Raw genomic sequence first — 127,554 nt, forward strand, 5'->3', positions numbered from 1 at the left:
GGAAAGTTACATTAAGAAGTTATCACTTATCTTGCAGGGGAACAGATTAAGAGTGAAGGACCATTCCCTGGTTTGCATAGAGCTGCACTTCCCAGGTTACTAAAAAGACAATTGATGTAGCAGTTCAGGAAAAAATATGATTTTGATTATGATACACAGGCATCAGGGATTGTATTCTAATGGTCCCCTGTCACCAGTGAAGAGCAAAATGGCCTGTGACCACTGTAATGGGAAAAAGCTTCCTGCGGTATTGTGCATAGAATGGAGGGAACTTTGTGTTTGGGGTTGGGGGTTTTTTTTGGCTTGTAACCTCCTGGTGGCAGCATTAAAGGGAACAGCACCTGCTTTTTCTGAATAAAGAATTCAGGGCCCCATTGTGAGGAAGTTTCTCCCCACTCATGGCAGAATATTTATATTTGAAGTGAACTTTCACCCATGAGGTAAAACAGCAGAATGCATTTTCAGCAGGGGTGTTCTCCTAGACTCTCCTCACACCTCTTTGGGCAGCTGAAATATGAAGATTGTATGGAGCTCCCTCATGGTACAACTCATTTTTGGGGTCCATTCAGGCTTTTTTTGAGCCAATGTGCTTCAGGCTGTAGGAAAGCACCCAAGGGCAAAAAAAAGCTGTTTGGATTTAACCTGCAGAACCTGAGTCACAGGGATTGCATCCAAGCTGTGTGGGCACCATGCCCAGCCCCAAACCTTCCTCTGCCCCTCTTCTTCTCCCACCATGGTCAGTTTAATGGAGGGGGAAAGTGTGAGTGGACACTTCACCAAAAGCAGAGCTGTGTTTCATCACAGGGTGGGATCTTCCACCCCAATATTCCTGCCTCATTGGCTGGGAGGCAGAACCAGCCAGGAAAGAGGCAAGAGCACACAGATGGCTCACTCCACCCATGTGAACCAAGAGCAAGAGAGAAACATCAGTTATTTCACACAAATTATTCAGGGGTAATTCCCAAAGGGAGAAAAGAAAATCCAAACCAAATTTGTGAATTATAGAAATCCTTAATTATTGACAAATTAAAGGAGTTCACTCTGAGTTTCAGCGCAACAAGGAAGATGGGGAGGATGTAGCAGTAAGTGATGTGATTTTCTCTCCTGTTTAATTACTTGACTGCTGTAAAAAACTAAACCAGGTTTCAAAGGTAAATCAAATTCCCCATCACTAAACAGCACAGAGCCCCTCCCACCCTGTGAACTAGCAGACAGCTGGGCTGAGCAGCTTTCCTTTAAACCCACCTAAGTTAAAGACAAACAATTTAGGTCCATTGATCTGGAGTTGTGCAGCCTCCTGTTCAAACTCAGGGAGATGGAGGGAGCATAAAGTGAGTGCATAGGATTTCCTTTGCATTGCTTAGATTAAAGGACATCAGGATGAGTGCTCTGTGTGATGATCAAAAGATTCAACACACTCTGCACCTGTCACAGGTACGAGCTCAATTCCTCATGGATAAAAACAGAGAGGAGCTGGCAGAGCATGAGAGGCTCACAGGCAGGGATGCACAGGGAGTATATTTAAAGCAGGCTGCAGGAATATAGGATTAATGTTAGTATTGCAGGATAAAATTTAAATTTTTCTTAATTAGGCTGTTTCTAGCATAGAGTTCCTGTTGATCAGAGCACCAGATACAGAGGGTGGTAGGGAATTGTCTTCATAGAAATACGAGAAAGTTTCTGAATAGGGATTTGGGAAAAAATAAAACCAGTAAATGGCTGAATTGTTTGCAGTCAGGCCCCATTGCCAGGCTGGTATGGAGAAAATGAGAAACTCATCTAAATTTGCTGTGTTACTCTTCCTCCAGAGGGTCTGACTTGCCCATGGGAATGTGGAGTGTCTCTACTTTCACCACTCCTAAAATTGGCCTGGAGATCTGGAGACTGCTGGGACCCAAAGAGGGCTGACCTGCCCTCCCCAGGGCATTTCCATGGTCAGAGACTCTTATTCCATGACAGCTGAACTCAGCTGGAGAGACTGCATGTTCCTTTAGACCCTTTTTTACAATTTTTACCAATTCCACCAGTTCCCAGCCCAGCACCCACCTGCAGAGCCCAAGCAGCTCTTTGATGCTAAGGATTCCTCACTGTTGTATCTCCAAGAATCCTCCAGCCAAGGAATGATCTATGCAGGGAAGAGGATCCTGAGCAAAGGATGCTGCTGCTGGGAGGGAAAACCCAGCTGGGTGATGCACACTGGATCCACCAGTCTTGCCACAGGGTTTTAGCTGCCCTCTGCCAGGATTTGGCACAGCTGGAGCCTGAAATCTTCATGGATTCCTTTTTCATGGGAAAAAAAACTGTGAGGAGTCAACCTTTCTGGAAAGAACTGCTTTGTTTGGTGATCTCCTAGTGCTGAATTTCCATTTCTCCATGCTTACAGCAAGTTAAAAATAAATAAATACAGTAAAACCATCAGACAATTAAACAATGCCTGGATCAAGATGGAAACCAGCAGGATGCCCAGGAACAGGCAGTGGGTGATGCTGATTTGGTGACACATTGCATTTTACACCAATTCCTTCTCATTATGTGTCACATCAGTGTCACTGGGCTGCCATATCCCTGCTCCCCATGTGCATCAAAAGGCACAGGCAGTGAGGAGGAAAAAAAGCTGGCAAGGTGCAGGAGCAGTGCTTTGCTCTTTCCTTCTCTACCCAAGGACACAAAAATCAGCTCCAAAGATTTTTATTTCTCTAGGAATTTACTCCTTACATTTCAAATCCTTTATTGGACTAAAATCCCATCTTAGGAGCAGGGAGATTCAAGGAGGAAGGGGCAGAAAGGGGCTCCTTGTGCTTTCATCTTCACAGGCCATTCCATGTCATTGCCACACTGTGCTGTGTGAGCCAGGGGAGCCTGCAGGCACTGCCACACTTGGATTTTCACATTATCCAATCTGTCCAGAAGAGACAATGGCTCAGTGACAGCTTTTGGGAAACCCAGCACCAACATTGGAGGAGGTTGTGGATGTTAAGAACTCCAACTCTTTGACCAGGCATCTGAAGTGCCCCAAGAAACCAAAGAGCTTGCCCTGGATGTCACTTGTCCCTCCAAGTATCTGCAAAGATGGGTCTAAATTCCCTCTGGCAGCCAGTCAGCTTTTGTACCCCTGCTTTGATCACTGCTGCTTTCACTAAGCCAGCCCAGTCCAGCCTGGCCTTGGACACTACCAGGGATCCAGGGGCAGCCACAGCTGCTCTGGCACCCTGTGCCAGGGGCTCCCATCCTCACAGGGAAGAATTCCTTCTGCCAATCCAATTAAATTTCCCATCCTTTAGATGGAATTGCTCTGATTTCAGCAAGTGCTTCTCTGAAGGAACAAATTCCAAGCAGGGATTCTCCCTCTGACTGGTCACTGATGCACAGCTCCAGCCTGGACCATCTGACCAAGTGTCCCTCCTTCCCAACATTCCATGTCCAAGGCCAGGTGGGACACTGGGACTTGGAGCAGCCTGGGACAGTGGAAGGTGTCCCTGCCCATGGCAGGGGATGGGATTTAAGGTCTTTTCTCCCCCAAGCCACTCTGTGATCCTGAGACACAGAAACAGCCACCAGGAGTGGCACTGAGCTGGCAGGTACCACAGGTACCCCACACTCATCCCTGGGAAACAAAACCATCCCAGTGCTGAGCTTGAAAGGGTTATTCTTCATCGAGAAAAAAGAATACTTAAGACTACAAAACTTCTTTTGACAGGGTTGTCTTTTAATTACCCTGTGGAATGATAAAATCCCAGCACTGAAAATGTGTCTTTACAAATCTCTAGCTGGAGTAATTAGTCCCGTGCCTGGCTCTCCTGAGAGATTATTCTGACTTCTTTTCAGATTACTTACCCAAATAGAAGTGGAATCATTGCTATGTTTGACAGTGAGATATAAAATATCAGATAAAGCTGTTAAAATACTGTTTCACACGCTGTGTTTCTGCAGAGTAAGGAAGCATCTGCTCTCTCAGTATCAGCAGCAGAGCTGAGCAGAAAATTCACAGCTGAGGGCTGAGAAGATGAATCTCACTTCTCTTTTTTTTTTCTTTCCTTTTTTTGTTTTTTTTTTTTTTTTGTTCCTGGTCATTCCTAGAAAGATCCAAGTAATCAAGAATTGAGTTGTTATTCCAATACTGAAAAATGTTTGTGTGCATTTTAAGGCTTGAATGTGCTGGTGGGGTTTTGAGTGAGCCCCTCTTCTGGTGTGAGGAGCTCAGAATATTTGTGTGATAAAGGCAAAGGGAAGCACTGAATCCTGAAAAATCCAAGTCTTGTGACACCAGGCAGAGATTTCAGGTGAAAAGTCTCAATGCAGAGGCACTTGCAGGGGATGCAAACACAGGTTCCATTTCTCCTGTTACACCCTTAATGGATACACTCAGAAGGAAGTTTCTCACTAGATATGGCACAGATCTGCAGTGAAATTTGCCTCAAAGAAGTTCCAGTTGCTATTTATTACTTTCCAGGGAAAGAAAAAAAAATTCTGTGGGAATTAAAGTGCTTCCTACATTATGTCAGGCTGCTGAGCACACAGTGCTCAAAAATGCATTAGTGACAATCCTCATGAGTGGCTGAGCTGTTGTGCAGATCCCACCCTGGTTATTCTCTTCTCTCCTCACCCACAGGGCAGATTTGTGCCCATGGAAGGGTGTTCCCAGGCTGGGGTAGGTGAGGCTCTGGCTGCAGGGTGTGCACTGTCCAGGCAGCAGCTCCCTCAGGGAAGGAGCATCCCAGCCTGATTCATCTCAAATGTTTTTGTGCAATTCTCACTCCTCCCAAAGAAGATTTGTGTCTCATTGGCTTCTGATGTAACTCAGCATCACGATGGTGACATTCCCTGGGTCACCAGAGAGACAAGGAGAGCTCAGGCAGCTCAGTAAGATGAGGAACCACCCACTATCCTGTGTCCAGGGAAATTAAAACCATCCTAATTCCTTCCAGGAAAAAACTTTATGGGCCAAAAGTGTGCTCTGAAAGTCTCTAGTCCAGCCCATTCACTCGAGTAGATCCAGCTGCAGCAAGTTCTTCAGGACCTTTCTCACCAGAGTCCCAAATATCTCTGGAAACAGAGACTCCACCAGTTTCTCTGAGCCTCAGCTTCAACATTTCACCACCATGGGGTGACATCATTACTTTAATAACTGAGCAGAACTTCCCTGGTGCCTCTCACTGTCCCCCCATGTGCCTTTGGGAAGAGCCTGACCCATCTTGTTTATTAAATCTTACCTAAAGTACAGAGAGTTCTGCAACACTTCTAGATAAAATCCAGCAAAATGGAGGTGAACCTAGCTAGCTACAAGGTCTTTTAAAGCTAAACAGTCCAGTAAAGAGCTAACACCTATATAATTTATCCTTTTGACCCAATAATCAAACCCCCGTGACCTGCAGTGCAGCACTAACTGTGCAACCAGAAACTACTGCCTGAAAGCATGAAGAAGGAAGAAGACAGAGAGACAACACTCAAAATCCTCCACCTTGTCCCATACTCTTTACTAGATTCTAAAATCCCCAAATTCCAGCTGCTACAAGGTCTCTTAAAGCTAAACTTTCCAATAGAGAATTAACACCTCTATTATTTATGCTTTTAACCCAATAACCAAATTCCCATGACCCTCAGTGCAGCACTAATTGTCCAACCAGAAGTTACTGCCTAAAACCATGAAGAAGCTGCTTCCCCTCATTGCATTTGATCACAATTTTTTGTTTTTGCATGATTCCCTGCAGCAAGTAGCTCATAATTAAAAGTGGATGAATAACATTTCTGCCACTGTGTGTGTTAAGTTTTCTCACAACAAATGAAAACATAATTGATGTTGTACTGCCCTTATTAGAGTGAACATGCCACTGTTGGGATGAGGGAGATTTTCTGATAGGAACAACTTCCACAACTGCTTAGAGATGAGAATAAAACTGGTGCTGAGGGGCTGGAGCTGCTGGGCGTGCTGGTCTGGCTTCCTGCAGCATCTCCTGACAGTCCATGGGCTCACTGCCAGCAACAGCCCATGGGCTCTGCAGCTGAGGAACCTGAGAATCACTGAGTGGTTTGGGTTGGAGGGACCTTAAAGCCCATCCCATCCCCTCCTCTGCCATGGGCAGAGACACCTTCCCCTATCCCAGATTGCTCCCAGCCCCAATTCCAACCTGACCTTGGACACATCCAGGGATCCAGGGGCAGACACAGCTGCTCTGAGCACCCTGTGCCTCCCCACCCACACAGGGAAGGATTCCTTCCATATATCTGACCTAAATCTATCCTCCCTCACGTTAAAGACATTTTCTTCACCACCACTCCTTGTCCCCAGTCCCTTTCCAGCTCTGGGAGGCTGATCTGGTATTTCTCCTTTCTTTTTTTTTTTTTTTTTTTTTTCCTTTTCAGTTTTTTATCCTCCTTCAGTAAATTCAGTTAAAATAGAGACTCTTCAACCATATCAGCACTGCTCTGCCTGAATCTTGAGTCTTTCCATTTGTACAGTGATAGTTTGCCCCCAGAGGGAACTGCCTGGAGGATCTCTTCATGCTTTGCTGGTTTGCTCCTGTAAAAGTCCCAGCTTCACAGTCGCTGTCATGATGCTGGTGTAATATCACAGACAAAATGTTTAGGGAGGATGTAATTGCCAGTTGCTTCATGAGCTGCCTCCCAACATCTTACCTGGACTCTTTGAATGTGAATTCTGTTCACAGGACAGGAGAAATAATGACTTTATGAGGACAGGCTGTAATTCCAAAGCAAATGGGGCACAGAGCACAGGCAAGGCAGAAAATTATGAACTCCATTGATGGGTTTCAGGAAAGAGCCTCCTCACCCATGTGCTGGGTGTAATTAGCACTCATTAGAGCTACTTATTATACAGACACTCCCAGAGGCCCTGCCAGGATTTCTGCTGGCACTGAGCAAATCCATGGGCAGAAAGTCTTTGCTCCCAAGCCTCAATATCTGAGAAGAAAATCTCTCAAGGGCAAGGAATTCAGTCAGTTCTGAGGTGCAGATTGATCTCCTCACCCAAGTGATGCACAGTGGAATTCTCTGCATATGCAGAGAGCAGGACTTGGTACCACAGGGGCTCCTGCTCCAGCTCTCCTCCATAAAGAATCATGGAATCATTCAGGTTGGAAAATGCCTCCAAGCTCATCGAGTCCAAGCTGTGACTGATCCCCACCTTGTCACCCAGGCCAAAGCACTGAGGGTTTCTTAAATACCCAAGAGATTGATCACTTGGTCAGGTATTTTCTGACACCCAGGCTAAAAATTCTCCTTTTCCCAAGGAGTAGACATCCAACACATACCCAAAACTGAGCTCTGGTATCCCCCCTTGGAGCAGTGATGCTGGAGGCCCCACACTAACAGGGCACCATGTCCCACCAGCCTCCAGGTGAGCCCCCATCACCACACTCTGCATCTGACCCTGGGCACCTGGACATCCAGAAATATATTTATTTTTCCTTTTGGAGGTTTTGTTGGAATCCCATTGCCATGTCCCAAACAACCCCAGGTGCAGGCTTATGTACTCACAGGCTTTAGAAAAGCTGGATTAGAAACAAACAGAAAGTTGCAGAAATGAACCAGTTTCTCATCATGTTACTCCAGGGTGGCTCTGCCTACTCAGGGATGTCCTGTGTAACTACACCATCCCTGGAGTTACAACCACTCTGTCTTTGGACAGCTGCTCCCAGATCCCATTCCATTTTTATTTGTCAACCACAAGTGATGAGATGGAATCCAAATACTACACGAGTGAAAACCACTCCTCCCAAAGGGATTTACAGCCTTTAAAAGATTTAAAGCAGGCCTTGCAAAATATTCCCGGGGCTTGGAGCTGCACTGTTTGCTCCTCAAACAAATTTGGGGATGAACACAGTGTTTTCAGAGTGGCCACAGGCCATGGAGCAGTGAAGGGAGAGGCAGATGTTTGGTGACAGTCTGTCAAATGATGAAGGGGCACACCCTGTCCCTGCATTTGCATGTGGATGTCATCAAAAGGCTGTCACCACACAGCAGTGATGTTACACTCTCAGGATATGTCACCATAAAGTATTTCCTAATTCAAAAATAGCCCTCTGTGTTTTTTGAATACTACAAGAGTACCTAAAAAGCTAGAAGTGAACAAGAAGACATCCAAGATCTCTTGAAAATGAAGAATTCTCTTGATAAATGCATCTCTTAATGAAATACAAGCAATTAAACTAAAAGCCCTATTGAATACTGCTTGTCACTCCACACATCGACATTTAATTGAATTTTTTTCCATCCCCTGGTCCTTTTTCCCTGATAAACAAATTCATTCACAATGGATCAGGTTTCACTAACCCAGAAACCAGATGATAGTCAATCAACTAATTGACACAACAAAGACTTTTATATTAAAAAAAAATTGTCTAATTAAAGCCGAAATGAAATTTAACGATACACAGACGTCTTATAGTAATGAAAAGTCTTCTTGTATTAATTACTTGGAGTTTAACCCTTTCCCTTCTGGTCACTAAAATCATGAGAAGGATGATGGAGGCAGAGGCAGTGCTGAAGCTGCTGTGTTCACCCAAGAGTTTGCAGAGTTGATGATAGATGGATGATGGATGATGGATGGATGGATGGATGGATGGATGGATGGATGGATGGATGGATGGATGGATGGATGGATGGATGGATGGATGGGATGGATGGATGATGGATGGATGGATGGATGGATGATGGTGATGGATGATGGATGAGTGGATGGATGATGATGGATGGATGGATGGATGGATGGATGGATGGATGGATGGATGGATGGAGGATGATGGATGGATGGATGGATGGATGGATGGATGGATGATGGATAGATGGATGGGATTGGAGGATGATGGATGGATGGATGATGGATGGATGGATGGATGATGATGGATGGGATGATGGATGGATGGATGGATGGATGGGATGATGATGGATGATGGATGGATGATGATGGATGGATGGGATGGATGGATGGATGGATGGATGGATGGATGGATGGATGATGGATGGATGGATGATGGATGGATGGATGGATGGATGGGTGGATGGATGGATGGATGGATGGATGGATGGATGGATGGATGAATGATGGATGGATGATGGATGGATGGATGGATGGATGGATGGATGGATGGATGGATAATGGATGATGGATGGATGGATGGATGGATGGATGGATGGATGGATGGATGGATAGTGGATGATGGATGGATGGATGATGGAGGGATGGATGGATGGATGGATGGATGGATGGATGGATGGATGGATGATAGTGGATGATGGATGGATGGATGGATGGATGGATGGATGGGTGATGGATGGATGGATGGATGGATGGATGGACGGATGGATGGGTGATGGATGGATGGTTGGATGGGCAAACTCTTTCTTCTCTCACTGGAAGGCATCAGAAGCACTTTGGAACTTCATTCTGACCCAGCATCACAAAAAATACTGTCACAGAAAGACCCCAATCCCAGCCCATCGTTCAGTGAGAGCTCTACTGAGCATTTTTGCAGGAGAACAGAGCCCAACCCCTCACTCAAAATTCACCAAATCATTGAAAGCACTTGGGATTTTATCTCATGCTTAAGAGCTTTTCTGAAAAAAATTTAAGCTTGAGTAGTGAATAAAGTTTTGTGAGTTACTGAATGTTTTATTGAATAGGGCTTTGGTCCGCCACAGACCTCAGCCAGCTTGGGAGAGAAACTGAAAATCTCTGTGTCTAAAGTGAAAAATTCAGAAGCTGAACATGTAAAGGGAAGCACAACAGATACTTCATCCCTAAAGTACCTCAAATATTAAATATCTTTGTAAAAACATTGAATCATATTTTGTCCTGAGCTGGAACGGATCATTGAGCCCAGCTCCTGTCCCTGCACAGACACCCCATAACCCCACTCTGAGCATCCCTGGCAGCCTCGGGGCCGTGCCCGTTCCCTGGGCAGCCTGGGCACTGCCAGCACCTCTGGGGAGAACCTTTCCTGATCTCCAGCCTGACACAGCTCCAGCCATGCCCTGGCTCTGTCACTGTCACAGAAATCAGAGCTGCCCTGGGTTGGAGCTGCAGCCTCTCTTCTCAGGCTCCTCTTCTCCAGCTGAACAAAACAAGTGGAGTGGTCAGGGAGGGACCCTTGGAGCTGCTGCAGTGACTGAGTTGGGGCACTGGCCCATGTCCCTCAGAAAGAGGAGGGTTTCACCTACACATCCTCAGTGGCTGGATCCTGGGGGCTCCCACAATATGTGGAACCAGTCTTGATCAAAGCAGGGTACAAAAACATCCCAAAAATAATGAGCAGCCATTTGTGCAAAAGCCAAATAGAAGGAAGAGAGAACAGCTCAGCAGAGGAATAAGTTTTTAAACTGTCTAATTGTTCATGCAAGCTGAACCCATGAAGGTGTCAAGTGCCTTTTCCCTTCCAGCTCCTCCTTGCTGCTGCTCTTGGCTCTCTCATCAAGAAGTAGCTATTATTTTCACAATCATTTTCTAGTGCACTTTACACCACTAACAGAGCATGCTGTTTTGAATGGTCATTTTGCTTCCAGGCAAGTTTGGACACAAACAGCACCAAGCTCTTTCACCAGCTGAAAACACCCTGGGCTCCTCTCCCTGCCCGAGGATTTGGAGCCTCCAAGTGCTGGGGCAATCCTGAGAGCACAGGGAACTGATTTATGCTAAACAAACGTTAATGGGGCACAGAGCAAAGAGGAAAGGGGAATTAGCAGCTCTGACAGACTCCTTCAGGTGATTTTGCTTTTTCCATCCAAAAATTACAGCTGCTCTGGAAATGCCACTTTATTCTGCTGGTGTCTTTGGGGTAAGTGTGAATGGAGATCAGGTGGTTCTGCAGGGGAAAGCTTTGACTTGCAACAGGTTTGTCAGAGGTGAAATTGCTGCAGAATTGCTTGTGACCAGGAAGAAATCAGCTTCTGGTCATTGCTGAACCCAAGGGATTTAAAGATACAAGAGCACACAGCTGGAACAGCTGGATGAAATCCTTCCTATCATCCCAAAGCAAAGGTTCCCCATCTCCACCCACCAAGCAGCTCAAAGCCAGGCAGCCTGGATAGGAGGTAACTCAGAAAAGCCTGAGGCTTCTGGAGAGGCCAAAGAGACAATGCAGGAGAATCTCCCCAGAGTCTTTTTTCACAGAGCCTTCAGTGATGGAACCAGCTTGTCCTGATCCCTGAGTGCTCCCAGCCCTCCCCACACCTCAGCCCACCAAAATCCCTCCCCAGCAGAGGTTCCTGAGCCCCAAAGGCAGAGGCTGTGGTGGCACTGGGACATCAGCAGAGGGCTGTGGCAGGGCCCCATGGCACCCAGCAGGCAGGTATGACAACTGTGAGCCCTCCAAAAATGTGACAGGAGTGTCTGCAGCACCTGCAGAAAGCCCTTCCCAGACCCTCAGGAGTCACTCCTGGCTCCTGTGGAAGAAGGAACACTGGTGAGAGAGGCTGCAGGGCTTGTCTGCAGTGCAGCTGAATTTTCCCTGATATATTTAGACATATTTCTTGACATTCCCAGAGATGGCAGCCTGACGAATGCAAGTACTCCAAGGGTTAAGCGCTTTTAAATGTCTTGGGAGTTATTTGTAAAGCTATTACTTCTGAGTCTGTTAATAAATCAGGATTTAATACACCTGAGTTACATTATCTCCCTGTTCTAATGTATAAATCCTGTCACTAAACCTTCAGGCCCAAGTGCTGTGTGCTTTTAGTCTTAGCTTTAGCTACCTGGTTTCTAAAACGTTGGATTGTTTCACAAGTCAAGAGATGGATTTTTAAATCCTTCACATCTCCCAGCAAGTGTACAAATCTGTGTCTGGAGCTGCAAATCCGATCAGAAGGTTTGTAAATCCTAAAAAAGATTTATTTGAAAAAGTTTTCATTTACAAATTCTTGCTTTGCCTCTGGGACGTGTAAGTGACTTATTTGCCAAGGAGGATTCTGCAGCCCTGGGTTAGATTGAGAAATCCTTCCCTGCACTCATCACACACAATAAATCCTCATCCAGCCAGACTGTAGCTGTCTCCCAAATGAAGTTTGGGGTTTGCAGGGAGCTCCAGAAAAGTCACTGGAGGGGGATGGATGCTCAGGCTCCTGGGTCAGGCACAGTCCTGATTCCTGGGCTCTGGAAATGCCTCCTCTCCCCACTGCTCCCAGAGGGAACCACAGCTCACAGGAAAGGATCCACAGTGACAGAGCTTGGGGTGGTGCACCTGCCCCAGAGTGAACATGAGCATCACCAGAACCCCAGCAGTTTGGCTGGAGCGGGTCAGAGAGGGGTAGGAGCGCTGGACCAGGTGCCATCCCCACCTTGGAGTGGGGTGTGAGCAGCCACAGGAACACCTGGCACTGCTGAACAGGGGGTGACAGCCACCAGTGACAGCTCTGAGTGCCTCAGTGTGGGCACAGGACCCGGGCACAGCCACCCCTGCCTGAGCAGGATCCCACCCCAGAGCCTGAGCTGGGCCCAGCAAAGCCAGAGCAAGGCTGGGCTGAGCCACCCCAGCACACCCAGGGGTCCCCCCAGGAATTCAGGGCTGCCAGAAAAAGCCATCATGCTGGAAAAATAAGGCTGGATGTGGATGTGGAGGGAAGGCAGCTGAGCTGCAGCACCCACCTGGTGATGCCCTGTGCCCACCCTGACTGCAGATGAGACCTCCAGCACCTCTCACTCTGCCCCTGAGCCAGTTCCCATGGCTCTGTCCCCTCTGCAAGCACTCCTTTAACCAGTATGGAATAGAGTGGTTAAAGAAATTGGGAAGATCAGTTGGGTTACATCAAATATTTGACCTTTTAAAATAATTTAATTTTTACTTTGCTGCTTCTCTTTCTGGTTTCAGGCCCTTCCATTCACCTGAGAAAATTTTACTGAGACATGGACCTCTGGGGATATGGAGGCAAATACAAAATGAGATGAAAAAAAATCAGGGAGGTTTTATCAAAAGTAGAGCACATAAAACTAATTTAATATCATTTTAATAGGAAAAGAGAGAGGAGCAGAGGAGCTAATCTGTCTAGGTTTAAACAAAATATTGCATAGAGAGCCTGATGGAAAATCAGTCTGACAACAGAGATTTTTCCCAGAATCTCCATGGAAAGAGTTACAGGAGTTCCAAAGGGGATGTGGGTCCAGCTGAAGGGAAACGCAGAATGAAATCACCAGAGCCAAAGGAGCTGCTCAAGGACCTGCCTGGGGTCTTCATGCAAAAATCAGAGCTGTGCTTATGAAATGGGAGAGGTTATGGTGTTAGAAGTTATTGCCAGGGCTGAAGGAGTCTGGAGTGCCAGACTAGAGATGTGGAAATGGATCCCAAAACAAAACATGGTGTGGCCACAACAGCTCCTGCCTTGCTTGTCCTGGGCTAACCTGGGTTAACCTGGGTTAACCCTGCTCAGGAATGCCATTGATAGATTGAGGTTCAGAAATGCCATTTTCCCAGGAGGAGAAGGACCAGAGGGGATTTCTCTGTAGGATGGGAAGAGTCTGGTGTGCAGATGGTGTGGCTGTGGTGGGAGAAGACACCAGCAGTGCCAAGGGCAGCCAGTGCTGCTCTGTCCCTCTGTCCCTGGGGCTTTGGGCTGATCTGGGAGGTGCCTGGGGCTGCACAGACCAGGCTGGAGCTCAGCCTGGCTGGAGCTCAGAGAATCTGAGAATCATGGAATGGGTTGGGTTGGATAGACCTTAAAGCACATCCATTCCACCCCTGCCATGGCAGGGACACCTTCCCCTGTCCCAGGTGCTCCAGCCCCATCCAGCCTGGCTTGGGCACTGCCAGGGATCCAGGGACAGCCACAGCTGCTCTGGGCACCTGTGCCAGGGCCTGCCCATCCTCACAGGGAGCAATTTCTTCCTCATCTCTAACCTAAATGCTCCCCCAGTCTCTGTCCCTGCCAGTTTGAAGCCATCCCTCCTCATCCTGGCACTCCTGTGAATATTCTCCCCATCTTTCTTGTAGGCTCCTTCAGGTACCAGAGGTGGTTGAGAGAAGATGGTCAGGTCCTCCCTCTGAGCTCCAGGTGCCAAAAACGTAGCTCTGAGGCACAGGAGACTGCATCCTGCCGTCCCAGGGATCCTGGAGCTGCAATTCCCCTGAGAGCTGGCTCCCTGTGCACAGGGCTGGGGGTGTGTTTGAGCACAGCAGCAAATAAACACCATCCCTCCTTTGGTCCACTGCAATAAGGGTGGGCTAATATGATATGGCACTTTTGAATTATTAAATCACCAACATCAAATAAAAGACATATTAAACCTTCCAGGAATGGATGCAGCTTTAAACTTTGGCTTTAAATTAAAATAAAAAATCCCCAAAGCTGGTTTAGTGCTGCTTCTCTGAGTGTCTGAAAATCAGAAATGGCTTTGCCATCTCATACTGCTTCTGTTTGTCCATTCTTCCTGTCTCTGTTTTCATGTTTTCATTTTTCTATGGCTGTGTGGAACACATTTCTCAGTTAAGTACTTGCTTTTGAGAGTTGTTGCCATAACAACCGTTTCATTCCACGATATGCACACTATCTCTGAAATACAGAATTTCTCCTTAAAGGAGCATGTGCCACACACATCAAAGAGGAATATGGACTCATTATTTTTACATTATTTTGTGGGCAAATAGATGTTTTCCAATGCAGTTTTTTTTTTCTTTTCTAACTGGATTTTCTTGTTCAGTGAAACTATAGGTTTTTTAAGCATTCCTATCTCATAGTATAATTTTTTGCCTGAAACCCAGAATATTAGAAGACAAGAATCTTTATTGTAGTTTCTTTTCTCCAAAGGTCTGAGAGAACCATGCTGCAGATAATGCATTTAAAACCCATTTTATTAGACAGAAAAATTATGTAAATAAAATCCATTAAAAATGTATAGTTCTTGAAGCAAAACCTCAATTTTCCTGCATGAATTGCTGGTGGAAGGAGGGAAAGGACCAAGAATAGGTTGCCTCATTTTTTAGTATCCTGCTTTTGGTGGTCTCTGCAAGAAGCATTATATGTGCAACTGAAGAGCAAATTTTTTTACAAAAAATGCCCCACAAGACTATTCTGTTTCTGAAATGTCAGAAAATCAGAGTTTGAAATGAGATGATCTTTAAGGTCCCTTCCAACCCAGGCCATTCTGTGCTTCCATGTGCTGCTCAAACAGGAGTCCTGAGGTTTGCTCACCACAGAGCAGAGGTGTGAAACCATGAGCACCAGAGTGAGTTTGGATTCATACATTGATTTTTAGGATCCTCAGGAAAGTCAAGCTTTGCATTGCAAACCCAGGGAGAGCACAGCCACAAGAGCTCGGGGCAGGGGGATGGAGCTCTGAGCACCCTGCTCTGCTGGGAGGTGTCCCTGCCCATGGCAGGGAGTGAGATGGGCTTCAAGGTCCCTTCCAAACCGTTTTGGGATTCTGGGATGGAGGAGGCTGCTCCTTCCAGCCCCAAACCCCATTACCTGCATTGCTTCCCCCACCACAGGGGACAGATGCTTCAGTGCCACCACACTCCTGTCCCTGCATCAGTGTCAGAGCTGTCCCATCCTCCTGTCCCTGCCCAGGAGCCATCAGAGCCATCCTGTCCCTACACAGGAGCCACCAGAGCCATCCTGTCCCTACACAGGAGCTGTCACAGCTCTCCTGTCCCTGCCCAGGAGCCACCAGAGCCATCCTGTCCCTGCCCAGGGGCTGTCCCACCCCTCCTGTCCCTGCACAGAACCTGTCCCATCCTCCTGTCCCTGCACAGGAGCCATCAGAGCCATCCTGTCCCTGCACAGGAGCCATCAGAGCCATCCTGTCCCTGCCCAGGGGCTGTCCCACCCCTCCTGTCCCTGCACAGAACCTGTCCTACCCCTCCTGTCCCTGCACAGGAGCTGTCCCATCCCTCCTGTCCCTGCACAGGACCCATCAGAGCCTATGGCCATCTCTCCCTGGTGTCCCCATGTCCCACAGCATCACTGTCATGGGCAGCAGTGCCACCCCTGCCCCAGTGACACCCCAGGGCCAGTCAGACTCAGCTGCTGTCACAGCCCCTTGCTGTGACAGGGCCATCAGCCCTCATTACCATCAGCAGGGGGAAGATTGAGCACCCCCAGCATGGAGCCAGCAATATTGCCAAGATCCCAAAGCCATTTTGCTCACTCTTGCACCAAAATCTGTTGAGCCACGAGCAGAGCCTGCTCCCAGCCTTGGAGCAGCCAGGAGATGCAGGCTGGGAGCAGGAATCTCACACCAGTGCATTTACAGGCTGAGAACCCCAGCAGTGGGAGGATGTGGGGTCTAAAAACGCTGCCAGGACAGGAGCTCCTCGTCAGCTTGGAAAAGTGCCTTGCTCTGTAAGTGGTGGGTGCTGGAGAGGGGAGAGCAGCCAGAAAACTCCTTTATTTCTGACATTATGTGCTCCTGCTTCCAGCTCTGAGAGAAGAAGGTCCATGAATTGGTGCCCCATGCCCTGGGGAAGAAGCTGAACTCACTCCTGGCCTCTCCTTCCAAAATCAGCTGTGGATAGCTATGCTGGATTTTACACAAATCATGTAGAGAAAGAGACTGGGGGGGGAAGTCAGAACTCCAGATCAGTTCTGAAGGTTGGGGGAGAGCAAAATTTAAGCTCCAGAACCACAAAAATGCAGAGTAGCTGCAGCAGGAGTGCTCCCTATGCAAAATATTTCACATGGGGTGTGTGTGGGGTTCTGAGCTCCACACATGACAGATCCACCTTGTCAGTTCTGTTGTGAAGCATCCCAGGGTGTTTGTGTGGTCCCAGAATGAGAGAGGAAGAGGACCTGTCCTTCAGGAGTCAGGGACTTGGTCCCCAGGATGTGCAGAAGGTCCCACAGACAGCAGTGTCTGAGTCCAGCAGGTAACCAGCAGCAGAAGTGTTGAGGGAGAGAGGATGGAGGCAGAGAAAATCCAGTCATTTATCAGAAAACACGGCTTTCTAAGGGGCATACCACAGCTGATCTGACCTGCAACTGCTGCCAGAATCTGCTGCATTTATGGCTCACCTCACCCACAGCATCTCTCTGATTATCTGTGGGCTGGAGCCTCTGCAGGAGCCATGTGAGATTTCCTCTGCAATGGAAATAGGAAAAGAGTGAGGGATGTGCTCTGTGAAATGACACTTCCTTTGCACTGCTGGGGTGAAGGGCTGCTCCTGAGACAGCCCAGTGCTGGCAGACCCCTGCCTGGGGCACCTTGCCCACCACCCTCCTCCCTGGGCAGGGGTCACTGTCCCTTGGTGTCCTTGAGCACCCTGGCACTCACCAGTCCTCTGGGGCACAGCACCTCCTCCAGCAGCCTGGGACAGCTCCCCAGCTCTGTTTGAACCCTCTGCCAGCAGGAATATTCCATTGATTTATGAATGAAGGGTGCTCACAAACACATGCTGGTGAGCTCCATGAAATAGCCTTTAGCCTGTGCTGATTACTCATGTTTTACATCAGCCTGATGTTTGCTAGATGCATTTCAATCAATACAATGGCCTTTTTAGCACACATTACCACTTGCCTTTGGCTAACCAACCATCACATTTCTTCTCAAGTGCCCATTTGCATCAAACTAACCCCAAAGATGCATCAGCTCTCCTTTGTCTGCCACCTGAGCTGATGCAAACATTCTCATTTAGGTTTCAAAATGCCTTGCACGCTCAAGATTCCTTGCTGAGTGCTTCAGACAAGATGTTGGATGTGTTGTGTCATTCATGTCAGAGTTATTCTCCACACAACTTTCCTTGCAACTGCAGCATGAATATTCAACTCACTCTTTTTATCCCCAGATTCAACTTTTTTTCCTAAGCTAGGCTTTGGGGTCAAGGCAGCTCAAAGAAGTAAATGCCAGCAGTCAGCTGAGAACAGGGGACATGTTTTGGCTGAGCACATGTGGAGTTGTGCACTGATGTGGTTCCATCCCTTCTGGTACCCGTGGTGGCCCTCTCCAGGTCAGCTCAAATTTGGCCCCCAGAGCTGCTCTCATCTGCTTTGCTCAGCACCAGACAACCTCTGCTCCAGGATGCCATCCAAGATTTTCATCCAAGGTTTTCTCAGTGGTTATGGTGTCTGAGTGACCTTTAGAAAAATAGTAGCAGTAGAAACATTTTAAAATTTTTTAAATGTTTGATCCCATCTTTGAATACCCAGAAATCCTTAAGGTTTGCCATTTTAGTAATATGTGGCAAATGGCTCTGCTCCTAAAGCAGCAAAATTGTCCTTTTGATCACCATTCCAGTTAGTCCAGCCAATCCCAACCATCCTTGCCACCAACTCTGCTTTTAAGGCTCCAGCTGCACTTTTATTGTTTGGGGCATCCTGGCCAAACCTGCATTTCCACATTTCCCTGGAAGGGCACAGAGCATTTTGCCTGTTTTAAAAGCCCATTCTTCACTGATAGTAAAACCCAGACTGTTAAACAACACAGCTGCTGTCTTCATTTGCTCAGTAGTGAAGGGAAAGCAATCAGGGAAGGGAGGGGGAAGGGACCTTCTTGTGCTGACATTTCTTCCACACACACACTATGGACAAATTTCCCAAGCCCACTCTTCCCTTATTTAGATGCTGACTTTGGTGAACTTTTCTGGGCACACCCCAATCACCACTTGGAGCTTGTTGGCATTTATTTAGACACTGAGCATGACATAGTGATGACAGGCCAAGGACAGTGCCATTGCCTTGCCCGCCCAGTCACACAGACCATCCAAGCCAAGGGGGTTTTGTCACTGGAGACTCCACATCCAGGTGCCTTTGAGCCTTTCTGAGCAGAATGATGTCTGTCTGGGGTTGCAATACAGGATGTGGCCAAAAATGTGAATTCTGTCCCCATCTGCTGCAGCCAGGTGGGGCAGTGCCCCTGATCTCCTGGCACATATTATCTGCTAATGGGCCATCTTTAAACCAGCTGCAGCAATCATCTTTATCTTTCCACAGCCCATCCTCCCTCCAGGAGATATCATCTGCTGCTGCCCCATTGAGTCCCAGTGCATGACTGATAAAATTCCATCATCCCACTGGGAGATGCTCCAGCCAGGGCAGGAGCCAAGCCTTTCCTACCCAGAGAAAAACTGAGATTTTGGACACCAAGACAACCTTCTTTCCACTGGATTCCAGAGGAAAGCCAGACCTTTCCACATCATCCCTGGACCTTCTGAGGAAACTGCACCTTGTCCAGGAGCACTGCTCCAGCTGAACCACATCTGCCACTGCAGGAGGATGCAGCCACCATTGAATGGGACTGCTGCCACCACCCTGACTGACTGACGGGTGTCAGCTTGGATTCTGACTCTGGCAGTGTTTTGGGATTGTTCTTTGTAATACTGCATTTCTATTTTAATTTTCCTAGTAAAGAACTGTTATTCCTAATTCCCATATATTTGCCTGATAGCCCCTTAATTTTAAAATTATAATAATTTGGAGGGGGTTTACATTCTCCATTTCAAAGGGAATCTTCTGCCTTTATTGGCAGACACCTGCCCTCCACTTCAGGACAGTGTCAAACACAGGGAGTGAGATGGAAGGGTGTTTGGGCAGAAATCTCTGGCAGCCCAGGAGGATGTGCTGCTGTCAGGCAGTGGGTTTGCCACCAGACCTTCAGCAGAGGAGCAGCTGCAGCCTTAGGAAGCAGTCAGATATGAGCAGGTACCAGGGCACCACGGGCAGTGAGTGTTTTCATGCCTGAATTGTGGGCAGTGATCACTGCAGCTGTCCCCCCTGCCCAGGGCTCTCTGGAGCAGCAGGGCTTGTGTGACCCACACCCAGCCATGCTCCAGAGCTGCCCTGCCCAGGAGCTGTTTGCCTCTTTTCCTGGAGTGCTTTGTTCTTCCTCATGTTCAACATTTGCCCTGGATTGAAATCATGTTTCACACCAAACAGCCCAGAGAACTCCTGCTGCCAGACATCAGCTTTTCCAGGTATCAGAATTCCCATCAGTTAAATTCCCTGTACAAGCCCAGAGCTGCTCTAGCTTTGAGGTCTATACAAGCACATACCACTGCAGCTCAGGAGCAGCCCTGGAGCTCCAGAAACCCAGGGACACACTGGATATCTAAACACAGATGGGTTTTACCACAGAAATGGGATAGCTGAGAATTCCTGATGGATGCAATGGGACCTATGGGAGACCCACTCCCTCCTGACACTCTGAGGCACCTTAGATTTCTGTCTTAAGGTGCTTTATTCACAAGGCCCTGCTTTCTTTTTGGCTTCCAGTGAGAATGTTTGAATGGGTGGTCCAGGATCTGCAGAACACCTGTGCCCCACATGTGGTGGGTGCTGTGCATGAGGACCATGGGGCAGGAGTGTGGTCAAAAAACCAACCCAAGCTGGGAGAAAAATACAGAAAATTTTGGCAAGGAAATATTCCTGCAAGTGAGCTGGATTGACAGGATGAGGGGTATAAGGGGACTTTTGATGGCCTATGAAGGACTCTGCTCCTTGCCATGAGCCTCCTTTCTGGCATGGCTGTTTCCAAGCTCCAGTATAACAGTGGATGATGAGAAACTGATGAGAAACTTTGTGGCCCCCTGGGCTGTAAAAGCTGAGAATTGCAATGAGAAAAGGAGAGGGGAAAGTGGGGCAAGAAGGCAGCTGTGGGTATCAGTGTGTATGACTGGGCTGGGAACTTGGCTGCTGCTTTTACCAGGAGTTATCAGCTCATCTGACATTTCTGAAAAACACCTTTCTGAAGGCAGCAAAAGTGGATCTAGTTCATCATCTTGTCCCCAGTCTGTTGCTCCTCCCTCAGAAGAAGGAGGAGACCCTCACCTTTGCATGGACAACAGAGAGGATGTGTCAATTTTCCCTTTATTCCATGAAGGCAGTGAAAAGCAAATCCAAGTCCAAATCCTGGGTGGGCTCTCATCTTGGGGAAAACTCCCTCACCCTGCTGCTCCAGACTGGAGCTCTCACTGTGTTCTGGTGAGCTGCTTCCCCTGGGTCCTGCACTGGGGTGGCTGCTCCCAACTGGCTCTTGCTGCTGGGTTTGCTCTGGTTTAATGTCCCTGGCCAGTGCTGGACAATGTGACAGAAATAGCTGTTCATGCACCATTGGCTCCTCCCTGCTGGCCTCAGCTCTGTCCCTGGCCAGGCAGCCCAGGACAGGGGCTGGGGGGCTCCAGGAGACCAGAGAGGGTCAGAGACACTGCCTGCACTGCAGAGCTCAGAACACAACACAGCTCTTCTCTCTAGAGGCAACATGTCAAGCTAAATTGAAGATACTAAGTGTAATTGCAGTTTGCTTTAGCAAAATACACTCTCAGCGTTCTACAAGAGACATTTAAGCACTGAGTGCTCCTGATCCAAATATTAGCACATTTGTGGGGATACAGCTCCAGCCCACCCTGGTGGGAGCTCTGCACTGGCTCCAGTGGGCACTGCAGGGCTGGGAGCTGGAGCAGGAGCTGGGGCTCCCAGGGTGGGTTAACGCCTTCAACCAGGGGAGCAGGATGGCAGCACTGTCCCCCCAGGTGGGACAGGATGGCCAGGAAGGTCACTCCAAGCCAGGGGCACTTGCCATCAGCCTGTGTACCATGGAAACCATTGGCTTTAGCAGGAAGGACCTGGCCAGCAAACCAGGAGCTCCTACAAAACCAACCAGAGGCTTTGTCATAATGGGATGAAATGGGAATATAAGGTGGGCAGCAGGAAGCTTGAGCAGCTGCCCAGAGTGAGATCTATCAGGTTCTGGAATAATCTCTCCAGGGAGATGGTGGCAGGTCCACACCTTTGGAAATGCAAATTAAATTAAACACAAGACAATGGAATGTATTTGCAGTGCCTTTTTCAGTGTGATGGAGAAAGGGAATCTGCAGGAGGATAGTGAGGGAAAACTGTGGTCCAGATTTACATCAGGCTGCCAGAAATCCAGAGGGAAGAGGTAGCTGATGGATGGCAGTGCTGGGACACAGCCCTGCCTCCTGAGGGACACAGCAGCTGTGGGCAGGGACAGTGACAATGACACTGACCTGGAGGATATGGACCCACCAGAGAGGACAAGCTGTGGGCACTGGAAAATTAAAAAACACAGGAGAGATCCACACCTGCATGCTGGTCTGAAGTGGGATGGGGAGAGAGAAAGAGATGAGACTCAGACACAAGTGAGAGAAGTGCTGAGGGAAAGGGGAGATGGTGGTGGGGACAGGAGGAGGGCCCTGAGCATGACCAGCCATGGTGATCTCCAGACAGGCAGTGCAGGCACCAGCAGTGGCCCCAAAGCAGCTGGAAACTCCCTGGATCCTGCCCAGGCCTGACATCCTGGGAAAAGCAGGTTCCAGCATGAGGTCCTTCTGCCATCCATAAAACCCTCTCCTCACTCTGTGCCCCCAAGGCACCAGCCATGGTCAATGCTGCTTCTTCATATTTCCCCCTTCTCTTCCCATTTTTCTTGGAGAGGGAGAGTGAAAAGCCATCAAGACGAGAATTGCTGAACTTTTAAACTTTCAGGGGGCTTAATGCAAGCTGTTTCACCTGCTGAACATGTAGCCTGAATCTATGTTTCCAACCATAGTGAAGAATTTACTTTGGCATTGGTTTTTTGTTGAAAATAAAACTGAACTGAGGGCAGGATGTTGTCCTTAACTAGTTTGAGATGACTAATTATTAAACTCATTTTCTAAAGGTTACCATATACAGAAAAGCAATTATACAGAGATTAAAACAAGTTCAGAAACCTGATTCATTCTGAAACTATGGTAAACCCAAATCTTGTACTATTTCTGATTTTTAATGACCTCAGGAACATTTTATTTAACTTAGATGTCAAATGCAATTCTGAAATGAGAGATTCAATATATTTTGTGCTTTTCTTTCCCTTTTTTTTTTTTTCCTTCCCCCTACATTGCACAGTGCACAAATTTCCAGTGCTAATTCTTTTAGTGGATTTCAGCAGGCTGGCAGGAAAGCTGTGCTTGGAGAGAGGATCCTGGTTAACCCCTGGGTGGCTGCACTCCTTTGAGACACTCCTGGCTGGGGAATGGGTGCCTTGGGATGCAGAATCCCCACCCTCCATCAGACCCCTCTAAACCCCAGACTGTGATTTGGGGTCTGGGGGTGAGAGAAAAGGTTTAATAATGTTGTTTCTCCTCAGGGCTGCTCCCCACTTTTTCTGGTCTTGACACAGTGACCCCAAATCCTCCCCTGGAGGCTTTTGATCATGTGGGTTATCTGTAAAAAGCAAAAACAAAACATTTATTTTTTTCTGTGGTTTGGCAGTTCCTGTGAACCCAGTCCCTCAGGAGCATCCTGCCTCAGGGTGCTGGCACTGAGCAGTATTAGATCTTTGGTCTTCTCTGCCAGTAGCTGCTCTGGGGCATGGGGCAAGGGGAAAATGCCCATTTTTAAGCAAGCAGAACTCCCCTGAGCTGAGGACAGAAGGAAGGTCCACATGAGACATGATGTACACATTTACCATTCTTGCTTTTCTGGGGTCTGCCTCTGACCACTGAATGGACCCTCCATCCAATCCTTGGGGTCATTCCTGGGACTTTAACATCAGTCAGGGCACGTTGAAGTAAATCTCAGACCATCCAAGCAGAAAGAATACATTTTGGAAACATTCTGGAAAAAAATGTCACCTTTCTGTTGTTTCTTGATTTTATTCGTGCTCCATAGGAGATAAAAACAAGTAAAAGGGATTTAGGACTGAGCATTTGGGTTTGGGCTTCTAACAGCACATGCAGCTGTACTCATGGGCATCCCTGTTTCCCCCAGGCTGGCCAAAACCAGAAGTTGTTACCCACAGGAACAACACTGGTCTCATTTTCTGTCTCCTAAAGACAAAGGCAGCCAAGCAATAAACAAGGTTTAAAAAAACATCAAGTGGAGGTGAAGAGTTCCCAAAATACAGCTGTGCTATCAAGGAGCTCACACAGCAGAACACTCACACCAGTGCCACCTCCCTGGCTCATCCCCATTGTTAAAGAGGCACCCCAACTGCTGGGGCTAAATTTGGGCTAAACACACTGATTTGGGGCCAGTTAAAAGCTGCATGTTTCATTTGGCCATGCACTAGCCAGAGCCTCTGCTGTTATTGAAATTATCTCAATGGAGAAAGGCATCTCTATTTGCTGCTGCTGCCCACGTGGAGGGGAAAACTTGTGTTAAACAATATGAAACACCCCAGCTTCACTTCAGCCAAGCATTGCAATGGGCTTCCCTTTTTTCCTCAGGAAATGATTTCTCTTTTCAGGGCCATGCAGAGGGTTTATTTGCCCGGCTCCAGCCCCAGCTCTGGGCTGCACCAGCCTGGTGTTCAGATGGCAGTGGAACCTGCTCTGCCACCACAGTGTCCCAGCTGTCCCCAAGGACATCCCAAGTGTGTATATATATATATATATATATATATATATATATATATATATATATATATACCCTCCTGTGCAGCAGGGCTTCATCCACAGTAAACACAGTCCTCCTGATGGCTGGGGGTTAATTAGTGCTCTGGCATCTTAATTCCAGGTGCACACTGGCCTCTAGTGGGCACAGGCAAATCCTGTGTGATGGCAACTCTGGAGCTGCCACAGCACTAGGGGACTGCACAAATTATATCAGTGATGTAAAAAAAAAAAAAAATTAAAAATATATATATATATATACACACTCTCATATATGTCTCTTCATGCTTTATATATGTACACATGTATTTCTGTTTATTCTATTCACATAAATAAATATCTATTTGCCCATGTATTTATATGTACAAACATACACCTGACCTGTTTTATATGGATATGCTGCCTTGCACTCGATTTCTCTCACATCTCAAACTCCATGAGCTCCTGTGTTGTCCCTTTCTGGCAGAAAAGGGACCTGTGAAACAAAGCTGAGCCATGGAATTCAAACCCAGCAGAACTCTGAGGTTGGTAGATCTTTGGGGAATCTACAGACACTACACATTGACTGATGGCTTCTACTGGGTTTAGTGGGCTGGAATCCAGAGAGAATAGTGACAAAACTGGGGGAGAGAATCATCTTGAGACTTTGAGATGAAAAGATCTCTTCTATGAAAATTCAGGAGGGAGAGAAGTTGGTTTGGGCACACACAGGTCCATCAGAGGTGTCTGACCAAGCAGATCCCAAAAGTGGGAGCTCTGCTGAGCCTGAGGAGCAAGGACTTCCTGGACTGGGCTCCAAGGGAAAATCAAAGGCCTGGACTTGTTTCTCCTGAAATAAGCAGTACATGAGTGGATTTCCTTGGTTCCCTGGCAGAACTGAAGGGGAGCAGGTCCCACCCTACTTGTGGAACCCCCTGCTGCACTCAGGCTGGGGGGAGCAGGAGAAGCTGCCTGTGAGGCTCACTGGGAAGGAAAAAGCTCCTGAGATCCAGTCTTGGGGGACCTGATTGCCCAGAGCTCCATCTCAGGGCTGGAAGGGTAATTTAGTTTAAAAGGGACTGCCAAAGGTCTTCTAGTGCAACCTCTGGAGACCTTTCTCTGCAGATGGATCCAGCACTGATGATGGTTGTATTTGTTAATGGAGATGATTCTTTAAGGTATTTAATCCCTGGACCAGGACAAGGGCAAGGGCCCCCCAGCACTGCTCTCTGCTCTGCTGAGCTCCTTCATCAGCTCCTTCCCTCCTCCTGTTCAACCTCCAGAGGATTGCCTCCCACCCAAGGGGATCTGATCCTTCATTCCTCTTCCTTTCCAGATCCTGGCAGAGCCCACCTGGAGCTGCTGGGGCAGATCATCAGGGCAAAAACATCAGATCCATCCCCCTTGAGTAAGTGAGGAAATGGCCAAAGACACCCCCAAAACCCTTACATCTCCAGGCTGCTCTGGTCACAAACGTATTCATATCATGTTATCCATAGGCAGCTTAACAAGGAGCAGCTCCCACAGGGAGGAAATGAGCCACCCATGAACTAAAGAATCACAGCCGCTCTAGCAGCTATCAAACAGCCACCTTACCTGCCAGAGAGTGGGAAAAGGGACATTTACTGACTGGAGAGGAGAGGAGAGGAGAGAAGAGAAGAGAAGAGAAGAGAAGAGAAGAGAAGAGAAGAGAAGAGAAGAGAAGAGAAGAGAAGAGAAGAGAAGAGAAGAGAAGAGAAGAGAAGAGAAGAGAAGAGAAGAGAAGAGAAGAGAAGAGAAGAGAAGAGAAGAGAAGAGAAGAGAAGAGAAGAGAAGAGAAGAGAAGAGAGAATTCTGAATGCTGCTTAGGGGTATATATACATTAACATTTCTCACACTTATGGATCCTTTGGGTGTCCTCTGGTTATCTTCCTTTAAACTATATCCACATCACTTTGTGCTTTTCCCTGCAAACACCAGGACACAAAGGTGATGCAGAATAAAACTTAATCTTTGTGGTGCATGTCAACTCTAAGACTTTATCTGGTTCAGAAACCAGCTGCATTTCAGATGAACTGAAAATTTCCCCACCTGAGAGTTTTGTACAAAAACATCCACCAAACTCCACTGGAAGAACTTTTTCTAACTGTATACATGAATTTTTGGCACAAGTAGAGCTTCAGCTATAAGAAAAATACTGGTCCCAGGTGATACATCAGACAGTGATCTGCATAACTGCTGCAAACCTCCTAAAAGCCCACAAGAGACAGCAGATAAAAATCTGTGGGTGTCTATTATCTGATGACTAATAAATGTTGATCAAAATGTTTGCAATTCTTGCAGTGAAAATCTGTGCTGGCAAAATCAGGCATTGCTCAGCTCAACACAAAGGTCTCCTTCCAACCACCCCACTGGTGTGCCAAGCTAGGATTTACTGGATTTACTGGAAGGGTTAGGTTGTCAGAGAATCATGGAATCATTTAGGTTGGAAAGGCCTCTAAGATCATCCACTCCAACCATTCCCCCAGCACTGCCAAGGCTGTCACCAGCCCATGTCCCCAAGGGCCACATCCACAGGGCTTTAAATCCCTGCAGGAATAGGGATTCCACCACTGCCCAGAGCAGCCTGTCCAGTGCTTGATCATTCTTTCTGTGCAGAAATTTGTCCTAATCTCCAATACAAACCTCTCCTAGTTTAAGGGTGGTTCCTCTCACCATCTCTTGTTCCCTGAGTTACCCAGCTGTCCCCTCTTGTCAGGGAGTTGTGAAGAGCCACAGGGTCTCCCTGAGCCTCCTTTTCTCCCTTTCCCAGCTCCATCAGCCACTCCTCCTATATTTGTTTAACCAAAAATAGTTGTCTTTCAGTAGTTTTGTTTCAATGGTGCATTTCATATTGCAGCTCATGTTGAGAAGCACCAGAAGAGTCACCCAAGCCTTGGAGGTGCCACCAGAAGGTAAAACACCACGAGATCACACATTCCCACTTGGTCCATCCCAATCCCAGCTGTGAGTGTCCTGGTAGGAACTTCCCACCTTCAAGTGTTTGGGCAAGTGTACCTGAAATTAATCATCAGCTGTGAAAGCTGTGGGGGACTCACAGGCAGATGGCAAAAAGATAAAAAGGCAGCTGTCCTGGCTGGAGCACATGGAAAAGCAGGCAGAGAATGGGATGTGTGCTGTTTCCAGCAGTGCTCCACTGCTGGGGAGGGGGAGATGGATCATGGGGAGGAGAGGACAGGAGGACAAGGACAGACAGATCCATCAGGAAATGTACCTGGCTGCTCAGAGCTGTGCATGACCCAGCCCTGGGAAGATTCAAGGTCAGGTTGGATGTGGCTCTGAGCAACCTGGTCCAGTTAAAAATGTTCCTGCCCACTGCAGGATGAGTTTTTATGTCCCTTCCAACCCAGACCAGTCTCCCTTCAGAAACAATTCCAGGGTCTCCAGGGCAGGGTAGGGACTAGAGCAAACTTAGACAAACATAGATAAAAAAGATTTTCTCTGGACCCTTCATGCTACAGGATGAGAAGTCAAAGTAGAGGGTCAGAGAGAACTGATCACCATGGACAACCTGCTCCCAGCATTAATTCCCTCTCTAAGAAGCAGACCTGAGCTGCCTGTGGTTAGAGAGGGATAAACTGATCAGAAGTTCTCGCGATGTATGGGAAGGCAGGGCCCCTTCCTCTCCAATTAACCAACAGCAATGCAGAAGTGACGCAAGCACGCCGTGGTTATATAAAGTTGTACAGACAGGCAATAAACGCTTTTCAGCATCCACCTCATTGGGGTGTGTGTGTGACTAGCTCGACAGGCCTGTACATTTGCCATCGTGTCTGTTCCCAACCGGGTCGCCCTGCCTCAGCTGAGGTAACACAGTGGTGCCAAAACCCAGCAGGACTGACTTCGGTGGAGAGGACGCTCCCGTACCACCGGGACGGAAGCTCTCGGCAAGGTAGTTTCACAACTGCATAAGCAGTGGGGGATTGATTATAAGACGAAGGATTTTGAATGCGCAGTTTCCAGATTGTTAAAATTAGATGCCATTGATCGTCCCGTAGACATTCTGCACCCAGAGTTTTGGGACAGATGCACCCAAGTGCTTGCGGAAGATGTAATATACTCAGAATCCAGCAAGTGTCTTAAAAGCTGGGGGAGGGTTATGCAAGCATTGCGAAAAGTATTCCAAGAGCAAGAAACTTGGAAGGCAACTCAAAGCTGTTCAAAAGTCACACCATGTTTGGGGGTTGGAGCAACTGCTCAGACCAGGTTTAATGATTGCCCTGCTGATTTCAACCCCCCATCCACCGACAAAGACCGCCCTCAGCTGTTGTCTCGGTCCCCCAGTCCTGCTCCTGATCTGACTATAAAACAGGGGCAGCAGCAAAAAGGGGGGGATGCTAGTGAACCTGAGAGTTCGCTTGACAATGTGGGCCCTAAAGAGGTTTGGGAAAGACCCCCACCGTATGCACCCCAAAATGGCACCGGGCAAGAGGGAGAAGGGCGGGGCGAGGAGCCGTTTCCCGCCATAGACTTGCGCAACCGGAAACAAAAGTGGAAGTGGGAAGACATCGCCGTCGGCAAGGGGGAGGAGAGCCCAAGGCCCGATCAGGGAGCACAACCCAAGACATTTCCTTATAAGGAAAAGAACTCGCCAGAGGGAAGGCGGAGAAAGGGAGGGGAGAAACCCGCCCATGGGAAAGGGAGAGGGCGGAGTCCCACCAAAAAGTATCGCAGTCCGAAAGCCCACTGCCATTCGACTTCTGCCTCTGACTCGGAGGAAGGTTGGGGTCACCGGCAGTGCACGTGGGAAGTAAAGGGGTATACATCTAGGCACACATTTAGTTCAGACTCTGACTCAGACTCAGATTTTGAAAACATGCAAGTAAGCTGTGGCAAGACGAAAAGATCCTTAGCCCTGTATCTGCAAGAATCTACGCCGCTTACCAATTGGAAAGAAATCCAAACGGCGTGTGCTGAGTGGCTTCTCCCGCAGTGCTAGGAGTCTCGGTAAAGGAAGCAAACGGCCAAAAGACTTATTCCCCGGTTAACCCCAAGGACGTATAAGCAATTGTTAAAGTAATTGCTGAAAAAGGAATAAACTCTGCAATGGTTTCTACCTTGATTGATGGTGTTTTTGGTAATGACGACATGCTCCCTTTTGACATCAAGCAAACATGCAGAATGATTTTTGATGTTGTGGGGATGATAGTATTCAAACAGGAATGGGAGGACAATTGCTCAAATGAGCTTGCCAAAGTTGACAGAGATGATCACCTGCTACATAACTCTAGCCTGCAGCGGCTAATGGGCAAAGACCCAACAATGATCACTCCTCAGGTGATAAAGGACACATTGAGCCATCTACTTCCCCATGGAACACAGCAGTGTTCGTAACACCAAAGCACAGCAGCTAAGGCTTTCGTCTGCTCCATGACCTGCACCCTGTCGACAAAAAAATCCAGCCCATGGGCTCGGTGCAAACGCAGCTACCTGCTAACTCCTTTGTTCCAACAGATCGACCATGCGCAATACTTGATATCAAAGACTGTTTTTTCTCCATCCCCCTACATGACCAAGATAAAGAGCGATTTGCTTTTTCTGTAGTATTCCCTAATGGTCAACAGCCCAACTCGCGGTTCCACTGGAAAGTTCTTCCCCAAGGGATGGTTAACTCCCCCACAATATGCCAAATCATTGTAAGCTGAGCCCTAGCACCCGTCCAAGCTGTAAACCCGCAACGCCGGACTGTGTGGACAACCTTGAGTTAGCCATTTCCGAAATTTTAAAGACTAATGGCTTTGAAATAGCTGAAGCAAAAGTAAAAAGGGGTCCTTCTGTCACATTCTTAGGGTAAAAATCACCGGCTCCTATGTGACACTTCCAAGAGTCAAAATTCGCCGCAACCTCAAGACGCTACATGACGCACAACAGCTAGTAGGGTCCTTTCAAAGGTTGCGCAATGTCGTCCTCATCCCACCAGAAGTCGTGTGTCCGTTGTATGAGCTCCTTCAAGGCAAGCGTCCTTGGGAACAAAAGACCCTCTCAAACGAGGCCACACGCTCGCTCGATTTTATCGAACAACAGTTGTCCATGGCAGTCCTCTCCAGATGGAACCCGAGTCTCCCCTTGGACTTATACGTGCACTTTATCAAAGAGGGAGGGGTAGGAGCATTAGCACAAGGACTTCCCAACAAAGTGCAACCAATACAATGGGTAGTCCTCGGAAGAGCCTCACACGCGTTTACCCTGGGAGTGGAATGTCTCGGAAACCTCATTATGAAGGGTAGAAAGCTTGCCCTGAGCCACCTAGGTTTTGAGCCTGCAAAAATATATTTGCCTTTCTGAAAGCAGATTCCAGCATCATCTGTGGCAATCTCAGAACATCTTGCTCTGGCCCTTTTTGGATTTGCAGAAGAGCTGTGCTATGCCGTAAAACCTCCGTGGACTCAGCTGTTAGCGATAGCAGACGTTGGCCTCCCACAAAAGGTCATGGACCGACCACTGCCTGGGCAAACCGTTTTCACTGACGCATCCTCAACCACCTCTACTGTAGCCGTGGTGTGGCAGGCACAAGAATGATGGCAGTGTGTAAAAGTAACAGACAAGTCGCTGTCTGTCCAACTTCTAGAAGCCTCTGCTGTGGCGTTGGCATGCGAGCTGTTCCAATCGGAGCACCTTAACATCGTAACAGACTCCATGTTCTTTGCCAGGCTCTGCCAAGCGATGTCTGGACTGGGCATTTCAACATCCCCTGCTGCTGTAATGATAGAAGAAGCACTCTCCTCACATCAAGGCACCATATCTGTAATACACATTAACAGCCACAACCCCGTCAAGGGATTCTTCCAGATCGGTAACGACAAGGCCGATGCTGCAGCAAAAGGACTTTGGACTTTACAAGACGTGTGACAACTGCATGAGTCACTCCATATGGGAGCCAAAGCACTTGTCAAAAAATGTAGCATCTCAGTAGCAGACACCAGACACATAGTGGCCACTTGTCCCCACTGTCAGAAAGCACCCCTGTGGTCCAGAGGAATCAGCCCGAGAGGCCTCAAGGCTTCTGAAATTTGGCAAACAGATTTCACCTTTTGCGAATTATTAAAACCCCGAGCTTGGCTCGCTGTGACAGTCAACACATACAGTGGTATAATTGTTGCGACCCAGCACGCAAAGACAAATTCCAAAGCAACGATTCAGCACTGCCTAACAGCCGTGGCATGGCTTGGCATTCCAAAACAAATTAAAATGGACAATGGCACAAACTTTATTTCCAAGTCAGTCCAGTCGTTTGCCACCAAATGGAACATTGTCCTAAAACAAGGCATTCCGTACAATAGTACAGTGCAAGCCATTGTTGAAAGGGCGAATCAAACCCTAAAATCCAAGCTACAAACTTTAGCTCAAAAAGAAGGGTTCACCAAAAACATTCCTCCGAAAGAACAACCACGCTTGCTAGCCACTGCCATGCTGGTGTTAAACCAATTTCACAGGGGGGACCAAGCACATAGTCCCTCTCAAAGACACTGGACCACTCAAGCACTGAAAGAAGGTCCACCAGTTAGCATTAAAAGTTAATTAGGAGTCTGGGAGCCGGGATGGAAACTAGTCCTGACAGGTTGGGGGTATGCATGTATGGCAAGAGCGGAATGGTTGCTATTAAAGGAAGCTGTTCCCACCTGAATGTGACAGTTCTACAACCCCAAGATGCTAGCTGGTCACTGGGACGAAAGTGGTCAGTATTTCTCCATAGCTGGGATGTAGACCCAAACACGATCGTTCAAATTGTTAGAGCTGCAGCACAGCACCATACTGCTCTCAGGCCCAGCCAAGTTGTAGTTCAACAACACAATCGCATAAACAACGTTTCCATGCCTAGCCTGACCAGTGTTGCACCAACATTCCATAGCACTTGAACTGACCTCTCACGCTCTTTTTTATCGAATGCTAAATGCTCTGTTTTCGAACTAAATGCAACCAAGCCAGATCTTACCAAATCATGTTGGCTTTGTTACGACACCATTCTGGCCTTTTATGAAGGAGTAGCCTTTAACGCCATGTTTAGTTAGTCCAAAGAAAGTGATCATAAACAATGCCCGTGGAACACCCCCCTGAAAGGGAATCACCTTGGAACAAGTCTCTGGTAAAGGTATTTGTGTAGGCAGCAAACAAATAATACAATGCCACATAGAAATTTGTAACACTTCTGTCACTTTATATAAAAACCAGCCCTGGGTAGTTCTGTCAGTCTCTGGAATATGGGCCTGTAACTCCGCAGGCATTACCCCGTGTATCTCCATCAGACATTTTGACAAAATTAACGATTTCTGTGTTCAAGTTGTTGTTATTCCCAGGATCCTGTATTACTCCGACAACAAAGTGTTCCACCGCCTTGAAAGAAGCCCTCCATGCCAAAAACGGGAACTAATTACCGCCGTCAGCCTCGCAGTGCTTTTAGGCCTAGGAGCGACAGGCACAGCAACAGGTGTCTCAGCGTTGGTATCCCGAAACCAAGGCTTGACCCAACTACAAATGACTGTTGACGAGGAATTACGCAGAATCCAACAGTCTATTTCTGACCTCGAAATATCCCTTAATTCCCTTGCTGAAGTAGTGCTGCAAAATAGATGCAGACTAGATCTCCTACTCATGCACCAAAGAGGTTTATGTGCTACTCTTAATGAAAACTGCTGCTTTTATGGCAATTACTCCAGACCAATTAAAAAACCTATGGCAGAGCTTCAGCAAAGACTTGTGCAACGCAGCAGACAACATTCCCAGCAAACCTGGTTTGATTCGCTTTCTCACCAGTCCCCCTGGATTGCTACCCTTATATACACTTTGGCAGGACCAGTTATAATTATCGTGCTTGTGCTTATATTTGGTCCCTGTCTTCTCAACAAGTTAGCCCAATTTGTTAAAGCTCGCTTGAGCAAAATCGACATTACGTACTTAGAGCAAAGGCAGTTAACCTAATTTAGCGTAACGGTTTGCTTAGTATGTTGTTGCAGAAGAAGTAACATGCCATAGTTGAACTTAATAGTTTTGCTACTAACAAGTTTGCCGTTTATTGTTAATGCAAATTTGACACGTTTATAAAGTTTTCTGTTCATGGAGAGGGGGGAAATGTGGTTAGACAGGGATAAACCGATCGGAAGGTCTCGCGATGTACGGGAAGGCAGGGCCCCTTCCTCTCCAATTAACCAACAGCAATGCAGAAGTGACACAAGCACGCCGTGGTTATATAAAGTTGTGCAGACAGGAAATAAACGCTTTTCACCATCCACCACATTGGGGTGTGTGTGTGACTAGCCCGACAGGCCTGTACATTTGCCGTCGTGTCTGTTCCCAACCAGGTTGCCCTGACTCAGCCAAGGTAACAGCTGCCTATCAAGTTGTTGCCATAAATATTTCTGCTTAGCAGCCAACATCAAAATGAACATGAGTTGCTGATCCAGGCCCAGCAAGGACACTTTTTTTCCCCCCACCTGAGCGAAATAGGGCAAAAAATAAAATAAGGGAATGTTTTGACTCACTTTGAAACACTGTGACTTCCACTGAAGAGACTCCCTTGGGTGCCTGGATGTTATTTACCACTGAAAATGGTTTTTGTACCTTTGTAGTTTGAGCTCTTCTAGGCAGGTGCCATCTCAAAATAAGTGGGAAGATTTTGTTTTGGAGATTTTGAGCTGATTTTTTTCTTATCTTTTCTTTTTTGTCAACTACCAAGTGAAACATTTTGTTTAAAAAATGCCTAAACAAAATATTTTGACATTTTCAAAATGTTCTCTTGTTCCCTTTAGCCAAAACATGTTGCTATATTCAAAGCAAATTCACAGATCCCTTCAGCCTTTCCAAAATGCTCTGGGTTTGCTGAACTGCACATTAATGGAGAGATAATCCTGCAGCCACAGAGACTGAGCAAGGAGCATGGAGAGAACTGAGATGGGCTTTGAGGAGTCAGAGATGGAAAAAATAAGAAAGCAACAGCTTGGGGGTGCCAGGAGGAGGTGGGAGAAGCTGGGAGAGGATGAGCAGCTCACAGAGATGGTAAGAATCAGGGGGCTGAGCAGCTCCATGGGTGTGGATGAGGTTCATGAGGTGGCTTAGGGGCAGAGAAACCTGCCCAAAACAGAGCCAGACACAGCTTTGTGCCCACCACCTGTGCTACAGCTGCTGTGGGGAGAAGGAAGACCCATCCCTGCTCCCTACCAGGCTGTGCAGACATTTGGATGGGGCCCCAGGCTGTGAGCCCCTTCCTCTGACACACCAAAACTCCTGCAGGAGAGCAGAAACAGGAGGAAAGCAAAGTACCCACACCTGAAAGGCTCCAGCAGCTGTGTTTGCTGGCAGCCCTGCCCAGAGTGTGTCTGTGGAAAGAACCTGGGGAGCTCTCCATCCTGGAGCTGCTCAGGGTGATGGGGCCGTGGGACACTGTGTGTGAGGCAGAGGGATGGCACCATGCCTTCAGCCTCCTCCTCTCCAGGCTGGCCAGGACTGGGGGTGTTGTTTGGGATGGATGTTTCCTGCACAAGCCCTCTCCTCTTCCCAGGGCTGGCAGAGGTGCACTGGGAGCTGTGGGGCAGCTGCTGTGGGGCTCAGCTCTCCCTGCAGCCAGGAGAGGAGGCAAACCCAGCTCCTGGATCCAGGAGAGAGGCAGCTGCAGAGCATTTACTCTTCTGGGTGATGTCCAAGCCTGTTCCCATGGCAAAGGGAGAAGCAGGGATGGTGCTATCAGCACAATCAGCCATGGGCTGATGGCTGCCTGTGCCCATATTTCCTGTTATTTCATTTAGAGTTACAGGTGGATTCACAGCTGAATCACTGAAGTTTGTGACCTTCGCAGATAGCCGGGTGTTGGGGACACTGTGGGTGGCTGCTATAATTAGTGACTAATTTGGTGAATTCAGCAAATTAGAGCTCACATCACCCTGGCACACTGGGTGCCTGCCAGCCACGAGCTCAGTGGCAGGTTGGTCACAGCTCCCCAGGGTGTCCCTGGCTTGCAGCACAGCTGTAAAAGCAAGGATGGGAAGGTGCTGTGGGATCCATGCCCAGACCCACAGCAGACATCCCCAGCTCTACCCCCATCCCCTGGAGCTGTCCTGCCCCAGCACACAGCAGAGTGATGATGATCTACACATCACCTGCATCCTCCCCAAAGAACAGCCCCTGGAGCCCCATGATGGAGAAACCCCTGTGCCTGCAGCAGCAGGAAAAAAGGGGATGCTGAGAGGAAGGGAAAATTAATGGGGGGTTGAGGGAGACTGTGGAAGGATGGGATTTGTTTGATGTTTTCAGCATCACACTGGTGGAAGATGTTCTGGGAGCTCAGCACTGGGGCCTGACCTCATGAAGGTGACCCAAACAGCAGCAAAGAAGAGATTTGGAGAATTCAGGTGAAATGTCTCAGCATGAAGGCAATTCCAGACTAGCCAAGCTAGATGAAGACTCTGCTCTTAGCCTTCTGGCACTGGTCAGGAACCAAGACAAGACCCAGTGGGACATTCTCAGAAGCTTTAAAGGGACCCATATTTTAAAAAAGCAGAGCAGCTCTCCACTCCTACCCTCCACCACCTCTCCAGAGCTGCATGAGAACATTGGTGCCTTCCACATAAACCAACACAGTGTGGTGTCCTCTGGGCAGGACTCAGCATCTCCCCATCCTGACCATGTCACTACAAGGCCAGTTTTCCCAACAGAAGGTTTGGCCCAGCAGTTTACTGTCCCATCAGCAGCACAGAGCTGCACAGATGGAGGATTTCAAGGGGAAATTATTTAGATAAGACATTATCAGGTATACCTTGATGTCAGCTGAGCTTATGGGCTTAATGCAGAATGATGAATCACCCATCCAAACACATATTATTTTCCCTGGAGGCATTGTGCTGTGAAATTTATTTCCCACTGAAGGGCCTTGTAAATCATTTGTAGCAAATAAACCACAGTATTTCCAAACTTTCATGTTCTAAAATCTGGACTTGTGTCTGAAGCCATGAGATTTTTCCCTTCTCTCAGTTTCAGGAGATGGATCTTTTTCTGCTCACTCACCCCTTTTCCAAGGTTCCCTGTGCACTCAGCTCCTGGCTGTGTTTTATATATTCATTTCCCCCTTTTCATGGTGCAGGATTTGCCCAAAAGCATTTGCAAACCCAAGCACTGGATCAGTCCCACCACAGACCAGCAAAGGGCTGCTGGTGGGTTTGGCATGCAGGGATTGTCCCTGCTGGGAACAGTGCATGGAGCACACACTCCATGGCAGCTCTCTGCCTTTTCCAGCCAGCAGTGGGTTTGCTGGGGTATCAGGACAGGCTGTGATCTCTCTTTGGCTCAAGCTATTTTTTCAGGCTCAATGATTCCATTCTCCATTCTCCACTGCAGGGAATGGATGCAGAGAGATTTGTGTCCCAAGCATGGCTGAAGGACAGCACAGTTTCCTCACTGGGGGTCTTCTCTACCCTCTGCCTGGCACAATCCTGACTCTCTGCTCCATCTCACCCCAGCCTGATGCTCTCCTCTCTTTCTGCCTCTTGCAGCTTCATTTGGAGTTGGACATTCACTGAGTTGAATTTGATGATCCATGTGGGTTCCTTCCAACTCAGGATATCCTGGTTCCATGATTTCTGGGCACCCTTTCTTGGTGTCCTTTTCAGTCATCCTTCACAGAGGGATCTTCAGTCCCACCCTGGAGACAACCTGATGGGCAGAGATCAGCCTGAGCCTCCACCACTGCCCTCCAGTGCAGCAGATCCTTTGGCCACCTCCACAGCCAGCCCAAACTTTTGGGGTATCAACATCCACTCCTCCTGAAACGAGGTGGTGGAGGAGACCCTGTCCAGCACCTCTCTCTGGAGCAATGGCTGTGACTGGAAATGCAATGGGAAATAGCTCACAGCAGGACCAGGGCTCCTTGCAACCAACCTTGGGGCCTGAGGAGTTTTTTTAAATACTGAAGATCATGGGTGCTGCAACAGCAGATTTTCACCTTCCAGTGGACATCAGTGGGGAATAATTTGTGCTGAGCAAAGTCTGCAGCAGTTGCTGCCCCATATCTGATCATCTCCCACGATAGGAGCTCAGCCCTATCTGATCCAGCAGTTATTGAAAACTCAGCCGAGTGTGACTGGGATCATTTTTCAGGGTTTTCATGTTGCTCTTTAACCACAGTGAAAATTAAAGAGCCGACTGTGGAACGGGAGAAAGCGCTGTACTTTCACTATGACACTTTCTGGTAATGAGATATTTATTAATGTTCATTTCTTCTGAAAGGAAACAAACCAAACCCAATCCCTTATCTCTCTCACAGTGTTTAAGTTATGAGTTACACGGGAAGCTTTTAGGCCATGAGACAGCAAATACACCCTGCTTGGGAGCCTGTGGGTGTAGGAGATGCAGTGATAAAGTCAAGATAGATCAGATCACTTCGATTTACCTAGAGCTTTCTGCAACTCTTGAAATGATGGGGGGATTGAAAGATGCTTTGTCTTTTTTATGAGAAAAGCAGCTGTGATTTAGCAGTTTAATCACTTTTGTAACAAAGAAATGCAAAACAAAGCCCATCACAATGATAGAATTTTTTTTTTCAAAGCTGTGTTTTGTTTCCTGTTGGTGAGGAATGATTTTAAATGCTAATGGTGGGCTGAGATAGACACATAGGAAACAAAGTCATTGCTTATACAGCAGCCAGGCACAGATCAGCTCCCTGAGGCTGCCATCCCACTAAGGGCTTAGCAATGGTGTTCCTGGTCCAACTCTGCTGATTTGGGGTGCTCAGCAGGTTGTCACAGGCAGACCTGGGGGTGATTTGGTGTTAGCCACATAACCAAGAGCTGCCTTAGCACCTTGCAGGGTTTGGCTCACAGGTTTTGACTTCTGGGTGACCCTGTTGAAGCTGCAGCACTGCAGGGCTGGCTGCTGCAGCTCCTGCACTCAGACCTGGCACACACAGCCCCAGCTCTGTCAGCCCCAATTCCCACACTCCGGACCTGCAAACTCCTCACTGAGCCCTGGGCTGCCAGGAGACGAGTTTCTTAAGAAGAAGTAATTATTTCCTTTGTCATGATGATCATGCTGATGTGGTTTATTAGCAGGGATGGAAATTTCACAGAGCTGTGCCAAGGAAGCTGTGGGTCTCACCCCAGCTCCTTGGCCAGGTGATTTCCCAGCTGCCCAGCCCCAACTCCTCACAGGAATCACAGGATGCTTTGGGTTGGTAGGAACCTTCCAGACCATCTTGTTCCACTCCCCCTGCCATGTGCAGGGACACCTTCCACTATCCCAGGTTGCTCCAAAACCTGTCCAGCTTGGCCTTGGACTCTTCCAGTCATAGGAATTGCTTTGGGATCTCTGTCTTATACCCTCCTATTCCCTGTTCCTCACTGCAGCCCAGCTCTCCCAGTACTTGGGAATGAGCCAAGCTGCATGCAGGGGAATCCATTCCCAGCCTTGGCTGGTGTCAATGGGAGATGCAAAACAGCCCCTTACTTCCATTTGGGGTGTTTGCTAGATGAAATTTCTCCAAAGGTTTGTGGTACAGCTGGATTTGGGGCATGTTTTCCCCACAGCAAAATGGTCATCTGTTCCCAGGCTCCAAACCCTTGCTAAGCCTTCCCAAAAAAGGGCCACTACATCATGATGATTTTGTAACATGTTATGTTTTTACACCTTAAAAATGGTGGTCAAAGGATCCAAAGCTCACAGGCTGCTGCCAACCTTGACAAGAGGGGTTATACAAGATTTGGAATCTTTGTTTCCTCAGGAGCATTTTTAAAAATCCATTTTTAATTCCCTATTTGCTGGCTTTGATGTATGAATGCATTTCCCAGTGTCAGGCTGTGGCAGTGCAGGAAAAGGAGAAGAGAGCACAAGGGGTGATGGCTTCCACTGCCAGAGGGGAGGATTAGGTGGGATTTCACCCTGTAAGGATGGGGAGGTTCTGGCACAGGGTGCCCAGAGCAGCTGTGGCTGCCCCTGGATCCCTGACAGTGCCCAAGGCCAGGCTGGATGGAGCTTGGAGCAGCCTGGGACAGTGGAATGTGTCCCTGCACATGGCAGGGGGTGGAATGAGATGGGCTTTAGGGTCCCTTCCAACCCAAACCATTCTGTGATTCTAAGACTCAAGACAAAGACTGTAAGGGCAAAAGTCTTCACGGAGCTATGGAGAAGCCCTTCTCCTGGGTGAGCTGTGGGGTTCCCCACCTGGACACTCACTGGGTAGGTCAACATCCTCCAAGTCACCCAGGCAGAGGCACTGCATGGGTGTTCTTTTGGAGAAAGGCCTTTCCCCAGGGTCTGCACAGCATCCCAGCCAGGAGACACACAGTGTTCCCATGTCCTGCTCTGGCTGCACATCCAGCCCTGCCCCTGAGCAAGGGGGAAAGCAGGCAGTAGACAATCAATGAGTATTTACCCTCCTTAGTTATACAGCTGGAGACTGGGAGACTCTCACTGCAGTGAGGGGTGGGTGGCAGTGAGCCTCCCAGGGAGGTGGGAAACACCAGCCCCAAGTGGAACAGGAGGCAGCAGGGGTGAGCAGGAGAGAGCCAGCCTGGCTGGGAAGCTCCTGCTTCTCATGAGAAACTTGAGCAAGCCCCGTTTCCACGGGGCAGAGAGGGAAGGTGTCTGTGCTCACAGGCAGAGAGGGGTGGCTGCTCCCCACCCCCCGGGGCACAGCACCTCTGATCTCGGTGGCATTTCCCAACAGCACGGCAGTGACAGCAGTTGTGAGATGAGCTGGCTGCTCACCTCTCTGCAGCTCTGCTGGCAGCACGGCTGGGGACCATGGGCAGCCTCTGGGGCAAAGCAGGCAGCTCAGGGGACCCTACAAAGCCACAGCTCCAGCCCCTGTGAGGTGAGCACGGCGTGGGACATGGCAAACCTCCATCCTGCCCACACCAGGAGTGCAGGCAGCACTCATGTCCATGATGCTCTGGTGCCATCCCAATGCTGTTTAAAATTTCATGACATGTGGCAGTGCCTGGAGAAGGCACTGATGCACCGTGAACTTTGGCCAAGGGGCTCCCAGGAGTTTTGTTTTGTTTCCAGTGACAAGATCCAAGGGACTGGCTGTGTGATTAGGGTGGAGATCAGGAAAGGTTCTCCCCAGAGGTGCTGGCGGTGCCCAGGCTGCCCAGGGAACGGGCACGAGGCTGCCAGGGATGCTCAGGGTGGATTTTGGGGTGCCTGTGCAAGAACAGGAGCTGCCCTGGCTCATCCTGGGGGTCCCTCCCAGCCCAGGACATTCTGTGATTCTATCTCAGCCCAGGTGATGCCATCCAGTTAAAGATCTCAGTTGTCACTAAGAAAAATGAAGTTTGAAAAGATCTTGGACCCTTCAAGTCTCTGAAATAAGGAGGAAAACAGGCAGAGCTCAAAAGTTTTAGAGCTTTTTATAATTTTGCAGCCCATGTCCTGATTGCTGTGTCCTGCTGGGCCCTCAAACCTAACACAGGGATCATTTATCATCTGCACAGACTAGTGAGGACCCTTGCAAAGGACACTTTGAGCTTTCCTTGACTGCAGGTTAAAAGATTCCTCCCTAATCTGCAAAAGAAATCTCTCAGAGTGTTTTTCATTGGATTTCTTTTCTATTTTCAGAGAGCAGAGGGAAGTTCCACAATTTCCAAAAGGTCATATTTTCCCCTTTCAGCTATGAAAGCAGCTTGCAGCCATATACATGTGCAAAAATTCACAAAGAGTGTGTTGGTACAAGGTATTAGCCACAAGGACTTGTTAGATTAAAACATAGATAAGCATCATCATATTTTTAACTACATTTCACTTGATTCACTACATTTTTGAGTGAGTGGTACATGAAAATGTTCTCCAATATGTCTTTAAAACACCCAAGCACAATTCTGAAAACTTCTAACCCATTTCTATTGTAAACCTTCATTGAGTTTTGTTACATCATAGAAAAAAACCCAACAAAAAACCCCACCAAAAAAAACCCCAAAAAACAAAAAACCAAACAAAAAACAAGAAAGTGGAAAAGACAGGAAATGAACCCAACCAACCAGGTCTCAAAATGAGCAAAATTCAACTCAGACTTGTTGGCAAGAATCCTATTGAACTTTGTCCCAAAGCTGCAGGCTGTTGCTGTGGTAGGGTGGCACCTTGTTATTGTTATTTGCCTGTTGGTGCTCATCCAATTTACAAGAAATCACAACTGATAAGCTGAGATGCACAAGCCACAGCCCTGAGATGTTTGACATGGAGAATCAGGTGTGACACAGGCTGGAATAGGGACCTGTGAGGCTACAGCTGATCAGTGACAAATGATATACAAATTATAAATGCATTTTATCCTCAAAACACTGTAGGAAAGATCCAAGAGAAGGTCCTGTGCCCCCACTGACCATGGCACCCTCTGCCCACTCTGAGCTGCAGATAATGGTGCCAGGATTGCTGTCTAGGTGTCCCTTTGTGTCACTCCTGGTTTCTTCTTTGCACACCAATTAGAAAAAGAGGTTTGGTTCAGAGCTTGGCTTTGTCCTGCACTCAGTCACTCGGGGTGGACACCAACCTTCAGGAGCTCTCCTGCCACACAGGTAAACAGGAACCTGTTTTAGCAGAGCTGGGAGGTCACTGCAGGGAGTTTTGCACTGCCAGCCTGTCATTTTCCCACCTGGAAATCTGTCTCTTTGGAATCTAGTGTCACCTCTCTGCCTCAGAGGAGCTCCACAGCTGGACTGGTGACTGATGTTTCAAAACACCCATTTTGTCTGGCAGGGAAAGGGAGCCAGCACTTACCTTCAAGGCTCTCTAGAAGACTCTAAATAACACAAGCAGAGAAAAAAATCATAGAAATAAATATAATCTTCAAATAAGAGAACAAGGAACAGTCCAGCCCACTGACATTTGAGTATTCAGACAGCAGCAGCAGAACTGCCATGCAAACTGTCCTCTCATGACACAGGCAATACTGGACCACTCACAGTAATTGTTAATAAAGACACCACAGATTTCCTTTAAAATTACTCCCATGGTGTCAGCTACAGCACTGTGCTCATTCCTGTGCCTGCAGCCAGCAGCAGGATGGGAGGAAAGGAGAGGAGACCAGAGCATCACAGAACCACAGAATCCCAGTGTGTGTCAGGCAGGAAGGGAGCACGGTGGGTCACTGGTGGCACCTCCCTGCTCAGGCAGGGCCATCCCAGAGCTCAGGGCACTGGGCTGTGTCCCTGTGGCTCTGGAATATCCCCAGGGAGGAGACTCCAGCCCCTCTCTGGGCTCTGCTCAGTGCTGGGCACTGCCCAGGGCACAACTTCTGCCTCCTGTGCAGGGCAATTGCTGGGCTCAGCCCCTGGCCCTGGCTCTGGGGCTACTGCTGGGCCTGGGGCAGAGCCTGGGACTGCTGTGAGCCCCCTGCACCCAGGGACAGACAGACAGACAGACAGAGCCAGACAGACACCCAAGCACAGGGCTGAGCCCCTCTCTCTGGGCTCCTCTCCAGGCTGAGCCCCCCCAGGTCCCTCAGCCTTTCCTGGCACAGAGATGCTCCAGCCCCTGCTCAGCTCCTTCCAGCAAGATTTGGGCACTGGGTTTCTTTCCTGCTGTAAGACCCATTCCCTGAATCTGTGTGTCTCCAAGGATCTCAGCTTGTTCACAAAGGCTGCAATTCCAGAGCCTTGGGGCTACACAGACACAAGAGATGCAGTGTGAGCATCACCAGACCCTGCCTGTGTCCCTCTCCTTGGGACACAAATCCTCTGAATCCTGGGCTGAGCATGGAGACTGCAGCTGATCTGCTCCCACTGAGCCCTGCTGCAGGCAAGAGGAGCCAGGGAGAGCCCAGTCTGCTCATTCCTCAGCTGGGGTTGAGGTGGGAGCCCCACTCCAAGACTCAATCACGAGGAGAGGAGAGGAGAGGGAGAGGAGAGGAGAGGAGAGGAGAGGAGAGGAGAGGAGAGGAGAGGGAGGAGAGGAGGAGGAGAGGGAGGAGAGGAGGAGGAGGCGAGGAGGAGGAGAGGGAGAGGAAGAGGAGAGGAGAGGAGAGGAGAGGAGAGGAGGAGAGGAGAGGAGAGGAGAGAGAGGAGAGGAGAGGATGAGGAGAGGAGAGGAAGAGGAGAGGAGAGGAGTAGGAGAGGAGAGTGAGAGGAGAGGAGAGGATGAGGAGGAGGAGCAGGAGAGGAGCGAGGCGAGGAGGAGGAGGAGAGGAGAGGAGAGGAGAGGAGAGGAGAGGAGAGGGAGGAGAGGACGAGGAGAGGAGAGGAGAGGAGAGGAGAGGAGAGGAGAGGAGAGGAGAGGAGAGGAGAGGAGAGGAGGAGGAGAGGAGAGGAGAGGAGAGGAGAGGAGAGGAGAGGAGAGGAGAGGAGAGGAGAGGAGAGGAGAGGAGAGGAGAGGAGAGGAGAGGTCTCACCATCTCCTTCCACACAGCAGGAGGGGAAGAACAGCTCTGTGGGAATGAGTGTCAGGAAGGACAGGGTCAGGAGCCACCTGCAGAGTGAAGCTTTTAAGGAAATCAGTTTACTGCTGGAATCCTTCTCATCAAACATGGATGAGACACTGGAAATGCCATTATGAAGATGCCAGGAAAGGAGGCCAGGACCTCACCAGGAGGAGGTTATTCACTGTGTGAGTGCAGAAAGGGGGATGCAAGTTTTGAAAGCACTGAGTGCCAACAGAGGCAGCCATCAGGGCTGTCACCAAATGCCTTAATGTGTGACAGACACTGTGTAGCAGCCACAGCCATGGAATCCTAGAGTGGTTTGGGTTGGAACTCACCCTAAAGTTGCTCCAACCTGGCCTTGGACACTTCAGGGATGAGGCAGCCAGCCACAGCTTCTCTGTGCCAGTGCTCCAAGTGGTTTTAGGTTGCTTTAAAAGGCAAACCCAAAGTGAATGCTGGAGAAGTGCCTCCTCCAGAGTGCTCTGGTTCATCTCTGAGCTGTTCACACCACAGAACAGTGCCAGTGTCTGCTACTCAGCCTCCTGTGTAAACCCAGCCCGAGCCCAGACTGTCCCAGAGTGGCTGCTGGTGGTGTCCCTCTTCCTCCCCTGTCCCTCCTCAAAACCTCAGGACAAAACTCCCTTTTCCCAAGTGACAGGGAAATCTCCCAGCAGCTCCAAAAATGCCTCCCCCAGTCCTGCAGCCCAGTGTGGAGTCAGGCACTCCTGCACACAGTCCTTGTGTTCAGCACAGAAACAAACCCACCTGCCCTGCCCTTCACCTAGCAGCAGCAGATCCTTGCTCCCTGACAAGTTGCAGTGGATTTGTTTTACATGACCATCAACCAGGGAATAAAATGTCTCTGCCACCTGTGTTTCCAGAGAGCCATGGGAATTTCTCCTTATTGCTTCTCTCCAGCTGTAAACTCAGCCCCTCTTATCAAACTCAGCCCTTCAAACTCAGCCACACTCATGTGCTCATGTGAAAGGTGAGGGATTCTCCCCAACACAACAACTATTTTGAACTTCAAAGGCCAAATTATGGCTGAGCTTCCACTCCCTTCCCACTATGTATAAGTCTAAATAACCATTCTTGTACATTTTTTTTTCTTGGCAAGCCCACCAGGAAAAGCAAATTATGCAGTAGGAGCCTGTGCAGAGCCTCATGGTGCAAAGGGCTGTGAGCAGACCCTCACCTCTCCCCTGAGGATCTGCTCTTTGCCTGTAGGGACATGATGAATTCATGCCACAGAAATTCTGACTGTCCCCTCTCTGCCTACAGGCACCACTCACCTCCAAATCCGCTGGGTAAAAAAACATCAAAGCCACATCTCCCATGGGAAAATCCTATTTTGGATAAAGAAAATGAAGCCCCATTCATGCAACTTGGACAGTTTTGGATCAGGTCATGAGGGTGCCACAAGTCCCCATACTAAAAATCAAGACACACTGATGTTAACTCAGTTTTATTTTTGCTTTCTCACTTGTCAAGATCCCAATAGCAAGCTAAACTTGTACAAAACATTCAAAGTGTACACAGAGCCACAGTTTAGAAGAGATCTGGAGCAGAAGCCTGGCTTAAAATCACATCACCTAAAGAAAGGCCAGAAACCAGGCAGCACATAAGTTTTCTGTGTTTTCTGTCTGATCATATTTTTCTCCTTTATTATGTTAGTCAGGTGCTAAACAAATAAAATCAATTCTGAACTTATAAAAAAGCAATTGGAAATGTCTAGTCTTTTATAGTGAAATCTCAACTTAAGCAGCCCACAGCACTTGGAGAAAAATCAATCATCATTTCCATCCTGCTACGTGTGCTACTAAAATTAAGAATTGGCTGCAAAGGAAAATTATTTCAAGAGAACCACCTTAGCAACAGTTTTCAGTGTTCATAAACCTCCTGTTTACAGTTCTTCTCATGGCAGACAAACTCCTACATCCCACCATGAATTATAAATATTAACAAGGAATCCTGATTTACATACAGTTTCCATCTTAATGGGCATCAAAATTGCAAGCAGGGCAACAGCACCACTTATGGTAATAGCAAGTAGTAAATGTGTCCTCAGCCTAAAGAGGTCATAAACCAGAGTTAAATGCCCCTGTAATTGCAGCCTGTCCCACATCCAAACCAAAGTTCAGATGATTTTGCCAGTAGCCTTTCCATAAAGACAAAAAGCTTGGAATGGGGCATCTGAAGAAGCACTTAACTCTGATACAGCCTAAATATTTTAGCAACCTGCTCTGCCCATTTGGAAGCACCACTCCCTGCATCTTCTTTGACTTACAGCAGCCCAGCCCATGGAACTTGTATGATATGATGTGCAAACCTCATTAATATCTCCCAGAATATGCCACAGCCACAGTGAAAAATATCCATTCCTCCAAATCATCTCCAGCCCACCAGCTCTATTTATTAATGAGTGATTTCTAGGCCACCAGCTGGAAGCTGCTGTTTCTCCAGCACCCAGGGGCTGTGTGATACCCTGAGCACACTGCTGTCCCCTCCAGCCCACCTGGCTTCCCAAAGACTTTTCTGTGCTGGGGTTTGTGGTGGCCACAACAGTCACTTTGCTCAGGTGGGGTTTGTAATCAACGTGTGGCTCTCAGGAGGTTCTTGGGAGGGGACAGCCCCATCTGCCCCCCAGATCCACCCACAGGGAGCTTGGCTGTCTAAAGAAAGGCTAAGGAGGGTGATGTTCACTGCACCAAATCCAGTTTTTTTAAGTTTTTCCTCATCAGGTTTGATCCAGCTGGCTCTCCCAGCCATGGGTTTCTTGCCCATCAATCCCTGGATTCAGTTCCACTTACACCATCCTCTGTTCATCCCTTCTTTTGGTTCTTGATTAGTGCAATTAGCACATTGATGTGGCCTCAGTGGCAGAGCATTCCCAGTTTCCAGGCTACCCCCGATGCCAGGACCAGGACAGGGACACTGCTCCTCCCCCTGATGCCAGGACAGGACACTGCACAGCTCTGCCTCTGTCCAGTCCTCACATCTGTTTCAAAAAGATTTCAGCCAACTTTGAGAATTGAATTACTGATTGATAGGGAAAACACTATTCCAGTATACAAATAGCAGTGCTCTAGAACACTGTTAAATCAGTCTGGAAAATGAACTTTCATAAAAAGCATTCCAGTAATGTATTGTGACAGCTCTTAGTGAAATCAGCTCCAACAGTTTGATTCTCCCAGGGACACAGTCAGACACACTCCTGCAGCCTTGAGCCATGGCATCAGCAAGCAGACACTTTTGTGATAAATGGCCCCAGAAACTCAAATTACAGCTGCAGCAAATGAACAGTATGTTGAAAATTACTCAGTGGGTTCTTGTCTGGGCCACTGTGCTGGTACCTGGGTGTGCACTGACACCTAGTGGGATGGGAGCAGAGAAAATAACTCGTTATTTTCTTAAGGAATGTCAACAGCCAGCCCCTCTTGATGCTAAACCTGTGTCCAGGGTGGGGTGGCTGGAACAGAGTGATCTTTGGGGTCTTTCCCAATACAAATCATTCTCTGAGTCTATAGCTGCCATGAGGTGACAGTGTTGGGTTATTCGTGCCCCTTCCTCTCCTGCAAGCAGTGTTTTAGTTTTGATTTCTAAATGTTGCACCTCTGCCAGCTAAAGGGTTAATTACTTCTCTTGTTTCTGCTCTCGCTGCCTGGTCACCCCCTCCTCATTTATGGGCATAGCTGGGAAGAACAGCAGGGATTTGGTGTGGATCAATCCAAGCCTAGAGATGCAGGTGTAGGGAGAGCTCAGCCAATCTCTCTGATGCTGAAATTCACTGTGCTGGTTGAACTGTAGGGTGACAAAATCAGCGTGACCATGCTGGGAGTGCAGGCTGGGGAACCTTTCCTGGCGTGAGCCACAGCCCAGCACAGAATCCCAGAACGGGCTGGGGGCACCTCCAAGCTCCTCTCATGCCACCCCCTGCTATGGGGGTGGACAGGGCAGGGACATTTCCACTGTCCCAGGGTGCTCCAAGCCCTGCCCAACCTGGCCTTGGGCACTCCCAGGGATGGCGCATCCCATATCCCCGGCTTCTCTGGAAGTTGTGGGTAGCCCCAGCAGGCTCAGTGCCCTGCAGGGAGCAGGGTCAGCCGGGGTGTGCTGCACCAGCTGTGCCGAGACAGGGACACGCCGCGGCTGCGGCTCCAGTGCAGGACTCGGGCACCGGGCTCCAAAGCAGCTCCTGCTGCCCCACACAGACCTCACCCCGAGCAGGGATTGAACCACGGGGAGAAACACGAGCAAGGACTGGCAGCAGAGACGCTCACAGGCCAGCGACCTCCCAGTGCTACAGAAATACTCTGGCCCACTTGAAGATATTTCCAGCACCAGTTCCCAACGGGAACCACCGGGACCGGTGCCAGGCTGGCAACACCTCATTTCCAAGAGAGCCTCACAGCACTCGGTATCTTTATTCTGGGGCTTGAGAGCAGCACCTTGAGTTCTGCCCGCTCAGCTTTCCTGCCACCAGGACGGCGAGTTACAGCCTCCGGAGAGGTACGGCAGGAACCTCCCGCTTGTCTGCACGCAGTGCCCGCGGTAATTCCCGCAGTCAGAGCCCACAGCGATACCCCGGGACGCACAACGCGCTCCCGCTTCTCCGCGCGTCCCGCACCGCACCGGACGCGGCCTCGCAGCACTTCCGCCAGCGCGTGCGCCGAGGGCTCGCCTCTCCCATTGGCTGGCGGAGCCGGCAGGGCGGGGCCAAGGAGCAGAGATCGCCCCCATTGGCTGGCAGGGAGGAGGGGCGGGGCCAGGGCTGAGGCGGCGCCGAGGGCGCTCGGGGCAGGGTAGAGGAGCGGGTCTGCCAGAGGGGCGCGGCCATGGCGGGGTCCGTGCAGCGCTTCCTCGGCCCGCTGCTGTGCCTCTGGGCGCTGCGGCTCCCGCCGGGCTGCGGCGCGGCCGCCCGCGGGCTGGACGTGGCTTCCTACCGGTGAGTACGGAGCGGGCGGTGCGGGGCCCGGCCGGGCCCGGGCCCGGGCTGAGCGCGCCGTGCTTGTGCCGCAGGGAGCGGGTCCGGGCCATGTTCTACCACGCCTACGAGCACTACCTGGAGAGCGCCTTCCCTTACGATGAGCTGCGGCCGCTGACGTGCGACGGGCAGGACACCTGGGGCAGGTAAGGGCTGGCCGGGGCGGGGATGGCGATGGTGGGCGTGAGCTGCTCCCCTCCGTCCGGCCTCACCTGGCTTCTCTCCTCCGCAGCTTCTCCCTGACCCTGATCGACGCCCTGGACACCCTGCTGGTGAGTAGCAGCCAGCCCTGAGTGCCCACAGGCTGCTGAAGGGCCCTGTGTGCCACCTGTACACCTGGATTTTAGGTGGTGCTGCCAACAGTCAGTTATTCATTGACCCGAGAACTTAGCATTTCCCTTTGCACCAGCCCTGGGAGGGGTGGCAGAACACTTGTGTCCTGACACACTCGGCAGGAAAGACCTAAAGTGGGGGAAAAAAGCCTTTTGAAACCAGGTGAAGCTGTCAGCTTTTTAGTAATATCTGTACTTAATGATTTCACGAAATAGTAAAACCAAACTAAAATCAGCCCCAAATATTGAACTGCTCTTTGTTTTTCCATGAACTCTAAGCCTGATTCTCTGTTTCTCTGCAGATCTTGGGAAATGTTTCTGAGTTCCAGCGAGTTGTCAACGTGCTGCAGGAGGGGGTGGACTTTGATATTGATGTCAATGCATCTGTCTTTGAAACAAATATTCGAGGTGAGGTGGGGCTTTCTCTGGGGTTTGTGCTGGGTTTCCTTCCTGTACTAGTCCCAGAGGTGGTGGTGAGGAGGTGGTCAGAGGGAATTTGGGGTGCAGTGAGAAAAAGCCCAAACAAACGTCATTTCCTTTCAGTCTTTGCACATCCCTTTTTGCTTCCTGTCCCAAGCAGAAGTAGATGTGGCACTTTCAGTATTCTGGTGTGAGGTTTTCAGCTTTGGAATAAATATGTTTTTCACTGAAAGCATACAGAGTTTATCCTCTTGTCTTTTTCATAATGTCTTGGAGTATAGATTATGAATTCCTAGGATTATTCCTTTTTTTTTTTTTTTAAATCACAAAGGCTTTGGAGTCTTGTACCTTGAATGCCTGACTGCTTCAGTGCCATCCAGCTAAAAGACACTGCCAGGGCACAAAACTTAGTTATGCTTTTGCTGTTTGCCCTGCCAAATATTGCTGTGCCAATTTTTGCAGCAGTGTAATTTTTCTGTGGTTATGTGACTACAGACAAGCCTGTGAAATAACTAATATTAATTAATATAGCTGAGTTTTAGCTGTATAAATAATAGTTAATAGCTAAATATAGCTAATAACTCATGGCTGCTGTCACACAGAAATTCTTGACTCTTCCTAGAGAAAATAAATACATCATAGAATCTGAGAGTGGTTTGTGTAGGAAAGGGACATTAAGGATCATCCATTCCACCCCCTGCCATGGGCAGGGGCACCTTTCACTGTCCCAGGTTGCCCCAAACCCTGTCCAACCTGACACTTGGACACTGCCAGGGATCCAGGGGCAGCCACAGCTTCTCTGGGCACCCTGTGCCAGGGCCTCCCCACCCTCACAGGGGGGAATTTCTTCCCAATATCCCATCTAACCCTGCCCTCTGGCAGTTTGAAGCCATCATCCCTTATCCTGTCTCTCCACGCATTTCTGCTGCCCTACAAACAAGCAGCAATAAAAAAATCACTCTTCTTTTGAGGATTTGATTTAGCCTCATTGCTCCCCACGTGGTGTAATGGATTGTGATGTGTCCCTGCAGTGGTGGGAGGGCTCCTCTCTGCTCACCTGCTCTCCAGGAAGGCTGGGGTGGAAGTGGAAGCAGGCTGGCCGTGCTCGGGCCCTCTCCTGAGGATGGCTGAGGAAGCAGCTCGCAAACTGCTGCCAGGTGAGCCCCTGTGTGCCCTGTGCTGGGCATCATCAGCTGCCTGCTGCCTGGGATGAGCCAGCTCAAAAACACTCCTGTGCTCCCTGAGCTGCAAGCTCAGTGCTCCAGGTTTAATTTGTAGGGAGGGTGTTTTATGCGTGCATGCCAAGTGCTGTGTGGGCTTAACACATTAGTGTGCTTGTTGTTTGTGGAAATATATTGAATATAAATAATAAGTGCTGTGAGACAGCAGCTTGTAAAGACAAGAAGATGCTGCCTCATGTGCTCTTGTGATATGGCACTGTTCCCTTGTGTGCACCATGGAGTGATCACAGCCTCACTGTTGGCACTTTGATGGCCAGTGTGTTTAGTGACCACCTTGCTTGTGCTGTAAAAAATGTGGGGATGCAGTCTGCTGCTCTGGCAAGGTCGAAGAGATCCCCAGGACCTTCCCAGGACTGTGTGCACCTTGGCATGCCCTCTCTGACCCTCCCAGGATCACACTCTGCTTCTCATGTTGTTCTCTGCAGTTCCTCCAGACCCATGGCATGTGAGGCACATGTTTGCTTGAGAGTCTGTTCAACACAACACTGACCACTTCTGTGACCCCAAAATTCTGTGTTTCAGCTTTCCAGACCCCAACTGGGATGCCCTATGGCACAGTGAACCTGCTGCATGGAGTAAACCCTGGGGAGACCCCAGTCACCTGTACTGCTGGAATTGGCACCTTTATAGTGGAGTTTGCCACCTTAAGCCACCTCACTGGTGACCCAGTGTTTGAGGATGTTGCCAGGAAAGCTTTGAAGGCCCTGTGGAAAAATCGCTCAGACATTGGGCTGGTGAGTGAGGAATGGACCTGGGATGTGCTGGGCTGCTTTCTGTGTGGCTTTGTGGATGCAATTCTAGGCATAAAAAAGTATCAACAGAGAGGAGCTAGAGTTGGATAAATAACCACAGTGCTCCTAGCTGGGCTGGAGGCTGGTGTTTGACATTGTTCCTGAACACCTGCAGCAGCCACATCCCTGCTGTACTGCAGCAGCCCAACATTACCCCATTGTTCTGGCCCCACCAGATGTGGCTGGGAGACAAATGCCTCCTGCTGGCTGCTGCAGCTCTTGTGACAGCAGCTGCAGCAGATTAAATCAAAGGTCTGTTTGATGCCTGGTGGGACAAAGGCTTAGGGAGCAGAACAAGAGCATGGCAAGTGCACTGAGATATTACCAGCCTGTGCAGCTCTGGGGTTCAGGAATACCCAGAGCTGGCAGTATTATCTCTGTGTTCACTGTCTCCTGCTCTTTATTGCTGCTTTTTAACCTCTGTGAGCTCTTGGTGTTGCATACGTGAAGTAAAACAGATTTCTTTGTATCCTGTGGTTATTGCAACAAATTATTCACAGGCTGCATGAAGAAATGTTTCCCTTTGTTTGCTTTGGGAATTGTTTATTTTTGATTTATACCCCAAATCCTCAATTATTGCTGGCTTTTTCCATGTTTGCTAAAAAAGACATGATTGTGTATTTTGTTCTCTATCAGCTGGACTTGATCACAGGCTGAAGAGTGCCAGCATCTATTTAAATATTAACATGGCAGCTCTTGTACCTTGGACATTCTTGGCCTCTATCTGCACCTCTCCATCCTTCTGTACTCTTCTGCAAGATTAGAATTAGGACCAGACACTTCATGTTGAAACTGTGCATTTTTACAGTAGCATTATAATATCTTGTTTTGGCCAGTGAAGCATTGATATTGGAAGCATAAAAATTTTGTGATGTGTATATATATATATATATATATATATATATATAAGAAATACATGACCAGCATGAAAACTGTATTTTCTACAGTTGGTATATAACCATAACAGTTATATTTTCTACAATTTGTATTTTTCTGATGCTGATAAATGTGTCCTGTAATGCAGAAAATGCTGGTTGGAATGAGCATCGTATATCTGTGAAACTGATGGTCTGAAAAAAGGACCAGGATTTCTTGTGTTATTTAAGTGCCTCTCTCCTTGTCCTTCACCCTTCCAGGTGGGGAACCACATTGATGTGATCACTGCCAAGTGGGTGGCCCAGGATGCTGGGATTGGGGCAGGGGTGGACTCCTACTTTGAGTACCTGGTTAAAGGAGCCATCCTCCTGCAGGACAAGGAGCTGATGTCCATGTTTTTAGGTGAGTGTTTTCTGTTGGAAGGGGCCCAGCACCTTTAGCAGGAAGAGATGAAGGATCTAATGGGGCACATTAAATAAAGACTCTTCTGAAGGCTTTGTTGTAGTATTTTTGAACAGTCTGTGGTAAGAGTTACCAAAGTGAGCACCATGAGAAGTCATTGAACATGGCTCAAGTGAAAAATAAGCTTTTTTTTTTATTATTATTGTTACAAATGGCTTACCCACCCATCTGTTTCTTTACAGAGTACAACAAAGCTATCAAAAATTACACCAAGTTTGATGACTGGTACCTGTGGGTTCAGATGTACAAAGGAACAGTGTCCATGCCTGTGTTCCAGTCCCTGGAGGCCTATTGGCCAGGCCTGCAGGTAGGAGCTGTCACACCAGCAGCATCTGGTGATTTCATCTCTCAGGGGCTGGTCTTCAAGAAAAAGTTCCAAATACAACCTTCATCTGTGCAGGTTTTGTTTGATCTCTAGTGAAATCTGCAGTGCCTGAGCCTATAAAAGATGATGTTGAAGAAAATATTAATTTTATTTGCAGTCTCCCATTCAGCATGATGGGAGGGCACTTTTGTTGTAACAAACTCCACTACAAGTGGTCCCATAGTCCAAATGGGAATGCAAGGAAAAAGAAACTCACACCTCTTTTTCTATCACTTCACAAATGTTTTATTTGTGTGAATTTTTTCCCCATCAAGAGCTTTGCTTTTTCACCATTTCATGTTTGGCCTGAGACTTTGTTTTCCTAAGAGATTGGATGCTGTAATTGGCTGAAGAAACACAGCTTTCTTTAAAAAAAATCACAGTCTTCATATTATTTCAGGTGTGGGGATGTGATCCACCAGAGAAGCAGCATTTGTAGTCTTACCTGTTCCTAAGGCATTGTATTGCCAGTGATGAAGCAGCCATTCTGTCACTGGTATTTCTTTGCCTGTGCAGTGTTACTGCATGAATCCTGTGTGCTTTTTGCTGACTGCTGTGTCTCTCTGCTCTCTCAGAGCCTCATTGGGGATGTGGATAATGCCATGCGCACCTTCCTCAACTATTACACGGTCTGGAAGCAGTTTGGGGGCCTGCCCGAGTTCTACAACATTCCCCAGGGATACACAGTGGACAAGAGGGAAGGATATCCACTCAGGCCTGGTAATAACTGAAATAAATACTGACATAATTGCTGCTTTAGCTCTGACTGGGAGATCAAGTGTTAGTCACACCACCATTTCCTCCCCAGTTTTGCTGTGACTCAGTTCCTGCATGGATTTGAGCAGGGGTTTCCAGAGTTAAAGCTGCATGTTTTGTTTTCCCCCACTCACAAAGACAGGAAGGAAACAGGAAGCAAACCATAGTGTTACTGTGGAAAGGTGGCCTGGTATTGCATTTTGTTCACAGTGTGGGATTTGACATGTTTAAGTGTTAGATTGTCTGGCATGGGGTGCTTCAGTCATTTGAAATGTTAAAGGGACTGCCTGTGTTCCTTAAATTTAGGAAGTGAAAGTGAATGGGAATAGGCTGTTCCTGTCCTGCATCTAGGAGGGATTCTGGGTTGTCTGTGATACTATAAGGAAATTATCTCTCTTTTTTTCTCATTTTTTACAACTCTGACCCAAAAAAAAAAAATTAACCTGATTAGTGGGTCCATAAATGCAAATAAGAATAATTAACTTCCTTTTGGTCTGAGTGTTCAGGTGACATCCACACTGGACAAATTTACCAAAAATATTCACCAGCACTAACTGTCAAAGGTGTAAAGTATAAAGACCATTTTCTTTAGTAAGTAAACACAGCATGGTGCTTATGTTGTCTGTATAGAGTATTTCCACTGTACTGTTTAAAAATGTATTTTGACGATTTAATTTCTTGTTTGTAATCCTTTCCAGAAGTTTGTTTTTGTTTTTTTTTAATTTTGACAACTGAGTATTAATCTTTTCTGTCTCTTGCCTCTCTCCCACTGGCTGAATGTGGGAGGCAGCATTGGTCACTCTCCTTAGCTGCTGCAGGCTGGTTAGAGGGAATTTCTTTGTAGCACACCCTTAGGAGAAGGAAAATCTCTGTTGGAGCCAGGCAGGCCAGGCTGTTCACCTGATTATGCTGAAGTATTTTTCAATTAGTCCAAGGACTAGCTCATGTTTGCTGTATTATGGTTTGATAATCTTTGTGCTGCAAATGTTTGGGTGTTTTGCAGAGCTGATTGAGAGTGCCATGTACCTGTACCGTGCCACGAGAGACCCCACACTGCTGGAGCTGGGCAGAGATGCTGTGGAGTCCATAGAGAAAATCAGCAAGGTGGACTGTGGGTTTGCAACTGTGAGTGCTAAATCATCTGCCATGGCAGCTGAAGGGTTGCTGAAAATCAGCTTTCAGAAGGGGTTCTCATGAGGATGTTTTGCCATTGAGTCAAGCAATGATTTTGGGCAAAATATGACATTTTTCCAATAAGCCCCTTGTATTTCTCTCTGAAACTGCTCTGGCAATTGCTGGTCATGTTTCTGGTTGTAGCTTCCTCACACTGGGCTGAATTCTATCATGGGCTGTTGCCCCAGAGCCCAAATCATGGGGACACACCAGAAGCTTCTCCTGCATTTCTAGTAGGTTTTGCAGCTGAGCAGGAAAGTTCTCATGCAGGCTTCTTCTGCCAGGTGTGTGATTCTGCTTTCCCACTATGCCTTGAAAATCTGGTTGAACACACAAGAAGTGCAGTGAGTGATATCTATAAAGTTATTTAATAGAGGATTCCAAACATGCTATCAACCTCTATTTTGCAAAAAAACTCTTTAAAAATACTGAGAGTAAAAGCCTTATGGATATTTTTCTTTAGTGGGAAAATGATGGGAAGATCTTCTTCGTGCCCAGACTGAACTGAGGGCGAGTTTAGATATTAGGAAGAAATTCTTCCTCGTGAGGGTGCTGAGCCCCTGGCACAGGGTGCCCAGAGCAGCTGTGGCTGCCCCTGGATCCCTGGCAGTGCCCAAGGCCAGGTTGGATGGAACTTGGGGCAGTCTGGGACAGTGGAAGGTGTCCCTGCCATGGCAGGGGGTGGAATGAGATGGGCTTTTCTAACCCAAGCCATGCTATAAGGGTGAGTTGGTGTCATACTGTGCTGTTTAAGTGAACTTAATTCCAACTTGGTTTTGTTTTTCTACCTAAATTGATAACTTACTGAGTCTGATGTAACTGTAACCCACTCTGCTTTTTCTCCTGTAGATCAAAGACTTGAGGGACCACAGGCTGGACAATCGCATGGAATCCTTCTTCCTGGCTGAGACAATCAAATACTTGTACCTGCTGTTTGACCCAGACAACTTCATCCACAATGATGGCTCTGACTTCGACGTGGTGCTCACCCCATATGGGGAGTGTGTCCTCAGTGCTGGAGGCTACATCTTCAACACTGAGGCCCATCCCATCGACCCTGCTGCCCTGCACTGCTGCAGCAGGCGCAGAGAGGAGCAGTGGCAGGTGGAAGACTTGATGAGGGAATTCTACTCACGGAAGAAAAGCAAGAAATTCACTTTAAAAAGTGCTGCTAACCATGGTGAAGGGCAAAGTGCAAAAGACCCCGAAGATGCCTCTTCAGAGAAAGCTGGGGAGAAGAGGAACTCTAGGAAAAGCTCACACTCCCTCCTGAGCTGCCCCAGTCAATCTTTTAACTCCAAGCTAGCAGTACTGGGACAAGTGTTCCTAGATAACACCTGATCCTCGTTGCATCATCAGTTCAAATTTTTGAACTCGTTTCAGATTCTGGGAATATATTTTTATAGTTTCATACTGGAAAGTGTGGTACTTCACAATGTGAATTCTATTATGAAGTGAAACAACTTACCATTAAATTCTGCTACTGCTCCTTTCTAAGCCATGACTCAGATAGCAGCTGTTAATGCTGTCGAGCTGCTGATCTCAAAGCAGTTGGTTGCCTGAGTATCAAACAGGTGTCCAGAAAAAGAAAGGGCTACATTTTAAATGTACCCTTTTTATTGCATTTTGTGAGTTTTACAGGCTCACAGAAAGACCCCAGCTTACTTTGTTCTATAAAAATGGGCCTGAGTTTCTCTCTTCTGAGTCATAAGGGGGAAAGTAGGAATTACTGTAGCTTCACTACAGCTCTTTGTGTGCTCCATCTTTTATCTCTGGCCACTTTATAAACATGTAGTTCATGTTGAAATATTGCTGCTCAGTGGAGAAAACCTATTTATTTTGATGTGAAGGCTCAGATTTGTAGCTCTGGCAGTTCTGTTGGGCATGAAGGATGGCGTGGGGGGAGAGGAGCACTTGGAACATGGGAAAGTGCCCAGTCCCCTTTTCAGATCAATGTGGGTCAGTACCTCCTGCCTGAAAACCACTTCAGTAAATGTCCAGGTAATGTCTGGACAAAAAACTGAGCTGGAGCATGGACTAGGAAATGTTTGATTCCACAGTGTAGCTTGCTTTCTTTTTAAAGAATCTAACATGCTTATCTTTTATTTCCCCATTTCCTTCCTTTTTCTAACTTCCCTTGGGCCCTTGTATTTCACTGTACCTCAGCCAGTGCTGCCATCCCTGGGGTGCCCCAGCTGAGCTGAACACAAGCCATGCACAAGGCTTGGGTGGAAGGGAGCTCAGCCCAGGTTGAAACTGCAACCTTGGTGCAGCAGGCAGCTGAACAGATGTTCATGAACATCTGGGTGTTCAAACCTTTAAATACATTGTTAGTGTCTTTGCAGCAGGTGTGTGCAGTGACCAGAAAAGGAGGAGTCAGTGTGACCAAGATGTTTTCTTTCTAAAGGAGAAACAAAAAGAGGGACAGAAAAGTGATGGACTTTCTTCAGGCCTGCTGGAAAGGGAGCTACAGTTATTTGAGTGGGCTAGTGGTACAGGCTAAATAAAGCCCTGTGAACAGGGAAATACTGAAATACAGCTGGACCTGTGGCTACTCTGCTGTGTGGTTGTCTTGAGAAAGTAATTTTTTTTGTTTTGACCTGTAGTAGTGCTGTAAAGTTAAATAAAATTTGCATTTTATCCTTCAGGGTAGAAATCCTGTTGCAGTTGTGAATGAGCTATGGTAAGAGACACATGCACAGTGAAAGGACTGGTAAGCTCCAGAGCTTCTGGTTGTATCCTTCTTTCTCATGGCAGCTGGGAAAATGTGGGTATTCTGCATTGACCCAGCCCTTGCAGCCCTTCTGAGAAAGGAGCACCCAACACCAGGCATTGTTGGACAGTGATGAAGCTCTTGTTGTGGCTCCTTGTTGTCAGCATAGGTTCTGTTTTATTTTCCAGCTGTTCACATCTCACTTTTCATTGTTTAGAAGACAAACCCTAGGCCTTCTGCAACAGCTTTACTCAGTGCTGGGCCAGGTCCTAAAACTCAGCTTTGTCCCAGCTGTGAGGCAGAGGAAAATAATGGGACAGGGGGCAGATCTTGAATAATTACATGAATTTATCATTGGATCCCTCCTGACCAGGGCATTTTGGTAACCTCACCCAGGAACTTCAGCAGCAGAACCAAGGGACTGTAGGACTGAGATGAGATTTCTCTCAGCTCCAGCCATGCTGAGGAACAGACATCTGGCATGGCTATTGTGAGTAATTAGATGTATCTTGATTAGATTCCCAGGTTTGTCTGAGTTGGAAGGCACCCACATGGGTGATTGAGTTCCAGGCCAAGTCAATGGCCCAGACAGGAACTGAAACTTTGGTATTATGACCAGGATTGATCTCAGGTTAGTGCTGTGGGTAACTCAGAACAACACAGAACAGCCTCAACTGCTCCTTGCTCCAGTGTTCTTCTATCTTACAAAGCCTTTATTTAACAAACTGTGATCAGAGATCTTGGTGAGCTTTCCTTTGAAAAAATGGTGTGGCTGGGCCTTGCTGAGGGAAATAAAATCCTGGTGGAAATAAAGATATCTGAGTGGACATAAAGCAACCCCCAGGAACCAGGGCTGGGACCTGTGCTAACTGATAAAGGATTTGTGTTAATAATAAAAATATTGGGGTTTGTATAAACCAGAATACTTGGGTCTGAAATGAAGCATGACACTAAAGAAAGAAAAGTATATTATGAAATCATTTTGTTTTAAATCCTCCTGTTATGAATGTTATGTTTCTAAGTAAGTTGTACATACTGACAGCTTGCAAAACAAGGCTTTCACACAGCCCAACAGATTTTGCAAAATCAGGTTTCCTGCCTTTGTGTAATAAATTGCAGCCTATCCCTAAGACCAGACTGCCTGACTTCTGCCATTTCCTTATCTACCAAGCCTGATGGTTATCTGTGGGACTTGACAAATTATCTAGAGACTCATGTCCAGTGATCCCACGGACCACCACTGCTGACCTGGCAGAATTATGATAGCAAAAAATAACAATTATTGATGGCTACAAGGAAACCATGCTATAAAAGGGAGCTGCAAACCAAATTTCAGTGGAACGTGGCCTCCCCAGCACTGGTTGTTCTGTCTATATAAAACAAAGTGATGTAAATTTTGCTAAATATCAAGACTTTGTTTCTCATGTGTAACAATACAAACATTTATTTCACATTAATTTATAAACTAACACGGATTATATCATAACATATATTACATCCCAGTGGAAATAAAGGTATCATAGTGGACATAAAGCCATCCCTGTGGAAATAAAGGTATTATAATTGATAAATTATTCCTGTTAATCATAGAAGTTTTGGAGTTTGTATAAACCAGAAAACTTAAAATAAGAAAAGAACATGGACCTAGATAAAGGGAAATATATAATTGAACCCACTCTGTTTAAATCCCCGTTATGAATATTGTGTATACCAGTTTGTAAAAGGAAAAAAGAAAAAAAAAAAAGAGGGGGGGGGGGTTTCCATAGTTTGAAAGGTGGTTTTTTTGCAGAATCAGATTTCCTGCCTTTGTGTAATCAATTACAACCTGAAAGAGTTTGCAGAATCAGATTTCCTGCCTTTGTGTGATCAATCACAAACTATCTGCTAAAGATCAAACTTCCCACTTCTGTATTTTATCTACCAAGAGCAGATGGTTACATGACCAGTTGTCCAAAGAGCTGTTCCACGAAGTTTGGAAGTTTCTTTGACCACCACTGCTTACCTTGCAGAATTACTCCAACAAAACAATAACAATTATTGATTCCTACAAAGAAAACCATCCTATAAAAAGGGAGCTGCAAACCAAGTTGGGTGGAAGCGTGGAGTGGGCGGTGACTCCTCACGTTTTCCCCAGCGCTGCTTGCTCTGTATATAAAATACAGCAATCGAAATTTCGCTGCATATGGAGGCCTTTGTTTCTCATTTGTCAGATAGTGGAAATAAAGCCCTCCCTGAGGAAATCAAGCTCGGCGGGGGCGGCAGGGCGGGAGCGGCCCCGCGCTGCCCCCACCCCGCGCGCCCTTCCGGCCGCCATGTTGTGCGCCGCGGCTGCGCGCGGGGCGGAGCGGGCCGAGGGGAGGGCTGGCTGTTTGTGTCCCCAGCGCGGAGGCCATGGCGGCCGTGGCGGGGGGCGGCACGGGGCCCGGCTCCGGCTCCGGCACCGGGGGGGCCCGCGCCGCGACCACCAACATCCTGGCACAGCTGCGGCACGGGCAGCTCAGCGGGCGCGGGCTGACCCGCGGGGCGCAGGTAAGGCGGGCAGGGCGGCGGGGCCTGGGCTAGGCCGGGGATTGGGGCCGGGGGTGCAGCCGTCCCGCCGGGCCTGGCGGAGCTGCGGGGCACGGGGAGAGCCGGGCCGGGCCGGGCCGGGCTGGCGGGGCCCGCTGGGGAGAACGGCCGCTGCCCGGCGCTCGGAGCCGCCCGGGCCGTGCCCCGCTGCCGCCCCGCTGCTCCGTGTGCCGCTCCCCGGCCGGGCGCGCTCCCACAGCCACCGCGGGCCCTTCTCCGCCTCCCCGCTCGCTCTGCCCTTCCCTGCAAAGAAAGGAAGCTCTGCCCGGGACTGTGACAATGCGGCATCGAAATTTAAACCTATTTCCTGGACAAAGGCAGCCTCGTGGTGTTAGGGCTTAGGAGACATTTTAGCTCTCTAACGCAGGTGGTTTGATGAGAAACTGCTCTAGGTCTGTTTTTTATTTGTCATCTTTCCCAGTTGATGATGCTGGGAAATACCAAGGAATGGAATCAGCTCTTTACCCCGGGCCTGTGCCTGTCCTGTGCTGACACTGGCTTTTTTTTTATCCAAGGATAATGGACTGCTAATTTTTTTTTATGGAGAATGGTGGGCATTATTCTTGCAGATTAAATGCAAAATGGCGCAAGGAATTGGGAAATGAAACGTGAGATAAAGAACTTGCACTCAGGTGCTGATTTATTGAGCTGAAGAAGCTTAACAGAGGTCAGAGGGAATAAAAAATGGCATTTCTCTAATTTACTAATGCAGGCAACAGCATTTGCCTTGATAAACAAGGATTCTGAGCAATTCTTAAGAGAAGATTTGTTTGATGCTCTTTGGGGACTACCTAAAAAGAAGCCAGACAAAGTTAAGGGTGTAAAAAGACTAATTTAAGGGAATAAAAAGCAGTTATATTTATTGAAGGGCCTTCAGGTACATTTTGGGCAGACAAAGCCTCTCCAGGAGCTGCACCCAAAAATGGACAGTGGGTCACAGGTTTTCACACTTTTATAAACTTGGGCCATTTGCATGTTGGGGGTTAATCTCCCAATTACAGCTTCAGCTAATGAAGTCTTTTACCCCAAGTTTGCTCCCCCAACTCACTTTTATTTACATTTCTCAGGGCCTGAGACAGTGCAGTGTCCTTGATTCCCAGCCTGGAGAGGAATTGTTGTGTCTGACCAAAATGGGAAAGCAGTGGCTGACACTGAATATGGAGTTTAGAGTTACAGACTTGCAGGGTTACAAATGTCTGGAAAATATAAAATCCTGAAGCATCATGTTCATCATGAATGCCTGTGCCTCGTTCTATAGCAGGGAGGTAAAAGAGCATGTGTTTTTTTACAGCTCTTTTGTCCTTACCTTGCTGCTTCCTCAGCTGCCAGTTTGGTTAATCCTTAAGAAGAATCAGTGGTTTGCTTGAGTATAAACCTATATTAATTCTTTCAAAGGAAGCAATTTTCTTGGCATTGTTTTAGGAGGGGATTTCTTACTGTATGTGGGCAAACTTTATCTCACTGCCTTACCTGTCCACCTCTGCACAGTTTCTTTCATGCACCTACTCAGCCACTGCAATTTCATTCAGGTAAACCTGTACCAACCTTATGCACCTCTGTTATCTGCAGGATGGTGCTTCCACCTCTGGGCTTTGGTTTGCTTGAAAAAATGCAGTGCTACAGTTTTCATTTTGGGCTTTTAAGCTTTTATAACAATCAAAGAAACTTCTGCTGGTTGCACACTCCTTATAATGCTCAAGAATGGGGTGGGGGGGGGGCGGTTCTGGGGTTTTGGTTTGTTTTACTTGAAAAATTTTGGCATCTTTGTGCTGCCCTGAGAGTTAAAGTTTGGACACAGAGCTCCCACCACTTCATAAATGTTGTAGGAGAGTATTTTAAATCATTTTGTACAATAGCATGGAGGGACAGGACAAGGAGGAATGGCTTCCCACTTGCCAGAGGGCAGGGATAGATGGAATATTGGGAAGAAATTCTTCCTTATGAGAGTGCTGAGGCCCTGGCACAGGTGCCCAGAGCAGCTGTGGCTGCCCCTGGATCCCTGGCAGTGCCCAAGGCCAGGCTGGACATTGGGGCTTGGAGCAGCCTGGGATGGTGGAATGTGTCCCTGCCCATGGCAGGGGGTTGGGACTGAATGAGCTTTAAGGTTCCTCCCATTCCAAACCATTCTGTGATTCACTTCAGCTAAGGCAAGGGGAATAACAGCTCCCTGAATGATTTTGGGCTTCCTGATTCTCTGTCTCTTTACTTTTACCTTGAATCAGTTTTTTGTTTGTAGACGATCTAAATATAAACACTTTGATGTTTGATGTAACTTTTAAAGAAGCACAAGGCAGTTTTGGCTGCTTTTTTTAAAGTTCTATTTTTTATCAAAACATTCCCTGTTTTGTGCAATTGACTCCTCAATGGCAGTGTGGGAGCCCTTGCTTGCATTTCTCAACTGATTTGAGAAGTGCAGAGCCTGAGAGTGGGTCAGGTTGCTGTGTTGGGGTGTAGAGCAAGTCATGAGAGTGTCCTTGAAGCTCTTTCTAGCTGTGTTTTGGAAGGAGGTTTGGGATCATGTGCTGTCTGGACTGCACTGCTGGTGTCCTGTGAGGAGGGGAAACCCTTGTCAGGGTGTTAATTCAGGGAGATTGGGGGACACAGTTCTGTGCTGGGGTGCCTGCCATGGATAGCAGTGGCATTCAGCCCTGAACAAAGCTTTGTCTACTATTCTTAGGTGATCTTAAGATCCATTTTTGTATGAGGAAAGTAGGGGCTTAGCTGTGAGCTGGGAGGGATCACTGTTGACAGGCCTACTTCTTAGAGTTCATCACTCTGATCTTAGAGGGACATAAAAGCATTTTTGACAGTAACAGCTCTCTGAATATCTGTCAGTTTTGAGGTCAGCTGAGGCTCTGAAATCTGGATCCCTGTGTGTTCCTGCTGTGCTCACCTACCCAGAGCCCTTGGCTTCCTTGGCAGTCAGTGTCTTGCTTTATTATTAATAATAAATTATTCAGAGAAGGGCAACAGAGCTGAAGAGTCAGTCATATGAGGAGTGGCTGAGGGAGTTGGGAAAGGGGCTCAGCCTTGAGAAAAAGAGGCTCAGAGGGAACTTCTGGCTCTGCACAGCTCCCTGACAGGAGGGGTCAGCCAGGGACAGGACAAGAGGAAACAGCGCCAGGCTGTGCCAGAGAGGTTCAGGTTGGACAACAGGAGGAATTTCTTCCTGGAAAGGATGGTTCAGGCATTGTCAGAGGCTGCCCAGGGAGATGGTGGAGTCCCCATCCCTGGAGATGTCCAGAAAACAACTGGACATGGCACTCAGTGCCTGGGCTGGGTGATAAGGTGGGGATCACTCACAGGTTGGACTCTGCAGTCCTGGAGGTCTTTTCCAATCTAAATGGTTCTGTGATAAGAAGTTGATTAACTAAAGCAGATTTCAGTAGATACTGCCATTATTTTGTCATATTGCTGGCATCAGCTGCTGCCCTGCACACAAGCCTCAGTGTTGGTATCAGATTGCATAACCTTGGATCAGGATTTGCCCTGCCCTGAGCACAGAGCCAGTGCAAGGGGCTTTGCAGGTGCTGGTGAACCAGCAGCAGAACAGTTTTCCAGAAGTGACACATTTCTAATAAAGAGGAATATTGGTGGTGAGGGGCCTGGTGTGCTGTCCTTGGGGCACAGCTGTGCCATGGATCACAGGCTCTGGGACAAATTTTGTGCTGCTGTTCCTTGAAAGCCGAGAACACTCTGCCTCAGCTGATCAAGCTCAAATCCTCTTAGCAAGAAGGTACACACTTCATCTGCTGCAAGCCAGCTGTGAACATGGATATGGCAGGAAACCAGAGGGTATTTAGGTGCAGCTCTGGGAATCCCTGCAGACAGAGCAGTGTAGTAATGAACTAACCAGGGATTTGCTGGCAAACCAACGTGCTCCTGGTGCAGTCCAAGAGCTGAGTGTCAGCACTGCTCTCTCCCTCATAGGATTGCCAAGGCTTAGCTGAAACAATCAGAATGGAAAAAAGAAGTCCATTTTTCCTGCTGTATTTCATGCTTTGCTACCCCTGGGAGCAGACACTTCCCTTAACAGGATAGTTCCTATCCACTCAAAAAAAAGCTCTGTGGAAGAAAAACATTTTCTTCTTCAAACATCCAGATTTCCACCTCCTGCCGTTGCAGGTTATCAGCAGGAGTAGCTTCCTAACCCTGATTTTGAGTCAGCTTTTTGTTTCCTCCTTACAACAGCACCAACAAAACAACATTCACGTGAACATAATCCACTTGAGTAGCTCTAATTGTGTGGGTGTTAGCAGGCTTGGCCTCTTCAGGGGAGGACAGTGAGGGACTGTTGGAAAGCCTGGACATGCTTTTATTATGTAACAGGACCAGAGGTCTGTCATGCACTAGAAATGTTCAAAAAGTGGCTATGTTGGATTTAAGCTCTGTTGGTGTCTGATTTTTTTTGTGGCTGAAGATGAGTGAGAATAAAAAGGTAGATGTGATACTCCTTATCCTTCTGCTTTTTCTTAGATAGCCTTACAGATTTTGTTTTCTTTCAAAATGAATTAAAGAAGAAACTTAGGAAGTTCCAAGGAAAAATAGTAACTGGAAAGTTAATATGACATTAATATAATTATACATACTAGTTGATTTATTTTTCTCTGAGAGTAAGGTCAGCAAAGCAAACATTAGCAGCTCTGTTCTAGAGCACAGAATAGTAGTGGGTTTGGAGAGCTGCTGGTGTCAAAGGTCTGGGTTGGAATTGTCCAGTTGTGGGGATTGGAGATTCAGGAGAGCTGTCCCTTGTCTTGGCAGACCAGCTCTTCTTCCAGTTCTGGGAGCAGAGCTGTAGTCTGGGAGCTGTGGCAATGGCTAGGCCTGGCTGGAAGCTCTGGCATGTTTTACCCTAGGACAGTGTGTCCCTGGGTTCTTGCCTGGCTTTTGGGCTGGCAGGAGAAAGGATGGGGGGCCCATGCAGGGCTGGGGAGGATGGAGGAAAGGGAATCTAGCAAAGGGAATCTTGATGTGCACTTGAAAAATCAAGGAGCTGGAAAGAGACTGGACATAATTGCTCTTACATGGACTTCTCCCAGCAGAGTTTCCTCTTAGGATTAACATTTGTGGGGCTCTACCCTGTTTCTGATCAGAGCTCTCAGTGTGTTGTGTCCTGGAGCTGCAGGGCTGCAGTTCCCAGCTTCTCCCTTGGAATGCTTTCCAGAATCTCTCCATGGGCCAGCAGCTGTGTTCCTGCACAAGCTGTTGTGTCAAGACCAAAACTTGCAGGGTCATTTCATTTGCCTTGCTTACAGGCTTTTGTGGGAAAAGTTATGTGAGGAAGGAGAGAGCTTAGCCAGGCTGATGGGTTGTTAGCAACTGGAAAGGAAAAGGCTTGCAGAGTTGGGATGGTGGGGCACTCCCCAAAATCCTGAATAATTATTCTTCTGGCAGTCTGTCAGAGATGACTTCCTAAGTTATTACTGTTCAGAGGAAAATTAAACATTTAATTGCACAAATATTAGTTTCCTGGCTTTTTTTAAAGGTGTACCTTAAAAGGCTTGAAGGAAAGGATATGCAAAGGCTTCAATTTTATTAAAAATACACAGAGACTATGTGCTTGCATCTTGTTGTTAAGATCCATAATCTTGTGCCTGTTTCCTTTTAACCTTTTGTATATTTTGTATATTTTAACATTTGTATATATACTTCAGGAGCAGTCATGGAAAATCCCAAGAACAGAAATTTTTTTTTTTTAAAGCACTTCCAGTCTAAATGTATGGTTGCAATGAGAAATTGAATTAAAAAAACCTTCTAAGTGATGTGTCATAGCTGTGAAGTCTGTCACAGCAGGAACCCTTCAGTGCTGTGAAGGATGCCTGGACACCTGAGTCACTGGTTTTGCTTTCTGAAAGATGACAGCAAACACCCTCCTGTAGTGAGCACTCAGCAGGACAGTGAAATGTTTGAAGGGTAAAATGTGAAATAGAGACACAATTCTGTAGGAAACTGTTTGCCCTGCCCTGGAGAGCAGAGGGTGGAGGATTGGCTCCTGGTGTTTCTGCTGCTGTCACTGCTGGGCCTTTGGTTCATGAGCAGTTTTGGGAAGACACAGAGAGGTGTCACTGACCACAGCTCAGCACAGGGGTGGAGGCAAGCTTAGGAAAATCAGAGGTTTGCTTTGTAGGGCAAGGAAAATTGTCCCAGTGTGGGACAGAGGTGGGAAGGAAAATCCTCTCTGGAAGAGGAAGGGATTTGGGAGAAACTTTAGCTCCAAGAGATCTCAGGGCAATGCTGGTAGTACAATGCTGAGCACTTGCCAGGACATGGACACTGAGCAGGGGGGAAGAGCTGCTGTTGTGCTGCTGGAGCAGCTGTGCCTGGAGGGGCACAAGTGAGACCAGACTGATCAAGGGATGGATTTAGGCAAATACTAACACATAGCTACATGAAGATGTAGGTATTAATCATAGTTATTTATTCACCATTGTGCAAATCAGTGCTGGATATCAGGGAAAGGTTCTTCCCCCAGAGGCTCCCCAGAGATTGGGCACGGCCCCAAGGCTGCCAGGGATGCTCAGGGTGAGGTTGTTGGGGTGTCTGTGCAGGAACAGGAGCTGGGCTTGACAGTCCTTGTGTGTCCCTTCCAAGTTCAGGACATTCTGTTCTTCATTTTTGAAAAGATGTAAAGGACAGTAGAATTAGAAAGAAATTTAAAATAAATACTTAGAGTTGTATGCAGTGTCTTTTTTCAGCCCTTTCTATACTGCCAAGGAAAATTATACACAGAAGTAATTTCAACTGTGTAGTCAGAAAGTGTTCCTATGGTAGTTATCAGTCTTTGGAGTAATCTCCTGGGAAATCCTGAGCTCCAGTTCCTTGGGAATCTTTCAAGAGAAAACCACTCAGTCTGTTCTGCCTTTCAGTCATAGGTGGATTGGTGACACATTTTTTATCTCTGAATTGAAATCCTCTCTGAGTCTCTGATTGCCCTTGCAGCAAATCCATGCTGGCCCAGCTGGAGCAGGGGGACATGGATGGTCCTGGCCAGGTGGTGCTCACCTGGCTGGGGAGCAGCATTCAGGAAACCAGAGGTGTGAGAGCAGGATTGCACAGACAGCTTTGGGCTGGGACCTGCCTTGGGAGCTCTGGGTGGGCAGGGTGTGCCACTGTGTTTCCAGGGAACAGAGCCACTCTGGAGAGCCCCAGTGTGCTGTCCTTGGGTTACTCTGGGAGCCAGAACTGGGATGTGTGCAGCAATCTGGGAAGTGGCTGTGTGGAGTCCTGGTCTTTGTGCCAGGTTGCTTTGCTGTACCTGGCTCTTACAGAGGTTTATGTGCTGCTGCTCTTGTTTTCCCACAAGTGATGCTTATTCTGTTGTGTCCTAACACCAGTAAGGCATGACAGTTCCAAACCCAGCTGCCAGCACTTGGGTTTTTAATGGATACCTCTTCCAGCTGGGCTGCTACAACCTCTCCTTGCTAGATTATACCTAACTTTTCAAGTTTGGTTGCAATATTTCAGGTATTTTATCCAGAACTTTTAGGTGAATGAAGAAATCAGTGTTGGATTGCACTTTTTGTGCTTGAATGAGACCAAAAAATTCCACAGAGGAAAAGAGCCCCAGAAGACCCAGTGCTGATTTTGATGACTATTTAGTAAAATTTCCCTGAAAAGAAAACCATTTTTGCTTATAAATGAAAAGCATTGACTTGTGGCTGTTATGGAAAACAGGAGATGCATTTTTTAACCAAAATGGCTGTGAAGAAAGACAGCTCCACAAAGTCTGATTGAATTTTAATCCCTTCCCAGAATCCAAAAATCTTTGCATTGGCAAATACCACCCAGCCACAATGGAAATATCCAGAGCCAGGGTAGCCTCAAATACAGAGCAGGGACCACAAGCCAGAGCTTGCAGTGAAACCAAAGATGTGTTAAATCAAGAGAAAGAAAACCTTTTTTTAATTTTTTTTTTTCCTTTTGGAAGCAGTTAAATGATGATGAGAGCAAGGAAACATTTGCTTCACTCTTTCAGAATTTCAGTTCTGAAAGTTTCCTGTGGCTGCCTCTCAGAGCCTGAGGCTGGGAGAGGAAGCCCTGCTGGTAGAGAAATGGGAGTGGAGATGGCTCAGATGGATCCTGCCCCAAACCAAGCAGCATACATGTAATTAACAATGTGGTGTTAAACCCAGCACAAGGTTTTAATGTTAATTAAAGGCTTTTGGACTTTCCTGAGAGCATTTAATGCTTAATTCTGCTCTGTGCTGCTGGAACCTGAGATTGCAGCCCATGCTCATCATCCCTGCCTGTGGTATCTTCCACATCAGCTGGAGCTGGAGAGTTGGACTCTTTCCCTGGCATTTTGCTGTCTGTTCTTTGCACTTTGCCCAGCAATTAATCCCATTCCTCTCACTGCCTGTGGGTTTTTCCTCCTCCCACACCTGGGATGAGGCAGTGGTAGAGCTCCTTTGGCTCAATCTGCTTGATATCTCAAGGGGAAATGGAAACTGTGACTTGGTGACTTCCAAGGAGCTGACCCAGAGCCCAGATTATGAGAAGTCATTTTGGATTTTTGGTTTGGTCCTCTGCTATTTCTCCTGCTCAGAAGGAAACTGTGTCATTCTCCAGGAGTGTTGGTTGATTCCTCTGATTCAGAAATCAGAAAGCAGGAAAAAATTAAAAACTAAAGAGAATGTTGTGTCCTAGGCGTGCTCATGCTGCTTCAATCACTGTAGCAAGAAAACCTGGTACTTCAAGACCCTTGAAGTTGTTATTTACCTAAAGATTGAGGTATTTCATCAGGAAAAGAATCCTAAGTGCTTGGCAATCTTACAGAGAGGGTGAGGACCCACATCAGCCACACTGCCTGGCTGAGTTCTCAGTTTGAATCTCAGTTTTTCAGTTGAATCATTTTTCTGGTCTTCTGTATAACAAGCAGAGAAAAGGGTTAAATTTGCAAGGAGTATATTTGCATATAATTGTCTAATCAGGAATTGAATGGCCCTTTGGAATTGAGCACTGAGATGTGTCTCAGAACGATGTCTTGGCTGAAAGAACAAGAAGGAAGATTTAAGCAGGTGGGAGGGAAATGTCACTTAACCACAGAAAGGTGCAGAACGAGAGCAGCTTAGGGGTTTAGGCCTGGGACTCAGAGCAAACCCACAAATGTGCCAGGGAGGGTCAGGCTGGGGATCAGGAAAGGTGCTGGCAGTGCCCAGGCCCTGAGGCTGCCAGGGATGCTCAGGGTGGGGTTATGGGATGTCTGTGCAGGAACAGGAGCTGCCCTGGCTCACCCTGGGGGTCCCTCCAGCTCAGGATATTCTAAGATTTGCTATGAAGTGCTGGCTAAAGGATTGGGATTTTCTTTATTTTGTTGTTTTTATTTGGTGGACACATTTATAAACCCAGCCAAAAATGCTGCTGGAATTGTTTGCTTTTACTTTATCCTGTGTAGAAGAATAAGCCCATGTTGGGGTTGGTGTAGGTACCTCTGAAGTATCAGAGAGGAAAGGAGCTGAAGTTTAGTTGACATTGAGTGAATGGTGAATTTTAAGGTCCTTAGCTTCTCCTTGACAGCTTCTCCTGACATTAACCTGGAAGTATTCAGGCTTCAAAACATCTTTTGTGGATTTAAGCAGAGTATTTTAGTCTTGTGCTGCTATTTTTTTTAGGTGCTAAACACAGTGATGAATACTGAGCATCCTGGTTTTTTTACTTTAGGGAAAAAGGAGGAACATTGAAGAAAGTTTGGATGTTTATAGTAGCAAATGCCAAGTGTTCTTTCTTGTGGTTGCAGCTTTTTTCTCAGGATAATGCCAGCATTGTTCTGCTGATTTAGTTGGTGGTTTCCATTTAGAACCAGCTCAAGACTACAGAGGGAATTTTCTCTCTATCTTTGGTATATTCCTGCTTGTAAATCTTCATAGTTTGGGTTGTTGCTGTGACCAATAATAACTCCAGGGATTGGCTGAGGAAATACTCCTTTCTAGCTGAATGCATCAAGTAATGAAGCCTTTCCATCCTCAGCATTCTACACCTTAGACCAGTGTAATTTGAGATAGTGGCAGGACACCCATTTCCTCCTTCACTGACCTGTCAATTGGAGTTCTGCTAATGGAACTGTTTAGAGACTAATGTGTTCCCATTTTAAAATACACAATCAATATAAAAATACAGAATGAGATTATGTATTCTAAATGACATCTGCTCTAAGCCCAGTGCTGCTTAAGATACTTTACATCTGTAAAATTCTGCAGCTCCTTGGCCTGGATGAATTGCATGGAAGGAGGTACTGGATTTTGTAAGCTCTTTTTCCAGAAGGGGGAATAAGATTGGGATAAGATGGGAATCATGTTCTTCCTTCTTTGCAGATCACAGAGGCCTTGTTGAAGGAAAGAGATAAACAAGCAAAATGGAATGGGATCCCCTTGCTGTTGCAGAAGCTGTATGAGCACAGCCACCCAAACAGTGACTTCTCTCAGTGCCAAAGCATCCTGAAGGTACTGGCTGCACCCTTCTTCCCAAAACTTGAGATAATGTTGTTGTGGCTTTCTTTAAAGTCTGCTGTGATCATACTGTGTTAATTTTTTAAGCTGTCTGCATGATGGTATCTGTCCAAAATTGGCTGTAAGAGCTGGGGATGCAGGCAGTGATTATTCCACAGATAGTGGAAGATAATTATGTTTATACTGATGAACAGTTTTCTTTTTGAACCATCTCTTTATTTTTTCCCCTACATGCAGGAAATTTCTCCACTCCTTTCAATGGAAGCCATGGTTTATGTCACAGAAGACAGAAAAGCTGCTCAAGAGTCCAGTTTCCCAAACACATACACCTTTGACTTGTTTGGAGGAGTCGATGTAAGTGTGTTTTTTTTCAATACCAAAAGATCTGCATGATACTCATCCCACTGAAAAAAATCTCTTCAGTGGGGTCTTTGAAGCTTCTAAATGCAAGCTACAGAATGACTTCACCAATTTGATGTTAAGCATTAGAATTGTGCCACTTTCTGTTGATCCAACTAGGAAAAAGGTGTATTTTCCAAGGAATTGCATCCTAAGCAAGGTGTTTTGTTCTTATATGATGTAGAATACCTGGTTATTTCTTTAGCCAGCCTGTTTTTACCTTAAAAAAAGATTAGACCTTTGGTTCTAGTTCTGAATGCAGATAGGAATCAAATGATTCTTAGTTGTGAGATAAAATAACTGGTATTGGAGCACTGAGAATTTCCCTTAAACACAGCAGGGCTCTATCTTAGCCATGTTATCTGTGTTTATTGCTTCATCTGTGGCAAAGTTTTTTAAACAGAATGGGAACATTTCTGGGGACATTCTGGCAATTTATCACTTTGTTTATTTGCTTTAATTCTACATTACACAAATACCCATTTGCTCAGTTTTATGGTGCCTGACTCTGGCTTGGCTTTCATTAGAAATGCATGATTTGTATTTTCCAGTGAACTAATTGACACTCTTTTTATTTAGTTTAAACAGATTTTGCTGTTTATTCCTTGTCACATTTAGCTTGCTTTTACTTAGAGCTGCTGTTCATGTTGTTTTGAAATGAGCTCTGGTTTAGTTGCTGCTGTCAGTTGTGGGCAGAAGCCTTCAGCTACCCAAGCAAATGACAACACCATGAAAATGTTTCAAATTTCCCTTGTTTTTAAAGAGAGATAGTGGAGATGGTGAATATCAGATCCACTGTAATTGCCTGGTGCTATGGGCAGAGATCTGGCTGATAGAGGTGGGCTTAATGTGATTAAAGGCAGTGGTAGAAGCCAGTGCTGTGTGTTTTCAAAAATCCTGCTCTAGGATTTGAAAGGGGAGAAGTTAAATCTGCTGGTGCTGTGTGTGCCATGTGCTGATTTTATTTTGAGCTGACATGAATAATTTTAAAGGACACTCAATTTGCAGTGTACTCTCTAGGCTGCAGTGTGTTAGAGTTAAAATATTTTTGGATTCTGACAGCTTTAACATCGAGGAAGAACAAAACCAGCCCAGTGCCTCCTCCCTTTATATGAATCCATGTAAAATAGGAGAGTGCAAATACACAAACCTCCTGGATTTTATACCTGAATGTAACCCCATCCCAGAAACATGATCTCACAATTCCCTTTCTGCTCCTGCCTCTGGTGAGAGGCAGAAAACTCAAGAATTAAAACATAATTAATATGAGGTCTATATTACTGCAGTCATTTTTCTCTACCCTATTAATGCTACAGCTACTACAACAAATAATGCTAGAAAATGTATATTCCTCTTAAAAGTTGCCTATTTATTTATTTATCAGTGCTTGTAAGGTAGCCTCCAGTGATGTCAGGTGATTTCTTCTGTGTCTGGATCAGTAGTTCATTAAAAGGAGGGTAACATTAAGATGGGACTAATAGATCAAGTTTTAAACTCTTAAGTATCTTGTGAGTTGGGTGATGCCTGCATTGCTGTTAACAATTTAAAAACCAGCAGCATTTGCAGAAGGAATCAGTTCCTTCTGTTTGCCAACTTTCATTTTTAAGTCAGCTTTAATTTTGCAAATGTTTTAAGCTAATATAATACAAACTAGAGCAACTGAAGATCAATTCTGCATTAGTCAGAACCACAGTCTTGGTCTTGGAAGGCTGATTGTTATATTCCTTAAATAGAAATATGAATGTAAATATGCATAGAAAGTCCTGTACACAAGCAATGGCTTTTTGATGCAGAGATAAAATCTAAAGCTGCTAAATTCTGTCTGGACCTGAAATGTTTTTGAAGCCCAGCAAGATACAGGGAAAGCCTTTGAAAATTTTGTATCTCTTTGCAGGTTATTGCTAAAGATTCCTTATTTTAAGCAGTGTGTGATCTCCATCCTTGATGTTATCTGGAGGCATGTGAAATTCCATTCCTTGCAAGCTCAAATTCTTTAAAAATTGCCAGTGGCAGAATATTTTGTACAGCTCTTACTGTTTCTTCAGGTTAAATGCAACTATTATTTATCAATGTATTTTTGACACCAGTGGGGGTTTGATTGTAGAGCCTTTATTATTCACCTCTGGGACTTCAGCAGAGACAGGTTTCTGTTAGTCACTGACAAATTATTTGGTTATTTGTGTCTCTGTGATCGTTCCCCTTAATTCTTTGTCTTATTTTTACAGCTTTTAGTAGAAATTCTTATGAGACCAACTCTTATCACACAGAAAAAGAAGCAGAAAAGTAAGTAAATAGGTGGTTTATCTCTTTTTCTTTTGCCTGGTGTTTCTGTTTCAGACAGAAATTGTTCTATTTTTCTGTTGTTCTCTTTCCATCCCAGCAATTTTCTGTTGATTCATTTAGGAGTGAATCATTGGTTTCTTTGTTCTCTGTGGTATTGATTGGTGCTGGGATTTGGGAGAGTCACCTGTTTCTGGCACAATTCTGGAGGTTCACACACTCAGCACAACACACTTGACTCCAAGCACTAAATCTGCAATCACTGGAAGCTCTTATTGTTCCTGTGACTGCAGCTGCAGTGAAAAATTATTAATAATAAGCCACAAAACATTGTTTATGTAATGGGAGCTGCAGAGATTGTGAGATGAGTAGCTCAGGAAAACAGCTTTTTGTAATGTGACTGCTCATTTCCACGTTGCTGTAAGGAGGGAGAGTGCAGTGGCTTCAGCTCAACTTTCCTGCTGGAGCAGCTTGGCTGCAGTGTTTTCATTTCCTCTGTTTGGGATTCTGCTGGTTCCCTGAGCCCTGCTGAGGGAAGGGAATGTCATGGTGCACCCTGTGCCTGCCAGCCAGGGAACTTCAAAGGTGAAGTGATTTGAACTGGAGCTTTAGGCAATTAAAGGTCTGTACTGAAAACATGTTCTAAATATTAAAATGCTGTGGTAAAGCAGATTGAAAGTTTTTCTATGAAGTCCAGGTGCTGAGCAAACAAGCATGAGTTTCCAGTGGAAAAAACTGCATAAGCTGTAATTTTTTTCCCTGACACAAAAATAATTTAGCATGTGGACAGGTTGGGTGTAGAGTGTTTCTTGTGGCTTGTATCCCATAAGGCATTTGCATGTATCTCTGAGCTGGCAGCCTGACATTGTCACCCATCCCATGGCTCTGTGTGTCCCTCCCAGGGGCACTGGTGTCCCTTGGCAGGGAAGGACTGACTGTCTGCTCTCTCCTTTGCAGTAAGTGATGACCTCATCAAGGACTGCTTAAGCATACTGTACAACACCTGTATATGTGTAAGTACAGCTCTCCTGGTCACTTTACATGTGCTACTTGATAACACAATAAATAGACTCTTTTAAGTGTAATTTAAACTTACTTTGAAGCTTTACATTAATATTTCTTCAGTTAAATACAGGATCACTCTGTATTTTTGATGTGTTGCTCAAATAATTTGTTTTCTTAGCTGCATTGTCAAGCTTAAGTTCCTTTGTTTAGATCTTTGTGTGTTTCCATAGGAAAGCTGTGCCAGCCTTTGTTATGTCCCAGCTTAAAATCTGAAGCTGGGAATGGATGCCTGTTAAGCCCAGCTACTGCTGGTCTTATTCAGATTTGGAGCTGGCAAAGGGTTTTAAATTTGATCCTGCAACTCTGTGCTGGATTTTAGTTCAGATCAGTGCCAGGAAGGTGCTGGCTTAAAGGCCTCTGGAAATATTTTGTCATTAAAATCCTGAAGCTAAAAACAAAGGCCAGATTATACATGCAAGGAACATCCTCAGGACTGTTTACTTCATCACACACCTCATTATTCTATAACCTAAGGAGCACTGTTTAACAAAAAATTTTTAAACAGCCAGTTAGTGGCTTGGAGCTTTTCCAAAAACATCAGTGTAATCTCCAGAGTTTGAGTCTTACTGGATCATGTCTCACTGATAAGGCTCTGTGTAGACATGGGAGGGGGAAGAGAAGGAGCACTTTTTTCCTTGGCTGGGATGATTTATTTTTTCAACTGCAGGTAATGCAACTGGTGCAAACTGAGAATAGTATGCTATGCTAAAAAACAAGTTTTCAATTTCTAGACTAGCTGCTCTGTTTTAATTCACTTTCGTATTACAGGTGGAATTGGATGAGAAATGTCTGTGGGCAATATTAGCTGTTTTTATGCTTATCTGTAAATTTTGGGGAATTATCTTTGCTAGTCTGGTTCTGTGTGCACTGGGAATATGTCAGCTGTGGATAAGACAGTTGTGCAAGCAGTGAGGATGTAGTTGTGAGTTGCTGGCTGTGCTGTCATCAGAGCTCAGAGCATGAAAGGCAGCCTTAATTGGGTTTTCATGCCTGACTTCAGGGTTCATCACCCTGTTCAGTTGGGCCAGTGCTGATCGGGGTTGCTCAGCAGAGCTGAGGGTTCAGGAGCTGCTGTGTGTGCAGAGCATGGCATGGAGCTGCTCACAGTCTGGCAGGGCAGAGCCAGGCCCTGTGCTGTGTGCCCAGGCAGGCTGGGCTGGCTTCACATTTCACCAGGAAACACCTGCCTTGAGGTGAAGCCCCATCCTGCCCGTGCTGCCAGCACCACGTTGGCTTCAGACAGGGACAGGAGATGGATTGTTGGCACAAACACAGGATTTCCTGGTTCCAGGAGCAGCTGGCTGAGCAGCACATCATGTGCAGGGCTGTGCTGGGCCATGTGGCTGCTCAGTGTGGGCTCTCAGTGGCTCTGTGTGCTCATTCCAGACGGAGGGGGTCACGAGGCGGCTGGCAGAGAGGAACGACTTTGTGCTCTTCCTGTTTACACTGATGACAAACAAAAAGACATTCCTACAAACTGCAACACTCATTGAAGATATCCTGGGAGTTAAAAAGGTTGGTTACAGCTTTCTTAATATCATTTGTATGGCTTTTCAGCCCAGTGGAGGGAAGAGGGCTGTTTCTTTGAGGAGTTGCTGAGCATAGTCCTCTATGCTGTCATTCTCACTTCTTGGAGCTTATTTCAAACCTGCCTGCTCACAGTGGTAATTAACTTCAGTCATTTCTCATGAAGAAGCCAAACTCTCCCTGTGCTGTCACACTTGCAGTGCTTTTACCCAGTTCATAGAATGATGGGAATTATCCCCTCATGACCTGAGTACCTCACTGTCATCAAAGAACAGCCAGTATTACAAATAAAGAAGATGAATCTCATATAAATGCAGTTTTCATCATTGCCTCCTGATTGTATCTCACATATTTTACTTGTCTTCCTCACATCTGGGAGGCTTCCTGTATTACTGGCTGTTTGTCACCTCTTTAAGAAATTGTAGGCTACGGACACAGGGTTCTTAAATCTTCTGCACAAACCTGGTTATTGAACTTATTTACCAGCATCATTGCAGCTCAGTGCCCTGATGTGATGCAGGTAAAATACTCGAGGTGTAACCTTGGGAAAAACTTGATTGGAAAGTGTGTACATTTTGTGGAGAAGGCCAGGAGTCTGTAACTTGACACTTTATTATTTAGGATAAGATGGAGGTTGATGTACTTCCTGAAATAGGAAACAAGCTTGGTTTATTTGAAAAAAAAAGTAGGTTTTTTTTCTGAAATCTGTTTTCAGCATCTTTTTATTAAAAATAAACCTTAGGTTAAAAGACTGAGAAATAATTTAGAAGCTCTTACAGGTTTGGCAAACAAAATTGAAACTTCTAATACCTAAACATAATCTATATATTAAATTAGGTTGTGGTTTTTTTAGTTAAAAAAGGCATCCAGGTTTTTTGCAAATATAAAAATAGTGTTTAAAATGTGGATATCTGTACTTCTGGAGTTGCTGAGCCTGGCAACCATTGTAAATCCCAGCTAACACTGGAATAACCCAGGGAGGATCCTGTTCACTTACTGACCATCACATGTGACTGAGCTGGTGTTGCCTCCTGCAGGAAATGATCCAGCTGGATGATATTCCCAATCTGGCCAGCCTGGTGTCCAGCTTTGACCAGCAGCAGCTGGCCAACTTCTGCAGGATCCTGGCTGTCACCATCTCGGAGCTGGACACGGGCAGTGATGACAAGCACACACTTCTGGCCAAAAATGCCCAGCAGAAAAAAAACTTGGGCCCTTCCCGAGCTGAAATTAATCAAGGTAATTGCTGTGCTGTGAACAAATCAGAATTACCTCAGCAATGTATAAAGTTTTCCTCTTCTCAATGTCACACTGTGTTGTTTCTGAAAGATATTGAAAGGCTTGTGTCTTATAAAGCATTTTTCTTGATTCACTACCCTCAGATTGTTTCCTGGAAACAATATTTCATGTTAGTGAAACTTTGTATTTTTAGTTTTAGATGGTATTGCTAATTAGGGTGGGTTCATTTCTGTCATTTCAGCATTCTCTGAGTGGCTTAAAATAATTGGATTTGTTTTCTGTGTCTCAGCCACATCCATGGACTTCCCATTAGCAGCTCTCAATAATTCAGTGTTCTCCATAAAGTATGAATTCCTGAACTGAAGCTGCCTGCAGTGTGCTTGCTGTTGGAGCAGTTCCTTCTCTGATTTTATCTGATGTTGTCCTGAACAGGATGTCTTTATCAAAAAGAGAAGTATGTTTATTATTAATTATATTGCCCAGTGTTACCAAATCAGCCTTGGATATCTGTGGGGCTGATCTCAACCTTAAGTTTGGGCACAGTGCAGGTTTCCTTATTTTGCTGTGTACTTCTCAGAAGTCTTGCCTAGAAGGATGAGTAGGGATTGAAAAAGTTAAAAGTACCATTAAATGCAGAATCTGCTGTTTTCAGTTCTTATTGTGTGAAAAGCTTTTGGGCTTCTGAAGCAGATATTTGCATAGACCCATGCCAAGCAAATGTTCAGCTAATCATTTTTATGGGCACAATCAGAGACTAATTCTAAGGCTTAACAGAATATTCTATTTTTAAAATTTTATCAGGAAGCTATTTTTTCAGAGATGCAACACTCATGTAATGTTCATGGCCAAATTCTTTGTCCTTTTCTCCTTTCCCACAAGTGGGAAGTGAAGCTTTAGCCATGTATCTTTAATAAACAGGCCCTGTAATTAAATTATTATTGAGGGCAAAGTGCACCTCCCCAAACACTTGCAGAGGAGTGAGTTGTGTCCTTGCAATGCTCTTTCTGAGGGTGCAGTTCCAGTCAAAACCCTCCCAGCTGGGGCTGCTGTGGTGTGTTCTCCACCTGTTTTACTCCCTGAGGAGTTAATCCAGGAGCCTACTTGAGAAGCTGTCAGCTTTCCTCCCTGCTGCAGTTCAGTCACTACACACCAACACCACAGAGGGAAATTGTAGGAGGAAGGAGGAGGTGGAGCTGCCCTTCCAAAGGCTGCTTTATTTCTGCCAGCTTAGTGTTCAGCCAGATCAGTTCCTTGATAAGAGTGGAGAACAGCACTGAATTAATCCTGGGATATGGATGCTCTCTTCCAGTTCCTTAACAGCAGAGTGCACTGAATTCTTCCACCTTCAGGTCATCCTAACCAAATCTTTTTAACTATGCACTTCTGTATTCCTAAAATAGATTTGCTGGTACCTTGTGGTGATCTTAAACGGTAATAAATTTTTTTTTTATTTTTTTTTTCAGCTACACTTCTGAATATTCCAGGCTTCATTGAGCGATTGTGCAAACTGGCCACACGGAAGGTGTCTGAAACAACAGGGACTTCCAGCTTCCTGCAGGAGCTGGAGGAGTGGTACACCTGGCTGGACAATGCCCTGGTGCTGGATGCACTGATGAGAGTGGCAAATGAAGAGGCAGAGCAGAGTAGTACAGGTAGCTGGCTTGCATCCCTCCAGCCACCAGCATGTTAAACCTTGCTCAGGGTTTGCCACATGTTGCTTTTCTTTCATCTGGTCCTGATTCCCCTTTCCTTGCGTGGAGGACTCGCATTTCAACCTTGAGGTCTGACTCTTGTTTTGTTCTCCTGTAGCACTGATTTTTTTACTGAATTGAAATTAGGCAAAGGAGAAATCCTCCAGCAGTGTGTGCCCTTTGCATGCCTAGCTAACACTGAAGTTCTGTGCATCCCCAGCCCTAACCTCCTCTAGAGTGTTTAAAATAACCCTCCTGAGGTGAGTGGCTTCACCAGCATTTTATTCTAAAACTTGGGCTCATGACTTTGGGTTCAAATGCTTCACACCAAGCAAGTGACCCCTTCTTTAAAAAGGAAGGGTAGTTTCAGCTAAATTAAAGAAGTTAATTAAATAATTGTTCCAGTGTAAGTGTTAATACAACCTTAAGAGAATGCTTTGGAGCACATGTGGTTTGTTTCTTCACCCTTTAGCACGACAAAAATGGAGTGTTTGTCTGGTAGAACTCAAAGTACTTCAAACTCCTATTTCTGCTCTTAGCAGGATAATTCTCTCTAAGGCTATGAAATTTATTTAACTGTGGCCTAAGAATAGTGGTACTTAGGTATGAAATGAAAGTAGATTTAATAGTAAGTGCTTCTGATAATCTCCCATCTACTTTTATTATCTTTCTGCCATGCCCTGGTGCAGTAGTCTATTAATTCATTTAGGTGAGCCTACTTATTTTTGGGACATGCTGCCATTTAGTTCATTATGGGAAAAGAATTTTAAAAATCTGATTTTATCTCCTCTAAATTTTCAGCTGTATTTTTTCTCTGTCATATAATTTGAATTGGTTATTTGCTGTGCATCACTATTTTTAGTTAAGAAGAAAATTCCAGCAGATGTGCTGCTCCTGCATTTGCAGTATTCAGTGTCAAAAGTAACAACTGTAACAAATCCTTTCCTGTTGAAGCTGCCTCAGCCTCACATCTTTGCCATCTTTTTTCAGAGTCTTCAGATGAGAGTGGACTGGCCAACACCTCCACAAGGACACAGCTGCCCCAGTCCATGAAGATCATGCACGAGATCATGTACAAGCTGGAGGTGCTGTATGTTCTCTGTGTGCTGCTCATGGGCAGGCAGAGGAATCAGGTGAGCCCCAGTGGATGCTCCCACTCACACCTGGTGCCTTTTTAACCCTGAGTGCTCATGAGTGAGGTCATGGACACAGCAAGAGCAGGGCAGAGCTCAAGGTGCAAAGCTGGGCAGTCCCATCCTGGCAGGCCTGGCCAGAAAACAGGCAGAGTTTCCCTGGCAGCAGCTGGGGCAGTGCTGGTCACTCTGCTCTGCTGCAGGAGGAGTGCAGGAGGATACCTCCTGTGTGGGTGCCTGCATGCTGCAGGAGCTGCAGTCAGGTGTTCTCCCCCTCCTGGTGACCAGCTGGGATGGAGCCCCTTCAGCCTTACCCTTCTTTGGCTGCTTTCTGGATGATTTTTGCAGCATATTGCAATGACTTGGCAAGGTGTGAGCATGCTATTAAACTCCCAGCTGGTAAGATGCACTTCAGTGTCTGCACTGGTCACTCCCTGGAAATCCCACTCATCCCTTCCTTTGCCTTTCTTCCTTTTGAAATTAAAAAAAAATTGTTCCCTGCCTCACACAGGCTTATGAAGAACCAGGCACTGCAGCTCAGCTGTGGTTTGATTTAAATGGGTCAAAAGCAGGTTGTGAAGGGAAAAGCAAAGCAATCCTTGGTGCAGTTTTGACAGGTTTCCAGCTTTGGCAGCCTGCTCAGCTCGGCAGGGATAGCAGGAGCATTCAGATGTCCTGAACACTGGGAGGGCCAAACTGGTGGGAGTTACTGAAAGGCTGTTGTATGACAGGAGAGGCTGTGTTGTGGGCAGAGGTTGGAGCACATTTTTCTGGAGTATTTTGTTCTCTGGTAGTAACCTCCTAGAGAATCAGTAACAAACACTTCCCAGGGCAATCTGCTAAATCTCTTCATCTGAGTACAGGGGCAGTTGTAGCTCAGTCCCAAACATAACTGACCTGTTCCCACTGAACCTGCAGCAGAGCTTGTGGGCTTCCCATCCCTGGAAGTGTTCAAGGCTGGGGCTTGGAGCAGCTGCTCTGGTGGAAGGTGTGCCTGCCCTTGGCAGGGGAATGAGATGGGCTATAACATCCCATCCCAAACCATCCTGTGATTCTAAGCAGACACTTGGCATTAAGAGAAGCAGATTCTGCACATGAGGAAGCAGAGGGAACCAGTAATTCTTGCAGAAACCAGTCATGACCACAAACAACTCCTAATCATGTTGTCATTCCTTTTAGAAATGCTGTTTCTGTTAGGCATGAAATAAAATGTAAACAAAGCCCAAAACATAAGTGAAACTACCAGAACATGGATCTATTAGGAGGAGTTTTTCTTTTCCATTGTATCAAGGCAGATAATTAGTCCCTGCCTGAATTCCCCACAAGAATGCAGGTTTATAGACACTGCAGAAACTGCTGGCAACCTACACTCATCCTGCTGCTGCTGGAGGGAGCTGGAGGTGCTGGATTCCCTCCCCCCTGGGTCACTTCTGATGTGCTCCTATCAAATGTGACATGGCAAAAAGTCTGCTGCTGGAGCCAGCTTTGAAGATGAATTTATGTTTTAATTTCCTGGGAACACAACTCTCATCCTTCATCTGCTGTTTCTGCCCCTGTGCAAATGGAGAAACTAAAGATAAACTGGCCTGCAGTTCACTTCTTCCCAGGACTGATTCAGGACTGAATTTGTGAATGATTAAAGTTACTGCATTCCCAAACACTTCTTGTCCAGAACCAGTTTGGGGGTTTTTTTGTTTATTTTTTGGGGAGTTGGTTTGGGGGGTTTTGGTTGTTTTTTTTTTTTTTGTTTTTTTGTTTTTTGTTTTTTTTTTTTTTTAAATCCTCTGTCTTTAAAACTCATGCTACATCCTTCATTCCTTAATCTGCATAAAACTTGGAATAAAAGCACAGATATGTGGTGTGAGTCTGAGCAGCCAAAGGACTTGCTGGTTTTAGATTGGATTCATTTTGCATAGAATTTTATTAAGGGCATCACAGACCTGCTTCAGTCTACTGTAATAATAGACATAATGGTCTGGCATTTGCTTGAAGCAAGGTGCAGCCTCCCAAACTCCACCTGTCCCCAAATGAATCTCTGAATCCTTGGTTTAAACTTGATTGCTGGCTAATTTGCCTAGATTGGGAACTGTAGTAGCAGTGACTTGGCTCCTCCTGTTGCCACGTTGGGGATGATCTCACCCTTGGGAATAAGTGGTGTTTCTCTGCAGATCTGGGCCTTTGCTGCCTTCTCATTATGGTCACACCCTAAATTATTCTCCTTATGTATTTTTCTAGGCTGTCTTGCATGTCTGTGTTGTGGTGAAGAGCCATCAGTTGATTTCCTTGCTCCTGCTGTAGGGAGGCACACTGCACACACAGAAATTCAGCTTAGCAGAGACAGTTTTAGTGTTGTGAAAGCAACAGAGCAATTCCTGTGAAGCTGGATGGCAGCAGGAAAAAGCCAGAGTAGCTTGAAGGTTGAATGTAGAGCAGGGATTGTCTTGGCATTCTCAGGCAGAGCAGTTGTAATGAGTTTGGTCTCTGGGAGACAGAGTGATGCAGAGGCAGTGATGTGACTGAGGAGCTTGGTCAGGTGAGAATTCAGAGCTGAGCAAACTAAACTGCACAGATGTGGAATCTGAGTCATTTGGAAAGGAGCAGATTGAGGAGTTCAAGCTGAGAGTTCTTCCTTCAGTGAGGATTGAGGCTCTTGCAGGCAGCTCACATGCTTGGCTTCTTCCTGGTTTGCCTGTGCCATGGAGGGACAGGGGCACTGCAGAGATTTCTCAGAGATTGCTTTTGTACTGAACCACAGTGTCCAAGAGTGTTCCAAAATAATGGAGCACCAGAGGACTCCAAGCTCAGCAATCTGTCAGTGGGTGGGAAGGAGCTGGATGCTCCTCAGGTGTGTATTTGAGGTGTTCAGCTACAGGAATGTGTTTTCCATAGAGATGGGAGAGCAGGTGCCTACAGCCAAGAGGAGTGCAAAAAGCCATTGCTGTGCTGCAAACTAGAACTAAAACCTGTAAAAGAGCATCAGCTTCAGATACTTTGATTCATTCAGGTATTTGAGTAAATAGAGCAAAGTAGATTGATCTGCTTGCAATGGTGCTGGTCTGGATCTTGGAATAATCTGGGGTATTTTTGAGGGATTTTGTTTGTTGATTTTAATGAACATGTCTGTTACTTGGGCACTTAATTTTTGCAGAATGTTGGATATTCTAGTCATGTCATTTTCATTTGTAACCACATCTCAAGGAATAATGCTTGTCCTAGGCATACAGCTGATAAGAATCCCACTTTCTATTTCCTGTAGTCCTCATCTTCTAAATTCCTTACATCAAAAGTATCTCATCTTAGACTGAAGGTATTAAATAGCTATTCACACCAAAATTATTAGCTTTTTTTTATATGAATAAAAAAGATGTACCATGCAGACTGATAAATGAACCTGAGCAGTTTGACCTTTTTTTTTTTTCTCTCAAGTTCATCTTCTCTTTAACCTGGAGGAGCAGTGTGGTGTGGTTGTGTTACTGCTGCTCTCTGCTCAGGACTCCTGCTCAGGTCACATGAACACAACCAATATTGATGTGTTTTGTTGTCATCAGAGGCCTGCCTGAGCTGCAGCCCTGTGTGTGGAGAGGGAAAGGACAGGGAGGGAATTGAGTGGTTGCAGAATATCCCCAGCTCAACTGTTTGGTGTGGATGCATTTTCAGTGTGCTTGAAGTGATGTCCTGATGCCCAAAGCTGCTTCCAGAGACATACTGATTAATTGAAGCACTAGGGAAGAGCTTTATCCCAAAATATCTGTTTTCTATCCATATCCACCAACTGGAAACTGCAGTGATTAACACAAACTCTTGCTGTTTGATGCAAGAATTCACATTCTTTTGTCAGAGAATGACACCATTGTGCACTTCTGTTTCCAAATCTCTGCTTGAGACTGGAGCAGACATCTTTGTACCTCTCTTGTTCCCCAGGTTCATAAAATGATAGCAGAGTTCAGACTGATTCCTGGCCTCAACAACCTGTTTGACAAACTCATCTGGAGGAAGCACTCTGCCTCAGCCCTGGTCCTGCACGGACACAACCAGAACTGTGACTGCAGCCCGGTGAGGAGCTGCTGCAAGGCTGCTCACACTTCACTTCCACCCTGGCACACAGCTCTGAGGAGCTGTGCTGACTAACTCTGTGTAATCAATGACTTAAGATGTGGCAGCATTCAGATTTTGGGGGATTATTGATTTTACAGAAGTTATCCTTGGCTCATGCTAGCAATTCAGCAGGGCCAGTTTAGCCTCTCCCCTCTCTCCTAGTTCATTTGCTGATTTTAAGGAACTGATTTTGGGAACTGAGAAAGGAGTAAATTTCTGGACCCTGGAGGCTAGAAGTAGAAGACAATCAAAATTCAAAGAAATGATACCTAGGAGAGGCACAGAATACAAATTGTGCCACAGTCAGGTTTATGGGGTTTGGGTTTTGTGTTGGAGTCTTCATATGTTTTTTCTTTCCAAACCTAGACATCCTGAATTGATCAGGATAATTCTCAGCTTTTTTGCCTTTTCAGAGAGAAGGAATTATTACCTGTTATGTGCATAGGTTTGGAGGCAATCTCCACTTCTATTTAGGGAAATGCAGCCTCTCCATTTATGCAAGTCACTTGCTCTGCTCTCCCAGGGGGTTTGATTCAGAAAGGTTTTCTATTCAGCTGTTTCATGCTAGCTTGGTAATGATAGCCAAAAATACTAAAGCAATAATGATTTTTTTTATTGTTCTTGTCTCCTTTTAGGACATTACTTTAAAGATCCAATTCTTGAGGCTTCTTCAGAGCTTCAGTGACCACCATGAGTGAGTATGAGAAGCTGTGGTGGGTTGTGGCTTGGTGCTGTTTGCCTGGCTGTGGTTCCAGGTGTCCTGGGCATGGGGCAGGCTCCACATGAAAGGAATGTTGTGCTGTCCCTAAACTTCATGTTCCTTTCAGCTCTTGCTGAAACAGCCTAAGAATTTGCACTGTGGTGGGCATGTCTGAATATGTCTGGTGAGGTTGAATCCAGCCCATCTTGTCTCATGTTGAAATGAGCTGAAACATGCACAGGATGAGTTAACACTTTCTGGCTGAAGGAATAAGGAAGCAGCTTTCCTCTTTTCCTGACAGTGAGCCAGGGAAATAGGAAGAAAGTTTCTTTCTGCCTTCAGAAGTCATCCTTAGGAAAACTTGTGTCTGCTGAATTAATTAGAGGGGTGATGCAGTTTGCTTAGGGTTCTTTAATGCTGTGCTGCTGGTACAGAGGTGTTTGTGACTTGTGGAATTGCATCCTACATTCCATCAGTGTCCTGTTGCTCTCATTCAGTCTTTGGAGATGATTTCCACCTCTTCCAAACCCCTGTGTTAGAGGCATGTTACAGTTCAGGTGCTGCTCATTGCTAGAGCCAGGCTGAGATTTTTGTGCAGGATTTTATTCCTGTTGGGTAGATTCCAAATATCAACCTTTTTGATTGTGGAATACTAGCTTTGAGAATGGGGAGCTGCTGGACAGGGAAGGAATGCTGACCTATTGTAAATCCTTCATGCAAGACATTGTTTGCCTGGGAATCATTCCAGGTTTTCCAATAAAATCTCTGTAGGTGATGTTGCTGCTTAAGTGCTACAGGAGATCTCAGGCTTGTTTGAGCAGAAAACAGCTCCCAGTTGTAACATATGGGCAAGTGGAATGTGTGGAATCTGTTTGGGGGGGTTTCAATAACTCCATGAACTTTCTATGAAATCACAGATAAGCTGTGTTAACTGAGGACAAGATGGGAGCAAAGTACTTGTATGCTGATATTTCACTGATACTAATTCAGTGAAATTGTGTCCAAATCAGATTTGCAGAACTGTTTATTGCAGGGAGAGGAGGGCTCTCTTCTCAGTTCAGAAATCTGTTCAGTCTTTACACAAGAGCCTCAGTGAGCACTAACCTAATGACAGTGTTGGAAGTAAAAAGGAGCCTCACACTCATCACTGCCTCCTCTGCTCCCTGAGCTTTCCTGAAAAGGAATCTTTGCTGATTTTGAACACTTGGAAGCAGAAAGGCTCTCAGGGAGCACCCTGCCATTGGGCAGAGGGAGCCCCTGGACTACATTTCTCCTCTGTCAGATTTATTCTGCATTTAGTTCACTTTACAGATAAAATAATTTATTTTCAGTATGAAAAAAATCAATATTTGATAAAAAATTCTTGTACATTCCTAGGGTTTATATCAATTCTTATTTGGATCTTTACATTTCATGATATTTTAAATATTTCCAGGGTAAAGTTTGTTCAGATGATCAAATGCCAGGATGACTGAGTCCTTTCTTGCAGTTTCTGCTTTCTTACCTAAAGATTTATTATTTAAGGGGAGCAATCACTATAGGGTGGAGAAAAACTGCAGGCTGTGAAAAAGTTTGTTATTTAATATTTTCATCTGAAATTGAGCAAAATGTTGCTGAGATTTTTTTAAAAATTAGCATTATTGGAAAAAAAAAATTAAAAACCATATGATGCCAAACAAGTCAGCAAAGAACCATCATCTCAAAGCTAGTCAGTGTTGGAAGTGGCATTTGGTAAATTTTGGAGGAAGTTTTTCCAAGCTGCAGCTGACTGGCCTGGTACAGGGAGCAGAGTGAGCAGCAGCCAGGAGAAAGCAGCTTGCCCAGTCCTGCAGCCTGTGGCTCTGCTTTTCATGGAATTGCATTTTTGCTTCTTGAATTCATGCTGCTTTTCTCCCCTCCTCCCCCACTGTCTTGCTTTAGGAACAAGTATCTGCTTTTGAACAGCCAGGAGCTGAATGAGCTGAGTGCAATCTCCCATAAAGCCAACATCCCTGAGGTGGATGCAGTTGTCAACACTGACAGGTGAGAGGGGACTGAGGCTGTGGGTTGGCAATTTAAGACTTTTGGAAGCACTTAGACTGGAAGTTTGACATCAGCTGTTTTGTTTGATCTCTGTCTGTTCAGCACACTTTGATTTCAGTGACTCCTTTCAGTGGGAGGTGTCCAGGTTTCTGGGATGTTGATGGTCATTAGCAAATCTCGGGTTTTTAAAACCACAAGCAACTTTATAACCCCTGAAAAGAGGGATTTGAGCTCATGGCTCAGATTTCACTGTGATGTGCTGGGTGTGCCTGTCTGGCCTTCCTCAGGTCAGGCATTGCAGACAGACCTGGAAAGATCTGATCCCTGAAATCATGAATTGCTCCTGCTAATAAATCTTAGTTCTGGCATTCAGGAGCAGTGTGTGCACACATCAGTGTCCATTTCCAGGCTGCATGCACACATCCAAGTGTCTGCTCAGAGTATTTTAAGAGCAGCTAATAACCAGAATAAGCTAAATTAGATTAACATGTTAAACCACTTACAGAATCTCTTCTGTTTCATTTGAGTATCTGTTAGATGGACTGTTTTGATCTAATAATCTCTTTAATACAGGGTTCTGATGTATAAACCTCAGCAGATGGAAGGTTGTTTGCAGAATTTAGTTTGTCAGAATACTCCCAGGGTATCAGCAGGGACTTGGTCTGCACAGAGCAGATTTACCTCACTCCAAAAGGGAATCTCTAAGAGGATTTCTAGATTAGAGTTACTATGATAATGCTGTGTCTCATTGGGAAGAACTTTTTTTTTCACCCCTAGTATTTAGTTTTCATGTTGCTTTTCTTAATATGTGAGATCAAGGCATTACTTCTGTATGAGTTTAATGCAGGTGGGTACTGCACTGAAGAAGCTGTTTAATACAAGCAGAATTGCAGTTTTACAGCCTCTATGCTTTTACTCCAATCTCATGTAGCATCCAGCTTTCCATACTCTGCTCTGCCTCCTAAATGAAATTTTGACTTTTCTTTACATTTTATGAGGGGAAAAAATGGGTTCTTTCATTCCTAAGCTCAAATATAGTATTTTTTTTATCTCTTGATTCACACAAGGTGTGAATTGGTATTTCTGAAATCATCAAAATTTTGAGAGAAAGATTTTCTTCTGGACTTACTTGTAAGTCGTGTTACAGGTATTGCAGATATTTACCAAGGGCAGGTAGAACTAGCACAATGTTTGTACTGTTTACTTCAATACTGAGATTTTAATCATCCAAAGCTCTGGAGCAGTGATTGGATTCTGTGCTCAGCCCTTCCACTCAGCTGTCATTTCTCCACCTGCTGCAGGAGCCTTGTCTGTGATGGGAAGAGAGGTTTGTTGACCAGACTCCTTCAGGTCATGAAGAAGGAACCTGCAGAATCCTCCTTCAGGTGGGTTCTCTTTGCCTCTGTGAGCTGTTTGAGACCCCTGGGATGTACTTTGGTTTCATCCAGCTTACAGCAGCTGAGAATGCTGGAGAATAAGCTGTGGAAAGGTCTGGCTTTGTGCTGTGGTGACAGTGCAGGTGTGAAGAAATCACAGCCAGTGATTTTCTGCAGGATCAACAGGTCTGCCTGCATTCAGAATACAATGAAACAGATCATGAAACTGGATTTAAATGACAGTTGTTGTGATCAAGTACTTCCCTTGTCCCAAAACTAACACCTCCTTTCTTTTCTTTCTCAGGTTTTGGCAAGCAAGGGCTGTTGAAAGTTTTCTGCGAGGCACCACCTCCTATGCAGACCAGATGTTCCTCCTCAAGAGAGGACTCCTGGAGGTAAAGAAGTTTGTCAGGCATCCTCCATAGCAATCAAGGAGGATTTATCTGCAGTGGATTAAAATGGATAAAATTGTAGTGTTAAATATTATGCTGGGTTTGAACTCAACAGGGACATGAATGCCACTCAGGCCCCCTTGCAGTAGTGGGGGAATAAACACTCAGGGAGATAAATCAGGATCACAGATCACACTGGAGAAATCATAATAGATGCAACAAAAATATTAAATTAAAACCTGCCCCTTATTCCTGTGTAACTATGACAAATGCTGGGAACACTTATAAAAAATAGCTGTGAATTCAGCTTGTGGCAGCCAGATGTGGCCATTTGTATAACCTGCATCACTGGGAAGTTATTTTAACAGAAGACTCATCTGAATTCTTGTCTTTAGTTTGATGCTGTGGCATCCAGTCACCCAAGAACTTGCAGATAAATGATGTAAATCTTGGTTAAATCAGAGTCTGTGTTGTGCTGCTGGTTTAATCTAAGCTGTAGCAATAACATGTTTTCCTCCCCTGCCAGCATATTCTCTACTGCATTGTTGATAGTGAGTGCAAGTCACGGGATGTGCTTCAGAGTTACTTTGACCTTCTGGGAGAGCTGATGAAATTCAATATTGATGCATTCAAGAGGTTCAACAAGTACATCAACACAGATGAGAAGGTAAATATTTGTAAGATCTGCCCCCTGTGGCTCAAATTACACCCTTTTATAACCAAACATAGCACTAAAACTTGGATTAACTTGGGTTTGGTGTGGTTTTAGAGCTTGGAGCACAATAAACATTAAGGGGTGAATTGCCAAAGTCTCTCAGTGTTTTCAGCAGTGCTCCAGCTGTCCTGAGCTGGTCAACAAATATCACTCTGTTCCATCATCAGGTAGGTCTAAGGTCAGGCTCAAGGGTAGTAGAACATTTCTTGAGAAGTAGCCAGATTTGCAGTTAAGTGATAGTTGTGGACATTGAGCTCCAAAAAATCTTGTACTGGAGCTTGCAGTGGGAATTCCTTCATGAATAAGGCTTAAAATACTTGATACTGCAAACAGACATAGATATTTGATGTTGTTTGAATTGAGAGATGCTTTAAGAAGCCATAGCTTATATAATTAACTATAAAGTTGAGCTGCACATCAATGGACAGCTCTGTGCAGAGTGGTTTTGTGCTCTTGTGCACTTTGGACATAAAGCATCAGCTGGTGGGCAGGTTCTGAATGGCCTTATACTCTTGCATTTGTTTCTGTAATTTTTCTCTCATTGCTGTTAGGTCTGGTAGACCTTGGAGAAGGGATGTATAAATGTATTTAAAAGAAAACTGTATTTGCTTTGGGGGGTTTTCTCTAGTAAATTAACTCATTTTAGAGAATGTCTTTTTATTTCCTGTGTGCTTCCTGTTTATTGATATCTAACTGGATTTAGTTTTCATTCTGTGTGATTCCCTCACTGTATTGCTCCCTAGTGCTGTCTGCTTGTACAAAATCAGGGTAGGAAAACATGGAGCTGCAGGAATTCCCCCTCTTTCAGAAAAAATGGTGTATGAAATCTCACTTTCATTGGAGTGACATAGATTTTAGGGGTGCTAGGATGGCATTTTTCCATTCCATTGTGTCTTTAAGGGATCCTTTAGTCAGCTCTCAGTGCCAGCGGTGGCTTGGGCTGGGAGTGATGTCTCCTCTTACCTTGTTAGAGATAACAAAAATCTACTGAACCTGAGTATGAATATATTTAAATCTGTTAAATTCTAGCCTTTCTAAACCTTTCTGTTCAGTTCCAGATATTTTTAAATCAGATCAACAGCTCTCTGGTGGACTCCAACATGCTCGTTCGCTGCATCACGCTGTCTCTGGACCGCTTTGAGAATCAGTCTGATGCTAAAGGTGAGCAGGAAGCAATGGGCTGGGAATGGTGAAAACGGTTCATTTCAACCTGGGCTTTGACAGTTAGGGGGTTAGACAGGGAAATGCCACCCTGAAAGTTTGAGCAGCAGTTCTTACTGCCCCAGTGCTTGGCTCAGCATGTGTGAACCTGCAGCAGCTGGTGATTGTTTCTGCTCCTGCTGCAGTTGCAGAAGTCCTGTCCGAGTGCCGCCTGTTGTCCTATATGTCCCAGATGTCCATGAGAATGTCCTTCCTCTTCCGTCTCATCAACATTATCCATGTGCAGACACTGACACAGGTAAGGAGCTGGCAGGGACCTGGCAGCTGCCTTGCTGGGACTGGAGTGGTGAGCAGGGAGTAACCTACTTTCCCTGCAGGACACCCATGTCCCTTTTCCTTGCTGTGTGCAGGAACACCTCCAGCATGTGCTTTACACAGGCTTGTTTTATAGGGACAGTACACCACAGGCATCTTGGTATTCAGATCTTTTTGCTGTGTCATTTTTACTTGCAGGAAAATGTCAGTTGTTTGAACACGAGTTTAGTTATCCTAATGCTGGCCCGAAGGAAAGACAAGCTCCCTTTTTATCTGCGCACCTTGCAACAGATGGAATACACAGAAAAATACCCTGGCTTCATCCTGAACAACTTCCACAGCCTCCTGCGGTTCTGGCAGCAGCATTACCTCAACAAGGATAAAGACAGCACCTGCTTAGAAAATGTATGTGACCCCCTTAGCATGGCAGGAGTTAATCAGCAGCACCTGCCTGCCAGTGCCCTGGCAGAAATGGGAGGTGGAAAAGGGAGAGAAGGGAAGAAGTTCTGCCCCCTGTGTAATTCCTGTGGTGTTTTTCATACCTCAGAGACAGGCTGCCACAAGGCAGGTGCTGTAAACAGAGCCTTAGGTCTTGCCTCTGGCACACAGAAGTGAGACTTGCCAGTGCTGAGTGGGGTGGAGAAGCAGAGCTGGCAGGGAGGGGGAGGCAGGACAGAATCCAGTTCCCAGACTAGTTAGCACCTCAGCCAGACTGTTCCCTCCTCCTGGTGTGGCAAACAGTGCAGGAAAAGTATCTGATGTAGCTACTGGAAGCCAAGGGAGCATCCTGCAGGTTTCTGTGCCAGAGCTGGTTTGTCCTGGGTAACTGGTGGGTAGAAATAATCACTTATCTGGTTATGTGGGTGACACACGGTCTGGGTTGGCCTTTTGGCTTTGAGGGAATAATGCAGGAGGGGTGTGAGTTGGTTTTTGTGTCCTCTGGGGAGTGGGAGCTACTTCCAGCATTGGCTGATCTGCAGCACCACAGGGTCCCAGTTTGTGTTAGGGCTGGACAGTAAAGGAGAAGTTTGGCACTGAGAGTCCTTGTCTGCATCTGGAGAGCGAGCAGCTGGTTGTACAGGGTGCAGCTGTTCAGCACCCAGCCTTTGGGCCCCAGGGAGGGAGGGCAGAGTGTTGGTCACACTGTGGAGCTGGGGCCGCACAGGAAATGATTTTCAGCTTTGGGAGGTGTTTCCTGCCGTGGCCTCCACTGACCCCCTGTTGTCTGTGCCCACAGAGCTCCTGTATTAGTTTTACCTACTGGAAAGAGACTGTTTCGATACTGCTCAGTCCGGACCGGACGTCCCCCTGTGCCATAGTGAGCTACATCGACGAGGCGTACATGGACATTGACAGAGACTTCTGTGAGGAGTGATCCCCCTGCAGCTCTGCTGGACAGCTCAGAGGGTCCCTCCAGCCCGGGCCTTTCAGGGATTCGCTGTGTAGTGTGTGTGTGCAGCTTGGAGCTGCGGAGCGTCCCACCCCCGCCCCTGCCGGCCCCAGCCTGACCTCTGACACTCGGGCAGCTCTCTGGGCAACACATTCAGGGATGTATCTTCCAGTTGTTCTGGGATAAAAATAATCACCTGCACAAACCAGCCTGTATTATTTTTTTTTCTCTCTCCCAGTCCGGTGGGGCTGGCAGAAGGGTTTTGCTGACGTGAGGGTTCTCTGTATGTGCCGGTTGAGGTGTGGCTCTCTCAGGGCTGCTAGGACAAGCAAGTTAAAAGCACAGCAATTGCCCTCCAAGTGTGAGGTCCAAGGAGCCCATCTGAGAGGGACCCCAGCACCAGCCACGTGCAAAGCCACCACCAGGACCCCCTGCAGGTGTAACTCCTCTGCTGGGCTTTGGGGTTGGTTAGAGCATGAGTGTGTGTGCGTGTGTGTGCTTTTAATTCCTGAGAGCCCCAGCTCCAGTCACCTCTTTACCATCACCTTTTGGATCATTTGGTACTAAATCTATCTGCATTAGGGGAGAAGCTCTGCTCCTGCTGTCCTTCCTGCAGATCCTTCCCACCCAGAGGTGTTTTGCAGTGCTGGAGGACAGAGACATTTCAGCAGTGGTGGAATTGCACCAGGGGTTGGCTTTTTCACGGAGCACTAGCATTAAAATGTACTAATTTTTTAAACTTGTGGCTTGTCCCTTCTTGGGTAACTAATCTGGTTTTAAAATCCTTTTCAGGACCATTGCTCTTGATGTTAATCTGCTATGCCTGGAAGTCTTATGTCAGTTTCTGCTTTCAGTCCTTAATATCAACACACACATAAATCTTGAAAGTGCAATATTTACTGGAGATGTCCGTTTTTTCCTGGATCTGTTTTAATCAAAATGTGTTAAATGCTGGGAATAAACACTCCTGGTTGAAAGTAACTTTGTAGGATATGTTGGGAAAGGTGGAATGGGGTTTTGGCAGTCTTGACTGCCAAACCTGCACCTGCCCTGCCTGCTCACCAACACCATGTTGCTCCAACACATTCAGATACCCAGGAATGAGATACACTGCACTTAAGCCACTACATTTAAGTCAAAAACATGTCTTGCAGCTACAGCTAAAAGAAACCAGTTTGGAAACACTTGGAATTTTTTTAACATTTTCTAATTTATTTGATGAGATGACTTCAGCTCTGTCCAGGCTCTGAAGGGCTGAGGATGTCCAGAGCTGCAGCCTTTCATCTTGGGGTTGCCAGCAGCATGAAACCCACCCTGAGGCTCCCTGTGCTGGGGCTGGAGGACTGAAGGAGGCTCCAGCCCCAGGGGCAGGACTTGTTTCTGAACATTTCCCTTCCCCTTTCTCTTCTCCCACACCTCAGTGTCCTGCTCTGGGCTCACAGGGGGCTCAGAGCTGCTGAGCTTGTGCATAGAGCTGGAGCTCCTGGGGATCCTGGTGTCCCTCCCAGGGAGCTGCCTCCCACTCTGGTGAGGGTACCCTGGGGAGCTTCTTGCCATGGCAGCTTCTGTTCCTCACCAGGTCACCTCCACCCTTCCCCTCCCTCCTCTCAGCTCATTTCTTTCTCATCTGTACTTTTTTTGTTCTTGGGTATTTGTATTTTTGGTGTATCTTTGCTTCTTCTTAACTGTAATAGATGTACACTTTAAAAATAAATGCTTCAAATTAAAAGGCTTTTAAGTTAAGGGATACCTTTTCCACAGTGTACTTAATCCACTGATTGCTGCTGTAACCCTGCAGCCTCACTCTCCTCTCTCTGTTTTAAAGACAGTTTGGGGCCCAGCTGCCTCTGGCTTTGCCCATGGGCCTGGGGGAAGCTGAGCTGAGCCCACACCAACTCTGGGGGTCCTCCCAGGCTTGGGAGCACAGGCTGGGCTTTGCTTTTGGGCTGATTCAGCAGGGAAGGGCACAGGGAAGAAAGGCCTGGCAGCTCCTCCAGGGGTGGAGCATGCTGGGCTCCAGGGAAGAGGCTGCCCCAGTGCACAGAGGGGCACAGGCAAATCCCAACTGGGGCCACATTCCTTTGGGATGTCTGTCTGTGCCAGATGCCTCAAGAGTCTCATGGTGAGAGGGACCAGACCCGTGGAAGTGGCAACAGGCTCTGGGCTGGAATAGGAGGGAAGTGGGAACCCCTGGCACTAACAAATTTCTCTGGAAGTCTGCACTGTCCCCATGGATTGCCGAGGTTCGTCCTGCCCTGATTAATGCTGATTTGCTAAATGCAAATAAACATATTCAATGGAAACTATTAAAGAAATCTATTTTAAAGAAATGAGTGTAGATGTCTTTCTTTCCAGTGCCTTTGCCAAAGCCATAACCCTCTCCAGGGCTGTTTTAGGGGGCTTTATGTTGTCAGTAGTGGCTGAGGTCTATCATGCCTCAGCTCTGGTCCCCTGCAGTTAGAGATGTGGTTTGGTGGGGAGGTAAAACCTGTCCCAAGCCAGGGCCATAGAGCTGGGAGAGGGAGGACTGGGCTTCTCTCCTGCCTGTGCCTCCCTGTGAAAAATGCTCCCCAAGACCCCAGGGGCAAAGGCCAAGGCCCTGGTTACCCTGTGACACACAACAGAGCCAGTCCTGGCCGATTGATGTTTATTCAAGCAGTGCAAAGCTGACAGTGAGTGCTGCAGCGCTTGCCTCCAACCTACAGCAGCAGCTGGGACGGGCCAGGGCACCTGGGCTCCTAATGCTGGAAAAAATCCCCAAAGGGCTTTGGTGAGAGGGGGCTCCAGGGGCAGGGAGCTCCAGCATCAGCCAGAGGTGAGGCAGCAGTGCCACAGCAGGAAGGGACTGTGGCTGTGTGGTCACTCCCTGGCTCCAGGGCTGGCAGGAGCCCCTGCCCACCTCCCCACTCTCCCATTCAGGAGTGCCCACCTCCCCACATTCCCATCCAGCTGTGCCCACCTCCCCACTCTCCCATTCAGGAGTGCCCATCTCCCCATTCCCATCCAGCTGTACCCATCTCCCCCCTCTCCCATCCAGGAGTGCCCATCTCCCCACACTCACATCCAGCTGTGCCCATCTCCCCACTCTCCCATCCAGGAGTGCCCATCTCCCCATTCCCATCCAGCTGTGCCCATCTCCCCTCTCTCCCACCCAGGAGTGCCCACCTGCCCCCTCTCCCAGCAGGAGCTCCCACCTTGGAGAAGCTGTCCCTGGTGCGGGCGCGCAGTTTGTTGACCTGGCTCTCGGCGATGTCGGCGCGCTCCTCGGCATCGTCCAGCTCGTGCTGCACCTTGCGGTACTTCACCAGGTTGGAGTTGGCCTGCTGCTCCTGGTAGGGACAAGGGAGGGGTGGGTGCATGGGGCAGCAGGCTCTGAGCTCCCCACACGGCTCTCATGGCCCCTGGCAGGCAGTCCCAGGGAGGGACAGCCCCACCCCTGTCCCAGAGCAACGAAGGGCACTTACTGCCTCCTCAAACTGGCGCTTGTAGCTCTTGACCTTGCTCTGCAGCTTGTCAATCAGGCCCTGCATCCGAGTCAGGTTCTTCTGGTCTTCCTCGGCCTGCAAGAGCCCCAGCTCCCTTAGCCAGACCCCAGCAGCCCCTCACCTCCACCTTTATCAGAGTCCCAGTGGTGCCAGGTCACAAACACAGCACCAACCTGCCCCACCAACCCAGCTCTGTGTCACAGCACCCGTCCCTTGGTCTCCCCTTGTGTCCCATCACCCAGCTCAGGAGGTGTTGGGAAATTGGGAGAATGACCTAGAGCAGGAAGAGGGTGGTGTGACGAGGAGAAGCTTGTGCAGTTGTTATCATTCCCCAGACAGAGCTCAGAAGTCCAGGCTGGGTTGGGCTTGGTGGATGGGTTCTTGGGTAACATGAGGCCAAGCAAAGAGAGCTGTGCCAGGTGCTGCTGGAGTGGGGCTGGACCTGTGAGCAGAGCTGCTGTACCTGGTAGCTCAGCTCCTTGACCTTGCGCTCGTACTTGCGAATGCCCTTCTGTGCCTCTGCCATCTTCTTCTGCTCCATGTCCAGCTCTCCCTCCAGCTCCCGCACCTGCAGGGCACAGACTGGATCAGCACTTGGCTCCCAAGCAACAGCAGCAGCCCAGCTAAAGCCAAGCCACTTTCCTAGCTCAGAGAAGCCACAGCAGAGGCTAAAACTATCCTGAGCTGGGCCCAGGCTGACTCTTGGGGACTGTCCTCTGGTCCCCCAGAGCCACCTCATGTCCTCAGAGGGATGGGGCAGAGTCTGGTACCACAGACTGGGGCAGCCCCTGGAGTTCTCCTGAAGAGCACAGCCAGGGATCTGCCCCTCCTTCCTCACCCTGCCCTCCAGCTTCTGGATCTGCTTCTTGCCACCCTTGAGAGCGATCTGCTCTGCCTCGTTCAGGCGCAGCTGAAGGTCCTTGATGGTCTGCTCCAGGTTCTTCTTCATGCGCTCCAGGTGCGCGCTCGTGTCCTGCTCCTTCTTCAGCTCCTCTGCCATCATGGCAGCCTGCAGGGCCCATAGCAGGACATCACCTCAGGGCCAGCCAGCCCTGCCAGACCAGGGCTCAGTGGAGATGTGAGACCCTCCCCAGCCACACAGCACAGTCCCCATCACCCTCTTACATCCGTGATGGCCTTCTTTGCCTTCTCCTCGAAGTTGTGACATTCCTGCACAGCATCCTCCACCTCGCTGCACAGCTGGGAGATGTCTGCCTCCAGCTTCTTCTTTTGGTTGATCAGACCCATGTTCTGCACACAGAGCAGGTTCAGTGTGAGCAGCGCTGGTCATTCAGCACTGCTGCCTGCGGTGCAGACACAGGATTTGGCAGTGCCCACCTGGGAGTGAAGCAGAGTGGCCCTCTCGGTGGTCTCCAGCAGCTCCTGCTCTGCCAGCTTCCTGCTCCTCTCCGCCTGCTCCAGGGCTGCCCGCAGCTCCTCCACCTCTGCCAGCAGCAGGTTGCTGCGGCGCTCCAGGGCACCTACCTGCTCCTTCAGGTCGTCATTGTGGTGCTGGGTGTCATCCAGCTCGACCTGCAGGTCCTGTGGGGCAGCAGGGGCTCAGTGGGGACAGCAGGGGCTGGGCCGGCAGCAGCGGCAGCACTGACTCTGCCCCAACCTTGATCTGGGCCTGCAGCTGGCGGCTCATCTTCTGGAAGTCGGCGGCCTGGCGGTTGGCGTGGTTCAGCTGGATCTCCATCTCGTTCAGGTCCCCCTCCATCTTCTTCCTCAGGCGCACGGCCTCGTTCTTGGCCCGGGCCTCCGCGTCGAGGGAGGCCTGCATGGAGTCCATGGCGCGCTGCTGGTTGCGCCTGCGGGACAGGCCGTGCGTCACCCTGGCTCACCAGGCCCGGCCAGCCCTGTCCCTGCCAGCCCTGCAGCCCTGGCCCCTCACCACACACCTCAGGCTCTCAAACTCCTCGTCCTTCTCCGCCAGCTTCCTGTCCATCTCCGCCTTGATCTGGTTCAGCTCCAGCTGGATGCGCAGGGTCTTGCTCTCCTCGTGCTCCAGGGCTCCCTAGAGGCAGCTCAGCCATGGGAAGGGGGTCCCTGGAAAGGGGCTGTCCCCAGCCCCCCACCCCAGCCTGGCCTTGTCCCCCAGCCCATTGTTATGGTGGAACCCCCCAGTGCCTGCAGTGGTTGCAGGACCCCCATAAATGGTATTCCCAATGGCTCCTGGGGGCAGCAGGAACACATGGGAAACAGGACTCACCTCTGCCTCCTCCAGAGCTGCCTGGATATCGTTCTTCTCGCTCTCCAGCACTTTCTTCACCTTCTCCAGCTCATGGATAGTTTTGCCACCCAGACTGATCTGGTCAGTCAAATCAGCAATTTCCTCTGCCAGGGACAGGAGGAGTTTGGTCAGGAAGGAGTTTGTGGGGCCAGCCCTGTCCAGGTAACATCCCCATCCCCCTGCCCAGGCTCAGCAGATATCCCCCAACCCCTCAGAGAGCAGCCAAGGCTGTGCTTGGGGACATTTCTGCAGTGTGGGAGAGAGCACACAAGTGGCATTAAGGACCTGGGGAGACCTGTTTGCCCAACAGCAACACCCCCAAGGCAGTGCCATGCCACAGCCATGGCACTCGGCAGCACCATTTGGGAACAGGCAGCACCATTTGTGAACAGGAGCCATTTGAGGACAGGAGGCAGGTGGCTCTGCCTGTCCTCCCAGAATGTCCCCAGTGTGAGGGCAGGACACACACTGGCATCCCAGCAGGGCTGCATCCCCCCAGTGGATGGGCTGAGCAGCAAGGTCTTCTCCTGGCCAACAAGGGACCCAATAGCACATGCCTGAGGACAGGGCAGGAGAAAGAGCCTGAGCCCCAGAGAGTGCTTGAGCCCAGTCCTACCCTGCAGGTTCTTGTTCTCCCTCTTGAGGGTCTCCAGGTTGTCCAGGGACTCCTCGTAGGCGTTCTTGAGCTTGAAGAGCTCCGTGCTCAGGCTGCGCGACTCCTTCTGCGACGCCTCCAGCTCCACCTGGGTCTCCTCGTATTTCTGCTTCCACTCAGCCAGGATCCTGTCAAAGTTGCGCTGCTTCTTGTCCAGGGCAGCACAGGCCGAGTTGGCGCGTTCCAGATCCACCGACAGGTCCTCGATCTCGGTCTGCAGCCGGTGCTTGCTCTTCTCCAGCGAGGAGCACTTGGCATGGGCAGCCCCCACGGCTTCCTCTGCCTCCTGCAGCCGTGTGGCCAACTTCTTCCTGCCAAGGGCACTGGGGTGAGCACTGCCTGCCCTGCTGCCACCCTCCCCCCAGCCTCCAATCCAGGCAGGAGCGTGCTGTGTCACCCCGGCTCTGGGAGAGCCCCATTGCTGAACAGAGAGCTGCCACCTACAAGGAACCAGTTGTGCCATGGGACTTACTTGGCTTCCTCCAGCTCCTCAGTCCTCTGGATGGCATCAGTCTCGTACTTGGTTCTCCACTGGGCCACCTCAGTGTTGGCTTTGGACAAGTTCCTCTGGAGCTCGCTCTTGGCCTCCACCTCCTCCTCGTACTGCTCCCGCAGCAGGTCACAGTCGTGCCGGGAGCCTTGCAGGGCATGGGCCAGGGCATTCTTGCTCTGAGGGAGAGAGAGCAGAGCTGGCTCCAGGCTCCAGGACACAGGCTGTGGCACCAGGACAGGGAGCAGCAGCAGGAACTTCTGTTCTTCCCCGGTGGAGTTGCCCTGTGTGCAGGGTATGTCCCACCCAGCCAAGGGTGTCACTCAGAGACCAGCCATGCTCTGAAACCTCACCTTGGTCTCTTCGTCCAGCTGCCTCTTGAGTTCCTCAATGCTCTGTGTGAACGAGACCTTGCCACGGCTCAGCTGGTTGATAAAGGACTCCTTTTCTTCCAGCAGCCGAGTAAGCTCCCCTGGGTTCAAACAGAGCCAAACCAGCTCCTTCAGGGCTGCAGGGCTGCAATCTGCACTAGCCCACATTCCCCCAGAGCCTGTGGCTATGCCTCCAGCTGCCCCAGCTGTATCCCCACCTAGGCCATGGGCCAAGGTGCAACTAGTTAAAGGCAAAGGATGCCAGTGAGGAATCTCTCCTGAGGCACAACTAGTTTTTCCCTCCATGGAAGAGGACAGATCCCCCATCTGAGCCCCAGTCCCCCAGCCATACACCCCAGAGGCAGAGCAGCCCTGAGGGAGCTGGGTGCCCCTGGCATGTGCCCCACTCACCGTTCTCAGTCTGCAGCCGACCCCGCTGGGTGTTCACGTCCATCAGCTGCCTCTGCAGCTCATCCACCTTAGCCTTGGCCTCGTTCAGCTGGTCCTCGTAGGTACGGCACAGCTTCTCAGCATTGGCCTGCAGGCACCAAGCACAGCCTGCCTGAGCTCAGCTCTGCCCACAGATCGCCAGCCTCCCACACTGGGAGACTCTGCCCTGCTCAGGGGATCCTATGGGCACACAAGGCAGAGAGCAGGAGCCAGCCAGAGCTCACTGCTAAGCTAACATTAGCTCTCTGCAGTTAAGTCTCCCAGGAAATGTCTTCCCAGAGCCCCCAGACTTGACTAGGACAAGTAAAGCATCCTGCAGTGACACAGGGACAAGCTATGGGTCAAACAGGGACTTGGCCATGGCAAAGAGCTATTGAGACACCACCCCATGGCTGTGGCTGTGCTGGTCACACTGCACCCAGCTGCACTGATATCCACAGGAGAGACCAGCCAGAGAACCAGGACCCACCTTGCTCTTGGTGATGTACTCAACATTGGATGTCAGGTCATCAATCTCCATCTTCATCTCGCTCTTCTCCTTCTCCAGCTTCTGCTTGACTCGCTGCAGGCTGTCGATCTGCTCGCCCAGCTCGCCCATACTATCCGCGTGCTTCTTGCGCAGGGCGGCCGCCGTGGCCTCGTGCTGCAGCGTGGCCTCCTCCAGGTCCCTCCTCAGCTTCAGGAACTCGGCCTCCCTCTTCTTGTTGAGCTCCAGCTGCGTGGCCGTGCTGCCTCCCGCCTCCTCCAGCCGCTCGCTCAGCTCCTCCAGCTCCCGCGACACCTCCGCCCGCTGCTTCTCCACCTTGGCCCTGGCGGCTCGCTCGGCCTCCAGCTCCTCCTCCAGCTCCTCAACGCGTGCCTGGACACACACAGCAGGGCAGATGCTCCAAGCTCTGCGTGGAGCTCCAGCATCTCTGCTCTCCACAGTGGAGCAGTATCTCTGGTGATGATAGGAGGCAAAAAGCCACAAGTCTCAGCCTGTTTTGGGAAGCAGGCACTCCTTGGTAGCACATTTGGAGCTCCTGCTTTCCTCTGTCCCTGGCATAATCTTCTTTTCATGTGAACTTTCATGACTGTGGCGACCTGTCTCTGACAGGAAGAAACCCACTGTCTGGGTTTTCAGAATCTGGTTACTGGATTAAAGGTTTGATTTTGGACAGAGAACTGCACCCTGGAAGCTGTTCCCCAGGTTGGTGATAGTGTTCACCTCAGCAGCTCATTGTTTAATTTTCAACCCATCATATTTTGGCACAGGGCTACTCAGACCAGCTTTGTCCAAGGAGATGTCCCTGTGTTAGAGAAGGACTGGCTCATGCAGATTACCCAGTCCATCACATGCAACGGAAATTTTGGACTCCTAGGATGTAAGAATAGCTCTTCCCACCACACCTGGACCTCCTTGATCTTCTTCTGCAGCTGGGCCTCCATCACTTGCCCATCTTCAATCCTTGAATTCAGCTGACTCATCTCAAAGTCTTTCCTGTACAGACAGAAGACAGAGCCTCTGGTTAAGCAAACACTGTGCTGACAGGTCCTTCTGGCCCCTAGATTTTCCTGCACTCTTACACTCAGGCCAGAGGATGAACAAACCCACAATAGAAAGGGATAAGCTGCAGCTCATGGAAGGCTCACAGGAAGGACTGAAGTAACCAAATTGGCAGACAGCTGGCACTGAGGGTTTCCCTCTGAGGTCCCAAGGTGTTCTCCAGTTCCCAATGAGAATGGGACATGACTGGAGTCTGTACTTGCAGCTGAGGCCCCAGCAGAGTGGTGGATCCTGCCAGGCAGGTCCCTCCTCTCCAGCCCTACGTACAAAGGTCTGTCGTGCCCTGGTCTATGAGCCTGTCACAAGTTCCTCAGCCTCTCTGCAAAGTGCTCAGGAAAACCAAGCCCTCCCTGTGCCTGGAACTGGTCACACACAGTGCCCAGAGCCACAGTTTCCTGCAGAAACCACACATCTGCTGGGTTTAGAGGTGCAGAGCCCAGAGCCCAGGCACGTCACACACTCACTTCTTGAGCTTCTCATCCAGCTGCTGTTTGTCATTCTCCAGATCCATTACAGACTCTTGGGACAGCTTCAGGTCTCCTTCAAGCTTCCTCTTTGCTCTCTCCAGGTCCATGCGAACCTTCTTCTCTTGTTCAAGAGAGCTTTCCAGCTGGAAATGAAGGGAGGTGGGGTAGGGAGGGGAAGGACCTTCTGTAGCCCCACCCTTGCCCATGGCCACTGCTGTGGGAATTTCACCAATCCCCTGGGAGCCAGAGGTGTTTCCCAGCTGGTCTCCAGTCCCATCCCTCAGCCCAGGCATGTTCTCCATGAGGTGCTCTACACCACCTCTTGTTTCAGGGGTAGTTTGTCAATGGGATTATTCATCAACAGGCCATATTAAAGAGGGATCTGGTAATGATCTCCAGATCCCACTCAGTCATAGCCTTTGGGCTCCTGGACATGTGACTCAAACCTCTTGTTTAATTCTCACTGGCCAATGACTCACATCATCCACTTGCTGCTCCAGTTTGACCTTGACTTTGGTCAGTGTGTTGACCTTGTCTTCCTCAGCCTGCAGGTCATCCAGGGCCTGCTGATGGGCCTCTTGCAGGGCTTTCTTCTCCTTCGTCAGCTTGGCAATGATCTCATCCAGACCAGCCATCTCCTCAATCAGGTTTTTAACCTGCATCAGTGAGGACAAAAGTCTCAGAGGGAGGATGTGCAAGGCTACTCCAGCAGCCTGACCCTTGAAAGGCAGGAGTCCTTCCATGGGCAACAGCAGCTCGGCTCCCCACCAGCAGGCAGCCCCTCTGCCACTGGCCAGGCTGGGTTTTCCATGTCTCAGATCACCTGCCACAGCACAGAGCCATTTGCCCACAGCCCTCTGGGCAATGAGGCAGGACATGGAGAGTTTTCCCTCTGCCCTGCCCCAGTTCCCCCACACCAGCAGCCTTATCCCCGTTGTTTCTCAGGTGTCCCCACAAGCATTGAGGCTGGACCCTGCAGGGAGGTCAGTTACCTTGTTCTCAGTGGCATGTTTCTCCTTCTCCACCTTGGCCAGTGTGAGCTCCAGGTCATCGATGTCCTTCTTCAGCTCTGCACACTCATCCTCCAGCTTGCGTTTCTTGGCGGTGAGCTCGGAGCTCATCTCCTCCTCATCCTCCACACGCTCCATCAGCTCCTTCACCTTGGCCTCCAGCTGGATCTTGGTCTTGATGAGCAGGTCACAGCGTTCCTCTGCATCTGCCAGGTTGTCTTGCTCCTGGGAGAGGCACACAGAGCCAGTGCTCACCCTCTGCCCCAGGACTCTGCTCTCAGCCCTGCTGTCCTGGCCTTCTTGTGGAATGGCAGAGCAAGCCCGAGGTGCCCAGGTGTACAAAAAATACAGCTCCAGTCACTGCCTGTCATCAAGGTTTCTCAGGACAACCACTCACACTAACCAGGGCCAAAGAGCAACTCAATCTTTCCAGGGGAAGGACAGGCTGGCATGAAAAACAGCACAAAATTTGGCAAGCAAACATTGCCATGCCCTCCCAGCCCTTAGTGAGGAGAACACCCTTCCCAGATCACAGATCACAAATCCCTGTGACAGCCCCAGAATGTGATGGCACTTCAGGTCTGCAATCTTAGGTTTGCTTCAGACAGATTGTGGCAGTGAGGGAGCTTCAGAACTGGAAGAGGCGGAAGGAGGGTTCTAGGACATTCTGCTCCTTCTTCTACCCATGGACCCTGCACTGTCTTAACTCCTAACACCCCCAGAGAGGGTGAGGCACTCACTGCCTGCAGCTGGAGAGCCAGGTCGTTCTTCTCCTGGATCATGGAGACCTGCTTCTCTTCCAGCTCCTTCCTCTTAGCCTCAGATTTCTCCAGAGCCTCCTTCAGCTTCTGGAATTCCTCCTTCAGGCTGGACATTTCCTTCTCAGTCTGAGCAGACTTGAGTAAAGGCTTGATCTTGAAGAACAGCTTCATCCAGGACCAGTTCTTGACAGCGTTGAAGGCACGGATGTTCCACTGGATGGTATAGAGGGCTTCCCTGAGGGAATACAAGCATAGCATCATCATCATCAGGGGTGGGCATTCCCCATGTCCCACCCTGGCTTCTGCAGGCCTGGATATGGGTCCACTCTCCAGCAGCTGGACAAATGGCAGAAAGGTGCATTGCGTGCACAGTGTACTGGCCCTGCTGGGATGGGTGGATTGGCCTGGATTTCAGCTCTCCTCAACTCTGCCTCCCTCTGAATCTTCCAGAGGAAACACGAGGCTCCCACACCTACATCCTCCCTACCAGGGCCATGCCAGACTGACAGACCTGCTCTTCCAGGTTTGCCTCCATCCCTCAGGACCAATCACTCACTGCCAGACACAAGCAAACCCCACAGGTCAAACCCAGGGACACATGCACAAGAAACAAGGAGACACAAAGTTCTGCCTTTAGCCCCCACAGCTCTACCTCCTGCTGATGATCCTCTGATACTCCACACGCATGAGGTACCCACGGATCCTGGCCTGCAGCATTGTCAGCACCTTGGCCAGACGCTCATCTCGCATCTCCTCCAGCAAGCCCAGCAAACCAGCCTTGAAAAACACCTGTGGGCAGGAGAGGAGTCACCAGCAGAAGGACAGAGGGCTCAGGGGTTACACAGCCTGCCAGGGAAACGTGGAGCTGCACCCACACAGGGCACAGGAAACCAGATCTGCCCTGAGCACATCATGCTCCCCAGCAGGGACAAGAGGATGTGCTGGGTGGGATGAGGTCAGGCAGCAGTGACCTGCTCAGAGCCGCTCTTTCTCTTCCCAGCCTGCATCCTCCTCTGCCCTCCTGAGCCCTTTCAAGGGCCACCCAGAGTGCAGGGCTACAGCAGGGCTGTGGCCAGGCAGGGACAGGCATGGAGAGTAACAGCAGGCGAAAGTTCTCCCTCCCAAGGATCAGCTGCCCTCCCTCACCTTGGTGTGACCAAACTTGTACTGAGCACGGTCCAGGTCCAGGGAGATCAGCAGCTTCTCTGTGGCCTTCCTGCTGTCCACAAACTTGTCTTCTGGGATGGCTGCTGGATTGAGGATACGGTAGCTGTGGGGCAGAGCAGAGGGAGCCATGCAAAGGACTGCAGCACCAGCATCATCCCAGAGCCCCAGGCAAGCCACTTCCCACTGCATCCACAGGGCTGCCCCACAGGCTGCAGCTGGGTGTGAACGAACTGCTTCAGGGCACAGCATTCCAGGCACCAGGGAAATGGCAGATTTTAGTCCCTAAACATCAGGGAGACTGTGCAAGGAGGCCACTGGCCTCACCAGGTCTAAGCAGCATGGATGGGACTTAAAGTGAGAACCCTAAGGATCCATTCCAGGGGCAGAGAGAAATCTGAGCCAGGATCAGAGGGGCCTGAGCCTTGCCACCCTCCCCCTGCACCAGCCCTGCATTCAGCACCCCAGACATCCAGATCTCATCCCAAACTCCCCACGTCTGGCACCCCAGAGCCAGCAGCAGAGCTACCCCAAACTGCACAGGCACTGGGGGTATGTGGGGGCTCAGAGCAGCCCTGCAAAGCTGGGGAGCAGGTCAGAGCCAGGCCAAGTCTGTCTGCCCCTGAAACATGCTGGGTGAGGAGGAAGAGGGGGGTTACCGCTGCTTGAAGTCTGCGTAGAGGATCCTGTTGGGAAATCCCTTGCGGCAGATGCGGATCCCCTCCAGGACCCCGTTACAGCGCAGCTGGTGCAGCACCAGGAAGGAATCCATGGCTCCTGGGGGCAGGACACACATGGAGCACATGCTCAGCACAAGAAGGCAAGGGAATGGAGCTGCAGCCTGGGTCTGAGCCCTGGGAACATCCCATGTTCATGGTTTGAACACAGGTGGAGTTTGAAATGGAGCTGCAGCCTGGTCTGAACACCTGGTTTCTTGCTAAGCAGGTCAGTGCTGTGCTGAGCACCAGTGCTGCAGCTTGGGCTTGGATGGCAGAACTCAGCCTGCAAGACTCATCCATGCCTGCTGTTCTACAAGTGCCAGGCTGCACAGCCAAAATGGGAGCCTGGCAAAGCTCCTTCTCCCCTGGGTCACAGGAGTTCCAACACTGAGATGGGGTCAGGGCTCAGTGGCAGCATGAAAAGGCTTGGGTAGAGGGTGGGTAGAAGAATCCCTGCCAGTTCCCACATGTGCTGTCCCCAGGGGCAGTGCCAGGCTGCTGCCTGGGCTGTCCCATACCTGGGGTCTTTGTCTCGTTGGGGATGATGCAGCGCACGAAGTGGGGCTGGGTGGAGCGCAGGTTGGTCATCAGCTTGTTGAGATTCTCCTGCAGGGCAGACACAGGGGCTGAGGCACAGCTCTGCTTCCCTACTGGGCTTCTCTTTCTCTCCAGCCCCTTTCCCCCACAGGCAGGGAAGGAGGGGGAGCAGACCCTGAGAATCCCTTATGGCAGGGGAAAGGGGGAATTTCCTCCTGTTATCCGGGGGCAGGATCAGTGCCTCCTGCCAGGGTGGGAGACTATCCATGGCAGAGGGGACTGGGCTGGCAGACAGGCCAAGGGGCACTGGCAAGTTTTGCTGTGCCACAGAAGTTTGCTGTGCCAGATGCTTCCCAAATATTTGTAGGTAAAGTTTTGCTGCAGGGGAGAGCCAGGAACACGGGATTGAGCATATTCCTGGTACAGAGCTCTGTGCTCAGCACCCTGCAGTTCCAGTGCTGGTGTCCACACTAGCTGCAGAGAGAGAATGTTAGGATGTGCAGGATTTCCTGCTCCTCCATAGTGCTTCACCCCCTTTGGCTGTGACAGAGGGCACTGCTGAGGCAGACTGCACCTCCTTTTCTCCCAGGGCATCTCTACCCTCGATCTTTCCATCTGCCTTCCCCTGCTTGTACAGGCTCAGCCTGTCCAGGACCAGCTCAGGGAAGGAAACACCCTGCACAGCTCCACATCACCATGGGGCAGCTCGTCACCACAAACACCTTTTCCCAAGGCCTGTGACCTGCCCAGAAGGAAGAAAGTCACACCTTTCCCTGAACACAAGCTCTGCCACAGAGCTGCCTTGTTAAAGCACCTTGGCAAAGAGTCACAGAATATCCTGAGCTGGAAGGAACCCACAAGGATCATCCAGTCCAGGTCTTGGCCCTGCACAGACACCCCAACAATCCCACCCTATGTGTGGGACCATTGTTCAAATGCTCCTGGAGCTCTGGCAGCCTCAGGGCTGTGACTTTGGCCCTGTCCCCACAAGGCTGTGATGGCAGGACACCCTTCTGTGCTGCTTTCTAGCTGGTTGAGCTCTGAGGTGGACAAGTAACTCCAGTGGTGAGCTGGGATGGAGCTGTGTGACATCTTGAGCTGTAAAATGGGTCAGGTCACCCCCCAGGACAGGGAGCTGCCTGCTCAGACACCTGCAAGACCCTCCTCCATTTTCTTCTGCCCAAAAGTTGTCCTTCCTGCTGAAGGGAATGAGGAGAGAAGTAGCACAGACTTAAAGTGATGTTCATGGAATTAATTATCTAAACATCACTACAAGTCTTAACTGCCTCTCTCTCAAAGGTGGAGGAGCTGCCAGGAGTGTCACGAGGGCAGGAGGAGCATGAGCCCAGCTCCAAGGAGCTCTCCCAACCTGGAGCCTGGTGTCCTGCCCTGGGAGCACTGGGACAGGGCTGGGACTCTGCTGGGCACGGGCCCCTTGTCCAGGGATAAGAGGGAGTTGGGGGCTTTGGCCGAGTGGGGGTCCCTCAGCATCTCTGGGGGTCCCTCAGCAGCTCTCATGGCCCCCCAGGCCCCAGGAGGTGCAAGGAACCAAGAGTCTCAGCAGGGAAGGGGCTGCCAGTGGCAGCCTCAGAGCAGGTTTCCCCATGGCCCTGGATGAGGGGCTGGCTCTCACCTTGTGCAGCTGTGACACTGTTTGGAAAGAAGCTGCCTTTTTACGTTTCTCCTTGGCCCCTGGCTTGTGAGGTTCCTCTGTTGGATTGAAATATTGATTATTTGCATCAGCAGAACATCTGCTTGACTTGAAGGACTCAGGGGAACCCCAAATACCCCAAAATCCCACAGACCTTGCTGTCTCTAAAGCAAAGGTGGTTGTGCCCTGCTGCAGAACAAAGGCACTGACCACCAAATACATCTCCCACAGCACCCAGCTCTGGGTGTTCCTCAGCTCCTGGTAGCAAGACACCCCTTCACGCTCCCAAAGTGACAGGGACACCACAACAACCCTACAGCCCCACACAAGCCCTTAAACCAGCACCCACTGCTCAGGCCAGGAAGGAATTTGGGGAGGGGAAGGGGAGGAGAGGAGAGGAGAGGAGAGGAGAGGAGAGGAGAGGAGAGGAGAGGAGAGGAGAGGAGAGGAGAGGAGAGGAGAGGAGAGGAGAGGAGAGGAGAGGAGAGGAGAGGAGAGGAGAGGAGAGGAGAGGAGAGGAGAGGAGAGGAGAGGAGAGGAGAGGAGAGGAGGAGAGGAGAGGAGAGGAGAGGAGAGGAGAGGAGAGGACGAGGAGAGGAGAGGAGAGGAGAGGAGAGGAGCGGAGAGGAGAGGAGAGGAGAGGAGAGGAGAGGAGAGGAGAGGAGAGGAGAGGAGAGGAGAGAAGAGAGAGAGGAGAGGAGAGGAGAGGAGAGGAGAGGAGAGGAGAGGAGAGGAGAGGAGAGGAGAGGAGAGGAGAGGTAAAAACAGGGTGAGGGTGGTCCTCACCTGAAGCAGAACCCACATAGTTCTCATAGAGGGAGGCCAGCAGCTTGTTCTGGGATTTCTGGAAGACGGACACCACTGTCTCGTTCAGGGGGTCCTTGTTCTTGTCCAGCCACCCCACGATGTTGTAGGGCACCTGTCCCCGAGAGGAAAGCTCAGCACAGCCCTGTCCCTGCCAGGGAGCTGTGGGGGCTGGGAGAGCTCCAGGACATACCACACCAGCGTAGTGCACCACCTCAAAGTGCGCCTCGTATTTCCGCTTCTTGTCCGGCCGCGGCTTCTGGAAGTTGGGCGACTTCCCGATGTGGTTGTCGTAGAGCTTGGATTTGAAGGTCATGTCAGAGGCTTTGGGGAACATGCACTCCTCCTCCAGGATGGACAGGATCCCCATGGGCTGCAGGGAGAGGGGGGATAAGGAGGACTGAGCTCAGTGTTGCCATGTCCGATCCCAAAATGGGATTCTCTGTGCCACTGAGCACGGGCTTGACCTGGGACATCCCATCCTCATCCAGCTGCAAGACACTGGCCACAGAGCCAAGCTGCCACCAGCATATTCCAGGCTGTCTCTGACCTCCCAGCCCCATGTGGGACTGGCAATGAAACACTCATCTTAGAAAATTAGTGTGGGCTTCATTGAAGCCACAGGCTGAAAATTGCAAGGGCCTGAGGCCTTTTTCTCCTTTCTCATGCTAAGGAAAATTTCTCTCGGGTCTGCTGCAGTTTGCCTGTTCCTCCCTGGATCTTCCCAAGGTGACAAACCTCGGGAAAAACAGGAAGGAATTCACAATAAGATTAAGCACCTGCTGTTTTTCAGAAAGTAAGGAAAAACAGTTCTCACGATCCGTGAGAACGTTCTGTTTTCTTCTACTATCCAATGGACGGCCGTTCCTCTCTTCTTCAGCGATCCACACTATAAAAGTGGTTCGCCTTCACAATAAAGTTGCTTCTCTTTGCTGCTAGCTGGAGGAGTCATTGTCGTTATTCTCCGCGGCCGTATCGCGAATAACGACAAATTAGGATTTTAGTTAGCTTGCTAAAAATAATTAAAAGTTAGAAGTTAGAAGGGGGTAGTTATCTGAAACTTAAATAATTGATTGTCTGTCATTTCATATTTGCTCAACTGTGCTTACAATGGGAAAAGATGAAATTACTGAACAGATCAAAAGGAACATAGACAATACAGCCAGAAACCCATTCTTTGAAAAACTGGGCTATCCCCAGAAATCGTTTGTATTGGCATTGATAGAAAAGGTCAAGAGTTCAGGGTGAGGAAGACTCGCTTTACTTCCTCCATTTAAGACCCCTCCCCACGAAAACGACCCCAGACTTAATTCAATAAGCCAATCACACATGCTTAATAGCTATTCAAGCTAATTACCATAGGAACCAGAGGATGGGAGGGGCTGTTTTATGAATATGGATTTGTTTGAATCCTTTGTCAATAAATAGACTCTGTGATCACCTGTGATTTTGCAGGGTGTATCACAGGGTTACCTCACACTGCTGCCCAGCCCTGAATAAACACACACTTTGTAACTTTAAATTGTTAGAGAGTCTTTTGTCCAACACAGTTGAGTATCAATATTAGATCAATACTCTTATTTTGGTAATTCAGCTAGGCCTGCAAGACATGGAATTTTGCCCTGCCCCAACAGATTGTTGAGAAGGAGGGAACCTGTCAAGGATTGCTCCTTTAAAAAAAAAAAAAAAAAATTTCCTTCATGCAATAGTGGAAATATTTTCTATGAGTTGCTCTGAATCTGCGAATGCTCAAGTAAGAGTTCCTGATGGGCTGCAAGTGGACAGAAAAATAGGGGAAGAGAAGATTGCTCTCTGGAGGAAAAGGCTGCACCAGGTTTTGTGGCTCCCCAGTGGGTAGAAACAGAATTTCCATATTTTCATGAAATCAAAATTTATGTCAAAAAAGTTTCAAGAGGTTGGAGGCTCTGAGCTGTAAGTATGGGGGAAAAAAAAGCTGGGCACTTGCCACTTGCCAGGGAGGGAATAATTTAATTTTGATAGCAGAGCACCTCTCTGTGGCAGCCTTTGCAAACAAACCATCTCCCAGCAGTGCCATTTCCATGCCCTGCCTCGCTTTCTACCTTCTCAATCAGGTCAATGCAGGCCTGCAGGTCCAGGCCAAAGTCAATGAAGACCCATTCAATGCCCTCCTTCTTGTATTCCTCCTGCTCCAGGACAAACATGTGGTGGTTGAAGAACTGTTGCAGTTTCTCATTGGTGAAGTTGATGCACAGCTGCTCGAAGCTGTTGAACTGCAAGAACAAAACAGATCCAAGTCAGAAGGCAGAACTCCAGAAGTGAAGGTGTGGAGGGTGTGGAGGGTGATCCCTGCCAGGTCCAGCTGGCAGAGCAGCTAGCCAGAGCAACATTAATTCATTCCTTGAGAGCTGCCTGTTTGCTCCACACACACCAATCCAGACAAGAGCTCCCTCTCTCCATTTCTGAGAGACAGAGCTCTCAAACACCAGGGGGCTGAGCTGCCCTGAACTCACATCAAAGATCTCAAAGCCTGCAATGTCCAGCACCCCGATGAAGAACTGCCTGGCCAGCTTGGTGTCCAGGGTCCTGTTGATGCGGGTCACCAGCCACTTGAACATGCGGTCGTAGGTGGCTTTAGCCAGGGCCCCCACGGCGTACAGCACCTGCAGGGCACAGCCAGGCACACACTCAGCTCTCCCTGACCCTGCAAGGCTGGGAGAGCTCCTGCTGCCACACAAAGGATGGACAGGCAGAGACAAGGTGTTCCTGGGTACAGTGCAAGCTCCAAAGTTAGTTTTACATCCCTCACAAGTGTGTTCCTGCCCACCTGGCCTATCTTGCCTCTAAGGTCTTAGGATGTAAGTTCAGTTTAAAGTGACATTTTAAAGAAGCCTTGTGCCTGGCAGGAGCCTACAGCTCACTTTGGTTAAGACACTAGCTCCTGAGCTCCTCTTGAATTGTGCTCAAGGACTGGCTTGAACTATTCAGGCCAGGTCTGGGTTCCCAGCTGGGCTGTGGCTGGGCTCTGACAAGACACATTTGAGTCTTCTACAAGATCAACTCAGATGAGTGTTTAGACATTTAGAGTTTTCTACTTTTCAGGACTGAACCCTTCACAGGAGTGTGACTGTGTCTGAAGCAGATCCATAGAACCTGGACCTCCTCTGTCTGGGATCCAGCCCACATCTCAAAGACACTGCATAGAATCTCCAGCCTTGGTTAATGTGCAAAGCTATCAGCCAGCTCTGCCACCCGTTTACCCTGCTCCTAAAAGCCAAGAACTGTGGATTCACCCTCTCCTGCTGCTCTGGAGTCTCCTCCTACACCCAGGACAGTGAACTGAAGCACCAGTGGCACCCCAGTGTGGGCAGGGGACATGTGTCCTGCTGTGCTGTCACTTACCTGCCCCACGTTCTGACCTTTAGTCACGTACTCATTGCCCACTTTCACACGAGGATGGAGCAGCCCCTTGATGAGGTCAGCTGAGCTGATTCCCATGAGATAGGCAGCTTTGTCAGCACCTGGAAAGCAGCACAAAGGCATGAGGAGCCCACAAGGAGGGTTTGGGAATGGAAAAAGGAACCAAAATTAAAAATGACCTGCTCTTATGGTTATCAGTGCTAACCATGCTAGTTTTTACACCTCCTCCAATGTCTAATGTGATTTTCCATCTTGGATAGTTTATGATGCTTTGAAGTTTGAACTTCCTGACTGACAAGTTACTGTTTGGAGGTCTGCTGCACCTTACCAAGTGCTTATCGGGTTTTAGTCTTCTTGATCTGGGGTTCTCTATGCATTTTACAGGGGAGGTTTGAATTTCCACACAGTGAATTTGAATTGACCAGAAGGGAGGTGATTTTCTTTCATAAACTCCCAATAGCAGATTGTAGCTAGAAAATCACCTCTGTAGGGAAATCACTGCCATATCAAAACCATCATTAATTACCAGGTAGAGCTAAAGCCTGTGTTGCCACTCCTGAGGCAAAGACAATTTTTCCTTCATGAATGTTAACATGACCAAGATTGATCCATGTAGTCATTTCTGCTGGATCCCTGCTGATATTTTCCAGGTACCTGCTAGAGCTCCCCCTTCTCACCCTTTCACATGCTGGAAATTCACCCTTCTCCCTTCAGGTTTGCTCTGCAGCCTGACTGTTCTTAGATCTGTGAATTACACTGGATTTTGCTGAGCAGCAGACCAGGAAAAGTGTTAGACAGTGATTGTTCCTACTCTAACTGCTCTTCAGGAAGCTGTGAGCTGATCAGGTCCTGCTCCCAGCCTGGCTCATCCTCAGTGGATGCCCTGCCTGGAATGTTGTCCAGTGAAGTGCAAGAGGTGAAGAGCAGGAAAAGAGTGCACAAGATGAAGCCCAGCTGGGCTGTGACACCCTGGGATGCTGCTGAGACAAGCCTGATGCAGATGAGACCACCTTGCAGAGAGACTGTCCCAAATATTCCTGCTCAAGGACAAGCCCTTGGTGCACCCCAGCAGGGCCTAGGACAGGGTGGGTGTTTAGGGCCAGAGTTATCCCAGCCTGGGCAGGTCTGGAGCTCAGAGCCTGACTCACTTTCAGTGCCATCAGCCTCTGCCTGCTCCTCCCGCTGCTTTTGCTTGAACTTCATGTTCCCAAAGTGCATGATGGCCCCCACTATTTTATAGGAGCCATATTTCTCATCATTGCTGAAGCCCAGGATGTCCATGGCGTGCTGAGGAGACACAAAGCAGTAGAGACAGAACAAATTCACCACACTGAGGTGAGGGTTGGTTCCTTCTCCCACCATCTCTCAAGGAAAACTCCCTGCCCTGGGGCTGGGCAGGGTGCCCTCTCTGGTGGGCACCCAATAGGGTTTTGGAATGTGGCTCCAGCTCCCCCAAGACCTATTTGAAAGCAAAAGGACTAGCCCAGCATCCACAAGGAGGAGGCTTTCCACGCTGAGGGCTTAGGAAGAGACCTGACTGATCTCTAAGCTCCCTGACAGGAGGGGGCAGCCAGGGTGGATCGGGTTCTGCTCCCAGGGAACAGGGACAGAATGGGAAGGAACAACCTCAAGCTGTACCAGGGGAGGTTCAGGTTGGACATCAGGAGGAATTTCTTCACAGAGAGAGCTGTCAGGCATGGGATAGAGCTGCCCAGGGCAGTGGTGGAGTGCCCATCCCTGGAGGTGTCCAGGGAAGGGCTGGACATGGCACTCAGTGCCTTGGGCTGGGCACACAGTGGGGATAAATCGCAGGTGGGACTCGATGGTCTTGGGGGTCTTTTCCAAATTTAACAATTCTGTGATGTTCTTTCTCATGGGCACTATGGGAAGTGCTCATGTGCACAGGCCCTTCCTGAGGCAGGGAGTTACTCTCCCTTCCCTGCCTGGATGGGGCTGCTGGTGGAGATCACTCTACCCCTTCTTGTAGGCTCACAACAACTCGAGGCCAATGCACCAGAGGGAATTCCCAACTAATTTAAAGAGGGACACACAGAAAGCCAGGACACAGCCAGAGCTGCCCAGAAGGAGCTGTGCCCTCCCAGCCCAGGGCTGTGCACGTACATCTGTGGCCATGAGCTCAGCACCATCATCCAGGTTGTCCACTGTTGTCACCCCCTGGCAGCAGAAGTGGTAGTCGTAGGGGTTCAGGGACAGCAGCAGCATATCTGCAGGGAGATGCCATGCAGAGGGTGAGGCCAGCCTGGCAGGGACACCCCTGGGCACACAGACAGCCCTGCACACAGCTGGAGCAGGAAGGGTTCCCAGCATCAGCTAGAGGGCACCAGCTGGGGAGGAACAGCCTCCCTCCACTCATGGGTCCAGCTCTTCTGTGCTTGCCTCCTGCTTGCTATCTTGGGACATGGCCTGGCTGCAGACTGATTTAGAAGTGGCCACCATGCCCTTGTGACTCCAGATAAGATTACTGCTCCCTCAGACCTGCCTAATAAGGTGCTGTTCAGCACCAAGCTCAAGAGCCCTCAGCCAAGAGATGACCACCCTAGGGGCTGTGCCAGCCATCCCTCTGTGTGGGGAAAGGCTTCCTGAGTGATGGGGCACCAGGAGCTGCTCAGAGCACAGCACAGCACACACAGAGCAGGTGGGGCTGTCCTGGGCATCACATCTACACCCGTGCCCAGAGCTGTGCAGATGCTTCCAAGCTCACCTGAAACAGGTCATCTCACTTGCTGAGGAGGCTGCAGAACACCCCCCTCTATCCCAAAATGAGTAAATCTCCATCCTGCACACACTGAGGTCAGTGCTGTCCCACCACCCTCGAGGACTCTGTACAAGGCAGCTTTGCAAAGCACATTCCCACCTTGCAGGTAGACCCTGGGTGACCTCTGCTCCTACACAGTGGCAGAAAGAGCTTTAGCCTGGCTTTTCAGCCTCTGAGGATAATAGAGGCTGGTTTAGTGACCTCTTGAAATCTCTTCTACCTTCAATTATCCACAATCCTATGATTCTGCACAGCTAGCAAAGCATTCAAGGGCAGAACCTGCATGGTGAGCTGGCTCTGCTCATTCCTGTGGACCCCAAAGCTGACAACAGAGCTCTCTGGGGCAGAGCTCTCAGCTCATGCTACTCTAAGGGCTGTGCTGCATCTGTGACTGCCTTACCTTGCAGCTCTGGTTTCTTCCCAGACAGGATCTGGTAGAAAATGTGGTAGCTTCGCTCTTTGGGCTGTTGGAAAATCACTCTGGATTTTTCCAGAAGATCTAGAATGAAATAAGGCAGAGCAGGGCTTGTTCCTTCTGAGAGCTGAGCACAAACAGAGGGATTAATTCCTTCCCCAGTGCAGCTACTCACAGATGTCAATGTCTGCAGAGGCCAGTTTCCCTGAGGGACCAAAGTGGATCCGGATGAACTTGCCCTGAAAATACACACAGGAGATAAGTGCTGGGCTTGGCTGCAGAGGTACTGCTCTGAACAGCCCCTAGAAACTGAATTAATTTCCTGCTTCTTGAGCTTCTGCTGATGCCAGGCAACTTACTGGGCTCTGTAAAGTGGTGAAGCTCTCTGCTTTGTAATGTGAAGAAGCTCAAAAAGCATTGCCCAAGGGTTTACATACCAGGCAGGCAGAAATTTCACTGACAGCAGATAAAACCCTGTCCTCAGGTCTATTCTTACCACTGACCATTTCTGCAGGGCCCAGTGGCACCCAGCCTGCCTGCAGCCCCTGCTCTGTGCTGGGCTCAGGGTCTCCTCCAGCAGTCACAGGAGCTCTGCAGCACAGCAGAGCCAGGCTGGGCTTAGCAAAACAAGTGCTGCTTCCTGGAAAGGACACACTTGTCTGTCCCAGAGCACTCCAGGCTGTGCTCACTGTCCCTCTCAGCTTTGGTCCTGCCAGGGGTGTGTCTCCACCACCGGCTGTGACACCAGGGCCATTCGTGCTGGCCACCATTTGCTGCACTGATGTAACCAGATGTTATGGGCCAGATAAACCTGGCTCTGGCAGTGCAGTGCCAGCAGGAAGCAGCTCCAGCTCCCTGCTAGGTGTCTGTCCTGCTCACAGCCACAGTGGCACCCCTGTGCCTCCAGCCCACACGGAGCCACAGCTCTGCCCCGCCCAGGCACTCACAAAACGCGAGGAGTTGTCGTTCCTTATGGTTTTGGCATTGCCAAAAGCTTCCATGGCTGGGTTGGCCTCGATGATTTGATCCTCGAGGGTGCCCTGGAGAACAAAGCCAAAGGACGTGTCAGCTCCCACACAGCCAGGGGGATCTGTCACCAAGAACAGGGGGCAGTGCCAGGGGCTCCTTGCTGCTCCCCTTGGCTGGCCTGCTGCTCCCCTGGCACCTCTGTGCCCTCTGTGGCCTTCTCCTCACCTGAACTGGAGCCCCAGGCTGCTGTCCCTCTGCACACACCAGTCCTCACCCCTCAGGAGCTGCACTATGCAAACCAGGAGCAAGCTCATGTTGTCACCACTACAGCCTGAATTCTTTCAGGCTCTCTGACATCAGGCATTTCCACTAAACCAAGGTCTAGGACAGCATATTGTGACACAAGAGGTCCTACACCAACAACAGGCATTGCAGGGTCCAGTTGATGGGAATACACAAGTCCCAGCTGGCATCTGCTGGGAATACTGGGGCTCTCCTGAGATGAATCCTCTCCTAACCTTGTTTTCCCACGTGTGTTTCTCTGTTCAAAGACAAAGGGACAGCCTCTGCCTAATGCAGGTGAAGCAGGACAAGGATTTGAGGAGAGGAGCAAGAGACTGGTGCTGAACCACATGAAGGATGGTAGGGTTAGACAGCTGATACAGAGTTTGGTGGCACAGGCACCTGCAGGATTTTTCATGAGAGTTTTGCCCATGGTCTGACACATTACAGTCTGCAGGGTTTTCCCCAGATGGGGAACACCAGCTCTGGGCTCTGCCCACCCAGAGCCACCATCTCTTTCCAATGCTGGAACCACACAGCTCCAGCTGTGGGCAAAGGAGATGGGGAGCAGCTGTGAATCACACACTTACCAACACACTATCCCCTGAGTTTCTCTTGATCTCTTATCTCTGAATTCAGCCTGGGAGGTTGAGTGAGGGCAGCCCCAAGACCCACAAATTCAGCCCCTGAGCTGTCTCTTTGTTTGTCCAGGTGGTCACTCATGTGCTGATAAACATCCCCCAGCTAAAGGCTCAGAGAAATCAAGGGCCAGGGATGCATGACTGAGCCCTTGGGGTGCTGGGAGCTCCAGGGGCTGAACCTTTGCTGCCTTTCTTTGGAACAAACACCTCAGAAATGTCTCCCATGCTGTCATCAGGGGTGGGCAGGTCCACTTGGCAGAGGGTGGGCACCAGCAGGGTCTGCAGCCAGACCAGGGCTATTTGTGTCAGGGACTTTCTCCTGCCCCTCAGCACCACCATCCCCAGCTGGGCTTTGAGGCTGAGGTCAGGGTATGAAGGCATCACCTCACCTTTGGAGGAGCCCACACCACTGCCAGGCAAACACTGGGTAGAAATGAGTATTTGAAGAGAGAGGAGAGGTTGGAGGCAGAAAGACAGCAAGAGATGAAACAGCAAACCTTCCAGCTATGGGAAGGAGGGAGATACAAAACCAAGTGGAGAACTAAACACTTCTCCCAGACCTAAGCTAGAGACCCTCCACATCATCCATCACAGATCTGTGGTGCAGCAGAACCTGTCCTGAGCATTAAAGAGCCCACAACACTTACCCCAGTTTTAGTGGCAAGAGCTGCCTAGAGAAAGGAGAGAAAATTGTCTTTAGAAATCCAGAAAAGCCAGGCAAGAACCACGAGAAGCATGGTCAGAAAAGCAGGGCATGACCATTTAGTGCCAAAAAAAAAGGTCCAAGAAAAAACCACAAAACTCCGAGGACTTACTTTATAGGAGAGGCCAAAAAGTTGTTAAATATATTAGCTCAAGAAAATAAAGAAATGCATCAAAAAGCAAGAATAGTTAAATTCAAACTCTAAGAAGAGGAAAGAAAATAATGCTGAAGTATTGCTTGTCTGATACCTAAAGCAGCCAGTTTGCTTCCATGAGGGGAAAGCAGGCTGGAGCCTCAAAGTATCCAGAAGAAAGAAGCAATTGCAAGGACAGCTCAAAAATAACCAACACCAAAGAAAAGCAAGATTCAAAACAATAGCAAGAAAAGCACAAGGTAGAAAAGGGTCAAAATGACAAAAGGAGGGGAGGAAAAAAGGAGAAAATGCTGAAAAGCAAGGCTTAAAAGAGGCAAGGTGGGAAATGGAAGGTTTACTTCATCCCTTCAATGCTCCTTAAGAAGATCACTGGGGTGTTGAAGGGGGAAAAGAAGAGAAAAAGAACAACTAAAGCACCTTTTCCAGGCTGCACAAATTGAGCAGCCGCATTTAAGAAAAAAAAAAAAAACAAAACATTTCCCCTTGAGCAGAATAATTTCAAGCCTTGCTTGTTCAAAAGTCGGGGAAAAGCCAAGCCCTGGGTGGGTCAGACCAAAACATGTTTTCAAATGCAAAACATTGGGGAAAGAAAAAGTAAGAAGAAAGGGGAATGAGGCAAAAAAAATTAAAAAACAAAAAAGAAAGGAAGGAATAAAACCACAAGAACTTGTTTCAAAAGAAGATCTTACTAATTTCTTGCCCGGTGTGTCGCCCAAGGCTGCGACAATGGCAAAGTACTGAATGACCCGCTTGGTGTTTACAGTCTTACCAGCACCAGATTCTCCGCTTAGAGTAACAGAAATACACAGATCAAGGGCATGAGGCAAAGAACAGGCGCCGCTCCTGGCAGCCCGCGGGCGGGGAAAGCGCAGCCCGACGGGGCAGGATGCAGCTCAGCATCCCCACACGCGGGATGCCTGGCGGTCTGGGGGGCTGCGTGCCCCTCTTGGGGGCTGAGTTCCGCTGTTGGGGGCTGGTTTTGGGGGGACAGTGTTGGGGGCTGGCTTAGGAGGCACCGCAGCTGCGGGCGGTCCGTGTGCCCCCGGTTCCGCCCGGCTCCCGGAGCTGCCCCGGGGCTGCAGCTGTCCGGGACCCGGCAGCTTCCAGCACGCCCGGCTTTGCTGGGGCATCTCGGGGATGGCAGCGGCGTGCTGCCGGGGCGGAGAGTGCCCGTGAGCTCATGGCTATAGTTAGGAGCTGCTGTGCCATTGTAATCCCAGATCACAAAGAGCCGGGGGGAGCGCGCAGCGGAGCCGCCACCGGACCCGCGCCAAGCATCTCTCCGCAGCCCCTGCCTTTCCTAATTAGGCCATGGCTAAAAACGTCCGCGGCTCCTGGCAGCGGACAAGGGTCCTTTCGAGTCCTTTATATAGCCCTTATCTATATGTCACTTGAAATCAACCTGGCCTCCACCCTCCCACGTCACCCTGCTCACCCCTGCGGCCACCGTGTCCCTCCGGCCTTGGCCCCCATCCCTGCTGTCCCCTGCTCTCGGGGCGCCCCGCGGCCGCTCCCGCAGCTGTCGGGGTGCGGGGGAGCCCGGCCCGCGCGGGGCTTTGTCACCTGGCACGGCGGCGGGAGGGGTGACAGCTGGCACGGGGAGGGGACACTGCCGGGGGGGCTCCTGTGGGCACGGAGTGCCCATGCGGGGAGCACAGCACGGGGGTCTCAGCTCGCAGCGGGGCAGGGCAGGGCGAGGGGATGGAGGGGCACTTACGTGATGAGCATGGACTGGTTTTCACGGTCTGGAAAAGAAGGAGAGGCGTTAGGACAGCGCTGCGAGCCGGGGTGCCCAGCTCACCCCTGTGCCAGAGCCAGGGTGCCCAGGATGGATCCCCAGGAGCCCGGGGTGCCCAGGATGGATCCCCAGGAGCCTGGGGTGCCCAGCTCACCCCTGTGCCAGAACTGGGGTGCCCAGGATGGATCCCCAGGAGCCCGGGGTGCCCAGCTCACCCCTGTGCCAGAGCTGGGGTGCCCAGCTCACCCCCCTGACAGGAGCCCGGGGTGCCCAGCTCAGCTCCCTGTGCCAGGAGCTGGGGTTCCCAGAATGAGTGCCCAGGATGAGTCCCCAGGAGCCGGGATGCCCAGGGTGGGTCCCCAGGAGTTGGGATGCCCGGGGTGGGTGCCCAGGAGCCGGGGATGCTCAGAATGAATGCCCACGATGGGTCTCCAGGAGCCCGGGGTGCTCAGGATGGGTCCCCACAAGCCCGAGGTGCCCAGGGTGGGTCCCCAGGAGCTTGGGGTGCCCAGGATGAGAACCCAGAATGGGTCCCCAGGAGCCGGGGTGCTCAGGATGAGTCCCCACAAGCCCGAGGTGCCCAGGATGGATCCCCAGGAGTTGGGATGCCCGGGGTGGGTGCCCAGAAGCCGGGATGCTCAGGATGAGTCTCCACGATGGGTCCCCAGGAGCTGGGGTGCTCAGGATGGGTCCCTACAAGCCCGAGGTGCCCTGGATGGGTCCCCAGGAGCCCGGAGTGCCCAGGATGAGTCCCCAGGAATTTTCCCCAGGAGCCGGGGAGCCAGGGCGGGTGCCCAGGGCAGCGCTTACTGCGCAGCATGTCGTTGTAGGCGTTGTCGGCGATGGAGTAGATGTGCGGGGGCGCCTCCGAGCGCCGCTTGCCCTTGTACGCTGCCACCACGGGCGCCGTGTACACGGGCAGCCACTTGTAGGGGTTGATGGTGACGCAGAAGAGCCCCGAGTAGGTCTGCAGGGGGAAAGGGGTAGATGAGGGATGGGGTGTCCCGGCGCCCCCCTGCTGCCCTGCCCGCCCCACGGGTGCCCCGGGCTTACGTAGATCATCCAGTGCGAGTAGCGGCGCTTCAGGTTGTAGAGCACAGACGCCTCGTTGAGGTGGGTAAGCATGGCCATGTCCTCAATCATGTCAAACTTGGGGGGGTTCATGGGCTGCACCTCGTCCTCCTTCACCACCCGTGTCTGTCAGAGGAGGGGGACACGTCAGAGGGACCCCAGTGCCCACCAAACACCCAAAAACTGCCCGCTGGAAGGACACCCTGACAGTGCCATGCTGGCCCCAGTGCCTGCAGGCATCCTGGCAGGGCTGCCCAACATTTTGGGGTGACAGGCACAGGGCAGCTCCAGCAGCACCCACCCAAAAAGCCCAGCTGGGACAAACAAGCCCAGCTTGCTCCCTGTTCAGGGAGAGAGGCTCTTGCTGAGCTTAACAGAGGGGTTCAAGCAGTTCCCCCACAATGTGCTTGACACCCCCATCCTGCATTCTCCTACCCAATCTAAAATCTCATGCCAGTGCTGTCTTCTCCTCCAAGAGATCCCTGGTTATTTGGGCAAACAGCTGAAGCCTGTACCCCATTACTTAAAACTGGATTTATTTAATCCCACGGCACCAAGCACGGGGAAAATATCACATTACGTATCTGGCCTGGATGGGAGAAGCTGGATTTAGCAAATGGTCTTGTTAATAAAGATTAAATGAAATCTTTCAGGGGTTTATCTTTTTATGGGTGAGGATGAAGTGCGTGGTGTTAAAAGGCGCCAGGTGTTAAAAGCAGGAGGGTACACAGAAGGATAAGGGAGGCTTTATGTCTCTCAAAACTTTCTGCTGGAAATGCTTATCCAGGGAAAGCTGATACAGTTTCTGATTTTGTCAATCCATGACGAATCTTTAAAAACACAGTTTCAAGAGGAAACAGCAAAAGAGGGTTTGAAAACTGCTCTTTTCTCAGAATTTGAAGTTATTCTAAATATCAGAAGAAACTTGTAAAATTTATAACTCCTCTATGACAAATTTACTTTGGAGAGGGCAAGTCTCTACTTGCTTTCCGAAATTCAGACGAAAAATATTTCAATATTGTCAATATTTGACACTTTTCAAAGACAATTACCTTATTTTTTTCACACTTAGCAGGCACAAAACCTTCTTTGTGCTATTCTGACTAGAGATGAAATAGAAATAATAAAGTCTATCTATCCTCCACTGCCTGGTGAGGTCCTTGTTCTTTTTCCCTCATACCAGTGTGAGTCTCCCCTCTGCAGTGAAGTTGCAGGGCCATGAGAAAGGAATATTAATTAAGCTGATTTGCAGCTAATTGCACTGGTTATTATCTTGACAAGTACCAGCTGGTCCTTGCTTGGTTTGCCGTGGAAAGCTGGAGCCTCACCACCAGACAAGCCTGCCCTCCCCACAGCAAATCTGGGCTAAAAGGAGCAGGAATTGGCCAGCTGGCCCCTTACCTGCTGTTCCAGGCTCCAGGATGAGCCAGGCACTGGTTCAGCATCACAAAGGGCTGTGCTGGGGGTGCCTCCCCAGGCAGGAGTTGTGCTGGCCCCACCGTGTGTCCCCCAGGATCCCCTGGCTGTGACTGCAGCCCCCGGTGGGAGATGCTGCACTGGGGCCCCTCTTGGCAAGGAACTGGCCTACGTGTGCTGACAGTGCCGTGTGTGTCCCCCCAGGGCACGGCTGAGCAGCAGCACAGGGTTATCAGCAAGAGCTCATGGCTCCAGACGTGACCCTGTCACACGTATCCCCCCTCCACACACACTTGGAAAAGGAAAGGTATTTGCTTACTTCCTTATCTTTGGTTTCCACAGTGACTTTGCCACCAGAGCTTTCTTTTATTTCCACTTCGATATAAGCTTCCTTCTCATCTGGGATCCAAGCTCGCTTCTTTCCTGGAGGAGAAATAGGGAAAGGAAAGGAAAGGAAAGGAAAGGAAAGGAAAGGAAAGGAAAGGAAAGGAAAGGAAAGGAAAGGAAAGGAAAGGAAAGGAAAGGAAAGGAAAGGAAAGGAAAGGAAAGGAAAGGAAAGGAAAGGAAAGGAAAGGAAAGGAAAGGAAAGGAAAGGAAAGGAAAGGAAAGGAAAGGAAACATAATACAGATCAAAATGTAGGAGACCATGTGAAATTGTCAACTGAAAGTCATATAAATGCAGTTTGATAATGTGGAAGGACAATGATTATTCCTTCCCATGTTCTTGGTCATTGGAGCTGGGATTTCTTTGCCTTCTTCATGTTTGGCAGCTTTTTACCTTAGTGGGGTCAGCTTCTAGCCTGACAGAAATCTGCTGCTTCATGTATGCCTGCACTCAGACTGCCATGAGAAGAGGATAGTGTGAGGAAGCAAAACTCTTCTCTTTTGCCAAAATGCAATGAGCAAGTTGGATCCTGAGCATGGTAAGCCATGGAAGAGCAGGGTGGCTGGGACAGAGAGGACACCTCCAAAAATAGCTGCAGAAGGTTTTGACACTGGTCCCTCAGCCCTCCTGCCTCTCAGGGTGGGGGGGAGATAAAGGATCACCTCCATCCACACCTCAGCAAACCAGGGAAAAGTCCAAAACCTGTTTTTCTCACTTGTGAGATCTTTCCCTCCAGGGCTGGGGGAATTGTCTCTGTGATGCCTTGAGGAGCAGCGCAGGGGAAGGGGCAGGGAGGATCCTGAGAGAGCCGTGGCAGAGGGACAGTGACACTGGGGACAGCCCCGGGCTGTGCTGGGCTCTTACCATCGAACGGGATCGTCTGAAGCTTCAGCTGCTCCGTGTAGCTCTTCCGGAGGTATGGAGCCGCCTCCCCAAACTCGCTCATGTCCAGCAGGGACATCTTGAGCAGCAGCAAAGGAAGAGTGAAGGAACCTGAGTGCTGAAAGGAGGGAAGGACAAGGGTCAGTGCATGGGGAAAGCACCCACCACTGGCCTGAGAACCGAAAGCAACACGGACACCAAACACGATTTTAATTTTAGGGAGCGAGAGAAGACAGCAACAACAATGCTAGCTGATAAAAGTTAAATTAGTGAGACAATTACTGAACACTTTCCCTGCTGTCATCCCCCCACTGGAAGTCCCAGCTGGGTGAGCTGGAATCACTTTGGTGTCCAAATCCACGTTCCCACTTTAGGTGAGATTGTCAATAACACCCCTTTCCTTGATAAGCTCAGCTAAAACCTGTCCCAGCTCTACAGACCCACTGGAGCCCTGGTGCCCTGCACAAACCCTCTGCAAAGACCCAGGGCTGTTCTGCTGAGCAATACTGCAGCAAGAAGAAAGCAAGGCTGGATGTGTTATCCCTGGGAAGACCCTTCTGGAAGGCTGCTTAGAAAAGCAATTTTATGACTGTGCTTCCTAATATCCATCTAATGTAGTGCCAACCTGCAGAGTTCTGCAATGCCACAACCATCACGGATGGAACCACAACTTGGCAAAACACACAGTCCTCAGCAAAAATGCTCATGCTCCAGGTGTGTCCCACCCTCCCCTGTGCCACAGAGCCAGCCCTGTGCTCTGGGATCAGCCACCCTGCAGGGGTGAAGTGGGTTAGTACACGTTAGTACACAGACATGCTCTCTATTACTGACCTTGGTGCTAGGACTGAGTGGCTCTGTGCATGCTGCAAAGCCCCTTTTTATTGTGTCTGTCAAGGTCAGAGTGGGAAAAGATATGTCAGAAATTCCCATGTGTCATGTCCACACAACTCCATTGGTGCTGCTGTCCCACTGCCCAGACAGACACAAAAGGCAAACTTCACTTTTATCTCTCTGCAAATGCAGCCTGGTTATTTTTATTCCTGTATTGTCAGGCGAGTACAAAGGCAGAGTGAGAGGCTGCAGCTTGGGAAGGCAGCACAGCTCTCCCAGCCTTCTCTGCCTGCTCCAGTGGGGAGCTGAGGAATGAGAGTCTGCCAGTTCCTCCTGCACCTGAGCACTCAGTCCTGTTGCTCCTGCCTTGTACAATGCCAGGAGAGCTGCTCCTGGTGGGATGTGTGTGCCTGCTGGCTTTTCCCACTGGAACATCCCAACTTCTCACTCACTCTGGTTTAGCTTCTCCCAGACAGACTGACTGGAAGGGGAAGGACCTTAGGGCTTGCTCCTCCAGGTTCTGCTCCCTGAACTCCTGGCCTTGCCATGGGAGCTTGTTTTGGGGCTAGACCAAGTTCATAATCTCTCAGCAGTGAGGTTGCTGGGTTTCCTGCACACCATTTTACCAGAGAGCACCCAAAGGTGCTGTGTACAACACGGTGCTCGCAGCCTGGAGCACACCTCCATCCTGGCAGCACCACCAGGGGCTGCCCAGGATGGAACAGGACACCCTGGGGCTGTGCCAGCCCAAGGAAAAGCCATTAACTGCTGGCATCCAAAGTGCAATGAGGTTTCTACCTTGGAGAACCCATGGCTGCAGGGTTTGATATTTCCCATTCACACCTCTCACACCCCAAAGCAACTTGGGGCTGCTGTACCCCCCTGGCAGGGGGACACTGAGGCAGGGGGTGGTGAAGGATCAGCTGTGCAGTGCTGTGCCTGGGATGGATGTGGCACAGGCTCTGTCACAGCCAGAATAGCAGCACCAGAGGCTGCTTTGGGCACGTGGCTTCAGCCTGGGCACAGAGCCGAGGCTGCAGAGGGATTTTTGCAGCCCCAGCACCTGCCCTGAATCCCAGCCCCAGCCATGGTCAGTCTTTCCACCCAGCACACAGGTTTGCTGCTGTACCCCCCAGGCTGGTTCCCAGTGCCATCATCTCTGTGCCCCCCAACAGAAAGGTCCCTGCCCTCCCACCCTGCTCTGGAGAGAAGGCTGGCAGATTCATGGGGTGGAGGAGGACTCCAGACCCATCCCCTGTGTGCTGAGCCCAGCAGGGAGGATGCCTGGGCTCAGGGATGGGTGGATGTTGCTCTCACATTAGTGCAGTGCAATATCAGTGCTTGCACAGTGCCACACTCCCCCAAGATCTGAAATGCTCCCACAGAGGGGAATCTCTAGCATGAACAAAGATTTTGGGTACATCAGAATAAAATGGGGTGCAGGGCCACATCTCCATGTCCCATGTGGGCACTCCTCAGCAGGTTAGAGTTCAGCAGTGCAGGAACTCAGGAGTGCAGGTCCTCATCTGGATTTGTGAGCAGATGGTGCAGAGCTGGACTCCATTAAAATATCTGCTGCAACCCCCAGGGGACACCACAGGGACACCAGTCCTGTGGTCCCTCTTGACCATGGCATGATCAGTCTTGCCAAGATGGCACAGTTCCAGTGCCCTGAACAGCCACAGGCTCTGGAGGAGCACAGGTTACCCTGGTGGGCTTCTGCCTCTCTGTCCTGGGCTCAGAGTCAGGTTTCCACCCACTCCCTGGAGGGACCTGAGGCTTTGGTGGGTCCTGTGCCAAGTACCTTTGCCACAAGCACCCTGGCAGTGGGATGGGAGCTTGGCCCAGTCCCACCAGCTGGCCCAGCCTCACACATTCTTCTCAGGGCATGTACTCGCCCTGCACTCTGCTCACCCCCTCCCCTGCCTTATCTTTAAAGAGATTTTATTTTCGGAGATTCCTCCTGCAGTTCCTTCTGTTCACCCTGATTTCTCTCCCTCTTTGAAGAGGTTCCAGCAGGGTCCATCAAAGGCCAAACAGATCTGTAGAAGGGGAAATGTGAATTGGTCACTCCAGCAGCTGCTGCAGGGTTCTTCTGCCAGGTTTGGCTGTTTCTGGTGCTGGTGTTTGTGATGGGGTTTTTCTGGAGGATGGGAAGCTCATCCTTGTATGGCTGGCAAGGCCTGAGCTGTGCCCTGCTCAGCAGGTGGGACAGGACAGCAGGATCCTATGTATCTCCCACAAAATCCCATGGGCACAACGAGGAGCTCGTGGCTTCAGCCTGAGCAGAGGGGAGTTTTCTGGGGTGGTTCATGAACAGCCTGCCCAAATGGTGCCCCAGCCCTGCATGCCCACCCTCAGCAGTGACACTATCTCCCCTGACCACTGAGGCACCCCTGCTCATCCCCCTGAGCTCTGTGCTTGCTGTTGGTGTCCATGATATGATGGAAAAGGATGGGGCTCCTCAGCCAAGCCCCGAGGGTGGACAAGCCTCTCCCCTGGGGCAGGACACCACCAGCACCAGACAGCAGAGCTGCCCCTTCAGTGGACATTTTGTGGTCAGACCAGCTCCTGCCCAGCCCTGGAGAGCCAGGAGGGTGCCAGGGGCTCAGCCACCCTCTCCAGAGAAATCCCCTGGCTGCTCCCTGACCCCCAGGAGGAATGTTTCCCATTAGCAGGCTCTGATAAGTGGCAGGAAGGAGAATTACTCTCCGTGTTGGGCAGCTCACTAGAGGTTTCCACACTTAACATATCCCCACTATCAGCTCCCTGAAATGCACTGGAGGGGGGTGTGAAGGCGACTGATTAGATAAAGACAATCTGCAGAGGGGCTATTTCAGGCATATTTCCATGGAGTGGGAATGTCTGCTTGCAGCAAGGCAGGAGGTGACAGGCCAGTGCTGCCAGACCCGTCACATCCCTCCAGCTCAGCCTGCCTGAGCAAGGATCCTCCAGGACAAACCCCTAAGCCCCCCCAGCCCTGTCCCACCAGGGTGACACAGAGAGCAGCCACCAGCCCAGCACAGCCCCCTCAAAGTGGGCAGGAGCAATGCTGCTGCTGGCACCCCAAAGTTAAGGTGCTTCCATGGGGTTTGGGATGGGGTTGGCACTGTGTCCCCTCATCTCACAGCTCCCACCATGGGTACTGCCTGTGTGTCCCACCCTGGGACAATTGGAGAGGTTTTGTTTGTTCTCCTTGAATTTTCCAGCTTTGATGTTCTGGGGGTTTTCTTCTGGGGATCGCCGTGATAAAGCATCTGTGTAGGAATGAAGGTTGTACTGAACACTGCACAATTACAGAAATGTGTGA

At 48.8% G+C, this 127,554-nt stretch overlaps 3 protein-coding genes across 3 annotated transcripts; 2 read left to right on the forward strand and 1 right to left on the reverse strand.

Annotated features, from left to right (window-relative positions):
- Positions 1-48,442: 48,442 nt before the first annotated feature.
- LOC306809993 (ER degradation-enhancing alpha-mannosidase-like protein 2) lies at positions 48,443-57,669 on the forward strand. The gene is made up of 11 exons (XM_079322012.1): positions 48,443-48,559; positions 48,634-48,744; positions 48,831-48,870; positions 49,233-49,338; positions 50,382-50,507; positions 51,114-51,325; positions 52,519-52,660; positions 52,903-53,027; positions 53,660-53,804; positions 54,844-54,965; positions 55,863-57,669. Exons 1-11 carry the CDS (start codon positions 48,450-48,452, stop codon positions 56,352-56,354), a joined length of 1,731 nt encoding a protein of 576 aa, XP_079178138.1. The 5' UTR covers positions 48,443-48,449; the 3' UTR covers positions 56,355-57,669.
- A 2,366-nt stretch (positions 57,670-60,035) lies between these two features.
- TRPC4AP (transient receptor potential cation channel subfamily C member 4 associated protein) lies at positions 60,036-93,986 on the forward strand. The gene is made up of 19 exons (XM_079322000.1): positions 60,036-60,255; positions 70,605-70,733; positions 70,977-71,093; positions 73,364-73,421; positions 74,376-74,431; positions 75,870-75,998; positions 77,048-77,249; positions 78,713-78,901; positions 79,931-80,073; positions 83,995-84,126; positions 84,804-84,862; positions 86,789-86,890; positions 88,192-88,275; positions 88,571-88,661; positions 89,185-89,325; positions 90,426-90,534; positions 90,720-90,832; positions 91,048-91,254; positions 92,087-93,986. Exons 1-19 carry the CDS (start codon positions 60,118-60,120, stop codon positions 92,222-92,224), a joined length of 2,337 nt encoding a protein of 778 aa, XP_079178126.1. The 5' UTR covers positions 60,036-60,117; the 3' UTR covers positions 92,225-93,986.
- Positions 93,987-94,871: 885 nt separating this feature from the next.
- Positions 94,872-120,581, reverse strand: MYH7B (myosin heavy chain 7B). Its single transcript, XM_079321980.1, has 37 exons — positions 120,470-120,581; positions 119,639-119,666; positions 116,120-116,212; positions 115,348-115,411; positions 115,158-115,256; positions 114,103-114,206; positions 113,130-113,268; positions 111,964-112,082; positions 111,075-111,224; positions 110,664-110,834; positions 108,776-108,955; positions 108,565-108,697; positions 107,761-107,837; positions 106,109-106,196; positions 105,531-105,648; positions 104,854-104,977; positions 104,360-104,496; positions 103,687-103,942; positions 102,929-103,171; positions 102,416-102,592; positions 101,934-102,079; positions 101,313-101,403; positions 100,393-100,782; positions 99,885-100,011; positions 99,456-99,574; positions 99,085-99,281; positions 98,574-98,923; positions 97,937-98,061; positions 97,626-97,741; positions 97,343-97,535; positions 97,063-97,266; positions 96,850-96,975; positions 96,563-96,733; positions 96,188-96,292; positions 95,704-95,799; positions 95,434-95,568; positions 94,872-94,983 (listed from the first exon to the last, which is right to left on the reverse strand). Exons 3-37 carry the CDS (start codon positions 116,171-116,173, stop codon positions 94,978-94,980), a joined length of 5,130 nt encoding a protein of 1,709 aa, XP_079178106.1. The 5' UTR covers positions 116,174-116,212; positions 119,639-119,666; positions 120,470-120,581; the 3' UTR covers positions 94,872-94,977.
- Positions 120,582-127,554: the final 6,973 nt, after the last annotated feature.

The sequence above is a fragment of the Erithacus rubecula genome, assembly GCF_903797595.1.
Source record: "Erithacus rubecula genome assembly, chromosome: 18".
Taxonomy (NCBI): domain Eukaryota; kingdom Metazoa; phylum Chordata; class Aves; order Passeriformes; family Muscicapidae; genus Erithacus; species Erithacus rubecula.

Bases quoted from the DNA above. Each gene is read 5' to 3' on its own strand.
- LOC306809993 (XM_079322012.1), top strand. From the start codon at position 48,450: ATGGCGGGGTCCGTGCAGCGCTTCCTCGGCCCGCTGCTGTGCCTCTGG. The intron at 50,508-51,113 runs GTGAGCCCCTGT...TCTGTGTTTCAG, and splicing joins AGCTCGCAAACTGCTGCCAG to CTTTCCAGACCCCAACTGGG. The intron at 52,661-52,902 runs GTGAGTGTTTTC...GTTTCTTTACAG, and splicing joins GCTGATGTCCATGTTTTTAG to AGTACAACAAAGCTATCAAA.
- TRPC4AP (XM_079322000.1), top strand. From the start codon at position 60,118: ATGGCGGCCGTGGCGGGGGGCGGCACGGGGCCCGGCTCCGGCTCCGGC. The intron at 84,863-86,788 runs GTGAGTATGAGA...GTCTTGCTTTAG, and splicing joins AGCTTCAGTGACCACCATGA to GAACAAGTATCTGCTTTTGA. The intron at 90,535-90,719 runs GTGAGCAGGAAG...CTCCTGCTGCAG, and splicing joins GAATCAGTCTGATGCTAAAG to TTGCAGAAGTCCTGTCCGAG.
- MYH7B (XM_079321980.1), bottom strand. From the start codon at position 116,173: ATGGAAGCTTTTGGCAATGCCAAAACCATAAGGAACGACAACTCCTCG. The intron at 106,197-107,760 runs GTGAGAGCCAGC...TCTGCCCTGCAG, and splicing joins CAGTGTCACAGCTGCACAAG to GAGAATCTCAACAAGCTGAT. The intron at 104,497-104,853 runs GTGAGGGAGGGC...TCCTGCCCACAG, and splicing joins ACAAGTTTGGTCACACCAAG to GTGTTTTTCAAGGCTGGTTT.